Source organism: Letharia lupina (assembly GCF_014066315.1).
Source record: "Letharia lupina isolate WasteWater1 chromosome Unknown contig_12, whole genome shotgun sequence".
Classification (NCBI taxonomy): Eukaryota; Fungi; Ascomycota; class Lecanoromycetes; order Lecanorales; family Parmeliaceae; genus Letharia; species Letharia lupina.
The window spans coordinates 861438-999259 of record NW_023502981.1 but is presented as its reverse complement, the minus strand read 5'-3'; the positions used below and the strand labels follow the sequence as shown (position 1 = coordinate 999259).

Genomic DNA, 137822 nt, shown 5'->3' with positions numbered 1-137822 from the left:
TAAAGTGTGAGAAATATGCTACATCCCCTGTGCATCTTTGGTCCACCCCGTTTCGTTGCGGTTCCCCCACTTAAGGCCTCCCATAGCTGCTTCAGAGCCGACTGTCGACGCCCTAACGCGTTGAACGTAGAGCTACAGTCATGAGAGAACGGTCTGTAAAAGTCAGCGATGAGGGCGACGAGGGAAGAATTATTTCGCGTGTGAAACGATGACTTGACCCAAGATCTCTATTCGGTTGATCACCTTTTACTTTCAGTGTCCTTCGATAGGAGTGCTTCTCGTACCCGTTGCGATGTTAGAGACCAGGCATCGAAAAGACGAACTTCAAGATAGCGAATTAGTGGCTGTTATAGTTGCGGCAGAGAGGTGAGTCCTCCTACAAGCCTTAGTATCTTCTCTCATCGGTTGATTTCATTATCCCATTTAGAAGACGGTCTTCCATGCTTACCATTCGAATTCTTCATCATCGCCTGGGTTCTTTTGGAGGGAGTTAATGAAGAAATGTTATGTATTTGTATAGGTGACCGTTTCCTAACAATTGCTTAGATAGCTCAGCGGTAGCGAGCCGGACTCAGAAGTTTCGATCCCCGGTTCGGATGCCAGGTATGTTCGAATATCATCATTGTCCATGCTTGCTTTTCAAATGATGAAAGTCCTATTGCTGGCACGCTGAGGGACCACCCCAGGTCTCATCAGTTCTCTTCGTAGAGGTGTCTCAGCTATAAGGCCGGACGCGGTCCCCATGATTAAAACTCTTGGACTTAGATTTATTTGGGAAAACACCCTATCTGATCATGTTAAGCTACATTTTCAAATGCAGACTGCCTACTTATACATAATTCCTAACTCTGGCCAAAATCTCTTTCTCCACATAGTTTCAACTTTTTTTTCCCCCCTTCTCATCCGCTTCCACCTCTATTGTGCTCATCTTTGCTCAATTCCTGAATCGACTCTGGCTAACTATACTTCTCCACATAGTTCCACTACAGTGTTTTCCCCCCTTCTCATCCGCTTCCACCTCTATTGTGCTCATCTTTGCTCAATTCCTTACTTTTTTCTTTAATTCAACGCTTGGCGATTTTGGCTCGAGGAACTCGTTTCTGGTGAGGGACGACCTTTTGCCCAGTGCACTCTTGGTGGAGTGGCAATTTGCGCCTCCCCAGTCTCGGGCTTACGGCGATCGACGAATGGGGGAGTTGTGACGAGAGAGGCATACATGTAATTCAAATCATATCATCCGGGAACATAGTCCCGATCGCCTTAATTTGCTGCAAGTTCAATTATCCTACCTGTCTCCCTTCTAGTCACCCTACATCCAACCTCACCAGAAAGCAGAACTGTTCCCAAAAATTTCTTCGACGCCGGCACAAGGTCTTACCGCCCTCAGTAGCACTCTTCTGGGGTTGTCAGCTATACATCGGGCTTCGCTTCTACGCTCGTCATGCAAAGAAAGCGCCTCGAAAGATGGATGACTGGGCCACTTTACCATGTCTCGTGAGCGCCCTCTGTCTTGAAGATTGTATCTGCCAAAAGGGTGTCTAGCTTTTGGAATTCAACTAATGAAACCCTTGCGGGTCTCCAGTTACTCTTCATTGGCACAACAGCGACTACCTTTGATGATGAATTGCTTCCATGACCCAGAGTCTATTGTCTTCTGCTATATTACTTCCATGCTCATCTCAATTAGGTGTCAACATGAAGATCATGGGGTATCCGACCCGAAACTGCTGAAATGACATCAAGGGTGACCCATCAGTCTGGTCTTTCAGCCTAAGCTAACCTCGCTATAGCTCTACATTGTTTTTGACTTCTTCTCAATAGTCAGGCTGGGGGTTGATAAGATCAGCGCTCTGCTCCTTCTTTCGCCGTATCTTTTGTGTCCTGAGCCGCCGGACCATTTTCAGTTTTTTTACTCGTCTCACCATCACCATTGTTGTTCTCTGGACTGTAACGTTCTTGATCTTGACTGGATTGCAATGCGGTACGCATTTCTCTGCGCTCTGATCTGGCGCTCTTGTTCAAGCGCAATACTGCTACATATCATACTTATTCTTGCTCGGCCTGACCATTTCCGAATTCTCTTGGACGTTTCGATCATCTGCCTGCCACCTCCTCAGGTATGTGTTCTTAGGGTAAACCAAAGAGTCTTGGAGATTTGACATCACTAGGTCTGGAAGGTTGAAGCGTCGCTCAGGCGTAAGCTTGGCGTGATGGGTATTTTCTACTGGCTTTAGTGTCCGTAAATCCTCGTCCTTTTGTTCTAAACCTGCAGCTCACATTGCTCTAATCGTTGCCAGGAATTGATTGCATGTGCACGTGGTGGAAGAGAACAAGGTAATGAAAAAAGAATGCAGCCAAGGCCGCCACCTTCTACGTACAAGCTATCTCTACAACATTCCCTCCTTTTCCAGATAGTCTCAGAGCTTCCTCCTACGAAACTATTATTTAAATATATAGCGCCTATTCTTTGAAGCGAAACGCCAAGCTTATATTCGTAAACTGAAAGGTCGCCGATAAGATCGAAGAAAAAAAAGTATAAACAATATCTTACTGCAGCACGAATATAAAGATAAAAAATAGCGAGGGATGTCGAGGGGTTTAAATAAATTTCTTGATATTCCGTTAAGTAACGCCTTACCCGATCGAGCGTTAGCGTTGCCGCCTTACCGGATTCGATCGCTCACGAAGGTCGTCTAGTGCCAAGCATTCCAGACGTTTTTAAATACGGAGGTCTGCACCGAAAGTCCTGCACCCGCCAAGACTCTTGCGCTCAGACTTCGGATAACGCCCCACCTAAAGGGCTACCTGGACAATACGTCTGGAGTTCTTCGGAATCGCACCTAGCCCTAGCCAGGTTTCGGGGCTTAATGCCCCTATCAAGCCAAAAGAAGTACCTAAAGTCCCATCCATGCGCTGTGAGAAGATATTTCTAGGCTTCCCCTCTATAGGGCCGCTTTCCGAAAGTAGGGTTAGGGCTGCACTAGTGCGGGTGCAGGACTTTCGGTGCAGACCTCTGTACGCTAAAGGAACATCACGGACGGACTCCGTCAAGGCCGTGACCGTTGCTAGGCGGGCTACTTCTCGGGCTCGTATGATGTTAGAACAGGGAGCATGCCTATCAATAATATGTAATTGTTGAAACCGGATGGTAAAGAATGTAGTGAGGCATATTGTAGGCAACATGTCAAGGAGACAAAGTACGAATATTTGTAGTCACGGTGGTACTTTTCTTGCCTTCGGAGATGTGACTCGGACTCGAGGCGAGACCGAAGATGTTCAAGAGCCGCTAGCGGGGGGGGGGGGCCAGGGGGGGGAATCCTTGTTGGTGCTTAATCTACCCGGAGCTTGGCATTGACCTTTGATCACAGGCCGTCCTTTCCATCACACTCTCTCCCCAATCATACAAGTTGCCGTTATTGGCGGCGACTGCTCCAATCGATCGTGCATGATGATTGATCCTTGAGGCTGAAATCGATTAAACGCCGAGGAAAGACCTTGCAGAGGTTACTGAATACTGTCACACCCAGCCATCGGTGCCTTCAGGCACTCCACCTGAGGCATGGGGAATTGCGGGTCTTCGTGCTGTAAAGGTAGCTACAAAGGCAACGTCTTATAGATGGCAGATCGCTGCGGATTGCTGATAATCACCAAGGTCGCTCGAGGGATGCTCTGTACGAGCCCGCGCTCGCAGATAGCGAGAGGGAAGCTGTCGCAGACCTACTACAGTATCTTGAGAATGTATGTTTCACTTACCCTTTCCATGGCGAATACAGCTGACCAAACTTGCAGCGAGGCGAGACCGACTTCTTCTCTGGGGAGCCTCTTCGATCTCTGAGCACCCTCGTCTACTCGGAGAATGTCGATCTACAACGGAGTGCTAGCTTGACGTTTGCCGAGATCACAGAACGAGGTCTGAGCAAGCGGTCTACTACTGCAATGATATACTAACATGCTTGGGTTAGATGTCAGAGAAGTCGACCGAGATACCCTCGAGCCCATCCTCTTCCTCCTTCAAAACGACGATATAGAAGTACAAAGAGCAGCCAGCGCGGCGTTAGGAAATCTGGCCGTGAATAGTATGCAATTGCTCTCCAAAGAGATGATCATACACTAATGGAATGATAGCCGAGAACAAGGTCGCCATCGTTCTGCTTGGTGGTCTTTCCCCTCTGATACGGCAAATGATGTCCACCAACGTCGAAGTTCAATGCAACGCCGTGGGCTGCATCACGAACCTGGCAACACACGAAGATAACAAAGCCAAGATAGCAAGATCAGGAGCACTGGGCCCGTTGACCAGACTTGCTAAATCTAAGGACATGAGAGTACAAAGGAACGCTACGGGAGCTCTGTTGAATATGACTCATTCAGGTTTATCAGGTCTACGCCAATCAGATGTGATAGAGTGCTGACGAAGGTCACAGATGATAATCGACAGCAGCTGGTTAATGCTGGCGCTATTCCTGTTCTTGTGCAGCTTCTCTCTTCTCCGGACGTCGACGTTCAATACTACTGTACCACAGCCCTGAGCAACATTGCGGTCGATGCTGGCAATCGAAAGAAGCTTGCCCAGAACGAGTCACGTCTAGTCCAGTCACTTGTCCATCTCATGGACTCTTCCTCGCCCAAAGTGCAATGCCAAGCTGCACTTGCTCTCCGAAACTTAGCGTCCGATGAGAAATATCAGCTAGAAATCGTCCGCGCTCGGGGCCTCCCACCACTGCTACGTCTGCTTCAATCGTCTTATCTGCCACTCATTCTCTCTGCTGTCGCATGCATCCGGAACATCTCTATACACCCTCTCAATGAGTCTCCCATCATCGATGCCGGATTTCTAAAGCCTTTGGTAGAGCTTTTGGGGTCCACTGACAACGAAGAGATTCAGTGCCACGCTATCTCTACACTACGTAACCTCGCAGCTAGCTCTGACCGCAACAAGCAACTGGTGTTGGAAGCTGGTGCGGTACAAAAGTGCAAAGATCTGGTGCTCGGCGTGGCCTTGAGCGTACAGTCAGAAATGACTGCTGCCATAGCCGTATTAGCCCTCAGCGACGAGCTGAAGACACACTTGCTCAATCTCGGTGTCTTTGATGTTCTGATCCCCTTGACGGATTCGGAGTCAATTGAGGTCCAAGGCAACAGCGCAGCTGCTTTAGGAAATCTATCATCAAAAGGTATAATACATGTCATCTGCCCCTAATTTCGCAAGCTAACAACGTTCGTAGTCGGCGACTATTCGAGATTCATCAAAGACTGGACGGAGCCAAATGGAGGCATACACGGATACCTGAACCGATTTCTCGCCAGCGGTGATGCCACCTTCCAGCATATCGCCATATGGACATTACTCCAACTTCTTGAATCGGAAGACAGGGACCTCATTGCCCTCATATCAAAGGCGGAAGATGTCATTCAGATGATAAAGACAATATCGGACAAGAACATCGAGTCGGACGAGGAAGAAGGGGAAGAGGGAGAGGGAGAAGTGGTAGCCCTAGCGCGCCGGTCTCTCGAAGTACTCAACAAATCGCCCGAACCCGCAAGGCAAACACTTGTCGAGGGCTAATACTAACTCTTGCGATTCGACTTTTCCCACCTCTTTAGTTTAATATCTTGGCTTGACCTGCAAGGCGTTCCGGAGACAACCTCGTCATGTTTTACAGGATTAGTCATGCGGAACATCAAGTGTGGAGGGAATTCTACGGATGTTCTGTTGGGCCAGGCAAATTAGGCGGTATCTGTTTGGCGCAGAGAACGCTTGATTCATGTACTTTCTTTAGAAGGTGATGCTGATGTGGGCTCAGAGGTCTGCAACCGTGAATATACTTCTTCGAGTAGCTTACAACTTCCTCCAAACCTCATCAATTATTGCAGGAATGCCTGCAGCAGAGATTCTTCTTGATTAGATGTGCACATTGCATCCATACCGTCATACGCTTATGTAGAGCCTGGATGATGCGTACTGATCATTACGATTGACTTGACGAGATACTAGAAGCTTCGTAGTAGCTACAGATCCGAGTTGAGGCCCTCGGCACGACTACAATGGAAGCGACCTTCCAAGTTGAATTGCCATTTGATGATCCGTGTTGAATTCGAGGATATTCACATACCATGCGCGCACACTTACCTTCAAGCCCAAGTCTCATATAGAACCAACTACGTGCGAGCACAAGGTCTGAAAAGCCATCACTCCACGTCCCCAGGTTCGTCCTGACATCTAGGGACAGGTACAAGTCGTCCGCCAGCCGAAAACACCGCCGCAATTCGGTGTGCGGGATCCTGTCAAGTTCCAGCACCCAGAGGCGTTGGGAATCTTCACAGACGGTCTACTTCCCAAGCCTCGAGAAGATCGATAGGGTGGCTTTCTCTTGTATCATGTTCGTGCACCCACACGCCCAGATAGCTGTTCAGCATAGCCCCGTTGATTCGACTCGAAAGGAGAAATTATCAAGAGTGTTGTAAATCGTAGTACAGAAGTCTAAAATTTGTAACATAAAACCTTCCACCAAGGTCACGTGCATCATTACCGAAACCCCCACCGACGCAAACCCGGTCCTCAAACTCTCTTTCCACACTCCATCCACCAATGGCCGCCCCAACCTCCCTACCTCCCATCGCCTACCCAGGCCTCCCCCTCGGCCCCTCCACAGCCTACACGCCCGGTCCCGGAACGCACCTCCACGCCCCCTCATCGACCATCCACGCCTCCCTCGCCGGCCGCCCCGTCCTCACCCCCCAAAAGCCACCCGCCTCCAACCCCACCATCTCCATCCCCCGCCTGCTCCCCCCGCCCGCCCGCGCGCCCGTGCCGTCGGCGAACGTGGGCAACACGAACACGCTGCCGCGCGTCGGGAGCGTGGTGCTGTGTCGGGTGGTGAGGGTGCGGACGCGGCAGGTCGATGTGGTGATGCTGGCGGTGGGCAGGGAGGACGGGGGAGGGGGGGAGGATGTGTGCGGGGATGAGTGGCAGGCTGTGGTTCGGAAGGAGGATGTGAGGGCTACGGAGAAGGAGAAGGTGGTTTGTGGGGACGGGTTCAGGGTGGGGGATGTGGTTAGAGGTGTTGTGGTGAGTGGCCCTTCTCGACCGGGAGTGTCCTTTGGATTGAATGGAGTTGGGCACGATGAGCATGTGGCTGTTCAACGATGATGGGGATGTGGGAGGGGCCATGGCTGACGTTGTACAGATCAGTCTGGGAGACCAGTCGAATTATTATCTGTCTACGGCGAGGAACGAGCTTGGTGTCATCATGGCGAGGAGCGAGGCCGGGAACACAATGGTTCCGATCAGCTGGAAGGAGTTTAGGGATCCGATTACGGGAGAGAGGGAGAGTAGGAAGGTCGCGAAACCTTTCTGACGAGAGCGAGGAGTCGATAGAGCAGACAAACGGTTTAATGTAAGAAAGATTTGATCGCCTAGTCTTCGGAGTAGGGAATGAAAACGCAGAGCAATTACGTTGTTTTTGCGTGAGATGAGTAGGCTACGTGGGTCATGTAATTCTTCTTGGCTGGTCTTGAGGTGAGCGAGCTGACAGCTTTCTAGGATATCATTGTAGACACGACTGTCAGGACCAGGTGTTGACAGGTCTTGGGCTTATGTGATTGAACTTCAAGTCCCTTCTTTTGCTTCCTCCGTTTTCTCTCTCCGTGTTGGCTTGAGGCTTTGTCGTTACCAGCTTTTTGCTTTCGCGGAACTCATGCTTGCACAGTCTTTCATCGTCTTGACTTCTTTTCTCAGTAATTTGCGGAACTTTTCTGATGTTTAGCACGAAACAGTTCATTCGTAGCTGTAGTCAGATCAGACTATCAAGAGACGCGTATTATAAGGCGGTCCTAAAGCTATACTGCCATGACTATACACAAAGAAATAAACACCACCTCTGTAGGGGAAACCATGCACAGCACTCATGACTGAACTTGAAGATATGCTCGCGATGTATATGGCTTAAGCAGGAACAGGGCACCAGCAACAAAAACCGAACGTAACGTTGATTACCTCAACTTCCTCATATTGCACTGCCCGGTCGACGAAGCCTCGACGTGGCTGGCAACTCATGAGGTGCAATACCTTTTCGCGAATCCCTGTCCAATGGCATTTCCTGCGGCGGCTGCCTATGAGATGACATTTCCGATGTCGTACACACCTGGTTGTCCGAATACTCCGGATTCTTGACCGCCTCTGCCACGGCCCCATACTCTTGCTTCTGTATCCCGGCCAAACGCTGAGCTCGTCGCTTCTTCTGGACGAAGAATACGCCAATGCATATAGCGATAATGGCCAATCCACCAACGACCGCGCCAGCGATCGCGCCTTTAGGGGTGCCAGAGCTGGACTTTGGCGTCGGGGTCGGGCTTGCGAGGATAGAGGGCAACGGCTGCGGTGTATGCGAGGGCGCTGGGGTGTTGCACGCGGGCGGGCCGATGGCGACGAGGTTTGAAGTGGTAGACTGTTGGCTTTGCGACAGCGTGAATTGCCGCCGGTCGTTGTCGACCATGAGATATGCGGAGCTAAGAAATGGCATGCCGAAGAGCGGCATGTCGTTCGTGTTGCTGCCTTGGAGACTGTTGATCAATACTTCGACTTCGGTGGAGCTGGATGGATATCCTTGTCCTTCAGAGTTGATCTCGATATCGGGAACAATGAGTTGGTGATTGGGAATTGTTATGTCGAGGTCTGGGTAGATTGAGAAGGTGAGATCGCCATCGTATCTGGATTTATATTAGTGAGACTGACTGCTAGATGGGCTGAGAAGTTGGCCCTACGCTCCATTCGTGGGGATCATCATTCCCCACAGATTGATCGGGCTTACAGAACGACCTGTTTCAGCTACTCCAGTGACGTTTGTGAAGGCCCACCAGATATCCTCAGACAGCGTCATGGGACTGTAGTCAGGTTCAATACAGGCTCTCATGGCCGATCCCCGTGATTTTCCTATAATGCTAATATTTGAGCCATTGTTCAAATTCATATTGATATCAGTCACGGAAATGAGCAAGCCGTTAATGCAATCCTCTTCAACTGTAAGAGGTAGCGTGATATTTTTGCCGGTAATTTTTGCCGAATCATAACCGCCAAGTATCAAACTTCCGTCCGTCTGGTACTGAGTCTGGGCACCAGTCCAGCCCTGGAAAATCGAAAAGGTCCTGGAAGCTATAGCTTCGGCTGAGACAAGAGCATTTAGCAAGGTCGAGTTGCGCCCCAGTCCTAAGGTGTTCTGATAGTCTCTTGAGCCTCGAAAGATTCCCAATGGAAAATCTGGTACTGAAAGCGTAGTATTAACGAGCAAAGTATCACTTCCCCAAGTGTCGTTATCCTGATCTGATGTACTCTCGCCAGCGGTCCCTAGTGCGGCGAAATTTGATGGGGACCATGTTGTCGAACTCCCCTCGTCGAACAGGCCACCGTATTGGTTGGAGCATTGCGACCGTGTATTGTTGACGCTGCAGCGGGGGACTGTACCGTCATTAAGGTATGTGTTGTTGTATGTTCTAGATTGGTCAGATGCAATTGTTACAATTCAGGTGTATCCGATCAAAAGGATACGGACGGATTGATTAGACAGGCAAAAGGCTGTCCGGGAGTCCCAAAGGACACAGCAGCGCCTCTCCTTAATGTACTGTCGCTCAGAGTGACGTTACGGATGGGGTAGTGAATCGGAATGGAATTCTGCGGAGTGCAGGTGGGCAGGGAGGTAGCGGCAGACGAAGCCGCAAACAACGGCCGAGGTAAGAGAGAAGCCAAACAGAGTAACAGCGACGTCTGCCACTGCGATAACCTCATTTTTGTAGCTTTCAAGGTTATATAGCTTTGTTTGTCTGATAAAGAGAAGACGCAAAAGGCAAGAGATTGAGGACTAGGGAAAAGAGACTGCTCAAGATTTTCGTTTTGCCTCAGCGTCAACGTCGACGCGGAGGGCTTCCGAAGGCACGCTTTCCATACTATCAAGCTCCCTCGAAGAGGAGGGTGGGATAACACATCGGGCTTGCATTAGGGTAGTATCAGATGAAATGGACATGCATTGTCAAGACACAGCCCACTGAACATGAACCTAATTGACCCCTGGCAGGAATCCTACGAAAGAGAAGTTGACGAATCAGAAGTAAGATGATAAAAGATATTGCGCCGTCGGGCGTGATCAGCAAAAGTTGGTTCGACGTGGACTGCTAGATGGCTAAGCGCTGAGTGGGTATGTAACTAAGGTACTTACTTTAGGCGATTTTCAGCAGCCACATTTTAGACTTCGAACGGCCTCGGTGCGCCCACTTGTGCCACAAGAACTCCCGTACGAGTCTTGCGTGATTTACCGGGAAGGAAACGAAGCAAGAGGCGAAGTAGCTACCTAAAACGTAAAGGTTCCCTGGGGTTAGTATCGAGGACACTTTGCACAGCACAAAGCGCTGCTCCTTTGAAGCCCATGAGCTTCCGAAAATTCTCTATCATTGCTCAGCGCCTCGTCAAGTTTCATCATGTGAAAGGGTCGCTGCGCGCAGGAAAAGGATGAAGTAGTATTGAGGGATGTGGAGACTGGAGAGTAGGTATTGTGTTTCGTAAGTTTAAGGGTATGAGCGGCTGCGTTCGGGGGTCCGGGGGTCATGGGCACTGGCTTTCCTAGCCGCCGAGTGACAGCAAAATGTCCCCGGAAGTTGAAACCGAGCTAGGAAGAGCGCCCCCTTATTGTCCGCCAATCACCCAGCATCATACCCGAGTGGGCCTCCGGTAACCATCGTAAAGAAGCTTCGCCCTATCTCTGGTCCTACGAGTACCGCTCCGCAACGTGCAGGCTCCACTCTCCACTATCCTTTTCAGCTTTCGGCGTCCTTCGAGATGAACAGTCTTTTTGCCAGATGTCTCTGCCTCTCACGTGTCTCCCTCCGTTCATCATATACATTTCTGTTCCCTTGTAGTAATTCCTCTCCACAATGACGCCCCTGCCAACAGCATGGAACACCATAGCTTCATGAATGGCATCGGGCAGAGCCTCGTGAGCGGCACCAGCGTCATACGACGACGGCCTACCCGATTTAGTTTTGGAGCATTCTTGTTTGCCCTATACATATACTTCTTCATTTACAATGGTCCAATAGGGTCAGGATCGCGGGCACAACAGCCTTTGCAGCCTCAGTTGGACGAGATCCCTCCTCGAATATGGCAGATCTTCTTCGGCTACACCCCGCTCGACGACTTTGCGCCTGCACTTCAAACGTGGATTTCGAAAAACCAGGATTACAGCTACACCCTCATGAGCAATCAGGGCGCCAATGACTTTGCCCGAAAACACTACGCCGATCGACCAGATATCCTCGAACCCTTTCTCCAACTGAAATTCCACGTCCTTCGTTCTGATCTGCTGCGATACATGATACTCGAATCAGAAGGGGGAATATACAGCGATCTTGACACAGTTGTAGCCAAGTCCGTTCGAGACTGGATTCCACAAGAGATGAGGTCCAAGGTTCACGCTGTCGTCGGAGTGGAATATGACCAGCTAGATGGAGAACCATACTATGGTATGAACGAACGGATTCAATTCTGTCAATGGACCATGGCGGCTAGCCGAGGGCACCCCATTATGAAGAAAATCGTGAAGAAAGTCGTTGCAGCCCTGAATGAGACAGTTGAGCGCAATAACACTAGCATCGCCAACTTCAAGCCATCGGATGACGAGGTTGTCCAAGTCAGTGGGCCTGTTATCTGGACACGCGCTGTCATGGAAGCTATGTCGGAGGCGACGGGGACCGAGATGAACTACCTTAACATCACAGGCATGACTGAGCCACGATTATTTGGAGACGTCCTTGTGCTTCCGATTGATGGATTTGGGGCAGGGCAACCACATTCAAACTCGACTCGGGACGAGCACCAAGGGCCAGGAGACTTCTTTGTGAGGCATCAATGGAAAGGATCTTGGAAACATGGGTGGAATGATGAGTCTCAATTGTAAGAGTGATCGAACCACTCGTACTTGGAACCCTTTTCTGGTTTTGGTGTTGGAGAAGAAGAGTAGCGAGAAGGCTGTAAGCACTCTTCGAAGAGGCCCATTGTGTATGGAGGATTATTAAGACGCAAGCATGAAAGGTCTAGGGTCTATGAAGCATTCTGTACAAGGTGCGAGGACAGGATATGGACGGTGCGTTAGCTCTTTGCCTCCCCGCTTATAAGAGATTTTGCTTGAAAGAGAGGACCTGATATTTCCTCAGAGCCATCGACGCAAACGCGGCTATCCCCACTTATCACATTAGAATATGCATACTATCTAAATTCCATCTTCCGACGTCCCATCCATCTACCTCTCTGTTTCTACCCACATGCATCCTTGCCATCTCGCTTCATGCTCTTTCCTCCAATTAAAAGACAACCTCCACAGTATACATCGTCTCGACCCATTCCTTTGTGGAATAGTCAGTGTCAGACTTGTTTGTCAACGGAGGAAGATCGAAAAGCATCGCTTGATAACATACGATGACTGACCAAATGCATGGATGCTCTCTGGGTTTCCCACGGAGAGTATCGGCCATGGTGGTGGGACATCCATCGCTTCAAATCATATAGAAGAAGACTCCACATCCTTGCTGTGGATTATTTTTATGATTGAGGTGACGCTATGAATGCTATGACTGTAAATATGCACAAAATGCTCAACGCAGGGCTCCCAGGCGCTGCTCTATACACATATAACCCAAATATTTCCGATTTACCTGTATCTCGCTCCATCCTTCTTCTTATATGGTAGCTTCTCGGGCTTCTTCCTCGTAAACTCGATGTTCATCCCCTTAACGCCCGCCCTCGTCACCACTCCATCGGTCCCCTCATCCCATTTGCTCCTGAACAAATGCATCCCAATCGGCTTCAGCGGCTTCTTATCCACAAATCTTCGAATCTTCCAGCCGTCCCTTTTATTCCTCGAACTCTCTCTCAAAGCCTTGATATCCAAGCTCGCTCCCTTCCAAGCACCATCTTGCTGTATAACAAAAACCGCCAACCGGTGGTACGGTGCGCCCTTTTCCGCGTATGGCGGCAGCCAAGGATGCACAATATGCTCCTCCTTTTTCAACTTGAACAACGGTATCGAAGTATTCGTCGGACTCAACGGTACATTCACAGCCAGAAAGTGACATCTCGAGCCGAAACTATCTCGCTCCTCATCCGGCACATCTTGGTCCACGACCGCTATACTGACCAACCTCTCCCCCTTATCAAAGACCCGCACGTTCAGCCGTGCCGGTATCTCGCTAACGCGCGAATCGACGAATTCGCCAGGCTGGACGTTGCGTCGACCGAAGCCGAGGGAGACTTCGGCGATGGGGTCGAGGTGTGGGAGCATGTCAGGGACGATGTGCATTTGGGATATGCGTTGCATGAGGAGTTTGCGTTTGTACTCGCGCCATTTGCGGTCAGCGAGGTAGCGGTAGATTGGGCGATCCATGTCTCCTAAGTCACGCCCCAAGATTAGCATCAACTCCACAAGCATCAGAGTGGGCGTAAGTGGTATATCAGACTCACCCATCCCATCCTCAAATCTCTTCTTGATAACCGGGTCATTCACATCCGCCAAGATCTTCAACTGCTCCAAATACCTCTGCATCCTCACCAACTTCCCCTTCTTCGCATACTCCCCCCCCAAATCACTCGCCGGCACATTCTGCCAGAAAGCTATTCGTTTTCGCATTTCTGCTATCTCCAAGAGTTTCCGGGAACGGTCTTCGGCGAGCACGGCTCGTGCTTCTTGGAAACATTGGTAGGGCATTTGTTCGAAGGGAACGTTGTCGGAGGAGAGAATGGATGCGCGGCGGCGGCGGGAGCCGATGGGGTGGACACCGGTGCGGAGGAGCCGGCGCTCGTCGCGGGGAGTAGAGACGGTGTTGGGGTCGAGGTTTGGAGGGGGTGGGGCAGGGGGGGTGGATGTTGTTTCGAGAGCTTCAACATTCCGCTGGGTGCTGGTTGTAAAGCTGGGGGAAGAGCATGGGGGAATGGGTCGTCGCCGCGCTGCATTTCGTAGGCAGTGCAGGGCTGGACGAATGGTGTAAGTTGGCATCGCCATGGTCAGTGACTGTATTATAAGGAGAAGAATGTCTCAACGACGAGGTCTATGTTATAGAATGGTGGAACGTAAAATTCTTGGCTCTAAAGCGACTGAGTCAGCACCCGTTGTCCTATCCAAACTTTACATCAATGAAATTGATGGCTGCCATATCGCCAGTTTAAGGCATACCATTCAGTACACAAAGACTACGCGAAATCTGTTAGGTCTCCGCCAAGCGCACGTCGATTCCGCAACCGCTTCGCATTATCCAGCATTCTAGATCAGGCTGGCCATTATGGCCACTAAGAGCTTGCGCAGCTCAGGGCAGATTTCGAAGAGATCATTGGCCGCTTTCGCTGGCAAGCGAGATCCACTGCTTGTAATGATCACGCCATGAGTTGAGAAGCATCATCTAACGACCAACCAGCAATGTCTCGCACCACGCCTCTCGAGGTCAATGGCAACAGAGACTCAGCTCCCGCAAACCGCGATCTATAATCCGTTTACCCCTACGATACTTCGCCGACCGCCTCCTCCAGTGCCCAATGTACTAGCAACAGTCTACAGCTTCCCGTACATGGAGCCCCTACGCTTCACCGAATACCCAGCCAATCAATTACATCTCCCACTCCGCCGCGATATTCTACACCGTGCTGTCATATACGAAGCCAATGTCCATCGGGGAATGCGAACTGCGAACACCAAGTGGAGAAGCGAAGTCCACGGCAGTGGGCACAAAATACGGGCACAAAAAGGCACAGGCAGAGCTCGACTGGGTGACAAGAAGAGTCCCATGCTTAAAGGAGGCGGTGTGGCGTTTGGGCCCAAGCCTAGGGATATGTCTACCAAGCTACCGCGCAAGATCTACGACCTGGCATGGCGGACAGCGCTGAGTTACCGGTATAGAAGGGGGGAGCTGATTGTTGTGCAGAAAGTTGAGGATATTGAGAATGAGGATTCCAGGTTCATGAAGCAGATCATGCAGTGGAATCATTGGGGGAAGGGAGACGCGAGGTCTTTGATCGTCACGAGGAGGGTGATGCCTAAATTGTTTAAGGCTTTGAATGGGTCCAAAGAGCAGCCGGGATGTGGTCAGCACGGCATAGTGAAAGAGGAGGCGGATATTGATGTCAAAGATCTTTTGGAGCTTGGGAGGGTGGTGATTGAGAAGAGATCATTGGATGCGATCTTGAGGGAGCATTCGAGCGATTTGAATATGAGGGTGCCTTCTGCTGTACGCAGATGACTGAGATTAGGCGTTGGTGAAGCTAGGTCTATACAATTGCAACCAATCAGCCTTACCATGCATACAGTTCCAAATTCAAGTAACCTTTATCGAATTCACACCCTGCCTCGAACTTCATGAGTGTCAAGGGGTAGTACTTCATCACTTCGAATAGGCTCGGGATAGAGTTATACCGAAGCCGAGGTTCGCGCCAATAAGCGTAAACAGATCGGGAAACAAAATGTTTCCCTTCTTCAACGCTTGGATTGACGTACTGCAATGCCAGCTTTATTGCCATTGATGTTCCTACGACCTTCCTGCACAACAGCATATAGGCCGCTGAGCAGGCTCTCGCGGTCCCCACTTTCTATAATGCCTCTTAAAGCGAAGATTCTCAATCCTGCAATATCAGGGCAAGCTGCAACAGTACGGAGCTTCGCAATCCTTGGCTATGGCTCGGTGTTGCCATGACGGCACTGATATTCTTCCAGATGGCCACAGGTCCTCAGGCACCAAAGGAAGAACCCCGAAACGACCCCGACGACGTCCTTTTCAACCCCATCTACGGTGTCCGTACCATCGAGCTCAACCGACCCCAGAAGCTCAACTCCCTCAATGGCTCAATGACCCGCAAGATAATGTCTAGACTCCAAGTCCGCACACCCCAACCTTGCCTGCTTTACTCCTCCAGCTGAACCCTTGCTACTTCTAGGAATGGGAGAAGTCCCAATTGGCCAGTGTAATAATCATCGGTGGTGCCGGCCCTAGAGCCTTCTGCGCCGGCGGTGACGTCGCAGCTCTCGCCGAGCTCAATGCATCTGGTCCTGAAGGCCAAGCTGCGAGTCAGGCCTATTTCGCGCTCGAATACCAGCTTGATCATCTCATAGCTACATACCCCAAGCCTTACATCGCATACATGGACGGTATTACCATGGGCGGCGGCGTTGGGCTGTCGGTACATGCTCCCATACGAATAGCTACCGAACGAACGCTCTTTGCCATGCCTGAGACCTCGATCGGCTTCTTCCCCGATGTTGGTGGCTCGTTCTTTTTACCCAGGCTGGAAGGCAGCATAGGAAAATACCTCGCGCTCACATCCGAACGATTGAAGGGCGTCAACGCCTTCTACGCGGGTGTAGCAACCCATTACGTCCACTCCTCCTCGCTCTCATCCCTTACAGCCCGCCTCGCGGAAATCGAGTTCAAAGACTACGAAGACATGTACTCCCGCCTCGCCACCATCGCGGCTACAATTGCAGAATTCGAGACGGGGCTACCGCACGATGAGCCGATGCTTTTAGCGGGCGAGCTGCGAAAAGCGATTGATCGCTGTTTTGGCTATGGGGCGATTGAGGCCATCATCGATGCGCTTGAGGATGAGGAGAAGGACGCGAAGCTCCCAGAACATATCAGAGATTGGGCGAATAGCACCCTCGAGACTCTGTCAGAACGCTCTCCGACGAGTCTCAAGGTAACGCTGAAGCAAATGGAGCTGGGCCGCCGATGGACCATTGGTGAAGCTTTCAAGAACGAATACCACATTGCAGGCAGGTTCATGTCGCATCCCGACTTCGGCAGCGGCGTCTCTGCACGCCTGATACACAAACCTCCGACGAAGCCGACTTGGAATCCTCCTTCGCTCCAAGGTGTCACCAGGGAAGATGTTAACAAGTTCTTCAACCACGAAGGCGAATTCCCTATGAAATTGCGGAACGAGCAGGAAAGGGACTACAGAGAGTACCCCTTCCGCATGGGTCTGGTGAGGGAGGACGAAATACGAGGCGTGGTCCAGCAGGGAGGGCAGAAGGCCCAAAAGGTGATAGCGAAGTTCTTCGATGAGGGCGGGAGGAGATCAGGGACGAGGGAGAAGGTGGAAGAGGTGCTGGCGAGGAACTGTGATCAAGACGAGGAAGGGTGTCTGATCTGGAAGCGCTGAGAGCCATCATAGTCACAGTGTACGGCGTAAGACGGTAAAGGGGGGAGGAGAAGCTCTTTAAAATCGAGCTTGGTACACCTGTAAATATACATCCGCCAAGCCAGACGCGTCTACATAGGTACTTTACTTGAAACCTCCACCGCAAGCCGAACGCCCTAGGTACGTCACCAAGCTCTTCCCGGCACGTCCTCCGCGTCAGGCAGACCCTCGGGTGCAGATATCATCCAGCATGCAGGCCATGCCACCCAGCGACGCACATCGGCACCCCAGTCCCGTTCACCGGGAACGGGCACTTTTAACACGCGGAGGAAATCTTTCCCGGAAAATGGCATGCATGCATGCATCTACCTACATGACTTTGTGCAGATTCCGATCGCGCGGTATTCCCGGCAAATTCAATACTTTACGTTTTTCCGATAATCGTTCGAGGCGATGGCGATGTTAGCGAGGATTGTGCGGGATGGGAATTCCGTGTGCGGACGTCGATGGGTGTTGTTTTGGGGTGGGATAACGGGTTGCATGGACGTGGATGGCGTATGGACGGTGATTGATCGACCGTTTGAACGGTTCGTTGAAGGGGGGGGATGGTGTTGTTGTTGTTGTTGGTGAATATTAGTTAGGGGAGGGACTTGTTCAATGATGTCTGTAGAGTAGAGTAGACCTCAGCTACAGTACCTTAGCTAGATGACTTGTATTCTCGACACGTCTCCACAGCGGCGACGCAGGTCCGACGCGGCTGCTACTTGCTGAGTTGGCAAGGAACGGGGAAAGCTGCAGGGTAAAGGAGTTGTAGGCAAAGATGTGCGTGTGAGTGATGGGATCGCGGTCGATATTTGTAGGACCTCGATTACGAAGGGACTAAGATATAAGATCTACAGACCATTTCCGATATTTTGAAAGGAGAGGTCAGCGTTTGTATGATACGCTTATAGGATAGAGTAGAACATATATATACCGATTCCGGAGAGAGAGAGAAAGAGAAAGAATCACTAGCGTCTACGAAAAAGCCTGCCTTTTGACTTTCGGGCAACAGCCGCGATATCATGCAAGATTATGCACGAGAAGAAATCGGGGAACCGTTGGCAATCGAAGCAGGACTGGGATATCGAGTTTCGTACTTGAAAGGATCGGGGGAACCGAAAAAGGGTGAGGGCATAATGACGCGCGCCGGTTGCCACGATCGGTGCGTCACCGGTGCGTCATGTCTGTATCATATGGCCGCTGCGCCCCTATCGTATAGATGATGAAATTGCGCAAAAGAAAGAATCTTTCATCTTTTTCCCCAGTATGTTGAAGATCAAGACACATTTCTGTCGCGGTTGCTCTCCTTGCAACCAACATACATCGAGTAGAAGAATGCTTGGGTAAGCCTGCGTTCTTGAAATCGGTCTTGTTGTCGACAGGGAAAGAAAGTCAAAAACTCGGCGTGAGGCAACGTGCATTCGCAGTACCATGCGTGTCACACAGGATATCAGACTGAAAGTTATTGCTGGCGCAAGTACGCTTGTCTCATGGGCTAACTAGAGTTATGTGCTCGTGGTGGTATCATAAAGTAAGTACAACCATCCCACTTCCCCAAAATTGAAATGAAATCGCGCATTTTAGCTATAGTGCCGTGGTATATTAAGAGACTCGTTAGGAGCAGACATGAAGCCGAATCGTACACCGGCCGAAGAACGAAAGCTGCCAGCCATGAAGCGAGCCATGTTTGTCTGGAAAGCGTGCAAAGGCGGTAGCAGCTGTTTCGTCGATATTATGGTCTGATGCTTCATGAGGTGATCAAAGTTACAAGAAGCCGAGTACCTATTGCTAGGCTGCCAGTAACAGGTACGACTACCATGACCGTTACTCGAGCAGAGAAGGCCACAGGGTAGCTGGTGCTTAACCAGCAATAGCCACAGCGGACGCAATACCCTCGTCGCTCGTGTCATGCTTCATCGAACTTGTTAGCAAGGCTTCCAAGGCATTGTCATCGTCGGCGATCGAGGCGTTGCTTCGCTCAGCTGGGGGAGACGTGCTTCCGAGATTGTTTTCACCGGACTCGGAGTCGATGCTGCCCGGACGGCTTCGTGGCCTACTTCCAATAGGACTGATCTCGCGATTGAATAGGTCGTCCTCCTGCTTATGGTCGGCGAAGTTGTTGGCTCCGGACTTGATGTAAGTCTGGATTGATTCACAGTCACATTGGCTGTGCTTCAGCAGCTCTCCCCTGAGGAACAGCACCTCTTGTCGACACGAATCAACTACCAGGCGGAGCTGGGTGTTGTTCTTCTGCAAGTCGCGGGCACGGTTCTCGAGGTTTTGAGTCCATTCCTTCTTCTTCTGGCGACACTTGGATGCAGCAACACGATTACGCTCTAGGAACTTGGAACGCTTGACGTCTTCTGGCTTGATGGGCTCATTGGTTTTGTTTGAGCCGCGTGATGCGTACTTGCGGGTGCGCTTAGGTGGTGACTGGCTGGTCGAGTCGTTGGTGGGAGAGTTACGCTTCCGCTTTCCTTTGCCTTCATCCTGCGGTGGCTGCATCTTATGCTGCTCGAGCTGATCGCGAAGCTGAAAGTCCAGCAGGCTCTCGTTGTCGTTCTCGTCGTCTGGCGGAGTGACTTGGCCGTAATGAGCACGCGTGTTGGCTGGGTGAATATTGGTAAAGATATTGGATGGGGTGCCTTGCTTATAGCCATCGTAAGGCCAGCTCTTTGGAGAAAAGGAGGCAGAGCTCGGTGGTGTGAAGGGACGGAAGCTGGCTTCGTTGCTCCAGAGCACACTCGACGCCCCAGGGGTCGAGAACTGGTTCTGGTATGGGGACTCGGCTCTAGAGGATGGCTCGAAGTCGAAGAAGGAGGATTCGTCGGTGTTGATGGAGATGGGATTACCATCTCGAGTTGCACCATACTTTTCCGTCTGCTGTGGCTCGATGGTATGATTATTGGTGGGTGTGTTGCCAAAGGTCTTGATGAAATCGTTGTTCTTGGCAATGTTGCGGGCAAACATGTTGGCGGCACCGTATGGGTTCGGTGAGATGTAGCCTTGCGTTGCAGCAGTCATGATGGGTGGCGATGAGAGGTAACCGAAGGTGCCGAATAGGAGTCCTGCTTGTTGTATCAGTGCATTGAAGGGGTGGCAAAAACGGAGGTGTCTCCTGGCGGAGCGTACCTCGGTAAGGGCCTTTGGCGATGGAATTTCCCAAAGATTGTCGTTGCAATGGCAGATTTTATGGTGAGTGATGCGCTTTCTGATGAGCAAGTCGAGGTTATCAGGGTGATAATATAATATTGAGGGATGTTGTGAAGATGGGTGGCGTTAAGGTGGGATGGAGGGAAAAAGATTGAGTATATAAGTGGAGTGTAGGAAAGCGGAAGCTCGGAGGTTGCTCAGTCAAAGTAATTGACTTCGCTGTAACAGAAGAATGGGCGAGACGGGTCCTACTCAGAAACTAAAGCTTGAAGCGGACCAGTGTAAATAAGTGGAAGAGAGCTGATTTGCTAATAGCCTTGAGTCAGTAGTACTGTGCTGTACTCTTGTCGCTACGATTTCCCCTCTTTTGCCTGAGGTAGGTAGGAGTAACCGGAGATACACCCTAAAGGATCCCCCTAATTCTAAAGGACATGCCATTTTGAGATCGTAGATCGAAGCGCCAGATGAAATTGCCCTCCGGCAGTCCGTCATGGTACATACATCTATGCATATTGCTCAACTTTCCCATCATACTCTTGGCCCCGCCGGGACACACTTCCCCCAATCAGCATGCCCCATTTCCCACATGCCAAGCCGTCACTTGTCGCCAAAAAGGCCGATGATCGTCATGCCATTCGTACCTTATGTAACAGTTAGACCGTAAGACGGTAGTCACGCGGGGTCGATATAATACTATATATACCACCACGCTGGGTGGGGGAGACAATCTGACTGGAGCGCTAAAGATGGTATTTTTGGTAATACTGATTGATTCTAGCGATTTGGGTTCGAAATAAACCCCCCTTTGGAGAACCGTGTGGACCATTTTAGGCTATACGATACCACCCTGTCATGACTTATAAGGTAATGTATAAGATGGAGTTCCAAACGACGATTTGCGGACGTTTCGTCTGTAAAATAGTATCTTGTATGCCAATCAAACCGGTAATGCGTTTTCAAATTCCTCGGCAGTCAAGCCAATTGACCACGGACGGTGCCAACAGCTTTAACCGATTTAAACGATGCCTTTTTGCAAATAGTCTGCCAGGGCCAGTATACTCAGGTCGATAAAGTATGTGCTGCCTGACATCCCAATCATATGCTTTCCAGCTTATCCGAAAGCCAACGCAGCAGGGGGGGGGGGAAAGCGTGGCTGGTGCCAGTGGTGGCCTTTGATACGAACTAGGTACCCACCAGATTTGTGTTGAGGAGCAAACACCGAATTTTTCACAAAGGCACCGGCTTTCTGCAAGGTTTTCCATGCTGCCTGTCATGGTTCGGCAGTTGCGGAGGTACCTCCGGGTTACGGGACCCTGTTGACCGCTGTTCCCCCGGCAAAGTGGGGGCTTGCAAGTACGGAGATCGAGGCGCTGTCGCGTGGACATCGTATTAGTCCTCATAGGGCTAGGGCTGGTCATCTGACATGAAGAGTTTTCATACTTGTAGCAAATAGAAGCGGGACGGGTTTTGCTCGTTACGACTAGAACCAAAAGGCGATCACTAGTAGTCTGTCACTAAGGTACCTACCTACCTTATTCAGTAACTTATATGAATACTAGTTGTAGGCAAGAAAGCGTATAACCGCTTTCCCACACATCTCAAAGAGTCAAAGAGCAGCATTCTACTACTACTACTACTACTACCACTACCACTACTACTAGGTAAGGTACCTTATTCTCTCGACAAGGAGTTCTCTTAGCTCAGCATTCTTGTTGTCTAATTTCTTGATGCAATAAACCTGGCTATATGCTCTCCACGCTGTGCCTCTGTGTGCCTGAGCTCCTTACATCGTACTTTATCGACGTTCATACGGAGCTGTCTCCTGGCCGTAAATCCCTGTCGTACTTCGTCCGGTCCCTCAACGGAACGCTCCGCATACAATCGAGTCGCAAAGGAGGGTTCATTCGTCATCCTCACGACTTCACGCATGAGCCTTCAGTAAAGAAGGTCTTGGATGATGTCTGACTGACCAATGGATGCATGCTAACCAAAGCACGTTAGCTCGTTGCGCGAAGCTTTCATCAAGAGCTGAGCAGGCCAAAGGACGTACTCTGACAACCTACATGCAGACTTCCTGCCACTCTTGACGCTTGCAGAACTCGTCTAGCCATAGCCATCATAACACCCAACTTTCTCGCGCCTCTCAATAGCACCTAGACCCCAGCGAGCCAGAATCATGTAAGTGCTGGCAATGTATGTTCTACGCCGTTGCTGACTTTCCATACAAATTAAGCATCATGATTATATGATGGCTGCTTTGCTTTGCATGGCTTGACACGCATAGGTCTCATGAGCCTCGGGTCCGAAGAGATTCTAAAGCCCAATTTACTTACTGAATACCGACGCGTCAACCTTGCCCCAATGATATTGGCAATACACTAACCCACAACATTGCCTTCGTGGATACCACCTATCTTCATAGCCCTGAGCCTGGTCCGAACTTGCATCTACATCCCTCCCACACCTTCTCTATCGCTTTTCACCTCACTCTCCTCCCTCTATATATCCGTCTCCCCGTCTTTCTCTTTCACCTACTCGATCTAACCCCAAACATATCCACCACTATAATCACCCTCACTAGCTGGCCCCAGCCTCTTCAGCATCCCCATCCCCACCCCTCTCCTCCCCCCCTCCAAAGCACCCCAGCCGCCCTCATCATCGGCGCCACTTGACGTATCCAATCCGCCAAGGACAAAAGTGGCTGCTCGCCGCCATCGTTCACCAGCAACCCGTCAACTTGGAGGAGGGCGACCAGCCGCAAAGATTCAAAAATCGAACTCACGACTGGAGGTTCTACATGGAGCTGGACAAACGCCGCTGATGACGGCGGTGGCGGTGAGGATTTTGGTCGATCCAATTCACGCCTGGACTGGGTCCAACGAATTGAAGGAACAGCTAGCATCGAGCGCCTACAAATCTGACAGGTTGAGGGACGATCGAATAAGGGCTTCATGGAAAAGGTTCTTCTCCACGTCTGGACAGAAGTCTGAGGCATCGGCTCTCGGTAGCGCTGGCATTCAACGTTCATCCTTGGTCTTTTGGCCCCTAGGACTACTGCCACAGAGGATCTAAACGTGCGTAAACCCCCTTAGGCGTATGACGTTGACGTCAACCTTGTCTTGTCTAGTGCCTCTACTGCGACGGTTCGCCAGCATGCCGCCAATTCTCTTTTTGATGTAGCTGATGTTCGAATGCCCGTTACCGAGGCTGAAACACGACCTATCATATTCATTCTGCATTCCCCTAGGGAAATCGTCGTCAAGGACGTATGTGCTGTCCTCAAATGTTGAATTGTTAGCACATTGCTTACTTGCGTTTGTTTGCTCTCGAGACGCCCTTTCTTCAGGCTCCATCTCCGTTTCATACTTCGTTTGACCTCAACCGTCGTCTGTCATGGCTGAAAATTCGATTATACAGGTATTGACTCGATCAATAAGCGCTTCCACATAACTGAAAGCCATTGCCCCAACGACCTTTCGCGTCCGCTTTCTAGGGACCCCGCACCGAGGTGCTTCTATTACAGCTCTAGGAGAGACTGTTTTTAGGGTCACCAGACAAGGGGCGAGTCGCCAAATCTGGGCGTTCTGCAAGCTTTCAAATACAACGTCGGAACCTTGGAACGTGTGCATACCGGTTTCAATTTCACGCTGACAATTCCTAGTGTAATATCAACATTCGATCTTTCCAGAAAGTAGAAAGGGCGAACGGTGTGCAGGGGAACGTTAGGAAACGTTCGATAATCCATCAGTCTGGAGTACTAGAGTAAGGCGGTTCAGAATCGTTCATCACTTTTCTTCGAATTCGGAAGGTCCAACAGCGATTGTCACTGATATTCACGCAAACCATTCGAAGACGGGCAAAACGTCCAGACTTGATTGACTCTGGGTTTCCTCGGTCTCAGCATCGTCCTTGACCACTGGGTATGGGATATGAATGATATCGAGAACAAAGGCAAGGTGGGCGGGGAGAAAGGGTCTTCCCCCCAAAGTTTGCTCGAAGCTATAAAGACCCAAACTTCCTCAGACACTGTGCGGATCGTGAAGCCTGTCAATACACTGGACAAGGTAGGACGCAGACTTCTAATCCTAAGCTGGCAGGTAGCCCTTATGCCTGTGGACAGACAACCTTACAGGCCTTTACCGTGCGCAGAGGTAGGTAGGAGTCAATGAGGTTTATACGCTCGTAAGGGCACCTTCGAATGGGTGTTTGGCCGTGGCCCTGAGGTCTCGTTCAGTCCTGGACAGCAGCCACAAATACCTTGTACAATCTGGATACAAGGTAAACTTGGCTCAGACAAATCGACCTTGGTGAGATGTGCAATGAACCATAAAAATCATGGAACGTCTGAACTTGTCAGGAAAGCAGCAATGAGGAAGCAGACGCTCATCCCCGTTTTCTTTCATGATCGATGAATATTCAATATCTGGAAAGAACGCGGAGAGACTTCTCGAAATAACTCTATATCGGCTTATCATGGCTGACAAAGGTTTGTTGAGCTTTGAAGTCCCAATTCGCATTTGGTGATCGCAACCAAGAGTACCGCAGTCTCATCTACAGAACATTCTAGATACCCACCAACCGGCTGTTGGTAAGTTTCAGCACGATGCGAAAGCGACAATGGAACTAAATGCTCTCATAGAAGTCTGCAGCAAGATCTTTCACTCACTGAGACCGAAGATATCATTGCAGGACGACACGGAGTACTCTAAGTCTTCTATTCTTCAAAGACGCTCTGAATGAGCACACTGGCCACTACAGGTATATTCTCGATATTCTCCATCCCTGCTTTGTGAGTGGCAAGCCGGGCGAAGTTACAATAAAAATGTGGCTAGCTAGTCGACAGAACTGGCATTCAGGAAAGCAGTGACCGAATATCCAGGATTTGAGATCCAGAACCAGACGTAGGTTGATATGCAGCATATAGGTTTGGACAGATGAGGTTGGGTCTCTTTGGTCAAGATCGGAATGATGAGCATTGTGCAGTGCAGGTACACCACATGGCCATCGAGAATAACGACAAATCTAATCATTGTTTCCTGTGGACACGCTTGGTTCTCGAGGAGCTGAGAGAGAGTTTTGTTCACGGGGGTACCACATCAGAGCTTCTCGCACCACCCCGAAAGAACTTGAAGATCTACAACTACGGGCGCTGTCTAAGATCAATGCTGGTTATGACCAAGTATAAAATAGTTAAATCTAGATACTTCTGTCCGCAAAGACTCAATAGATCTAGCACGCTTCACTCGCTCATGGCGGCAATCGCCATCGCGCTATACGGAGTGGCCGAGCAGATGCCCGTGGCGAGCATCCTTCGGCGGCTGGCAAACCGCTGTGGGAATTTGGTCGAGCAGGTTGGTCCATCCTTTCAGCTGTGTGGGCTGGGCGGTCATTCTAGGAAACTACAACCCGTCCATCAGACGGTGAAATACTTTTCCCAACTTCCCCAGAACGCTAGGTATACGTTCGCTGGCAGCTAAACACTTTTCTTAGAGAACGGCACGTTATCGAGGCAGAGGCTCTATATTCACACTGCGACCTCCATGCCTTTCAATGATATCGAAGATTACTCGAGGAACTTGCCTTATCCGCTCATTCATGCTGCTGAATTCGTAAATGCGAGAACAAGTCGCCGACCTCATGGACCAACTTCTTTCGCGATCCTACGAAGTCAGCTACGCGGAGACGAATAATCGCCTTGGTCAGGTAGGCGCCGTGGCGTCTTCTCCTTCAAACGCGGTGCAGACCATGACCCAGCCGGCCTAGAGGTTCACCATTCTCTTGATCAAGCGGAAACGAACAGGCTTTAGAGTTACATCCTGCAATACCGTGCGGATCTCGCCCGTCTCCGGAACCGGAGCGATGAACCTGTCAGACACAAGCTGCTGATTTGGTCGCCATATTCCTCCTCTCATGGGGTGGAGTAGGACCACGGGACCTCAACAAAGCCACTCGAATGCCCGATCTGACGACAACGCGATGTTGGCTCCTACAACCCCATCACCATACACATTCCAGTCCTTGGAGGTGATGGCCCCGTGTCCGCCGCAGTCAAGGAAGCGCTTTGGCCATCGTCGCCCTCGACGCGCCATGCACAATGGGGTTCCAGACCAGGCGACGAGTGGGCAGGAGGGCCGGGCCACTCAGGGTTCTACCTCGATTTTCCGTCATCGGTGTTTGCACCTATCCTTCCGAGCCCGGAAACCGTCTACCGACCTGGTGGAATGGTGGGCTTCGTACAGCATTTTGAGGTTAGGTCGTTCTGGTTCGTTCAATGCGGGTATCAAGCGGTCGCTCACCTCTGCGTCTCCACCGCTGCAGCATTGTTTTATTGATCGTAGCGGTCAGTCAGCCAATGACCTGGATATGCTGTTGGTAGGCAGGCAGACTGCGACTCTGTCGCTACTGTTTCCAGACCTGTCGAGACGCCTTTGTGCATCAATCTCGAGCTTGAGAAACAAGGGCGTTGTTCACGGTAGCACAATGGTTTCACTGTTCTCAGTATAACTCCCGCCCTTGAAACAATTGCATTCTCCTCGACAAGCTCTACATATAATCCAACATCTCATCCTCCCATCCTCTACTTTCCAACCCCACCCCCCCCCTTTCAAACCCCACAGCACCCCCGCAACCCAACCCTCTCCCCACTCCAACAAATCACACAAAAAACGAAAGAACCAACCCCCCAACACCCACCCCGCCGAAAACCCACAACAAAAAAATGTGTACCAACGACCTAACCCAATGGCGCTGCGGCTGCGTCCGCTCCAGCGACCGGACCCCGTGCGACCGCAAAGCCGCCCGCGAGCAATGCGAGTCCGCCACGAGCCAGCTCGTCCGCACCGAGGCGACCATGTGCCCTGCGTGCCACGAAGCGTTCCTGGCGGCGGCGGGGTCAGAGGTTGCGGTGGTATAACGAGCGGGCGTGCGTGTGGAATGGGATGGTGGTGCAGGATGCGGGTCGGTAGGGGTGGGGGGGAGGGGATGGAGGGAGGGAAGGAAGGTGGCGGGGATTCGCTGTCTTGGTGGAGTACGGGAAGTTTTGCGATGAGAGGAAGGTGGCGGGGTGGATCTTGGGGCAGGTGGTCCTGTTTGGGTTTTCGACGGTTGGATCCGACTCAGTGTGATTGGGGGGGGGGGGAACTCATAGCATACCAAAGCCTTCTTCAATCTGGATACTCCGTCACGATGTATGCAACATTGCAAGATCCGCGCCCGTCTGCCAGCAAGATGTGCTCACAGCGAACTACACATCCGGAGTCCTCGAATGACGAATCGACACTCCGATTTCCCCCTTTCCCAGCACCGCACGCCGTAGCTCCCATCCCATGCACGTGCCATATCTGCGATGGAAAATCGCTCTCGAAACACCAATCCCAGGGGTCCAACGGCCGAGGATTCCGGCCGAGAAGCCAGGCCCACAGCACTGCTCTGGAAGCGAGCGGAAGAGCACGCGTGATGCGGAAATGACAGCCGCGGGCTTGCGGCTTCGAGACCCCGTGTAGCGGCGCGGTAGTCAGTCTCATGACTTGGAGTTGGAGCGAGTAACTCTCCGCATCCAGACCGGGAAGTTTGGAACGGCGATGGATGAGGTTGGAAGATGTTGATGTGAAGAAGGTGGCGCGTTGGTGTCGAAGATGGTCGGCTGGTATGAAGAATGTTGCTGAACCTCCTATGGATGGCGGCCGCCGCCTCGTCGTCAAAGAACCACCTCGGGCAAGCCGCGCGATACCATCTTCAACCTGAGCCTTGTTTTGAAAGTGCTACGTGAGTTTCGGTATAAGGGTACACAATTCTTCTTCTTCTTTTTCTTCTTCTTCTTCCTCTTCATCTTCTTCTTCTTCTTCTTCATCTTCTTCTTCTTCATCTTCATCTTCTTCTTCTTCTTCTTCTTCTTCTTCTTCTTCTTCTTCTTCTTCTTCTTCTTCTTCTTCTTTTCTTCTTCTTCTTCTTCTTCTTCTTCTTCTTCTTCTTCTTCTTCTTCTTCTTTTTCTTCTTCTTCTTCTTCTTCTTCTTCTTCTTTTTCTTCTTCTTCCTCTCGAAAGATACTGTTATTCAGCACTCCAAGAATCCACAGGTAAAATAGAGAAGCGGCAGCATGGGATACACGGCATCGTATTCGGACCTACCAACCACCCAACCACCGGCACCAGACCACTGACGCACAGGGAGCGTGGTGCGATCATTGCAGCGCCAACATCATCCCACCAACCATCCAACCCCACAGCTCCCCTCAAAGCCATCAGCCCAAACCCTCCCTCCCGAGAGGTCCCAATCCCAATCAGCTTTCAAGTCAAACACTCGACTCTACCCCGTGTTCGATTCCCCACAGCCAGGACGGGACGGGACGATCGAAATGATTATCAATCCCATCACAACATCTTCGCGCCACCGTGGCCCAAAATGGCTATCCATTGCACCACAGACTTCCGCAAACGCCGAAAGAGGGCCCGGAGAACAGGCGTCTCCTTTCCGGTATGTCGAGGGTGGAACCGGTCGAGGCGTCAGCGCACGCGAGAGGATGCCGCGGCGGATTTCTAGGCGATATTCCAAACACGCCTTCGGGACGAAGAGGCTCATTTGGGGCCATCGGATGCCCATTGACGAAGCCGTGAACGTTGTCGGAAAGCCCGGTTTTGGTGCGGCCGCTGTGAATGTGTTCGGTTGTGGTGAGGGATTGCGATGTTACGGGAGCGAGCTTTGCGGGTGGCTCTCGTTGACGGGCTTGGAGTATTTGCCGGTTTGATATGATGAAAGAGGGAATGTGGTCTGGCTGGATCTAGGGAGATGAGGACGCTGGGAAAGAGGGGGATGCGAGGAGGTGGTTTGCAGTTGGAGCTGTAGGTCGGTTTGGGTACGCTTGGGGCTGGCGTTGGTTAATCTGCAGAGTTTCTAGGGTTAAGGATACAAACGCCACGTCATTCGTTCTCACGACGTTTTGCATTTGGTCTTGGCATGCCATGCGGTATGGCCAATTGGTTTCAAAGTATCAAGACCCGCCCATCGATCCTTTTTCAATAGAAATCCCAAACATGACTCCTCTCCTAGCTTCATAGTGAAACAAGAGTCTCCTACCTAATGCACACTTGCAGTATCGATCACCGGCCCTTTATAGTCTCGTCTTCCCCATGCTCAGTACCAAGTCACGCTAAAAATCAGAACCGCTCCTGTGACCAGTATGGTGTAATTCATGTTTGCGCCATCGACCGGCACGTCCGGTGGCCAGAAGCTGATGAACAGAATGATGAGCACGTAGATGATGGCAAACAAGTCGACCGCAGGCCCCTTAATGCCGGGGGTATGCCAAGGGCCCCAGCTAAGCTCGAAACCAGACGCGTTCGTGAGCTGTGATCCTGAGAGAGGGGAATGCCGAATTCCGCCGGTAGTGCGGCGCCAAAGGAGGAGCCCGATAGCCAGGACATACGATGCCGACAATCCAGCGACTGCTATAGATACAATGTTGTTAAAAGCTGTAGATGAGCCTAGTAATATCAGTGAAAGAAGGGTGGATGTTATGGTCGTGGCGATGATTGTTGCGACAGGGATCGATGTGCGTGGATTGACCTGCGGAGCACACGCAGTCAGCGGCAGAACTTGTCCACATCGAGGTGAAACGGTGTTTGAATATTGCATCATTTTACCTTCGCGAGAGTCCTATGGCCTGGCAAGCCTCGATCGCGTGCAAAAGACCAGGTCATCCGCGAACATGACGCTAACAGGCCAACGTTGGCAAACAGCTGCATAACGGTAATGATACAAGCCATAGCCGTTGCTCCAGCAGTTGAACCAGTTGCCTGGACGTATGTGTCCATAAAGGCGTAACCGGTCGGGGAATTTGGAGAAGACTGCAAATCAACGGTGACAAAGAGAGTCGCGATCATCATCGAAAGAGCCAATGCGCCATTAATAACGGTACTGAACAGAATCGACCAGGGAACTACAGTCGGAGCGTCCTGAATTTCTTCGGACATCTAGAAAGAGGGTGGTCAGCCCATTTTGCCAAGAATCTCAGTAGTGACCTACGTGTACTGCGCCGTCGGCATCCAAGAACATGAAGACGGGTCCAAGAAGGCCGACCATGAACGAAGTCCCTTGGGTAGGCAAGTTGCCCAGATTCAGCCACAGGCCAAAGACTTGGTGAGGGTCTTGGTGTTCTCCAAGGATCAGCAGCGGTAGCAGAATGGCGGAATATCCGACTATGTGGAGGACCAATATGAAACCCTCGAACTTCGGTAACTCAGTACTGGCAAGCACGTTGATGAATACAGCGAAAGCCATGACCGCCCAGAACAATAGCATATGCTGATACGGTTTAGGGTAATAACTTGGCCTAGTCAAGACAATCAAGCCTTGAATAAGAGCTGCCGAGACAAAGTTGGCTGTGGCAAATGATGCTTGCCAGCCAATAACAGTAAGCCAGCCTACCAAACATCAGTCGAAATCTGTGAGTCGATAGTCTATGAGGAGTGTACCAGTCATATAGCTGAGTATTTCCTGCGACCCTGGTGGAGCAAGCATTGATACCCAGTGATATTGGCCACCTGCGGTGGCGGCCCTATCGGACAGATAAGCTGAGATCATAGAGAGCTATTGGTGGGCACAACATTGAAGCAAGTTCGCCCAATGAGGCATAAGTTGCCAAGGTACCTGCCCAAACAAAGAGAAACCCGTATATGAAGCCTGCGGGCCCTACGCTGCCGCCGGAGGTCAGCTACAATTAGAGAAGACTAGGGCTTTTGCAAGACTTACTTGAGGATAGAGACGTCGAATATGCTGGAGGAAACCTACGTCAGCACAGCAATAGTGTAGCTTATTCCCCCTTACATGAACACAGCTTCCCAGGTGATTAAAATGGTACAGGTAAAGCCCAGGATCGATAGAAAACCGAAATTGTTCTATGACTATCAGCTCCACATGGTCCTCCTCAAAGCCAGGACACGGATGGCACCTTTAAGACTGGCAGTTTGCCGAATCGAGAGAGCACATCGAGCTGCTGCTCACGGTTGTCCTGGGAGAACGTCTTGTTAAAACCACGGCTTTGGAGCCCGTAGTCTTCAGCTTCATGAACTTCTTGTAGCTCCTTTTTCGGCCATACTTGCAAAGGAGAAATGGGTGAAGCAAAGCACAAACAACCGAGCGGCGAGGACAACAAGGAACGTCGACCAATGTCGGTGCAGCAAGATTAAGACTGAGCAGATGCAAGCAGGATGGCGACTTGCAGCGGTCGGATGAGAGTAGAGGATCTTGTCATGCTTGAATTGCGCCTCTACAAGTATAAGCATGATGTGGAAATGCTCTATGCATGCCGAGACAATGCGTGCTGAGAATATGCAAGGATCAGCATGCGAGTACACTGAGAATGGCACCCAGTCTTGCCTGCAATACGACAACGTTGATTTGCATGTTAGGCTAATAATCGAGGCAATGCAGACGCGATTGGTAGCCAATAAACATCACTTCCATCCCCCAAATTTGCAGGGTCACCAGGGTAAAGAGCGGACGTTACCGGCGGCCGCCCTTTCTCAACCGCATAATCCTGCAAGATCGGGGGTTCCAAACAGAGGAAACTGTGGAGACAGTAGTGAAAAAGAAGCTTGGCTGATTGGTCCACTCCACCCGACTTGTGTTGTTATTGGATAACGGATAATGGAGGATGGAGAATGGATAATCGGACCACTCTCTGGCTCCTAATAATGTACTTTACATTTCTACAAATTCAACCTGAGAGACTCGTGACGACGGGAGTTGAGTGCCGGGTGACGAACTATTTAACACTTCTACTACGGCAGCTTTATGCGCCCCGCCCCGTCATGTCCCGGGGCTAAGGTACCTTAGCTCGCTTAGCTACTCGTAGGCTCAGTAGTCAAAAAGATTTAAAAAATCAGAAAATCATGATTATGATTTTTTAATTTAAAAAATTAGATTTAGTCTGATTATTTAGATAGAATATTAAAAAACTTCAATTTTTATAGAGATTTTAAAAAAATTAGAGAAAATTCTTAAAAAAATATTATTTTTATAGATTTATAATTCTATTCTAAATTATATAGATATATTATATTATATTATATTTATTTAAAGATAGTAATAAGTTATAATTAAAGTTAACTATATATTTCTCTCTCTAAAAATACTACTTAAGAATTTAATTTAGAAAAAATTAAAAAAAATTAAAAAAGCTATATTCTTAAGAAGTGTAATTTATACTATATAGTATTATATATAGATATATATATTAAATATATATTAAGTTTTTAAGTAATTTACTCGATAGACGAATTTTCGTTTTCGAATAAATCGTTAATATCTTTAATAACTCTTTAACTCTTTAATAATATAATTTACTTAAATATATCCGGAGCTAGTCTATTACGTCTATCCGTAATAATATTTTTTTCTATTAAAAAAATTAATTTAGAAGATTTAAAAGTAGTAGAAATAGCGAGATAAATTCGAGCTAATTAGACTAGAATCGGAGAATCTTTAATTTAATCTCTTTAATAATTAAGTAATTTAGTTTATAATATATAAATTAATATATATTAAAGTTATAGATAAATTTATAAAGTACTTATCTTTTTAGATTTAAGATTTTTTTTAAAATAAATCTTAATCTTAGATTTCTTAACTTCGATATATTAAGATATATTAATATTATTAAATATCTTATTATTCGAATTTTTTAAACTCGAATTCGTATATAAATATCGAGAATCGTCTAGTTATAATATGAGATTCTTATTATTTATTTCGATTTTAGTTTTATTAAAAAAATTGTTAATAAAAAGCCTTATAAAAATTCTATAAAAAAAATTTACTTATCTTTTAAATAATTCTTTAAACTCGTTAATAACGATTTAATTCTCTTAATTTAAAAGGCCTTAGCTTAAAAAATATTTATCTTTAAAATAAGAATTAAGAATAATTTTAAAGAAGATATTTTAATAAGTAGATTTTCACTTATTAATATTAAACTTTAGAAATTATTTATCGAGTTTTTAAATATCTCGTAGATAGACGTTTTAAAGAATTAAATTCTATAATATTAGTTAATAATATATTTCTAAATTAAAAAAATAAAAATATAAAAAAACTTACTAGATTTATATCTCGATATCTTTTATCTAACTTCTTTCGAATAGAATATATATATAAATATACGTATTCGATTATTGAATAATTAGAGTTCTAAAGAATAATAAAAGACTTAATAAAAATTCGAAAGATTTCGAATATTTATTATATATATTCAAATTCGTCGTCTCTAAAAGTAAATTATTCTTTATTTAAAATCTTTCGTAATACTTTAATTAACGTCTTAATAGTTAATTAATTATTAAGAAAGTATTATATTTTCAGTATAGCGTGAGAAACCTAACTAGCGTAACTTGATATATCGCTTTCTTTCTTTAATTTTATTTATAGCTTTAGCTAAATTAATTAATTAATCATAATTAAAACTAAAAAATATCTTTCGCTTCTTTATAAAACTTCTTTTTAGAAATATATATATACTTCTTATATAGTAACCCTAATAATTAATAATAATATAGATTTTTCTATATTCTTTAATTATTATTCTTACTATTTTCGTATTAAAGATATTATTTTTTATATTAAAAAGTTTTTCTTTTATTACTTTTTTAAAGAAAGAATCTTTTTCTAAAAGAAAGAATCGCTATAAGAGTTATTTAATTTCTTTTATCTTTTTAAATAACTTTTCTTCTTTTAAAGAAAACTTATCTCTTATTTTTAATACTTTTTTTTCTTCTCGATAAATCTTTCTTTTTATTTTCTTTTTATATCTTTTTTATAATAGAATATAACTATTTATAATTAATAAAATTAAAAAATCTATTCTATTAGACTTAACGATTTTACTTATCTTTTAATTTTAAATTTTCTTAATAAAAAATCTTAAACTTTACAAGTAAATTCTTAATAAGAATTATTATTAAATTATTAAATCGATTATATAGATTTATAATTTATCTATCGATATTCTATATAATTAAAATTTATATATTTAATAAGATTAATCTTAGAGTATTAACTCGATCTCTTTTTTAAAGATTACTCGATTAGAGAAACCTCTTATCTATCCTCTTTTTTAAAATTATAATTTTAAATTTATAAATACTTTAATAAAAGTAATTACTATCTTTATATAAAAAGTTTATTATTATATAAATAATAATTACTTTTTTATTTAATAAGTTAAAATAACTCGTCTTAAGTCTAAAAATATCTCTATTTTCGAGAATTTAAGCCTCGATTTAAGAGATTATATAGACGTCTTTTTAAAGTCGTTATCTTCTTCTTTTCTTAAGATAACTCGATCTTCTTATCTTAATAATAGAATTTCTTTTTTTAAACTCGATAAAGATAAAGAAAGAAGATTTATTAGTCTTTTCTTATTATTACTTATAACACTTACGCGAAAAATTTAATTTCTTTATTAATCTTAATCTTTATCTTTCTTTTTATTACTTTCAAATTTTATATTAAAAGTAAACTCTACTTTAAAGAAATTAAGTATATCGAATTTTTAGAATCTTTATATAGCTATAAACTTAATAAATAGAATTCTCTTTTTATTAAATTAAGTTATATTTAATAAGATATTAAGAAATAGTAATAAAGAATATCGAAATTTTATAAGTATAGGATTTTCTAATAATAAATTTAATAGATCGATTTTTAATTAATTAGAAGCTTTTAATTTAAGAAATATCGCTTTAAAATTTAATTCTAGTAAAAATTAGCTTTTATAAAATTAAGAAAGCTCTTAATAAATATCGTTTTTATTTATAAAAGTAAATTCGATAATATAATAGATTATACTATAAATTATATAAGTAATTATAAAAAATTTATAATTTATATCTAATATTATAGATTTAATAAGTTTATAAAATTTTCTAGAATCTTTTAAATAAGCTACTTTAAGAAGATTTAGTAATAATTTCTATATTTTTAATCTAAGATTCTTTTATTTAAATTTTAAAGAATTATATAATATTAGTAATATTATTTTTAATAATAAAGAAATTATATATTAAAAAATATATTCTTTTTATTAGCGTATAGAAGACTATATCGTAATTAAAGAAGAGAATATTATATATATAAATCTCTTAACTTATTTTCGAAGAGCTATCTTATTCTAATAATTAAATACTCTATTCTAAGATAAAAAAAACGCGATAATATAACTTTAAATAAAATTAAAAAGAATACTTACTCAACTATAAAATTATTTTAAAATATTTATATTCTTAGCTTTAGATTAATTTATAAGATAAATTTATATTTTTAATAATGTTAATAGTAGATATAATTCTATAAGCTACGTATAGAGTATCTTTAAGTATATTATATAAGTAGAAATTTTTAAAAAATACGCTTAAGCTATTTAGGCGTAGAATTACTTAAAAGTCGAGTTATAAACTACTATATCTTCTTTAATTTCTTAGATTATAATAGAGTTTTCGCTTAATTAATCCGTACCCGCATCACATTTCTAAGATCATTATTTATTTTTTATTATTATTTTATAATTACTTAATAAAATAACTTTAAATTTTAGATATAGATTAATTAGATAGTAGAGTATATCTACTAATTATAAAATTTATTATTACTTTATTAATTCTTTACGCGTTTTATTTGATTATATAACTTTCTATACTATTAATCTACTCTTTTTATATCTAAATTCTATTACTTATTATTTTAAACCTTAATCGTACTCTCCTTAATCTTAGATATATATAATTTCTTTAAGACTTTTCGCTTTAAATAGTATTAATATAATTTAATTTAATTTAGATTAGAGAAATTTGCTAGCCATAAAAGAACTATAAGATATAAGATTTTAAGAAATTTCTTTTATTGCTACGCATTATAACTAAAAGTATTATCTTAAATTAGAAAATACTCGTTATACTTAATAATTATCTTATAAATAAATAAGATTAATTGAGATAATAGAATATATATCTAATATCGATATTAATCGATCTCTTTTTTAGTATTCTTATTTCTCTTAAGTAGTATACTCTTAAGCTTTAAAACGCGTTTAAAACGCTAACTTAGAAGTTTTCTAACTTACTCCGCTAGAAAATACTTCTAAATAATCTATTGCTAGATTAGATACTCGAAGTTTCGACTATTAAGATCTTTCTAGATATAATATTTTTCTAAAATAAATTCTTTAATAAATATAAAGCTTAGATTACGTATTTCCGAAGTATAATAATCTTAAAATATTATTTCTATATAATTATAATATTGTATATCTATATAATTCTAATAATATATCTTCTTAAAAAGTCGTATAATCTAAATTTATCCTCGAGATTCTCTAACGCGAATTAATATCTCGTTACTATAAATTATTATATATTCTTTATCTTATAGTCTCTTTAACTAATTAATAGCGAATTATAAATATTTTTACTTCTATTTTAGAGATAGTAAGAGCTTATATTAAGAAGGATATCGTTTATAGCTAGCTCTGGAGAATACTATATTAATAATTATTATAGAGACTATATATCTTATCTTATAAGTAATCGTTACTTAAGGCTTATAACGCTAAAATCGATTCTTAATAGTATATTTAATAAGACGTCGTAGAAGCCGTTTATTAATTACTAGAGGTTATTCGAACTATAAATATCGTTAGTATATCTCTAAAGAAAGTAAATTAATATTTTCTTTCTCCGCCTCAGAGACGCGTTTCTTAATATTTCGAATCGTTTTTTTATTATATTTATAGACCTTAGCTATCTAACGATTTAATATATTATTAAGATTATTAAAAGCTATTAATATATCCTTTTTAGGACCTAAAAGATTAGTTTTACTCTTGATGCGTCCTATAGTAATATAGGTATTAAAGGTATTTTAATAAGGATTCGCGATTTTTCGCGTTTCGCGGGTGCGGATTAATTAAGCAAAAACTCTATTATACGCTTTATAAATTTATAAAAAAGCTTAATAATAGAAAGAAGTTATAATATCGTTTTAATTAGTAAAAGAAATTATAATATAAAAATATATGAAAGAAAGTTTAAGATTAAGATTAAGAGAGAGATCGAGATTAAGATTATAAATAACGATTTAATAAAGATTAATCTTTATTTAAAGAATAATAAGATAGATTTTAAAAAGCTTAAAAGCGATTATTTCTTTCTTCTCGACTTTTTATAATAGATTTATAAATATATAATACTTATTTTTATTAGTTAAAATTATTATACTTAGACTATAAATATTAATAGTAATTAAATTTCTTTATATATCTCTCTTATACTTCTTAAGCTTATATATCTTATTAATAAAATTAAGATAATTAAATATTTTCTTATATATAATCATCTAAATAGTAATTTTTATAGACTTTATTTTAGATTTAGACTTAAACTTAAGCTCTAACTACGATTTCGAGAAATTAAGCTTTAAGAAATATCTTATTAACTCTTAAATAGTTATTTATAATTATAATCGAAAACGCTTAATTAAATTAATTATAGTATTTAAATTAAATAAATTATTAGAATTATAATAAATATTTATTTTATTTAATTAAATAATATAGCGATAATTAAGAATATAATAATTAAAAATTTATAAGAATATCTATATCTTAATCTTTATAAAAGATATACTTTTATAATCTTAAGAATAAGAGCTTTATTTCTAAAGGTTATTATAAAAACTATAATCTTATATATTTATAGAATTTTTCGATATATTATATAAGTAATAATAATTATTTTTATAATATATATAAGAATAAGACTTTAGAAGATAAGAAATTTAATTATAAGAATAAGAAAGTTGATATTAAATTTATCTTAATTAATTATTATATTACTATAAATAAGATAAAAAATTCGCTAATTTATTAAAAATATTAAAAGAAATTTTTATCTAATAATTAGTTATATATTTATTTTAAAAAGAAATCTTATTATCAAATAGCTTCTTTAAAGAATATTAAGAAGATTCTTAGAGAGAAGAATTCTATATTTAACTTATTATTAGAGGAGTTAATATAAATCTTTAAGAAAATACTATTAAAAAAGATTTTTATTTCTAAAAAACTTAAGTTAATTAAGTTCGCAATACTCGCGAATTTAAATAATAAAATAATCTTTTAATTATAGTATTATCTTATTAAGCTATTTAGTCTTTTTTTAAAAGCTTCGCTAGAATTAAAATATTTAAATATCGAATATCTAATAAATATAAGAGATTGAGTTTTCTTAAAAAGATTAATATTCTCTTTCTCTATTAAGAAGTATATAGTTTTAATTATCTTACGTAAAATTAGTTTAAATTAATATTCTATTAATAAATAAATTATTCTTTTTTTCTTTATAAAAGATAAAAATTTAAAAAAAAAGTTTATTATAATTAAGTTTATTCGAGATATATATATTATAAATAATTTTAAAGTAAATCTTTTAATAAAGATAAATATACTTAATTTAGAAGAAGTAATAATTAATCTTTTATAGAAGAAAATAATTTTTATTAAATATAAAAATATTACTATATTAATATAAGCTATTATTAAAGATAATATAAGAATTTAATAAATCGTGAGATTAGAACGATATTAAGTTATTCCTTTAAAATCTATTAAATTTATTATTATAAAATTAACTTCGTAATTAAATATAAAGTTAAAGAAGATTACTTAATTTAAATAAAGAATTATTTTTTAATAATTAAGATATTTAAAGATAAAGAGCTTATACTCGAGGAATTTATTAATTTTATTATATTAAAGTTAGTTATTAAGAAGATAATTATAGATTTTATTTTAAAAACGCGATTATTTAATAGAATTACTATTTATAAGAATTAGAAATATATTAATATAATATAAAATATTTTAGAAAAAAACTTTTATATCTAAAAAAACTTTAATAATATTATTAATCTTTCTAAAATAAAATAGCTATAAATATTAATTATTATAAATTAATAATCTTTCTTAACGAAGTTAAAGAATAAAATTTATTCTTTAATTTTAAAAGATTATAAGTTTATTAATAAAAAGTTTAATAAGATATATATATAAGATAAAATAAGCTAATCTAAAAAGTTAACTTCTTTTATTTTTTCTATTTTTATAATCTATAAGATAGTCTATATTAAATTTAAAAAAATATTTAAATAAAAGAGAAGAGTTATTATTAATATTAGAGGTTTTAATAAAATTATAATTTCTAATAATTATTCTCTTTCTTTATAGAATAATATAATTATAATAATTTAAGAATATATTTTTATTAATATAATTAGTTATAATAAATAATTTTATCTTTTTTTAATAAAAAAAGATTATTAATAATAATTTATTATAATATCTTATTAAGGATTAGAGTATTTTAATATAGTAATAATAAGTTTTAAAAACTTAGTATTTTATATTTAGAGGAAAATAAATAATTTTCTTTATTTATATTATTATTTTATTAGATACTATATAGATAATATTATTATCTTTTCTTAAAATATAAAAAATTATTTTAAATATTTAAAAATAATCTTTCGCCTCTTCGCGAAATTTAAAATTATCTTTAAATCTAAAAAATTCTATCTTAAATATTTATTAATTACGCTTTTAGAATAGAAGATAAATAAGTTTAATCTTATTATTATTAAGAAAAGAATTATAATAATTAAGAAAATATAATTTCTCACTATTTTAAAAATACTCGAAATCTATATAAAAATAGCGAATTAATTATAAAGAAATATTAGATATTTTATTTAGATTTCTAAACTATTATAACGTTTAAAGATAAAAATTTTAAAACGATCTTTAATCTTAAGTAATTATTTTTATAAAAATTTCTCGAAGATTATAAAGATTACTTCTATTAAAGAAAAAGTAAAGATTTTTTATATTTTATAATAAATATTAATTATAAAAATTTATCTATATTATTATAACGCTAATTACTAATTTTATATTAATTTTAATAAATTTAAAAAGTATAATTTCGAAGTTATAGTATATTATATAATAAATAATTTTTAAGAAAATTCTTTTTTTAAGATAAATATCTAATTTATTACATTTTTATTTAAGCTTTTAAACGTTATAAAGTTATATTACTAGTTAATAAAATTAAAAGTAATTATCTTAATTTAGATTTTAAAAAAGATTCTCTATATACTTAATTAAAAAGCGAGAAAAAAGATTATTATTTTTATTAATTACTCTATTATTATTAATATTACTTATTAAATTATACTTTCTTCTTTATTCTCTAATTAAATAAATTTATAATTTATATATATTTTATAATACGTCTTTTAATTTAATTTAAATATTCGATAGAGACTCGATAAGTAAAATATAATTTTTAACGCTTTATCTAAATTACTTTATAAGTAAAAAGAGAAATTTAATATCTAAAATCTAGGAATTTTTAATAAAATTCTTATATATAACTTAATACTTATAAAAATATCTAAAAAATTCTATATTAAATTTATACTTAATTATTAAGAGAATAAAAAATAATTAAAGATTCTTAATACTCTTATTACTTAAAAGATATAGCTTCTTAAAAAATAAGAATTTATAAAATATATTTTTAACTCTTAAATATATAATTTTTACTTTAAGATAAAATTATTTATTATTAAGATAAATTTAATAAATAAAAATAGCTTTATATTTTAAAGAAGGCGAAATAAAAGATTTTCGAGCTTACTTATAATAATTATAATTATATTAATTTTTATAAATTATATAAGAGAATTATAGAGATTTACTATATAAGATATTTAACTTAATACTTAAAGCGCTATATCGTTTATTACTTAAAATATTAATTAAATTAAATTATAAGATATATTTTATATAAAAATCTTAAACTTATTATAACTTCTTTTTTAATTTTTTATATAATTACTATTAATTTTATTCTAATATTATTATTTCTAAAAAATAAATTTAATATAATAATAATTATTATTAATAAGTTTTTTAAAAGAAATATATTTATATTAAGAAAAGATATATGAAATATTATTAAATAGATAGAAGTCTTACTTCTTACTCTCATTAATTAAGAAATCTCTAAAATTATTATTTTAGATAAAGATTTAAAGTTTCTTTTAAATCTTTAAAAAGCTATTTTTAAAATCTTAGAAATAAAGCTTCTTATCTTTATTACTTATTATTTATAAATTAATAATTAATTTAAATAAACTAATTAGACGATAGAGATTATTTTAAAATTTTATATTTCTTATATTTCTAATAATTCTTAAAATAAATTCTTTATATATTTAAGAGATAGTTTTAATAATTTTATAAATATATTAATAGAAAAGACTTTTAATAAGATTATTTATAATATAAAATTTAATAATAAATTTAATATAATAAATATTTTAATAAAGAATTAGATAAATATTATAAATAATTATACTCGATATTAATAAAAAGCTTTAGATATCTTAACTTTTATAATAATTAACGCGAAATTTAAATATAATCTAAAATATAAAGTTTTAATTATAAAGAAAAGGAATAAAGCTTTTATTAAGTTTTATAAAAGATATAATTTTTTCAAATTTAAGAATATAAAACTTTTAAATTAAAGAATTAAATCTTTTATTATTTTTAAATAAATCGAAAATTTAGTTTATAGACTTAATTTCTTAATTATTTAAAAGATTTATTTTATTATCTTAATTATAATATTTAAGTCTATATCTAAAAAAAAAGATTTTTATTATTAATCTTATAAGAAAGAATAAGCTTTTATATTTAATTAGAAGAAATTAATAATTAAGAATTATTATAAGATTTAAAAATTAATAAATTAATATATTAATTAATCTTCGAGTTAAGAAAATAAAGATAAGAAAAATATTATAGAGTATCTAATAAAATAAAAAAATTAGAGAAAAACTTATAATATATAATATAAAGTAAAAGATTTAGAGAATATAAAGAATTTAATTTATAATTATAATTTAAAATATAAAAAATACTTATAAAGAAAATATCGAAAAAGAAAAATTTAAAATATCTTTATAAGCTTATAATATAAAAATAATTTCTTACGCTATTAGTATATTATTAAGCTAAATATTAAATAAAGTATAATTTTTAAACTTATAAAGCTATTAGATTATAAATATAATTTATTTTATTAAGTTATATTCTTTAATATATTATTATATAGAAGCTTAGATTTAAGAATTTCAAAAATTTCGAAAATTTCGAAAATCTCGGAAATTTTAGAAAACTTCGTAATTTGTAATCGCGAAGTAAAGTAACTTAATTAGCCTCTTATTTCTTTTCTTTACTTTATTATATTTTCTTTTAATACTTTATAATCGAATATAACTTTATTTCTCGAAAAAAGATAATTTTAATAATTTAGATATTATCGCTAAAAAAGTAAAACGCTAATAATCTTATTCGAGATTTAAAATAATAGAAGTAGCGAATCTTAACTATTTAAAATTAATTCTTTAAGATTAAATTAAATACGTTTTTAAATAATTTAATTTTTTTTAACTAAGTCTTATAGATCTTAATAAAATAATTAATTATATTTAACTTAAAGTAAAAGAAGATTTACTCTTAAAATAGTAGAATTATAAAAGTCTACTATAATATATTCTTAATTATTCTTTTTAAATTTATTTAAATTACTTTTATAAACTTAAGAATTCTTAAATAAATACGCTTTATAATTAGAATTTTTATTATCTCTATTTATAGTAAGACTTTTTTATATATTTATTAAATCTTTATTATAAAAATTTAAATAACTTTCTCGATTTTATAGCTCGTTATTTAAGAATATCTTCTATTTTAAGATTTAAATTAATCTTATATTAGATAAAAGGTCTATCTAAAAATAAAAATTATTATTAAAATAAGACTATTTTTATTAAAAAAGTAATTGAAGATATTAATACTTCTTCTCGCTATATAAATCTTTCGAATATTTAAATCGTTAAAATAGTGAAAATATAGAGCTTTATTAAATTTTAGCGATATTAATATTAGTCTTAAATCTTCGCGAATAAATATCTATATTAGAATTATATTATAAAAGATTAATTAATAAAGATAAATATAAAAGACGATAATAAAATTAAGTAATATTATAAGATTATATTTAAGATTTAATAGTTATATAAAGATAAAGAAGAAGAATACGATTACTTTTAAGATATTAATATTTATATTAACGCTATAAAGTATAATAATTATAATCTCTATTAAGAGTATTTTTACTTTATTTAGAATTTTAAATATAATTTTAAAAAGATAAAGAAAATCGCTATAAAGAAGATAGATTTCTTAAAAAAGATTAAGAATATTTTATTAGAGATTAAGAAATAAATAATATCGTTATTTAATATTAATATAAAACGACTTAAGAAGAATAAAGCCTCGATTTATAAGATAAGATTTAGAATAAAGAATATTATAACTAAAGCTGAATTCTTAAGAAAGATTATTAAGAAGTCGAATTTTAAAAAGTTAAAATTTAAAAATTTAAGTAATAAGATAATAATTAAAAAGAAATTAATTTATTAATTATTTATCTTTAAAGATTTAAATTTAGAGTTAAAAGTTAAGAAAGTAGATATTTATAATAATTACGTATATATAAAAAAGAAGATTAATTTATTAAAGAATATTCTTTTAAGATTATAAAAAAAGCTAATAATACTATTAATAATAATAAAAAGAATTTATAGAATAATTATTTTATTTTTAACTTAGTATAAAAGCGTAATAAAACTTATTAAAGATGTTATAAAACTTTTATTTTTTTTAAATTAAGATAATAAGTAAATTAAAGATAGAAAGGTTGATATTAAGAGTATTAAGAAATATTAAAATATTAATAAATTATTATTAAATAGAATTCTCGATATCTTAAATAAAGCGTAAAAAATCTTTATTAAGAAATACTTAGATTTAGCGATTTTAATATTTATTTATAATAATAATAAAAAGTTTTTTATAGAGTTCGAAGAGTGAAAGAAAAGATTTTTTATTTTTAATTTTATAATTAAAGAAAGCGCTTAATTAAAGAAAACGCTTTATATCTTTTTAGTCTAGCTTAGATTATATATCTTTATATTTAAATCTTTACGAGATAAGAAATATAAACTTTATCGAGATATCTTCACGTTAAATACTTCTACGCTTTCTCTTTTATTACTTTTCAGTGTCTACCTTAGATTCGATATATCTATTTTCACGAGGAGGAACCCGTATATCTTCTTTTCTGCACCTTTATATTTAAACCTTTATGAGATATCTTAATTTCGTCTGAGAAGAAATACCTTCTTTCTTATTTTATATATCTTTACGTTAAATCTTTATAAGATAAGAAAAAGCTTAAGAATAATATAATTTTTCACGAGGGAGGATAACTATTATATTCTTAATATAGCGTGAGAAACCTAACTAGCGTAACTTAATATATCGCTTTCTTTTTTCGATTTCGTTTATAGCTTTAGCTGAATTAATTAATTAATTACAATTAGAATTAAGAAATACCTTTCGCTTCTTCGTGAAACTTCTTTCTAGGAGTATATGTATGCTTCTTACATAGTAACTCTAATAGAAAGTCTTTAAGTAAATTATATATTAAATTTTAACGAATATCTTTATCTATTATAATTATTAATAAAAGATTTCTAATAAAGAGAGAAATCTATTAATTTTTAGAGGGTATAAATCTTTAATATTATAAAACTCAATTTATTATTCAAGTATACGTCGATTTTCTAATTAATATTTAAATATTATAGCGAGAAATCGAATTTTTCGAAATAGATATAAATCTAAAGATTTAATTAATACAAATTTAGATAAAAAAAAATAAAAAAAAACTTACCTAAAGATAGCTAAGGCTCCTTACTATCTATTTCGAGATTTTATTAATTTATAAGATTATAAATTATTTAATTATCTTTATTTTTTAGAAGTAACTAACTTAATATATTGCTAATTACGTTATTAAATATATAGATTATATATTCGATATTATAAATATCTTCGTTATATTAATATTTATAATCGATTTAAAAGATTTAAGCGAGAGATAAATTTATAGCAACTTTATTTATTATAAATCTAATAAGAAATTAATTAAAAAATCGAAAAATCGAAAAATCGAAAAAAGTATAACAATTCAAAAAAAATTCAAAAAAATAAATATATACGATTATATCTTATCTTCGATATTAAAAGATTTTAGAATATAATTTAAAACCCTCGCGAGATACTTAGTACTATAAGGTTCTTCGAGTAATTCTATATTAATAAGTTTAGAAATTAATTTCTAGTCTTTATTAATATAGTAAATTATAATTCTTATAAACTTCTTTTAATTATCGATTATTTAATAATTAAATATAAATAAGAATTTCGATTTGAATTTAGAGTGTATATCGAAGAATTCGAATTTGATAATTTAGAAATTTCGAGTAAAGAGAATCGATAACTTATTTTAAAGAGTTTCGTAGTAAATCTTAGAAGTATTACTATATAAAAGATAAGTATTTTAAATATAATAATATATAAAAAATATAGAAACTTACTTTCGATAATAGAAAAAAAAAAATTTAAAAAATTTCGAACGTAGAGCGTTAAAGATTATATTATTTTTAAGAAAAAAATAAAGTACTTTCTCTTTAAAACCTAAACTTATAAATTACTTATTTAAAGTATTTTTAGATAATCGTTTAGTTAATTAATTATATTAAGTAAATTAATCGAGTAAGATTTATAATTAATTTAATTTAAAAACTATTTTTAAAAATAAAAGTTAATAAAAATATAGATAAAATATAGAAGATAAAGTAAAGATAAATAAATACCTTCTAATAGAGCTCCTTTTTTAGATTCTTTCTTAATTAAAATTATAGAATAATTATTATAATAGTATATAAAGTAATTGCTATAGCGTTTTTAATCGACCTTTTCGATTTTCGAATAGCGATAACGAGTATATTTAATTTATTTCTAAAAAAAGTTAATAATAAATAAAATATATATAATATTATATAAATATCTAACGAGGATTTCCTTCTTAATATAAAAGAAGTTTTTATATAAAAAAGTCGTATTAAAAGAGATATTCTTACTTTTTAATAAAAGATAACTAAAAATTAATTTTATACTTCGAGAAGATTATTATATTAACGAAAATAATATAAATATTAACTCTAAATTTCAGCTATATATATAGCTAAAATCTGGGATAAAAATAATAACTTCGAAAATTAGTTAAAAATATATAGAAAGAGAGAAAAAGGGAGGGACCAGAGCTCTCATATAGGCTTCGCAGTCGATATTAACGTTATATATTACTAAAAATAGAACTCTAAATATATCGATTATTTTTATGAAATTTAGCTTTAAAACGTATTTTTTATTAAAGTTTTTACTTCTATACTCGAATTACTATCAACTTTCTAAATTTTCTAAAAATAAAAAATCTTCTTCTCTTATTTATAATTATAATTATTAATATATTATATAATATTCTATTTTTAAAATACTTAAAAGGCTATATACTAATAGAATTTTTAAGACTTTTTTTCTAAAAATAGAATTTTAAACGATTTTCTAAGAGGTTTCTAAAAATAGTAATATTAAATCATTAAATCAGATTTAGTCTGATTTAATAGTAAAAATCATAATCAGATTATGATTATGAAGTGAAAAATCATAATTAGATTATGATTTTTAAGAAAAAAAATCTGATTTAGTGATTTTTACTACTGAGCTCGTAGGCAGGGTGGGTCTTTGCGCTAATAGCCGACGTATGTTACTGCCATAGCCTCTGAGCCAAGGGTAAGACTGCGAACTGAGGAGAGTTGGGATGAAAGTATCAACTTGTACAACAGACTTTTCGTTTAATTAATCCGCACCCCGAATATTCCCCGCCACACTTACTTAGTTTCTTCTTTTTTTATCAACTCTTTATATAATTATTATAGGATCGACTAATTTTAAACTTAAATTACGATTAAATTGATATTTAGTAATTCTTTTACACTTTTTAAATTTTATTATTAATGTATAGATATTATAAAATACTATAATCTCTAAGACGAAGTCTAGAATTTTAAGATTTCCTCGTAAAAACCGCGAAAATTCGCGTCTTTAAACGCGTAATTATTAAAACTTCTTATTATATAACTTATATACATTCGTTAGTTTTAAAACTTTTATATATAAAACTTATTATATATAATTAATCTCTAAAAGAATCTTAATAATTTTTATATTATAATTTTTATATAATTTATATTATATAATATAATTATTAATAAATACTTTTTTAAAAAGATCGAAATTTTAAATAACGTTAACGTAAATTTCTAAGAATCTAAAGAGATAGAACTTATAAATAAGATCTTAAAAAATAGTTTTATAAATTTTATTATAATCGAATAAGTTTTGACGTTGTAATGTGGATTTGAATACGTTGACTATAGAAATTCTACGCGGGTGCGGATTAATTAAGCGAAAACTCTGTTGTAGTCGCAGCGCATGTCATGTGAACCTGCGCACAATAATCACTGCAACTTTCGCAAATGTTGGCGCAACAGTAATGTGATCCATGCATGAGATGATGGCTAGTAGCCACTGGGTCTCTTGGGTCGGGTGGCCTGGCCAGAATGGCTAACGATGGCCGATTTCCCAAGGTAATCATGCTAAAGCAGTCCCGGGTCAAGTGATAAGAGATGAGCAGTGTCCCAGCTGTAAGCACAAGCCTCGAGGCAGTCCGGTGCACACCGATTGAATTTCTCATCCAGGCTACCGTGACCGGCATCGATCGCTGGATAGTTTTGTGCCAAAAGGATGGATTTATGGGTCATGCTGCAGCACCTCCGTTGTCAGATATTGCGAGGCCTAGTCACTCCTTCCATGCCCTGGTCGATAACAAGGAGCCTTGCTCCCTCGAGTGCCGACTCAGTGTCTCATGAATTCCTTGACAGTCAATCAATTTCATCTCCTTATATCGATTACCTATCCTTTCCCTATGGCTCGAACACTCATCGCAAGCGATAATCTCTCCCCTCTGGTGTTGATTATAACATGGTTTCTGTGCATAATCTCGGTCTTGAGCATGGTGGCCCGAGGTGCTACTAAAGTCATCTCCACTCGCTCGATAAAGTCTGATGACTATTCGAGTCTCTCATCACTGGTGATCTCATTGCTCAGTCCAAGACGGCTGTTAGAAATTGCTAACCTGAACGATTATTTTTTATCAAGTTTCTCGCGATTGCTCAGTCCGTTGCTGTCACCGTCCGAACCTCAAATGGGCTGGGCAAACATACCACCGCCTTGGGCGCTGCCCAAATCTCCGCCTATTCAGAGGTGAGCTCATCTTTCACCAATTGTACCAATTGGATCCACACTGATCTGGATCATAGGCTACATACGCTGCCAACATACTGTACATAAGTAGCATGTGCCTTTCTGAGCTCTCAGTAGTCCTGTTCCTTGGACACATCACCCCAGTGCGACAAGACAGGCAATTGCTTCTCGGTGCGGGAAGCGTTACGATCCTTTGGACTGTCACGGCATTTATAGTCAGTGCTGCCGAATGTGGTTCGCCAACGCCATGGGACTACTTCAGTGGCCAATGCATCAATCGCGTTGGTTTTTCCCTCTTCCGGCTTCCACGACATTGCTCGGAAAGCCGCTAAGTTAGATTCTAGGTCATGTGGTGGAACTGCGTCGAAGTTATGAACATCTTGATCAACGTCGCTCTGATCGCCCTGCCAGTGTGGATTCTATCCAAGGTGCAGGTCTCCCTTCTCAAGAAATCCTCTGTGGGGTTGGCCTTCGCACTGCGGATTACGTGAATGCCCCTCGGAATGAATGGGATTTCTTCAGTGATGCTTACGGGACTACCAGGGTCTGTATCGCCTCGATCTGTAACCTTGTCTACTGGAACAGAGCTCGAGACTCCCACGATCTGACCTTCGAAATTTGGCCCGTCGCACTTTGCACGCAAGCGGGCCAATGCATGAGCATAGCGTCCTTCTCTTTTCTCTATCTCAAGCCCCTCTTCGAGATCCTTGACTCCGGCTTTATCAGGAGCGATGAGTTCCGGCGAACGGGACAGTTAAATCCAGAAGGCTCATACAATCTCTCCACCATGAGTTCTGGAAACGAGAGGAGAAAAAAGGGCAAAGAACTGGCGAGGCTGGCCCGGACAGGGAATAATGACACCACCATTACCGCTCTTGAGAACGGGTCCGGATGGGATGGTGGGAGCCAAGGCAGTGAAGCGCACATCATCAAAGAGACTCGGACATTCACGATTGAGAGTTCAGCGGCCGGAGAAGATCGGGGGTTCCCTTAGTTGGGTTCGTGGCGCATTGTTTGTTTGTCCCTTGTCCCCGGGGTTGATTCCCGCATTGTTGGCTGCATGACGATGCATTTGCCCCCACCTCCCCTTTCCCCACCCCAGGTAAAACTTAATGAACGCACAAAACGAACCTAGTCTTGATCCTTTCGTAACCCATTCTCTTTCCTAAATACTCCCAGTCTTTCCTACAACTGCCACCCACAAAACAAACGTCCCATGACTTCCAAGTCTACCAAAATGATCCCAAAAATCCCATGCTCCTTTAGCATCTTGAGTTATTCACGCTTGAAATTCAAGCTGGAAGAGAATTGCCATCTCTTAAAGCCATCGAACAATAAATACTGTGTATACAACGAAGACGTCACGGTCATGGTCTGACTTTCCTCCAACCCTTTCCCTCATATTCGCCCCTTCACCCAGCCCATCTACCTTACAGTATTTCCACAAAAAAAAACCATCTCTGCTTCCCGACTCACATGCGACCATGGCGGCGAGGTCATGAACAGGCGATGCTGCGTTTGTGCGGACAGCGAAAGACTACCCTTGTCTTGGCAGGTAGTATAGATCTCAAGGAGCATCAAAAACCCGTTGCTTTCACAGCACAACTCAACAATCAAGCAACCTACAGCAACATTGCGAACATCATGACTTTCATTCTCAAGCAGATCCAACGATACAGAACTTAATCGTAAACCTATCTAATCAAAAAGTCACAGCGTCGCAAAGGAAAAAACCACCTACCAAGAGAACCTCCCACCAACCTGCCAACCCCATGGAAATCCCAAGAAAACCGTTCAGCATCCCTGACCCATTCGAGTTTCCAAACCGTGACAGTTCCGAGCGACGCAACCCAAACACGTAGGCTCAAAATCCCGCACGTTCGACGAACGAATTCAGCGGCCGGAATCATGCTCGAAGCTGTGGTGTCAGCTCATGTACTGCTGCGAGACGATTTCGCTTCCTTGTCGCACGGTCGCATCCTCTCCATCCCACACGAGAAAAGGGCTCCCGTACAAAAAAACGTCGCCGGGGGAGCCCTGTGGCTCTACTCGGAAGGCGGTCTTGTGGCGCTTTGCTGCTCCTGCGATTCGGGATGTGAGGGTGTTTCCAGCTGTGTGGAGCCGATCGACTAAACGGTGCTCGAATTGGGACAACGGGGATTGTCCGTTGGCTCCGTATGTTGCTAGACGCTGGCAAGGGCGGCCGTGGGTGTACCGGCATGAAAGTTCTGGACTGGTGCGGCGATAATGCCACCGTAATCCAAGAAGAATTTTTCGGCTGTTGGTCAAAAGGGCTCTTGTACTCTGAGTGGAGGAGGTGGTTCACTGTGGTGAGTCCACCGTGACGTTTTTGGGAATCATTTGATGTGTTTTGCAAATCCGGACATGTATAAGCTGCGACCTGATCATTCAATACGTGAAGAACATCTGGCTTACTGTCTAGTGTCATTGGTGTGTTTGATCGGGATATGTATCTATTCCCAGCGATTCTCCATAAACGCAAGTCCTAGGAATTGGTGTATCTATTGGAACCTTTTTAGCATTAACTAATTCAAGGGCCGTGCAGGGGCTTCTTACTTCCAGGCATTCGGCAGACATAGGTTCGTGTGTAATGACGATTTTGTCGAAGTTCGTCGGGCCAAAAAAAAAAACAAATTGTGATTATCCCAGCTGATGAGAAAGACGCCATCATCCGCTAGGTCCAGGCTTCCGGTATTGGTTCTTGGATCTTTCAAGTTCCCATGGAGTTTACGAACCTTCTCCATGTTCCATCAAGTACGAATCGATTAAGCCATTACTCCCGATCTGGACGCATTTTTGAGTGTACTGTCGAAATCAGGTTCCCAGCCTCCTCCCAGCCACCTGTTGGAACAACCACCTGATTTGTGAGGGGTACAAATACTGGCCCAGGGGAGTCTTGAGATCGAATACTTCATGCGACCTACACACCACTCTTCCTACCCTACCTGAATTTTGACATGTACAAGGCCTCGGACTCTTGGACGGTTAACAAGTTCTTTGGATGATTCATGATGTTGAGCATAGCAACAGGGAATGAGCGAGGATATGTCCGAGATCTCATGTCGTCAGGCGAGGAACAGCGTCTCACCCAAAAGCACGGGGCGAGACTCCCTTTGGAAAGAAATGACTGCAATCTCCCTTGTCGGAACATTTTATACTTGATGCGAGTAGGGAGGGAGAGGATTTGCAGATGACGTTCCTCAAGTGAGTCGAAGTACCCTTGGAGTGAAGGCACGAGGGGGGTACTGATTGAAACGTGATGTTTGGTGGAGGATGAGTCTGGACATTTGATTTTTCAAAGATTGCTCGTATGAGAGTCTCGAAAGAGATGAGTGATTGTGCGAGCATGAGTGCGAAAGACGGAAGATATTTTCGGGTGGCTGCGGTCTTGGCAACGGTCGCGCTGAATGTTGAATCTAGAAGAAGAGAACTTCAGAGAAATTGCATAGGGTCTTCTTTGAAGGGTCTTTCTATGTAGAACAGTTTATAAGACTGTCAGAATCTAGATCAGTGGTTGGGGCTAAATCAATGTTCATTGTACAGCTTCGAAGGTGAGTGGAAGAAATAGTTTGAGTTACGAAAAGATATTACAGGTATAAAAGAGCGTACGCACAGACAATGAAGAACTCTTCAACGCTAACTTTCGGCTGACTCTACCGTCTTTCTAAGTCTTCCATACCGCCGCCTCTTCGGGGACGCTGAAACGAGGGACCTGGGTCCTAGTGTATTCAGCCTGAGAGGAGGAGCAATCACCTCCTAAGTCCTGAAAGATGCGCGTTTGGGAAAAGCCTAGCGAGTGTCTTGGTAGAAAGCTTCGAATACATTGTAACAGATCGATTGGCCAAGTCTTTCTGACAAGGGACTGCAACGCTGGCAGATAGGCAACGATAATCGCGAGACCTATCTCGAGCATTCCCCAGTAGAGGAATCGGGATGTGAAGACTGTCATCGGTTAAGTAAGCGTGCAGGTATGAAGGGATTGGGAGTTACAGTCGGGGTCGTCGAAAACTAGAGGCGCTATTGTTCAGCTCAGTAGAAGTCGAAAAATGAAGACATCGGCTTACATGCTCCGCTGAAGAACAGTCAGAAGTCAAGTACCATTTGAATGAATGAAGCTACTATAGCCCTTCAAGTATCAGTATCCTTGAGTTCCTTTTTTGGTGGCGTTAAGCCGACAACTCCCAGAGTCCCGAGAAGGAAAATGCCGATGACACTGACTCGCCTTCCCATTGGCATTTGCATCTTCCAGGTCTGAAATTGCTGTCAGCATTGTTAGACACAGCGATCAGTGCATTAAAACGAGTATCATACCAAAGGCAGGATTGCATGAATAAGGTCAAGAATGGCGCCTGAGATGACATAGACGATTGTCATAGGCATAGGGTTGAGACATTAGAGACCCGCGGCCATCACAGGAATCCAATTTCTGCTAGAATTGATGCCGCATATGAGGCCGAAAGCGAGACAGAAAGCCCTGCTCCATAATGCGGGAATGACAAGCATAATTCTAGTCGTCAGATCGAACGAAGGGATCGCTGATTCCCATACCCACGCAGAAGATGCGGCGGTAGGAGAATACGATACTACATTCGACGAAGCCCAGAGCCAGCGGAGCCAGGGTCTGAAAGATATACGGTGTCCTTGAGCTATCAGTCTTGCCTTCATGAACAAGTCAAGATGGGACTCTCCTACTTTTTCAGCTAAAGATTGCGCGGTGAGAGTTGACGCCTCGAAGCTCGACGCGTGTTCAATAGCTGAAGACGGGGTTGGGTACCCTATAGAGCCTTTCCTTTGACATCTGAAGCTCGGAGACTATCAGAACGTGTATGATAGACTACGCCCGCTGCTGATACTGGCCGGCTATGATACTGGCGCCCAATCCAATGTTCAGGATCTAGATCGTGGTACAAGGACATGTATGACTGAGCTGGCGTTCGAGTTTCATACCAACCCGGGGAGTATGAGCCTGGAAAAGTATCAGATCAGAATCATTACAATAGCAGAGGATTCGAATAGAAGTGCCAGTCATCCATTGCAAGTTTGGCTTTCTGCAATTGCCTTGCGCGGAAACGGAGAGTCACAATAATGATGCCGAGCAAGGGGAACACGGTGCCAAGCGCAGACATTGATTAAGGAGTGCAATCACTCATTCCGTCGAGTGGGGGTTTGCTAAAATTCAGATTTCTGGATAGACACGTTGGGACTTCCAAGGACTCTGGCTTGCAATAGCCTCAAAAAGCGCGTAGGTATGAATCAAACATGAAGGAACAGGAAGGTCTCAAAACGGGAAACAGCGTTTCTTGAGGGTTTGGCAAATACTGCAGGTTGACGATCACGTGCGGCCGAGGTTGAATCACGAGCTAATCAAATTTCAGCAGTTCAGAAAGTACTGTACAACTCGCCTCGATTTTGGAGGAAACTGTATGGGCTTGCCGGGCGTACCGAGGGTCTCTGTCTGTGAGAACCAGTGAAAGGATGTAAGAGAATTCGTTCAGTATTTGACATTCAAAATTTGGCTTCTCTGGGATCATGCACATCATTATCTGATTGGTGCGTAATTTGGCCCTCGGCTGCAAGAGGAACAGTCAGCAGCGAGATCGTCAGCATGAATCAACGCGCGCACGCGATAAGCATTCAGTTCTATATCAACTTACCAATAGCTGTGCTGCGATCTTGCGTGCGCTTCAAGCTAATGATGCTGCCGACCGGGCCAAAGATTTGTGTGTGCAGTGTTAGCGCTGACCTTGCGCGTACGTACCTGCTTGTAACTCTACTCAGCCTTAAACGACGAAAGGTCCATTGATCGTTCCGGTTGTCATGTTCGGGAACGTGCTCGCTCTTGGGGTCGGTGGTGTCGGTACTGGCGCTGGTCAGGAAGGCCGCCAGCTCAGCGGGGCTTATTTCCGTAAATGATTGGCTTGTGTTGATCAACGAGGGGAGATAGCTAAGCTGGGCCATTCCCTGTACAACGGCCTGAGGGAAAGGCGGTTCGAGCGCGCAGACATAGAACGCCAACAACGAGATAATGCTGATAGGGAGCATCTCGATGGGATGGATGAGAAGAAGACGGTCTCGTATAGATGAGATGAGAAAAGGGGAAGAATACCGTCCATGTGTACAAAATCACTAGTACAAGATAATGCAGATCAACCAGGACCAGACTAGAAATACGCGCAGAAATTTTCCCCATATGCAAGGTTATCAGGCCTTCCGTAGCGGAAGCGTTCTATGTTTGTTGACTTGGGCTACCGACGTTGGAGAAACGGAGTGACGACCAAATACTACTGTTTCGTCGAGGTTATTCAAAGTTGCTGTGATGGCGCTACCATTTCGCGTGTATCTGCCCAATTTGACCCAGGCACTCCCGATTCTTTATCCAGTTGGGAGATAATCTTTTAATACACGTCCAGAAGGATCCAACTGCTCACCATCTCCGATGGCAAAAGCCGGCAGTGGCATTGAAATAGGAGTCCTTGGCATACCAAATGCTATTGACGCATGTTGACCATACACGAAAACACCGAGAGAATTACCGAGGCCTATCCACAGCGTCAACCAACAGTAATCCGAAGCTCTCAGATCAGAGTTATGAGCACCAGGAGACGTACCAGTAACCGCATACCCAACCTGTCGTTCAGGTGGTCCATACAAACAGTGCATCCAGATCTCAGAGAGCGCATTGCGAATGTCGTAGAAAGTTGCGACATCCGTAATACGATATCGGGCAGGCCTCACATATCTCTGGGGTACGATATCCATGTCGACAACAGTAATGGTGCAGACGAAATTTGTGCCTATGACTTCGATGAGCTTCAGAGACCTGGTAGCGGTAAAGGGAACCCACCGGCGGTGTACTTTATCGGTGTTCGTATTACTTCCAAGCCGTGCGTTCCCCTCCGCCAGCGAGGTGCAAACTCGAGGGCTCTGCTGCCGTAATTGTTGATGTCTGCTTGCAGCAAGTTGGTCGCTATTCTGCAGTTGTTGATGAAGTCGTCGGGGATCGGTTTTTCGAATCCAAGCCAGGAGGCGACGCTGGCCGAACATGATGTAAAGATGTTTGACGTGTCACCAATGATGGAGATGTTTGGGGTTGAGGTGCTGTTGACAACGTTTGCTGGCAGAGTGCTGTTGAATGGGAGATTTGTAGCAATGCATGTCTGAAAACTGGAAGGAATGACAACGCTTGATATGAAAAAAGCCCAGAGAGGGTTCATGTTTTATTCGTCGCCTTGAGTATGATCATGAGATTAGATGCATCGGGAGATGAGTCTATCCAGATGTGAAAAATAGAGTTATAGGTGAGCAGTTCGCGTAGCGGCAGAGCGCAAGTCGACAATGCAGTCCATGCGAACGTCTGTCCCCAGAAACGTTCGGGACTGCGCCACAGGATGTCTCTTTCAACAGTCGAAGCGATGCTCGAGATATGATGTAGCCCAGCTTCCTCGGCTTTAGGGCAGGAAGCGCAATCTCTTCTGAGAGGTTCTCGAGGCTGTGTCACATAGCCGAACCGCCGCAGCAGTGTTTGCAATCATATTGAACTACTGTCAAGTCCACAGGACCATATCATAGCTACATAAATTTGCTGGTCTCGGGGTTTAGTATCTATCATGTACTGGCTAAGTTGTCTCTCATCGTTCTTGCTTCAACGATAGGATCAAAGTCCGTCTTCCCTAGGACGTAGTTCTGCACTTCTAGGTCGACCTCATTGTCATCACAATCGTTCAGGACGAAATGCTTGAGTCGTAGAAATTTTACCTGCCTCAATCGAGTGAGTAGCGACGACCAATTGCCATCTAGCAGTGTCATCCAGCCAAGCCGAATCTCGACCAGGGTGGCTGCGTGGCTGCGAAAGAAATGAACCATGTCATTTGCCTCGGACGCGTAGTTGTAAACGTCCAGCTTCTGCAGACGTTGCAACTTGCTTGAACCGAATGCGCTTATCAAAGACGGCATTTTCCCTGAAACCTTGTCACTGATCTCGCCTAGGGTGACTTTCTCGAGGTTTGGGCTGAGCCCTATGATTTGACGTATCGCCGTCATTGTTTCGTTCAACTCCTCTCCATGGTCGGAATTTGTCTCGATTGATGAGATCTCCAATGAACGTAATTCTCTCAAGGTCTTCCTGCCTTTAGGCTCGTCCGCGAGATAGAACGTGTTCAACAGGGCTTCTGAAGATATTGTTCTAGGATGGTTTCTTCCACCGTCTCGTGCAGAGCTTAAAGATTCAAGCAGGGAACATCTGGTGCCGAATCCTTGGAGATCCTGCCTGAAGTCTTCATGTTCTCCAAGCTTGAAGGTCTTGATGTTTGCTTTGGAAGCTATCATGGCCCCAAAGATCAAGGGAAGCAGGTGTTCGCAGTCGTACGTCAGTGACAGTCCAGCCTTCAGTGTTCCGAACGCGGTCATCAACTCCAAACAACCAATGCTGAAGTTCAAGAAGTCAACCGTGATACTCGAGAGCTGTGGTAGTCTTCTCATCCCCTCGATGAGGATTTGAGAGTCGATACCCTGTGAGGACAGACGGCGTTGTGTCTCAATGGAGCTTTTGTAGGCAGCTATGTGCCCTGCTGAGGTCAAAGTTTGAGAGTCTTCCCAAGAGGACCCGTGGCTGGGCAAACGGCGTATTTGATCAAGATACTGATCCGCGCTCCCATGGTCGATGAACCGCAATGGTGAGAACACAATCTCCTTGACATATTGGGATAGCTGGTGGTGCTCTGAGATAGCTTTGAATTGCTCCAAGCTTTTGAGGCCAAGCCACACAGGGATCGTATGGAATAGCGAAGATGCAGCTGCTGTAGCAAATGTTTTGCTGACAAGTCGTACACGGAGCAGATCTTGCCTTGGCAGAGTACTCACGATGTCATAAAGCAACTCGCCGGGAAATTTCTCGAGCGGAGAGAACGACAGTAACTGGTAGACGTGCATCTTTAGTGATGAATGAGCTGTGATGAGCAAGAAGGTCCAGGAGGATAATTGAGATTTGTGATCCAGGGGGGCTGAGCAAGTTAAGAAGGAGGCTAGTGAAGATGGTGCTGGCGCATGGAAGCTTCCATGTCTCAGGTCGGTTGAACACTTTCTTACGCTTGGTACTGATTGGGCCTCCGTATCGGGCTAATTCTCATTACTGTGGTAAACGTGCGTCGAACGTTCCCCTCTGTCTGAGTCTCTTGAGGAGGATGGATTTGGGCCTGAATGTCTCACTGAATGTCTCACGGCCTGGAGTAATACAGAGCTGTCAGTGCTGAATCACTAGGTAGACTCTCACTTGATATGAGAGGAATCAGATAGACAGATATATGAACGCATTCCTTATCCTTGGGTAATCGTGCCGTACTATTCCCATTCGTGTCATTTATACCTCGTAGGCATGTATGTGTACTGGCACAATGGGAAAAGCGAGATCCAGGGGACGTCCTCGGTACGAACATGCGGGAGGATTGCATCCACTCGGGCATTCTTATTGTTACAGTCCCTCCGCAGAAGTATTTGTCCGTTACTCTACCCGTTCTAGGGCAAACCCTGTACTTCGTACGCTTGTATTGTCACCACTGAACCGTACGAGTATCTTGAGATCCTGCAAAGTTGGTGTAGCTCAGGTTCTTAAAGCGTGTAACTTTCCATCAACCCGGACTCTGAGCATTAATGATACGTCGATATCGTGCTGCGTAGTGTAATATGCGACCCGCAGAGAAAATCGTAGATTTCCCCACGAACTTCGCATAGATTTCGAAGCCCAAACTTCATCCGCCCTAGGATTCATCACGCGAAACCCTTTTTCCAAGATCGCAAGAGTAGAATATATAAAGTGTACGGTTTCGTTCTAGATTTGAAGTATTCGGAAAGTTTTGTGAACCGGAAAAATCCAAGGGGTACCGGATAAACTCTGGTGGTGGTGGTAGTGGTAGTAATACTTCAGAATTGAACCGTCTGCCTCTCGGTTCATTTCCGCCTCTCCTTCTCCTTCCCGAGTAAACTCCTAGCAGGCTCGCGCAGCCAGATCTCCGGACCCGTAGCACCGTTGCCAGCTCTCTCCACTATGACTTCAACCTGCTTGGCAACTGTCCGGTTCGAGCTCACCGTAGTCATACTTTGCATCCACCCGTACATGAAAACACTGCGATTGATATCCGTCAATTGCTCGGCCACTTGCAACGCGACAGGCGGTAGTGTGCCTCTTTGTATCGCGTTCTCAAGATCATACTCGGAGACCTCAGCTTGAACAATGCGAATGGGTAGGCCCAAGGAAGATGGAATAGCGTAGTCGCTGTACTTAGCGAACGCTTCTCTCAAATCATTCCCCGACCGTGCTGGCCCATCCCCTATCAGCAATACTGTCCTCGCTTTCTCGTTTGGCATTCCAATGGTGTCCACAATCTCCTTCATTCGCTTGGCTGCTTCGTGCGTGCATACTAGATCTTTATTCGCCATGGCTGGCCAGAGGCTTGAGGGCAGAAGGTGTTCCCGGGTTTCCATTTCAATTTGCCGTGTTATCGCTGAATTGTAGTTGGGCAGAATTGGATGATTGGCTGTGTGGGATAAGTCGGAGACGAGGGCGAGTAGTATCGTGCAGTCGATGTTTAAAGTGTCCGTCAAGGGCGGGTGGGGAGATGGCAAGAGACGAGGAAAAGCGCTTTCCTTGAACAGTACATTTGAAGCGCTCTGATCTCCAAGGTCAATGACTGCACCGGTTGACCGAATACGTTCAAGTACCGGCATCAGCTCTGGTGGAGGACTAGACGAAATTTTTGGGAGGACGAAACGAATCCTAGGGTGCTTGTAGTGGATTCGGTGGGCCTGAGATGCGCGAAGCAGGTCATTTGCTACCCTCATCAGTTCTACTCGATCAACATCATCTTCGTCGGAGGTGCTGTTGCCATTCTCTTGTTCTTTATCCTCGCTGGACGAGTCTGCCGCTTCCCACTTTGCTTTGGCGATCTCCATTGAGAGACGGTTTCCTGTAACAGTAGACACTTTAATCCACTCTTCACCGTCGTGGGCCACTATATCCACCAATGCACACCTCTTCTCCGCTGCTTTCTTGCTGTCTCTTGTAGGTCGATTATCCCAATAGAATCGTTTGCCGAATGTCACTAGAGCTTTGCTTGCTTTCGCAGCGTCCCAAATGGCAGCATAGAATGGCAGGTTTGAGGAGCGAAGTGTATGTATAGTTTTCTCGGCTGTGAGATCTGCGTATGCGAGCTTCTGTAGAGACTTATGCTCGGTCGCTACCGATGTCTGGAACTTGTGTATGTCGACTGCAGGTTCTTGCTCTAATCTTTGCTCGGCCACGAATTTTTGGAAGTCCTCAAGCTCGTTGACGAGGCTTTGGCATCTCGCGAGCAGGTCCTCGACAAGAGAACTTCCCTCTGTACTCGCTGCTTCTGTAGTTGCGGAGCCATTCGTGATGCTTGATACCACGCCACCAACGCTCTCCGCATCGGAATCGTAGTCCTCGGCCATATTGACACCAGTGTTCAGTCGTCTTCGAAGAATTGGTCGTCTCAGGCCCCACGAGACTGCCAAATTCACGGCCCTAAACGCCGACGTAGACTACTCTATCTCCGGCCTCCCACATTTGACCTGTGATGAGGAAGGCATCTTTACAGTCACAGACTACTTCAAGACGCACCATGCCCTACCTCGCCACCGCTCAATCATACCTGGAGCAATCCACCCTCCTGATATCCGCGCGCCCCACCACCGTACGTCCTTCTCCTTTCTATGCCCATCAATCTACCTATTGACCAACCCTGTCCTCGCAGACCCGAATAACAACTAAATACACAATCTCCAGACCTAAGCCTTCTCCCTCACCCTCGAAATCAACGTCTTCTCCCCCACCAAAATCCGAGCCTTCGGAACACCAAGTCCCATCACACCAGATTCAGGCGCCCAAAGCGACGCTTACGCTTAAATCATACGATCCAGTATCAGGCACATGTCTAAAATATAAGACTGATAAGGCGGCGGAAGTGGGGCGGCTGGTGGCGAGTTTAGGAAATTGTGGGAGGGTTATGGCTGCGTTACCAGCGAGGGAGCAGACGGAGGTCAAGGAGGAACCAGGAGAGGAGATGGAGGGTGTGGTTGCTGTAAAGCTGGAGGATACGAAAGTCCCTACGAGTAAGGGTGGAGCTAAAGGTGGGCAAGCGCAAGGGAAAGGTGGAGGTGGAGAGAAAGGAGGAGGTGGTGGGGGCGGCGGTGGGAAGAAGAAGAAAGGGAAGAAGTGATGGGGATTTGGACAACTGTATTGTTGGCGATCTTTGCCATTCGATTGGAGCATGTATATTGTAAATACGATCTGTTCTAACCGAGGGCTGGTTACCAAAAGCATCGTAGATACCCAGCCATACCAAACGCCTTTGCTCGATGCTTGGTATCCATCAAGTAACGCTTTGAACATACTCGAAAAGAAATGATTTCCTGACACATCTCTCGCTACCGAAACCTCTCCGTTAGTCATTCTTTCCCGTCAACCTCTTGTGTTCGGCCGAGTTTCGTGGAGATTCATCGTCGTCGGACCACTTATCCCCGTCCTCTCCCACTGCGAATATGGTCTCGCCATCTAATGACTGCCGTTGGTGATGGCTGTCATTCATTGGTTTAGGAGGCATGGGTGATAGTGCTCCATCACCATTCTCCATTGCATCTGGCGATCGAGCGTCTTCCTCGTCTAATGAGCCACCAAAGGAAGCAATTTCGAAGCCCTCATCATCTTGGGCAAGCTGCAGACCGGTCAGCATGAACGGATGGAATATCATCGCCGACTAATTACCTCGTCGCTCATAGCAAATCTTCGGTTGTTCGCCGTCGGCCTCCACAGGTAAGCGACATAGGCTATATCCACCAGGTACACCAGATTCAGCCATCCATCGAGGATGAACCACCTTGTCTTCCAGTGGTCCGGCACGAAATTTGGATCGCTTCTTCCAGCGAAGGTGAATGAGTTGAGGAAAAAGAAGGCGAAAATGACCACGATACTACCCAATATGCACCACCAGAGCTTCTTGTACATCATTGCCTTGACACTCTGTTTCCTCTCGAGCAGATCCTTCATCGTCAGGTTCAAAGAGTTTAGCGTCCAAACGTAGAAGGCCGTTAGAGTCGCTGCCAAAGGTAAGATGACCAGAAGGACAAGAGGCCCCGCGTTATCTGGCGTAATCGTCAAGCTCGCAACGGCGTAGATGACTCCAAAGACGAAGTGTGTCAGAGCCAGAACGCGGACATACCACATCGTCTTACCGAGACTAGGTTTGACAACACCGTAACCCATGCAGACTATGAGAAGCAGGAAGAAGGAGAAAGAATTCCTGCCAGCATTGAGTATGGCGACGATTATCATCAGACATTTCGCCAGCGCGTTATTCCCATGGTTATTGGAGTAGTCTAGGAGCATCAGTCCGCAACGAAGACAACACAATGGGGTAAGCATACCATAGAAACCCCATGTCATCAGTTGCTCGACTATAAGGAATACGATGATTGCCGTGATATAGTTCTGGACGGGTACTACCCACTGTCAGCTGCTGCAACTCGAGTGATACGCATGCTTAAACTTACATATATCGTGACGGTTCTGAACATAGAGAAAGCCCCAAAATCTGTTTCCCGTGAGTAAAGCTGCAGCACAAACGTGTTGCTAGACCACATACATCGACATAACGGCATAGACAATTGTGAGACCCCCATAGAAAGGTAGCTTCGCAATCTGGGCAGCTTGCAACTCTCCGTATGCATTCCTGAACTCGACAACCGCTTTGTAATCTTCCGCAGAGAATCCGTAGGTTCCAACACAATAGTACCCTGTCCTCTTGACTGGGTAATTCACTGGCTGGGGATCCTTCAGGTGGACCGACTGGGTAGTGATCGGGTTTTTCGATGCTTCCGACGCGTTGGAACTTAATATGAATTCCCCAATCTGTGAAGCCTCGCAGAAAGAGGACTCCACACTTGCATCGTCACAGATGAATGCTTTCTGAACCGCAGTACGGATCAGCTCGAGGCTCCCAAAAATGTGGGGCACCCGTTCCCACCTTTGGAGCATCCTCTGACGGCCACACTCCCACTAAATCCTCGTCCTTCCACTCAAATATGACGAGGCTAACTATCGGGTCTTCATCACCTTCTGGTGTAGCCTGGATGAACTTGGTGAGTATGAACGGGTCCACACTGCCGCCCCATGCGCTCTTGCTGTACATTCCATTGCACTGCTGCCTTTTTTGCTCTTTTTGTGTCTATTCCAGTATTAGCTTCGTACGGCTCGCGGGGTTTCCTTCATGCTTACAATCTCAACCTCACTGGAAAGGACACTCGATATAAATAGCGCAAGCGCGAGCAAAGCTCCATGCAACGCCTTCATCTTAGCTTTTGGACTGCTCGAGCTGACTGAGAAAGATTTGCTGATAGCGAGAATCTAAGTCTCGTCTTCATCTGGCTTGACAATTGACAGGCCAGGTCAAGGCAATCATAGAAGCCTGCTGCAAGGCGAGAAGCTCCGCCGAGAGCTTGGCGCTGATTCCGCTAAGGCTGCAGCCCTACAATATACGCCTTGGCATAAAAGAACCAAGGTACTCTACCCTTAAAACTGAAATGTGCACTTAGAAGAGCCGTCACAGCGAGAAGCTCAACTTTCGGGAAAGGAAGGGAGGAGGGGGCCCTTGGGTAATTTTGAAGGCCAAAGAGTCTAACTTATTTTACATATGCTGATATATGATGAATCGGCTCACTAAGCAGGCAGTTCATAAATTCACCCCTACATTCATTTCTGTCCCATTCAGATCCAGATGCTACAATCTGTCAAACGTATCTACCACTTCTTGTGCTCGATCGTCTATAATGCGCGATCCCTTATGATTCAGCTCGACCGTTAGGGTACCAGTCTCCGGTTCTTCAACAGCTAGAACTATATCGAAGCGGCGGTCTTTCGTACGGCGAAGCACCGCGACCACGCCAACGTTCTCGACAGACAGTTGTATTGGGCTTGTGGTCGTGAACCACCCAACAGTCAGGGAAGGGTTGGACCACCCATCCCAAGGCTCACAGATGCTCGTTAGAGAATGCTGCTACAGTGCGGTCATTTGAAATTTAGGAGAAAGAGTGCATGTTAGCGGACACAAGTATATCATCAAAGTCAGTGCGAAGTGGTTCGTCACAAGGTCGCTTGAGTTTTGAGCTCAAATCCGAATCAATTGCGAGCTTTTCCTCTGTTGCATCCCCAGCTCTATCAGTCATGGCTTATATTACCAAAAGCTGTAATCAACTTCACAAAGAATGCCCCTGGCTTAGGTCGATTTGATTGCGACTGTGCTTTGCTTGCAGGTCACACCAGAGCTGGAAAGCACCGTCTTCCCGTCGTCTGTTCCCCAGAAACGAGAAGAATTCTTCCGGGTCTTCAAGAATGATTCGCCATGAGACGAGGTCAGCAACTATATGATTTGCTGTAAGGAAACAGAGCTGTGAGCCTTTGATGTTGAACAGGGCTCCTGCAAGCATTGACCTCTCTTGAAAACTAAGCCAAAACTCTATTGTTCAGGGATGGACGAACAGTATACGCTGTGTTTCTTTTGAGAGTCATGCTTCCCTTCCAAGAGCTTAGAGCTTCGGCGTCAGGGTTCATCTTCGCTTAGCCTCCGTTGACTTCACGCAAGCAAAGTTTGACTTTAGGAGGGACCAAGGCATTCCATGTCCGTATCTCTATCACGTCTTGTTGACTGATTATCTCAATACCGGCAACCTTCTCGATACGTTGAACACGAAGCTGGTCAAATGAAATGGGCCAATTGATTCAAGGTGCGCTGCATTTGCTTTGGGTCAATGGCTCGGGCGTCATAGTTGGCTTTGACCTCCAAACCATCAGGTACAACGACACATTCCACATTCAATGCAGAAATGAAGAATATTGGTGATTCGGCCTCGACATGAGAGCTGTACATCGCGGTGTTCTGATCCCAGTCGACTGATTGTATGACTATGATGTTCTAAAAGCTGCAGGTCGCACAAGATCCATCACGTAATCTTCTAATATTTATCAAGCCCGTATACTCCAAGAGCATCATGTCAACGTACTGGTCTTGCACTTCTTGAAGGTTCTCTACCAGTGTTCCTCCAAGGCGGAAGGTATTGATTGATGCACGCTACTTTACAGGACATTGAGAATTTCTGGCGTGTACGACAGCTTCTGTCACACGTGACCAGGTAGAGATGGACTTCCCATGAGTCCTTCATCCCACTCAGGAGACTGCCATGCGATATGTTCTATGCGATTGCTATGAGACCCGCTAACGCGCAGTCCCACGGGGAGGAATCTTCATATCACCCTTCTCCTCGCGGAAATTCTTCGCTGGAGCCTCTTTTCATGGACTTTCCTCAAACATAAAGCTGACAGCTCGAACTGCGACAAAGTCTCAGCTATGTCATATGCGTCGTAAGCAGCATGTTTGAAGAAGTATGTAGTTGGTAGCTATCTAAGTGTGATGAGCTATGAGAATTCTACCCATGTGGGATGGCGCAACCCTGATTAGGCTAGCAAGCGTACAGCGGAGGGAGGCTTTTATGTTCAAACAATCAGTCTCCGTAGTCTTGCATATGCAACAAGGCATTGGTGCTACGACTAGCACGAGATACATCCCAGAATCAATGCGATCAGTCATTCCTCGCCGAATGAGGGACAACACCGTGCGTATGCTGGGGGTGTTGATACTCGGTTGGCACAGGCACTCGATGTCATCGAAGTGCTGAATGGTGATGTTGATGGATAGGTGGAGAGCAGCATGCGCAGCGCATGCAATCGGGGATATCCAATCATTTTTTCAACCATGCAAGTATCAGCCCAAGGCTGCATATTCACTTTCATGTCTGAAATTAACCGATGAAGATAGGCAGGAGATCCGCTGCGCTGAGCCCCTTATCACTGCACTGATCCCTTCGTCTTCCCCTCGACGCTTGAGTCCCCTTCGATTTGAATCTAGGGGTGATTCGACAGTCACCAGTACCATCTATAGCCACGAGAAGACTCTTGAAGCATCACCAGGCTTGTATCTATCGCTTGCTCCCTTTCATATTTTTTTCCTTTCTTTCGGTTATTATCCAAATCAAAGCCTTAGATTTAAGATTCGGCGATGGATAGGGCGGTACTTAGAGTCCGGACTAGAGGTCAAGTCACCTGAAAGTCTAGAAGTCGCTCCTCAATCAGATCGAAACAAGTACTATACAGGAGGTCCTGTCTCTGGTCTGCCGGATCAGTCTACTCAGTTTCAAGCAAAGAGTCAAGGTCGATCGAGAAACATTTTGGTGTTAGCAGTAATCGCTATCGTAGGCCTGGCCGTCGCAATTGGTGCAGGACTTGGTGCAGGTCTGGCAGCCCAGCATAAGTCGACTTCATCACGGCAGGCCAATTTTCATAACCTGCTTCTTATCCGTCCATGTCTTCAAACATTCAATTCTTCTAACTAGTTCCGCACCCGTTGACAGCAGCGAGGCGAGTAACGCATCTGCTACCGTCATACAGTCCGACATTGTCACCACGATTACCTCAATGTCACCCACTCTCCCATCCTCAACCTGTCCTATCGCCAACGACTCCACTTACATTGCAACCAACAAGCCCCTCCCAACAATAGCTTCGAAGTTCCGATTACAACCCACTGAAACATCCTTCTCGTTCGAAATGCTCTGCAACACCAACCTGGCCGAAGGAGGCTCTGTCATAGACATAGAGCTCATCACTAATGTCTCTACCCTCAACGAGTGCTTGGTTGTATGCACGTTATACAGCCTCCAAACGAGGTAGGAACACTTCCTCGCGTACGCGTGCACAGCAGTTGCGTTAGGAACTGGGGCCGATCTGCAGCAAGCAGGTGAATCTTCACCTATTTGTTGTCTGGAGAGTAGCGTCACGCTGGAATCACCGAACGAGACTGCCTGGTCATGATGGGGGTGTTTTGTTGCTCTAAACCTGCGCCGACTGGTATACCTGGGGTTGAAAAGCTAAGGTTCCAACGGCTTGTGCTCTTTGAGGGACCCCTATCTCTTCATGCGTTCACCCTTGGGCTTCTTTGTAGGGTGCAAGTGCTCCGGTATGATTGGTGACTCGATCTGCCACTACTTGCTTTCTACTCATGGGAAAGCACACGTCACGGGTATCTGGGCATAGCTGAATATGTGATTGGCCCATCTCAACGCCGTAGTAAGCAGACCTGAAAAAACATATTCTCGCTGCGTCAAAACCCTTTCGTATATGTACGGTGTAGATCGAAATTATTAATAGTAGCTCTACATTGACGTGAGCGAATAAGATAAAAGGACGCATAACTAGACAAAGTGACCTTGTTGTAGGTACCCAGTTCAACAAGAAGTAGCCAGGAGGCTTTACCAAGGCTTGAGTCATGGCAAGGCAAAATGGGGCACACCAGGGCGCAGGTAGATGGTTGATGCATATCCACTAGAGCTGCATTGGACTTCAGCTAGATAGCGTCCAATGATTGTTGAATCCGACTCACCATTGTACGAAGCCCAGCCACTCTCCAGGACCGAAGCTGGCGAAACAGATCTATTTTCAACAATAAGTTTGGGAAAGAACTCTCCCGTTCCTTACATATATATAGATAGTCACACAGGTGACAGAGACGCCCCATTGTAATCTTGTTCTACATTAGCGATTATCTTGACCAATGTCTGCAGACCTCTCACATCCAAAGGCCCCATTCAGCGCAAAGGCGGCCGTTTTCCCTTGTCTGATTCTTACCACCCTCGTTAGTTGCCTTCTGCTGGGATTGACCTGGTCCAATTGGTACAATGACGGCTTCCTCTACAACGTCCAGAATACACGTCGAGCTACCATCCAGATCATCATTCAGGTCCTTTCCACTGTCTTGGCTGGTCTCCAAAAACTTTCCCTCTCTACCCTGATCATACATGACACTAAACTGAGAATTGGACGCAGACCGATGACACTTGATACGTTAAAGTTCAGGAATGCTCTACAGTTTAAGAGCCTTGACTTCGACCTACCATTCAGACACACTGTGTCTCTTCTGGTCTTGCTCGTTGCCATTCAATTTCCCTCCGCTTTGTGGGCCGTTGCTCTTACGCCCATCTCAACCAATGTAGAGGTCATTCGACAGTACCGAGTCCCTCGTTATAGTCGCGCCTCGGCGTCGTTTTGGGACCACCTATGCGCGTCCGCCCGTAGTAGTGACTGTACGATTATTGGGACTGAGTACCCAAACATAACGAAACAAGGCACTTTCACGTATCGCCCACGGAGATGTAAGTACGTGCTATCATCTCTCACGATCAATACTAACCCCATCGCATCTCAGATCTTAGTGGCGTGCTCCTCAACTCTGTAGCTTCGGCGTCAAGTCGCAATTCATCGACATCCAAACACTCCACACTGAACGATTTTTCGTTCACTTACCACGGTCGGTCGTACGATGCAGCATCATCTGTTGGCGTGATCGATAAATTAGCAGACTCTCTCTCTCTCCAAGCAAGAATGTCAACATATCCCAAACCAATGGCTACAAATTTGAGGAAACAGGCTATCTTTCCAACGTCGACTGCTATTATAACGAATATAGCAATGTCACAATCAAAACTGTGACCAACAACGAGGAAGTCTACGTATTGATTCACAGCGACACTCCGAACATATTCTGGCCAACGGGAACGCTATCCACAGGCCCAATCCTCGGCTCCCATAGATATCAAGAGCGCCATTCTTGGAGCTTCGGCTGGAGGCACCGCCTTGTCGGATGCGGCCGATGCTCGGACAGATGAAGCGGCAGATCGGGGCGCGAAAGCCTTAAGGGCTGTCGTGGGACCAAGGGAAGGGTTGGCGACGATTACGGTGGGGCAGGGTGTTGTCAGGTAATGCCTCATTTCCTATTGTTAAAATGATTTAGTACAGTTTTGAATCGGGCTGCTCTGGATCACAGCATATCCTCAGTATATGCTCAGTATCTTTGGACTGGTCGAGTCGCGTATGCTCAGGGTGTGCCAACCCCTGCCAAGCTCTTCCTAATAACTCTCATGGTTCTACATGTGCACACCCTCTGCACAGAGGATGTTGTGGCACACGCGGAACCGTACTTTTTAACCATGTCAGCGAGGTGGGTGAGATTTCTGGGTACTATAGCTTAGATTCTGTCACTTAGCATTGCTGGATTCTTGCAGGGCAAGACAGACGAGCATTGGGCGATGCGTACAGATTTTCTTGTCGGTGGATCGCCGAAGATGGAGAAAGAGTTATTCATGAAGTTCAAGCCTCAATGGGTGCCGAAGCTGTTACGAGATGTCCTCAGTCTTAGCTACGTCCCAGGCTTCGACGTTGCAGCTGCGGCTCAGAATCCACTTCTAGGAAAAGGCAACGGGGCGAAGAGATTCGATCTGTCGCTGACGGGCGATAGATACTACTTGAAAATACTCGTATCTACCAATCTAGCTTGAAAAAGGTAGTAGTCATCAATAACAGTTCTGACGCTATCTTCTGGAGCAGATAAAGTCTCAGCCCTACGCCTTGGCGCCGTCTCGAAAATTGTACCACTATTTGAAATCTGCCACTTCAATCATTTACAACAACGAGAAGTTCCTCAAGATGCCCAAACCGGTCGCTCAGAATGGCCAGAAGAAAGACTCAGTGTCATGTGCAAGATGTCACACTGCGGAGACAGCTTTGGTGGTGCGGACAGAGCATCTTTGCAGGTGCGTTCGTAAGCGAAATCCTGCTCAGCTTCATGTTGAGCTCATTTTCCAAGGGAGTGCTTTATGAGATATGTTGCAACCAAAGTTCTGAAAAGGCTGGAGACCAACAAGCTGCGTGGGGGCTTCAAGGATCCACAAAGGACTCTGCTAGTTCCCATTTCATTTGGAGTATCATCCATCGCTCTGTTGCACGTGCTTGATCAGCAGCTCAGCAATAGGGCGGAGACAGGCCGTCATGCTGGATACAACCTTCACATCCTGTTTGTGGAACAGTCCGTAGTGCTTGGGCAGCCGTCTTTCCTTGAATCATTGGACGTGCTCAAGCAAAGGTACCCTTCTCACACTTACACAGTAATCTCGCTGGAAGACTGCTTTGATTACAGCATTGGCTTCGACACGTCAGCATCCGCTGACGCGTTGACGGATGGTTCTATCGCTCTGGACAAGCGGACTTGCTTGAAGCACATCTTGTCATCTGTTCCTTCGGCAACATCAAGAGTCGATATGATTGAAATACTACGGCGTCGACTGATCCTGGCATTTGCAAAAGCACACGCCTGTGATAGCATACTTTTCGGCGATTCGACTACTCGATTGGCAGAAAAGACACTCTCGGAGACGGCCAAAGGCAGAGCTATCGCTCTTCCATGGCTGACAGCTGATGGATCGTCCTCTGACGGCACTAATTGCACATACCCGCTGAGAGATCTGCTAAGAAAGGAACTCGGATCTTATGTGAGCATGACCTCACCTCCACTGACTCCACTGATCTGTGAGGCTCCATTTCAACGGCCCACATCGTCCAAGGATACTACTATAGATGGCCTCATGACTCAGTACTTCGAGTCTGTCGAACACAACTACCCAAGCATTGTCGCGAACGTGGTACGAACTGCAGGCAGACTAGTGGCACCTTCAACGTCTAAGGGTACGAATGCATGCGCCCTTTGTGGATATCCAATTGTGAACGAGGCATGGGGTGGGGACCAGTTGGACTCTGGAGTACCACAAGTGGCTGATAGCAGCGGATCCGAATACGGCAATTCTTTTTGCTATGGCTGTGCGCGAACAGTCTGAGAAGTTCGACCAGAAAATAGGGGAATATGTTGGATTATCACTTCGATGACCTCAGCAGAGCTTCAATAGAAGCCCATCTGTCACCAAAAGACCATCACCTTGCTCGTCAGGATAGAGAGCCGTCGAACGCTGATCTCATAAGCACGGCTGACACAGCAGAGATCAACATAACCACCGGATGCAGCCACGCCAGCAAAGTCAAAGGACACCAGTCCCCGCACCATGTCCCAAGCCTTCCTCGTCGCCTGCGGGAGTCTAGCGGTAGACTCGTCATCTTAGTGGGACAAACCACGCATGACATCCTCCTGAGAAGGCATCTTCCAAAAGGCGAAAATCGGCCGTCTCCCGAAATTATCCAAACACGATCTTAGAGACCGAAGCGAAGCCGATATGTTTGCCAAATCGATCGTAGGTACCCAACCAATATGGTCCCTAATCCACAGCTTCGCACGGGTTCCGACAACGCTTCCACTCACTCTCCTAGGAGCGCATGAAATGGCACATACTGCGTGCGAATCGACGATGTATGCGAATCGGTAAACGGAACCGCATGGAGTCAGACTACCAACACTAGTCGAGATCCCCGTGTTACCAACTTTGCCACCTCGCTAGCAGTGAGCAACGCAGCTGGAGACGACGGGCAGAATCCTCCTTTCCATGTGGATGTCGCCGCCCTCTTGTTCAGTGATCTTCACGGCGGTAGTCATTTGGGCGCACGGGCTTTTCATCTCCCTACCTATGTTCAGATGTCGATCTGGCGAGCTTACGAAATCACCTTGTGTGCACGACCCCTATTGTAATGGGCATGCCGTGGCTACTGAATCATTCGTGGATAGAATCGACGCTTGAGACGGACGCCGGTGGGACTTTTCTGCTGATCAAATCAATGTTTGGTTCGAGTTTTATCCCTACGCGAGGCTTTTCCTCCTGGTGGAACCGTCAGTGGGTCTAAGGAATCCGGTAAATGGGAGTCACAAGCCTGTTGATTGAACGCAATTTTTACCGCATATTCTACAGCCCCCTTCGGATTCGGTACATGGGTATCATCACTCACTAGATAGGGATGAGATGGGTGGACTAGAGTACTGCGTTTATTGGAATAGGGAATGAAACCATAGCAGGTCTTCCTTGTTGCAACTATCCTTCTTCAAGATCCAGAATCTTGCGACCAGAAGCCATGCTGTCAACGCCAGTCCGAGAATCTTGCATTGCAGAGGTTGGCTTTTGGCGTTGGTGTGCTACAATGAGTGCCAGCTGTGTCAGGCCATGGGATAGCATTTTGGCAGAAGAGTTTGTAAACGGAACACTTTGATTTTTGGCATGATATTTTCACTACCAATACATCTGGCGAATACGATCAGCAAACAATATCGCTAGGAAATCATGATGCAATGCACGCTTCGAATGCTCAGGGGTATCATATCGCATGTAGCTTTATCAGAAATGACCACCGCGCTCTTGCACTGAATGCTTTGGCCGAGACGGGCGGGCCGGTGCGACCTCTTCCATTGACATCCCCACGTCCTGACCGCCCTGCGGTGCCCCTCGACGTCGAAAGAAATTGCCAGCACTTTTCTTCGGCTGAGCCTGGACCACTGGCGCTCGCGCGTTTGCTTCTGGCCTAGGGTCCTGACGTAGATCATTCGCTGTGATATATCTCGGAGGCTGATGAGTTGGAGGTTCGGAGTCGTGATGTCCGTTGGTAGCTGCAATATGACGTCCATTGGTGCCCGTATGCTGATATCCAGTCGTTCTCCCGACTTTCTCTGCATCCCGTCCCGTTTTAGCGGCGTGGTCTACGCGCTTCAAAAGCATTGCCTCTAGCGCATTTGCGTTCTTGACATTGAATTTCATCATACTGTCAACGATGTCTCCACCGATGGGCAGCAGGCCGATGACAAACCCTCCCAACAGGTTGGACACCATAACAGCCCTCAATTTCTTCCTGTCGGGACCTTTGGAAACGCTGGAGCTGGGTAGGACGACGAGCACAAAGCTTAAAGCGCTACCAACGAAGTCACCAGCCCTGAGAAGTGGTCAGTATAACTCATGTGACTATGATCATGAGGTCGAGCTCACCCAGGAATCAATTCAATGAACGTGTTGACACCAATCTTGTAGCCGACCACAGGGACGCGGATGCCGTTATCTAAAAACCTCGCACTTGCGACGACGCTTGAGAGGATCTTGGCATCTTTCTCTGGTACTCCCATGTACTCATAGTACGCACTGTCCTTGCGGTGGTTGTTGGCAATTTCGTGGTCATTTACGAAGAAGACCAGTTGCCCGTCCTCCTTCTTCTTTTCGATCTTTGCGCCCCGGTAGTGAGCATTGTCCTTTGCAGTGATCAGTGAAGGTAGGTAGAAGTAGTAGTTGATGTGGCGCCTTACCACGCTCCTTATTGTAGGATCTTGGTGAGTACTCTTGCCGCCAAACTTTTGAAAAGCGCCCTTGCCGGCCTTCCAAGCCATGTTGCCTGACATGTTGGACTTTGAATTAAGATGTGCGAGCGTCTGAATGATTTTGGAAAGGTATGTGAAGTATGAAAAGAGAAGAAAGAAGAGAGCAGAGGGCCGGATTTTGTAGTTCTTGACGACAAAAGAAGCGCGCTTCAATTGAGAACAAAGACTTCCCCACTCACAGATGGCCAGTGATACATTGATGAGTGCGCGCGCGTTAGAAATCTATTGTAGGATTGAAGCGGTCGAGGGAAAGATTGGCTTTGGTAGAATAGAGGATAGGAGTCATAGGACCCTTTGTTTTATATTCGTACATTTTGTTTTTGTCGCAGATCTTGTTTGGGGAAAACATGTCATTCGCGTTCATTCTTGGTGGCAAGACGCTATTGTAACGTATAGCAGCGGCTGCTCCCGTGCAGCGCTTGCGGACTATTTTGAATTTTGAACAGCAATCCCCTGTTACTCCTTGTTACATATTAGAAACGCTGATGATGCAACTGCCTGTATTATCGGCATATTGCGCCTCTCTCTTTTTCTCTCTGCTTCCTGGGCAAGCTTGTAGACTTCAACTTCAAGTGGCAATCGTCATACGGATCCCCTCGGACACCGAGGATTCCCCGGTCGATAGCGCCACACATGCACAGCCACCGCTAAAAACGCCCGCCCGGCTATCCACTTTGGAGATCTCCCCCAACCTCGCGCCAGCGCATTCACCGAATCATCAAACATACTCGTTGAAAACACTCATTCATTAACCACTTCACTGCCTACCCATAGCCTATTGTTCATTCTAGATTCATAAATCATATTTGCTGGACCTTCCCTTCCGCGTCAGTATTGTGGCTGTACATGTTGGTTTTCCTTGTCAGCTTCTCTACAAAACAGCTTGCTGTCATCGGCTAGCTAGCTCTCATTGCACACCTTCGGCCGCTTTGCCGATCCACTCACCATAGGCAGAGATATGCTTGGGTGGGGAGACCAAGATGACAGAGAAGAAGATGCAGCTAGTCGATTGTAAGTCTGCCTGGCCTCCACTCAACACGGCGTTTGCGAGCATCCTCCGCATGGTAACTATTGCGCGAAATGTCTCAAGCACCGTTCTAGATTCACTATCTCCTCAAGCCAATGATAACATCCTGTATGCTGACTATAAATCTGCTCAGGGCTGGATGACTTATGCGTACGCTTCATAATCAACCTCCCTAAAGAAGAGCTCGAATCCGTCGAGCGAATATGCTTCCAAGTAGAAGAAGCACAATGGTTTTACGAGGACTTCATCCGTCCTCTGGACCCGGACCTGCCTTCTCTCAATCTCAGAAATTTCTGCCTCCTCATATTCCAGCACTGCCCAATGTTCTCGTCATACTCGACATACCACCACGCTCAGGCATTTTCGGAGTTTCTGGCGTATAAGACACGTGTACCGGTGCGGGGGGCTATAATGCTCAATGAACAAATGGATTCGGTAGTGTTGGTCAAAGGGTGGAAGAAGGGCGCCAACTGGAGTTTTCCTAGGGGAAAGATCAACAAAGATGAGCCGGATTTGGATTGTGCGGTCAGAGAAGTTTACGAGGAAACGGGATACGACATCAAAGCGGCGGGTCTGGTTGGTAGCGAGGAGGAGACGAAACACATCGAAGTCACGATGAGGGAACAGCATATGCGGCTCTACGTTTTCCGAGGAGTCCCCACGGACACATACTTTGAGCCGCGTACGAGGAAAGAGATCAGCAAGATTGGGTGGTACAAATTGTCGGATTTACCGACCATCAGGAAGAAGAAACAGCAGCAGGAGGGCAAAGGCGAGGATCTTGCGGTCAACGCGAATAAGTTCTACATGGTGGCGCCGTTCCTGGTGCCCTTGAAAAAATGGATTTCAGCACAGAGAAAGCTGGAGAAAGCCAAACAATCCAACGGCACAGTTGCCAACGCTATTGCTATAGACGAAGAGCCAGTTCACATTGCGAACCACGAGGTTGAAGAGAGCACTGTACTGCACCCATCCAGTGAAAAGTTAGGGAGGCTACTCGACAGTCTTCGGCAATCGGCTTTACCAACCAAGACGAGTGATCTTCCTGAAGCGTCTGGACTTCCTGTTGGCCCAAAGGACATGGCCGCTCAATTGAAGTCAGTCCTCGGTGTCCCATCAACGCAGCCTGCGGACTCCGTGGCGGAAGCGGCAGCAGCAGAACCGCTTTCGACAAGCAGGACGGAAAATCAAAAGTCGAATGCTTTGCTTGCTTTATTGCGGGGCGGTCCTGCCGCACAATTGAATCAAATTCCGCAAACCCCATTCGAACAAGTAATCGAAAGTCCACCTCCGCCTGCGTCTCCCCCTCGCCCACATCAACAACCGCCACGCATCTCTTCGCTATCTCCTCCACCTACACTCCATTTTCCAACAACTCACGATCGACCTACTATGGCGTCCTCTCTGGGCATCGGACAGCCTGCGATGATGCCTCAGGCCCCAGTCGGCCAATCGCTGCAACCTCCACTGGTCAGACCTATCCCACCACCACAGCAGCCGGCTCAGCTCGTTCCTCGAGCTTCTACTCTTCGTCAAAAGAAGCCAGTCCCCATAGTGTATTCCAAACAGCAGACTCTTGCTCCTTATCAACGCACTGGCGATCCTCAATTCGCCCAGTACTCTCAAGTACCCGGTAACAACGCTCCATCAATACCTCCAGCCAGCAAACTACCACCACCGAAGCTCACAGCACAATCTTCTGCACTTCTCAATCTCTTCAAGGATAGGCCGCCAGCTAAGACCCCAATCGCGGATGGCGACATTAAGATGTCAGGGAAAGTCGAGTCACAGACAGGACCTGCAAATCCATCTGCAAATGCTGCGCAAATGCTAGACATTCTCGAAGGCCATGGAAAATTTGCAAGCCCGGCGAGTCAGAAAAAGCCAGACATGGTCCAAGGACCAATTTGGATTGACAGACCCAAATCAGAGCATCATGACAAGCTGCTGAGCTTATTTCGTAGTCCATCAATTCCAGCTGCAGAGCCAGTGAAGCCGGCAGCAAATTCCTTGCAGCCGCCATCTGGGCCGGTGGAGCTCTCTGCACAACCGATGACCCCTGGACACTCTAGAGAACCCTCTCGAGCTGACATACTACCTCAAGAGCAAGCGGCGAAGATAGTTCGAAATGGATCGGCCAAAGCCCACACACACCCGCGACAAGACACTTCCAAGGCACACAATCCTCCTGTGTCTGCCACGGTCAACGGTCCTCTAAATGTTCCCCAATTCGATATGCTTGCCAAAGCGGCGAAAGAAGCGAAACATACTGCTCACGGCAATAGCCATGAGAATTCACCCAGAAAGTCACCAGTCATCATTCTAGCTCGACCATCGAGTTCGAATGCCCATCCTCAAGCACCTCTCAGCTTGACTGATGCCAATACTCCCACACCACCACCAAAACAGCAGAAAGCCGCTGTTGCTCCCAAACTGCAGACTGACATATTTGCTATCAAGGCTATGCCTCCTACGCCCGATCTCAAAGGCCATGCCGCACCACCCAAACCATTCCACCCTCAGATCCTCCGCCGCCCACCACACGCTGAAGACGCCAATGAACCTTCTCCCATCCAACCACTTCCTTCACCAAAACACAGTCTCCTCGCCAACCGCACCACTCAACCAACCGATCACAAGAAATCCCTCCTATCCCTATTCACGAAGCCCTCGCCAATCGTCTCTCCCGCACTGACCGCTCCATCTAGCGCCATCGACCCGGCAAGCTTCATAAGTCCGCTATCAGAGAAACCAACACCGCGCGAGCAAGCTGATGCAGCTTTTGCAAAACTCACGCGCGATATTGGAGGCTTCTCGCAGAAACACACCGCGCCACCTGTTTCACCGTCAAGAGCCAGTAGCGTCAATGCCATTGTTGCGGGTATGGGAGGCAAAGAGAGAGCTACAGGTGGTACGAAGACACCGACGCCTAGGACTACGCCCGTAGATCGGAGCTTTTTGCTCGGGTATTTGGAGGATGTTGCGAAGGGTGGGAGATGAAGAAGGGGGATGTGGTTTTGGTTTTGGTGCGAGGGGGGTTGGAGTTAAAGTTTGTTGGTATTGGGATTGCCGTAGAGGTCCGCTAGAGGTAGTCCTCCTGCTTAATCGGAAAGAGGGATTTGACTCTGGCCGATGCGGCATTTGTTTCTGAGTTTGCTCCGATTGAACAACGGCCCCTTTATCGGGTGAGACACAACAGATACAGAAACTCCCAGATAAAATCTGCGAACTTCTGAATCTACAACAGAAATATTACACAGCCTATCCAATTTCAAACCCCAACTCGACAACCCAATTAATTACCTCCTCCTCCTCCACCCACCATCCCATCATCCACCGCCAACCCCTCACTCAACCCTCCCTCTCCGCCCTCCTCTCCTCCCTCCTCCGCCTCTCCAACCGATCCAAATCGCCAAACCCAAACTCCACCCTCCCCCTCCTCCCCGCCCTCTCCTTCTGCCCTCTCGTACTCCTCGCCGGCCCCGTCACAACCTCTTCTCTATCCGCGACGCGCACATACGGCCGACGAGATTTGGGTTTAATTTTCTTGTTCGGTCGCGGTTTCCGGGCATTGGGACGGCGCTTCGCGCTTTGGCCTTTACCGGAGGGGTGGGGGTCGGATGATGGTCCCGTAGTAGCCGAGGCTTCAGCACCGGGGGTTCGGTGGGTGGAGTTCGCGCTGTTGGAGTCTTCTTGCTTGATCGTACGCTTAGCGGACGGACGGCGAGGTGCGGCGGGTCCAGCGGTCCTTTGGGGAGGATCGCCCGCTTGAGCGGCGTTGGATACTGTTACGGTAGCCGAGCCCCTGGTGGAAGGTCGGCTAGGCGGAGGAGTCCCTTGCGCAGTTCTGGGCCTCGAGCCTCGTCGGCCTGTTCCTGGTTGGGTCGGTACGGGAAGGCGGATGAAAGGGTTCACACCTGGGGGACCTGGTGGAGGTCGACGGAAAGGGTCTGGTGTAAGACGAGCTGGGTCAACGTAGAGACGTCCAATTGGTCCTGCGGATGGGTCGATCTCGGTGGAAGATTGGCTCGGCTCATTGTTGGAACTCCTAGGAATAGGTCCTGTGGTTAGTTAGCATTTTCAATGCTGGCATGTGAATTGAAGTAAGATTACTTGAAGGCCCGCCTTCCGAGTCGTCTGAGTTGGGAGACGTAGATCTGTCACGGTATGTCTGCTCGGGAAATTTGGGCGCGACTGGAGTGTAGATTGGACTATTGGCTGGCGAATCATCTGATGTATTGTCTGCCATACTAAGAAACTTCGGCCTTCCAAAGGGGTGCGGAAAAAATCAAGAGTAGAAGAGAGTGCCCAACCTATTTGAGCGATCATCCGCAGCAGCAATAGGAATGTATTCCAACTGTTTGCGGGATGGAAGCACATTATATGTTGAGAACAATGGCATAAATTAGAGGCGAAACTGAATTGTTTGCTTGCGGAAAGAAACCTTTGGAGAGACAATGTCGTCACCAACAAGGGCCGAGCAGTCTGTCCTGAAACCGGAAGGTAAACACAAAGAGAACGCATTGGACTTTTCCTTCGCCAAATTTGTCTTAGACGCATATCGCATGAAGCAAAGTGCGTCTTTCATGAATCTCAACTCCTTGTCTTACGTCTGATAGTTGCCATTAGCATCATAACGGGCTTTGAGTCTCAAATGCTGAAATAGGGGCGCCAAGGAGCCAGGGTCCAGGAGAATGAAAACGCCTTGGTAAGAATTGAGCAAGCAGACAATGAGTGTTGCACTGAGTCTATTGAAGCCAAGAAGGCATATTCCAAGTCTCGACAGACAGGGCTACCACGGATTCCTTCCTGACACTAACCTATCGGCAACCGAGTAGGCGATCTTGTACCGCTGAGAATCTTCTCTACGCGGGGCCGCTGGCTAATTGAGCTGTCAGCTTTGTCGCTGAACTAGGCTGGAGTATCCTACATCTGTAGCCGAACGGTCAACTCCGCCCAGCGGTGTAGGCTCGTTATGCGTCAAGTCCTCCTCGGTCTTTGGCTGATTCGTTGGAGGAACCTGAGGAGCCACTGCAGAAGCCACTCGAGGGGCTGGCTGGCGTATGTCGGGACCAAGGATGGAGGACGGCTCGCTCACTAGGGTTTTGCCGGTCAACGGCCCATTTGCGGTCGATGCTGCAGTAGGATTATGGTAGGTGCCCGGATCGTTATTCTCATCATTTTGGCGAGCCTGCTCGTACATCCCTTTGATGATTTTCATCTCGTGATCCAGATCCAGCTGGCAGTCCAGCTGAGCAAAGTCTCGCTCCCGCTGCTCGATGTATTCTCGCACCTTGCGGAGAGTACATTGATATTGACGTAAGCGGTTGGGTAAGCCTGAGCCCTTCGTGAATGTGAGAATGGCTGCAATGACGGTGTTCGCTGCACCGAGGACCGTGATCTGGATATGCGACCCACCGCCAGCGCCAAGAGCGGTCAAAGCTGACGCAAAGATCACCTGGGTAAGGAGACACGCGTTGATGACAAGAGCGCTGGAATAGTACTGCAGCTTAGCTTTGTGTTCCTCTGTTGAGACTCGATTGTAAATGCCGATATTTGGAGCTGGCCGTCTCGAAGCTCGAGGGCTCAGTTCAATGACATCGCTGATGCCGACCTGCTCGCGGAAGACACTGAGTCTATCGGTGCTACCAGCCTTTTCCAGATCCCGGTCGAAAGTTGGCGTTGGCTTGTGATATGTCAATTCAGGCTCGGTCTCGCCCATCTTGGAAACACATCCAAGAAAGGTGGTAGAAAGGGCTAAAGGCTAGATACTGGTGAAGGGGATCTCCGAAGGTTTTTTAAAAGGATATCTTAGAGGTAGAAATATGCATCCGTTGAAAGAATGTTAGGTTGAAAGTGCGGTGTAAAACAAAACACAGGTACTGAGCCTGTAGAGAGATTGGACTAGCGAGACGTTGTGGTTTAGCATTTTAACTGGTAGTACTTGCTCTCTAAGCAATCAAAAGTTGAGAAGGAGCGACTGCGCCGGACATCATGGAAACATTCGGGTGCACGAGACTACTAGACAGTAACGGGCTCTTCTCCACCGCCTTGAGATCATCCTGCCAGCGTCATCTGATGAGCAACGTTTTGTGAACAAAGAAATGCATGTTTGAGAAATTGTAGCTTTCCTTTCGTTAGACAAGCCACACGAGAGACGAAGCGGCAGGGCGAAAGCAGAGACATTGCGCGCAGCCGATCTAGCAGCTGTAAGATATGACGCAGGTCATTGTTGAGCGGTACTGGGTTCCAACAATTGCATCATTGCATGAGGGACGTGTGAAGACGGTTAGTACAGATGTCAGAATTTACTAGTCGTGATACCCCTGATTGCATAATCCTTGAGAAAGAAAAAAATTCCACAGTTCTGGCACACCCCAAAATCAAAAATCAAAAATTTCAATTTTTCTATGTAGGATCACAACCACAATTAATTATAGTCTAAAAATAATAAAATATATACTTTATACACCCAAGTATTTATTATCAAAGTATCTAAAAAATTTAACTTATACAACGTAAGTAAAATAATAAAACGTTGATTTGACATTGTCGAGGGTGCGCTGAAAAATCATCTACATAAATGCCAAGGTTTTTTTTTTTTTACCTCGGCTATTCTAAAGCTGTCAAGAGTACTTCGTAAAATTCGCTATTATTCTATTTTACAATATAACGAATAATTTAAATCTTTTAAGAATTTTATAATCTAATCTATACTCTATTTATTAAATTTTAATAATTTTCCAGATTATAATTAATTGTGGTTGAGAACCTATATAGAAAAATTGAAATTTTTAATTTTTAATTTTGGGGTGTGCCAGAACTGTGGGAATTTTTTTCTTTCTCAAGGATTATGCAATCAGGGATAATACAGCACGCTAGCAATATGCATAACGAAAATTACACCCCGAGTCCACGATCTCTCCGCTCTCCCACCAGCGCGCCATGCCTCCACGTACATCTTCGCTCTTCTCCAAATCTCTTTACCACTATCGCAGAGCTCTCCCACGTCTATCCCGCAGCCATACTACCATCTCCGCGCCGAACCCGCCCGCCCCCCTACATACCGCATGCGCTCAGCTCCCCACTCGCCGCCTCGTCTCGCTCCGCGGCCATGATGCATCCCGTTTCTTGCAAGGTCTTACAACACAAAACATCCCTAGTCAATACATGAGGTCCTGCTTCTACAGCGCCTTTCTGAATGCCTCAGGGAGAGTCCTGCACGATGTATTCATATATCCGGACGCGGATGCGGAGAGGGAAGAACCGGGTTTCTTAATCGAGGTCGACGCAAACGAGGTGGAAGCGTTGGCGAGACATCTGAAGCGGTATAAACTACGAGCGAAAGTGGGGATCAGAGTAGTTGACGAAGGAGAGCTGAGCATCTGGGCAACCTGGGGAAAGCAGTCACCGTCCGGAGTCGAGTCGAGAACGGGCGGCTTAGACCAGCGAGCGCCAGATATGGGGGAGAGGGTCATAGTGTCTGGGGACCGTAAGCTTGAGGGCTCAGGAACGCAAGTTGAGGGCGGCAGCTACGATTTAAGGCGGATGATGATGGGGGTAGCAGAGGGCCAAGGAGAGATACTTAAAGAGTCCGCGTTACCGCAAGAGAGTAATATTGATTTTATGGGTGGGATTGATTTTCGGAAAGGCTGTTATGTGGGCCAGGAATTGACCATTCGGACGCATCATACGGGCGTTGTCAGGAAGAGGATACTACCCGTACAAATATATCCTACTGAAGGGGACTCGAAACCGCCGGACGGTTTGAGGTATGATGCAAATATGGAGACACGATTACCGCCGAGGGGAGCAAATATCAGTAGGATGGATAAGAAAGGGAGGAGTGCAGGCAAATGGTTAAGTGGTATGGGTAATATTGGATTGGCATTGTGTCGGCTAGAGATTATGACGGATACGGTGCTGACGGGGGAGGGCAGTCAGTGGAGTCCAGAGCATGAGTTCAAGGTGGCGTGGGAACCAGAAGAGGGAAGGGAGGGGGGAGAGGTAAGGGTGAAGGCTTTTGTGCCCAGTTGGCATCAGAGTAGAGCTGAGGGTCAGAAGCTGCATCGAAGTTGATGCACACGAAGATATAAGCAGAAGAAATGACTGTCCAAATCTCAGATTTGGTGCTACGAAAAGTTGGGTATCTCTGTAACGCCTGTGCGCCAACGCTAATTTTCAGATGCAATGCTCTTGCTGTCGTGCTCATGCCTGCTTTGCCTCAGCGGCATCGTCTTCCCTGTCCTGCCGCTCTATCTCGGCGGCCAATCGTTTCTTCTCTGCGTTCTTCAGCCGTATCATTGTCATCTCTTCAAGGCTAGGACTATTAACCCCCAGCCCTTTGCCAAAAGGTGAGCCTTTCGGCGTATTGAAAGCTGCAGATGAGAAGGACGCGAAAGATGGCATCTTCTTAAGCCCACCATCACCTGCTTTAGGCGAAGCTGCGGGTGTGGATGCTTGGCTATAAAAGTCGGAGAACGCATATGTGCTTTTGGTCCGACCATTCGGCGTGGGCGTTGCCGGTGCGGAGTCCCTGTTGTCTTGGTGTGCAGTTATGAAGTCAGGTTCCTTGTTAGCGGCCCAGAACACGGAGTCGAATGTTCGCCATTCAGGACCATTTTGTTTTGGAAAGTCTTCCACTGCAGCATGCGCGCCGACAACTGATTTGTACTGTATCATGCAGACTACGGCGAGCTGCTTCTTTTGCTTCTTTCCGAGGCGGAGCATTTTTGAATTGAGCAAGTCCGCGCTTTCGATGGAGCCAAATTGCGAGAATAAGTTTCTGACGCCTTCCGCTGTTATGGAGCCCCCTTCGCCTTCGACCGGCCACCGTACTTTTACGGTTCGATCGATCTCAGACACAGTCGACTGGGAAGTGCTTGCTCTATTCATGTGGCTACTGCTCGAGCCGGGCGTCGGTGCTGCAGCATGAGCGTTCTCGGCTTCATTCCGCATATCCCTTCTCAGCGCATCCTCCCTCTCCTTTCTCCTTCTCTTCCCATCCTCAGCCAACCTCCGTATCTCTCTCTCCAGCTTCTCTTCGTCACCTTCATCTTCCTCTCTAGGTCTCTTGACACCACGTTCCCTCGCCTCCAAGTCATCTTTCATCTGCCTCCTTCTGCCCTCAAATAAATCGTTTTGCCTCTTTCTCTGTAATCTAGCACTGCGGGCATTATCGTAGAGAGCCTTGCTTGCCGGATCAGATAGCAGATCATATCCAATCTGCGCGAGGTGAAATTTCTCCTTGGCGACTGGATCGTTGCCGACTTTGTCAGGATGATATTTGAGTGCTGTTCTTCGCCATGCTCGGTCGATATCTTTCTGGGAAGTCTCGAAGGTGACGCCTAGGAGGTCGTAGAAGTCGGTATCGGATGTGGCATAGATCTTGAGGTCGTCCGAAGGCATGGTAACCCTGGATAGCTAGTGCTACGGTCCCACAAGGAGCGAGGTTGTCGGCTGCAGCAAGCAATCTGAGGCAGGAGTTCGACCCAGAGTTTGCGAGAGACAAGAAAGCCGCTCAGCCCTGTGGCCCGGTAATAAAACGCTTAGCGCCAAAAACGAGACGCGTATCATAGCCAACTTTACGGATTACGGATAGACGTAGGTATACCAGCTGTGCACTCAGCGTGCTAACAAAACCTTACCGTCCTTCTCTATGGCAAGGGACGCGGTCGCGTTCATCGCAGCTTCATCTTTCGGATGGCGGCAGCGGCTACCAGCTACAAGGCTACCAGGATCCTCCGCTTCATGCTTCGGACTCGGGCAAGAAAATGGCAACATCAACCACCGTCAATAGCCGTTGATGAAACCTTCTACAGGCATTACTATCCGCATTGATACTTTCGCATTGTAGTCAGCCTCTCAGCCTCGCATGGACACAGCCAGACACCACCGCGCTGGTCTGTGACCGTGGCATGAGTGACGCCGGGGTTTACTGTACGGGACTCAGCCGGCCAGAGAGCTTTTCAGACTCTCCCCGAGCACAGTCGTCCAAGCTGGAACTCAGAAATTGCTCTCACAAGTCGTAATCTGATTTGTTGCGGTCTTATGGTCTGCAGGAAACCTTCACCCCATTGAGGCTCGAACGCCAGGCCCTTTGTCAAGGACACTTTACTACAGCAACCTCTCCGTGGCATGTTGCCTCGATCAAAGGCGTACTACCACCTTTGTCTTCCGCCTCCAGGTCCGCGATGTCAATGTCGCACTCCCATGGCCCTTCTCCGCCGCCCAAGAAGTGCGGTTCTTCCTCCGTTGTTAATGGCATTGACGTCTGCCCATGATTGGAGCAAAGTCTTCACAGCGCCTGTGTGGCCCCGTTCTGCCGCGTAAACAAGTGCACTCTTTGCTCCCTTGTCAGTAGCATTAGTGTCCGACCCTCCTTAAAGCAAAGTCTTCATTGCATCTGTGTGGCCGCATTTCGCCGCGTAAAGAAGTGCAATCGTTCTTCCACTGTCAGAAGCATCAACTTTCTGCATCTGATTGAAACAAGATCGTGATAATGTCTCTGTTGCCAAACAGCAATGCGTAATGCAGTGCTTAATGCTTCATGTTGTCTGCAGCTCTGACATTTGCACCATTGCGAAGCACAACCTCAAGAAATTCTTGATGCCCATTGAAGCTTGTCACATGCAGTGGCGGCAACCCCCAAAATGGCATCCCTCGCATCTAGTTCTGCCCCTGCTTCCAAGGGCTAAAGAACCAGATATTTAAACCCACATGCTATAGCGTACCACACCGGCGCTGCTTGCTGTTCATCATCTTTCCTTCTACGTCCGTCCTAGACCTGAGCAGAATTGTTATCGTGGTTTGGACGTTCGGTTTTCCACGAGCAAAGGCAAGGCAATGGAGAGCGTCCCCCACTCTGGCGCTCCTAAAGTAAGACTTGCGCTTTTGCCAATAGCAGCTTAACCGCTTGAACTTGGCCGTTGAGTGTGGCTGTATGGCGGGCTTTTCCTTCACTGCCAAACACGAGGTCCAATCGCACATCCTGGCTCAAGAGGTATCTGATGGCGTTCAAAAGTCCATACTCAGATGCGATATGTAAGGTAGTGGAGTTGATGTAAGGTAGTGCTTAGCTTCCTTAGGCTCCCCACTGCTCTCTCAAAACTCATTATCTGCAGTCGAACCAGAGCATCCATCGACTGGCGGTAGGATCCAAGAACGGTTCACAATAGTGGCTAGCTCCCGAGAGGTTTGTAGCAAGGAAACAGTGCTGGTGCCACGAATCAGCTGCATACCTCAGAAAAGCGTGATTCGTCGATGACTTGAGTATCTTTTTTTATTCTTGGCGAACGGTGGTCCCGGTATGGTTCCTCGTAGCATAAGTAGGTCAGACACTTTTGAGCGATTACCTCATTCGTGTGGGTGGGATTCTTGGCCATAGGCTCTTTTTTACACAATAGTATAACGTTGTTAGTCTTCAACAGGAATTCCTTCACAGAGGAATGGACGCGAAAGACGGTCATCTCCGCTATGGACCCGTCGATAGTTTGATCGCGGACTTCAATCAGCAATCCACATGGCTTGCGTATGGTCGCAATGGCATGGTACTAATTCCAAACATCTGGCAAGTTGTCTTTGGGAATTTGAGCCTGACATGTCGTCGATATCGACCAAGAGGCCTCTGTAAGCTCTCCTACCTAAGTGGTCTGCATCGAAAGAGCACTCATTGTAGAATGGAGAGTACGCGGTCTATTTCATCGTCTGGAAGCTCGGTGATGCCTTTCAAATCTCTTTAATACGTTTGTTCCAGTCCAGCTGGCGTTCCCAATATTACTCGCTGTAGCTGCTTCGTACTCTTTCCGGCCGCTAGGTGATCATACAAAAGTCGAATCCACAAAAACTTTCCATCGCATTTCTCTCAGGCTGCCTGTGCAGGATCTTCTGAAGATTCTCCAGGCTTATTGGGTAGCCGAGCCGCAGCTACACTGTCAGCGAAGGACTTGATGCTATCCTTCGTATCAGCTGGTGTTATCTGTTAGTCCGAGGACATTCGATCACGATTCGAAGTACAATTTCCTGCAAACCGCTCGTTCGGCTAGGATTGCTTGCATTCTGCCAACCTCTCATGAACTCACCCTGAACCTCCGGACTTCGCCAGCAAGTCATCAAAACGCGGTTTCCAAGATCTCGGCCAGCTGATGCAGGAACCCAGCCCGCTCGTCTGTTATAGATTGCTTTGTATCATCTTAAGTATTCCGTAGGCATTCGTCGACAGCGAAGAAACATGACTGGACAGCAAGACTCAACTTTCGAAGGATGGACTACAATTCCATAGCGTGAGTGAGTATGCTTCGTTGCTACCTTATGTTTCACAACGGTTGTGCTATCCATGATCGAAGTACGGCTTGAAGATGTTGTTTAGTGTCAATTCCATGTATCATTAAAGAAGTAGCACACTGGTCCTTCAATGCTGCGACGTAGAGACTCTACTAGGCTTGCATGAAGTATCGTCTCACCAAATCCCTAGGATCTTTGAAACGTCGGTTTCACGGTCGACAGCTCTCCACAACTGGAACACAGACCGCTGGAACTTCCATTCGCTGCGACTGTCTCTGGTAGCACACCTGCTGGATGAGTTTCACACCCGCTGGTCGTAATCTGATTTCGTGGTCTTGAAGGATATCGCAGTGCAGAGACCACTATGGAAAGTCAATCAAAAGGATTCCTATTGATGCCTTCTACCCTTCTACATAATAATAGGAGCGCAAGCACACCCTCCATAGTTCAGTACCACCCAACCTCTCGAAGCCCTCACCCCTTCAAATCCAACTCCCTTCTCACATACCTTCCATACACTCCATCCGTCGCCGTCGCACTCGCCGTCTCCACCACCTGATCCCCCTCTGGTGGCACACTCGTAATGGGCGCCGTAATCGCTGCCGTATAGCTTAACAGCGAGCTCCCATTCCCCGTAACGGTCGGAATCGCGACATATGGCTCAGTATGTGTCGCATTGACAGTTCCATTCGTCTCGTAACTCCCCGTCACCACCGTCTCGCCAGTCGCAATGTCCAAATTCCCGAGCACACGGCTGAACATAGCCAGTGAAGCGATCGGCTGGTAGAACGGGACTTCGTGACCTGCTTCATATATACGCATGAAGCTGTAATTCCCATATTGCCGCACTTCGCCATACTCAGTCCCGTCAACGACAAAGGGCGCGTAGCCTGCAGCGCGGAATTCTGCCGAGTGCGTGTAATCGATTTGGAGGGAGACGGCCTGCCCGCCGAACCAGTTGCAGATGTAGTCAGCATCGCCGTGGTACATAGCTACACGAACGGAATTGTTCAGAATCATTTCGAGGTCTGTGAGGAAATTTGGGTAAACGAAGTCGCCTGTTTTCTGGAAGGCGTAATAAACATCGGTGTTGGAGTCTGTGTAATTTAAGTTAACGCCGAGGGCGGCTTGGGTGGAAGCGAGGTTGAGATAGTCGACAAAGTAAGTTGGGGGTGTGGGATCACTGTAGGGGTGACGGATGCTGTAAAATAATTAGTTGACAGTCCAAGCACCCACTATGAAGACAGTCTCTTACTCGTAGACTCCGCGGCCGCTGTACATGTAGTAGGGGGATTCGACGTTGGTCCTGCACTGGTCGGTGGCTTGAAAGCATGTTTGCATTCCCACGTCTGTTGACCTGTTTACTTGTTCGCATTCTACACATTGATCGAGACAACCACCGATCATGTAGCAGGCGAACTTCATGTACTCATAAACAGTGTCATTGACAGCTTTGATCCCGTACGTATTGTTCACGGCGAATTCAGGATACCAAGGGGCTTGAATTGACTCAGAAATGATGCCGTTGCCAATGCCTAGAGTATCGAAGATAAGGGGCGTGCCGGTCGTTGTGCCATTAGCAATCAGCTCGTTCTGGTCGTAGAAGTAGTTGTAGAATGCAGGGCCATAATGACCACCGTACGACTCGGTCCACAGGTTGAACGTCTTACTGGCGACCTTGCCGTCCAGTTGAGGGAGAGCACTGAGAAAGCCTTGAAGAACATGCCATGTAGCGACAGCAGCGAGATCTGTCGTGCTGAGCTCTGTAGCATTGATCACCGGCCATTCTCCTGTCACTCCGTAGCTCGAGTTCTCTTGCTCGCCGGTGTACGGATTAAAGCTACCGGCCTCTTCTTCAGAGTAGGAGAAGCCCACTCCGAGTGGCTGGGAAATGAACAGCATGTTCGATACTTCGCTCCACGAGTTTTCGTTCACGACGGTGGTTAGATTCTGGGTGACGTTGCACGGTCCGAGTTCTACGTACTCTGTTCAGCATGATATGTTCAAAACACCCACAGCTTCGTAATGTGTATACCTTGGAAGAGGCCAATTAAAGAGTCGCTACCGGGACCACCATTCAACCACAGCGTAAGGGGCGCCGTTTCTGGATTGTTTCGCGCTTCGAAGAACCAAAAGAATGTGTGTGAAGTTGGAGAGAGGTCGACATAGCCAGCGTATGATCCGACACCAGGAGTCGTTTCACAGACGCCAGCCTTGCCAGGCTCTTTGTAGCGAATGGTTACGCCTGTGGGCGATTTGATAGTAGTCACGTCAGTGGCATTGGCGGGGATTTGTCTGGGTTCCAGGCTTGGTACAGCATTCACTGTAGTAGAAGTAGAAAAAAGCAAGCCCACTGCGAGCGCAGTGAACTTAGGCCTTTGAAAAAACATTTTGGGTAGGAATAATACTTGTCAAAGCTGTATAGACGTCAAAGAGGATGGGAGTTAATGGGTGCAGGAAATATATAAAGCCCTGGCCCAACCTTCTGGCGTGCCCTGATGTGGAGCTCGGTGACAGCATGACGCTGACTCGCGTCTTGGCTCCATCATTGTGCGTCTTTTTTCTCCAGGGAAGGAGCAGCGAGAACAGATTTAGTACCTGCCTAGATGAGACCTAGGCTACGTTGAGGTCCCCTGCTGAACGGGCGACTGCATATTGTCCTGAGACGCGATAGGGACAATGGCTGAGAAAGACGCATGCGAGAGCTGGTTTCCCAGGAAGCAGATGGATCGCCGCTTGGTATCTTGAATCTCGCAATCCTGGAGGCACCCCTGCGGTGCCGAATAAGGAAGGTGGTAGCCGTCTACCGGAAGTCCAATCCCCGCAGTGGACAAGGAATTGCTGCCTGCGCCATTGCTCTAACGAAAGGCAAGAGTAAATGACTTCATATTGCAGGTATCGAGGCAATGCGGAGAGAAAAAAGGAAACACCATCTTTTCTGCAAGGGTAAGAGACGCTCAAATGCAGCCACACGTACTTTTACTGCAGAGCAATTGTAGCAGCAACACAATCCTAGATATCGTTAACCAAGGGAACATCCAAATACCTTCGGACAGATAGTTGATAGAATATGCGCCTCAGCGTTTGATGAAACATCCCAATGATGAAGTGCAGCACGTGACCGCGTGCCGCACCAGAACGCGTTTCCTAATCACCGCATTTTTTGTTCTTGTTCCATCACAAAACTAACTCAATCATTACACAGCTTCTACCAGGTACCCCAGCAACCCCGCCAAAGTACCAGCATCCTACACTTACACGTTCGCTGCTCTTCCTATCCTTCTCCCTCGCAGACCTTCTACCATGGCTTCCGAAGCCACCCCCCGTGTCAACGCCAAATACCTCGACTCCTTCACCAATCAAACCGTCCGCATCCTTGGCAAAGTAGTGTCATTGCGTGGAGAAACGGCTACTATCGATGCGAATGGTACCATAAATGTACAATTGAACAGGGTAAGCTGTCTTAGCCCGGTCAGACAAGGGGAGAAGGAGGGAGAAGCGGGGCATGTGGAAAATGGAAAGGCGGGAAGAGGTGGGACATCGAGAAGGACGAGGCGCTAGAGAGTATAGGCAAACGGTGAAAGCGGCTGACAGATTCCATAGGATGCACACCTCCAACTCAACAACGCTGTAGAGGTCGTGGGTAAAGTGCAGCAGGATTTGAGCGTCAAGGTGTTCCAGGCTACGGATTTTGGAAGCAACATTGGTACGGGCATACCCGCTTTCCTGCACAATGGTCAGGGTCGTTCCAGAGGGATGATCGATGGCTGATCAGGTGTGTGCAATGCAGATTTCATTGCCGTCGAAGCAGTCGTGGATGCCACACATAGGTACAAGGAGATATTCTATGATAGCAATGACTGAGCTGCCAGTTGTGGGAAAAGAGCACTGGGCATGGTCGCGGGCAGGCGGCTATGAAACAATGGATGAGTAGTCGGAGAAGGGCTTTATAATGACGATAACGCGCGAGTATGCGAAAGAACATTATTGGCACTCTTCAACAGTGATTTCGCAAGCGGTGTTTGCTGGGATCTGAAGCTGTAAGATTTATCATGACTGCCTGTGAATATCACAGGGACAAAGCTCATGTATGAAAGTTTTTGCTAGAGATGTATTGGTGGAAACCCGAGCTACCCCAGCAATCACTGAATGCAAAAGTATGGATATCCTACTGATACTTCTAGCCATTCCGCTCATTCCCCAGAAACGATCTTTTGCCATCAACTGCCCTCGAAGGCGTCTTAGAACAATATGTACAAAAACGTCATTAGCATCATGAACCCCGTCTCATTATATCCCAAGACGAACCCTCATGTCATAGCTTGAAAGTCAATTCTTGCTCTCCCATTCTCATCAACAACCAGACCTGGAGTCTTTGGTCGCTTAGCGCCATTGACTTCCTCCTCATCGTCTGATGGAGTAGAAGCCGAATTAGGCAGCGCGTAGTCTCCCCACAGCGATCCAGCACCATGCTCGATCGGATCCTCATATACGCCGAACCAGGCTGGCGGACTGCTGGGCATTGGAACATCGGTGCTGAGAAGATCCTGGGAATCGAATTGCGAGAAGTCGAAATCCATGGTACGACGGCCAGGTGTATTATGCAAGGAAGGTAAAGAGGGGAAATCGAAACCATTGGACCGGGGACTGCCATTGCCGTTATTCGCGTCGGACAGCAGCTGGTTGAGGTGGGCGGTAAAAGGAGTCAGCTCTCCGAGTGGTTGAATATCCTTGGTCGGAGTGCGCTTGGGCGTGTTAGGAGCGCGGAGGAGTGCTTTGGCGGCGGAAGAGAAGAAGTCGCCCGTCGTTGGTGGAAGCCGGTTGGGTGACCTCTTTGGAGTCTTGAAGGTGTGTGCTCGGCTTGAGCTGGTAGGTGTCGGAGTTGTGGCACGAGTAAGGTGGGGATCTTCTGTGAAGAGGTGATCTAGGCCATCATCCTCAGCAGGAGGGCAATTTTCCTTGTCGGCTTGGTCATTATCAGGATCTTCAAACAACTTGCCAGGAGTTTGATGGCGTCCTTTACCGCTGACCTCGACAATTGAATTACGTTTCGATTTGGCATCTTCAGACAGGGTTGGCGAAGGGAAGAGCACTCGTCTGGTGGGCTGCGGCGTGAGATCTTCTACGTCGATAGGGACATGTTCAGTGCCCCGAAACTTGTGTGGAGAGGATCTGATAGCCCTTTCGAGTGCCGCCACCGCGGAAGCTTCTTCTGCAATTCTGCGCTTGGCCTGGGGCGATATTGTGTGCTGGCTAGATGCTCTTCGATGTTGGAAAGGCGGCAGCTGAGATTCTGCCTCTCCACACTCGGTTTGTCCACCGTTATTTGCTGACGAGGAATCATAAGAATGCAGAGCTGAACCATTAGGTGCGGCGTCGGCTGCCTGGTCAGATGTTGAGTTAGCCCTGTGCCTCTTCCCATTTGTCCCTCGTTTTCGCTTTTCGTCAGGACCATTTTGTGTCTTGTCCCAAACCTCCTTTGGTCGCATACATTTACGAGTATGCAGCCAAAGCCCACAAGCTGCCGATTGATTAGCGTTTTTTCAGAACTTCTTCAGCAAGCAAAACTTACGGTTGCATAGCAGGATTTCGGTAAAGCCTTCATCGGTCTTTAGCACTGACTTCTTGACGATCCTGTAGAGGCAGATGATCCCGTTGCAATCTGTCTGCAGAGTTTGCCATGCAATGATGCCTCCCTCTTCTTCGGAGATGACGACATGTTCTGGCGTACCGCTGTGTATCTTGACCCACGCTTTCCTCCATGTTGGGGTTTCGATAGCACCACAGTTTTCACAGAAAGGTGGCATCTCCCCTGCAGCGACAGACAAAGCCAACTTGCTCTGAATGGCCTGTTTTCTTCTAACGCCAGAACCAGTCCCGATCTCGCTGCCTTTTCTAGGTCTTGGTACGGGTCTCTCGGTTGTCTCCATTACAGGAGGAATAGGTGTCATATCAGAAGCAGGATGTGCTGCTTGACGGCCGGACCAGGTTTGTGAGCGGTTCAAAGTGGGCCGAATTGGGTCACTTGCGTGTATTGGTGGCAGAGCCAGGTTTCCCGAGGACGCCGTCCGACTAAGACCTGCTGCGCCCCTAGCAGGCTTCCTAGATACCGTAAAAGCGTTGCCCGCTTGCTGTTGAGGCTGCGGAAGCTCGTAAGGCTGATGAGTCTGCCGAGAGAGGATATCCGGCCGCTGAAGCCCGTGAAGCTGCTGATTCTGCTCATGAGGAGCAGTCGGCTGTTGAATGTCGCGAATTTGCTGAGAAGTGTTGGGTTCTGGAAGCTGAGCGGCTGGCTCTTCCTGGGCAGGAAGCGCTGATAGATTAGGACGTTTACTGTATTGAGCTGCGACGTCAAGGTCTTCATCATCAACGGGCCGCGTCTCGTCATCTTCGAAAAGTTCATCTATGTTACCACTCATGAACCCCGAATCTTCAAAGTGTCGAGCTTGAGTTGTCTGATTCGGACTCGAAGGGCACGTCGAAGTCCCACGATAAACGGGCGGAGACGACGCAATATCCACCGGTGAACTCTCGGCTTGACTTGCTTCTGGAGATGTCATCGCAGATTCCGCTAACTTCACATTCGCACCCACGGGATCATACGGAGAAGCATAATCTTTTCTGGCAATAGCAAAAGACTCACGGCGAAGATTGCTTATGGGCACGGGCAGCTGAGGTCTCTGCATGCGATTGGAAGAATCAGCTATTGGGGTGGGCACTCTTGGCGGACCCTCCAGCGAATTGGCTAGGCTGTTGTTTGGACGCACTGCAGTCGGCTGATGGATCCGTATCGATGCTGCAGTACTCGCCGCAACCCTTAGAGACTCGGGCTGCCTTCCAAAATCAGTGTTGCCGGACCACTCTGCTTGCATGATTTTTGCTCTTTTCTTATTTGGTCCATCCTCAAATCGCTCGTCATTGCTTGCGTAGCTAGTATCCACAGAAGCCTGCCTAGTAGCGGTTTTCACACGGCTCTTTCTGGGATTGGGACCTGGAGGCCTCCCTCTCCTCTTCTTCGTCGCTGCGGACGCTACACTTGAAGCCGGGCTCGGCATCCGAGGGATTTGCCGTGCTGCATCGGAGATTGCATAGTTGTTGTTCTGAGGTGCTAAACGTTGTGGCTCGGGTTTTGCCTGTTGGGTGCTTTGCGACTCGATGGTTCTTTGCCGGTAGCCTTCGCCACTTAGCAGCCGCTGCACATGTTCAATGCCAAATCCACTAATCTGTCCCTGCCCCACCGCTGGAGACTGACTTCGGCTCTTGTTTGCAAGCTGCCAGATAGCAGGGTTTGCTTGTACAAATAACGTCCAAGCTTGAGGGTCGAAACCTTCAGGCATCATCTGACTTATGTCCCTATACTTCTTCATGCTTTCGATGTATTCGCTCTGCAGCGATGTTGGCACAGGAACTAAGCGTAACTTTACTTCAAGGGTCTCTTGTGAATTGCTGGAGAACAGTCCAAGAAGATTTTTGCAGACACGTCCAGTGACAATAGTGCGAGATTGGTGAGCAGGAGCGGAAGGCGTCGAGGACGAAGATGCAAGAACCCATGAAAGCATCCCTTGGCCGACAAGAGGTGTCTCGTATTCTGAGTAATCGTACGCATAGACGGTGTAATCCTGGCCAAGTGCCGCAACTAATTCTGGGCTAGCAGCCACAATAGCTTGGATGCATGTCTTCAACTCGATGACCCCAATCTGTGTGTTTTCATCGAGATATGCTGTTCGAATATCGAGAGGCTGCGGCCATCGTGCCAAGCAATTCGTCTTGTTCTCGTTGTCGAAAGAGTAAAGCACCTTGACTGAAATCAAAACTTTCAGCATGCTTACAATCGATCATGGACTGTTTTGATATACTTACGTCTCATTGAGCGTACGGTGACATCGTCGGAGCTTTGAGACGGTCCTGAAGGCTGAGATTGAGGCCGGGGTGGTGCTGGAGAAGACGCGGCTCCCCTGAGAGGCCCATGTTCTGGCATTGTGGAGCCGGTGGACATTCAATCCCCACACAGCAGATGCTAGAATTGAACGTCATCCATACAAGACGAATGGCAGTAATCGTGAACCCCGAGGTGTCCGAGAATCTTGAATATTTGCCAATCAAAGTGTTGATGACGCGCTTTGGTATCGTTGAAGACGGAGTGGAGGTAGATTTGTAGATAAGTGAGGAGGATTTGGGGGGCAATCGGTACTTATGCCAGCCTGCAAGAGAGATTGGAGCGAATTGGGCCGACTTGACCTCGTTGAGGCTGCAATTCAAGGACTTGAAGAGCGTGTATCTTCGTACACGCGCCAAAGCTTCAAGACGTGGGGGACATAATCCAATGAGTCAGCAGGGCTGAGCTAAGCTCGAACCAATGAAACTCTAGCTTTAAATCTCAGGAACATCTTTGAGTCGATTACCTTCACACGACGAAACCACAGTGCAGTGAGTCCTCCCTTTATAGAAGATGGCGGACGCAAAGATCCAGTATGTGACTCATCCACGTGCTTTATGACGTCAGCTCAAGTAGTCGAGGCTAACAACGCTACAGAGACTTGTTGAACAAGCCTCGTATGGAGCTCACGTACGTCTACCTTGCACCCATCTAATTCTACTCAGCGGCTCCTCTTCTTTCCGCTACCGCCGCTGCTGCCTGGCCAATAATGAAGTCATACTGACAATCACGCAGCGAGTACGAAATCTCCGTCCTTGAAGAGCACGAGTTCACCTCCGGCCCACTCTCTATCCTACAGACCGCCGTCCGCTCGCACACCCAAGTCCTGATATCTTGCCGCAACAACCGGAAACTGTTGGCGAGGGTGAAGGCATTTGATAGGCATTGCAATATGGTGTTGGAAAATGTGAAGGAGATGTGGACAGAGACGCCTAGGATATCAGGGGGAAAGAAGGGCAGGCCAGTCAACAAGGACAGGTTCATAAGCAAGATGTGAGCACTTCCCCAGTCTCCAATGATTGGTGGTCATGAGAAGGAGAGTAACGCTGGTTTCTAGGTTCCTGAGGGGTGATTCGGTAATTCTGGTGTTATTAAGTTGATCTGCTCAAAGCGTTCAAAAGCACAGTATGATACAGACTCCCACGATATTCCGACAGCACTCTTACAGGGCTCCCGCAATGCCGGTCAGGAATATGCTCAGTCCATGGGCTCCTGGATCTGGTACTTCTTCGAATCCTGTACCACCAACATAAACAGATCTCCCCAAACTTGCTTTCATTCCTTTCGTCTTGTCGGCGCCCTCCTTTGCAGCCTCGGCAGCTTTCTGAACATTCCCTGTCTTCTTGAGCACATCCACAAATGGAGCCAAGGCATCCATCAAAGTCCGATCTCCCGGTTGCGCTGGGGTATATTTGCCGAGGCCTTCGATTGACATTGCAAGAGCTTTCGCCCAGATTTCTGTTGTGACTGGAGTGGGCGACGACGAATCCTGACTTCTCACGTTGGAAGCCAATGAATTGAGGAAGATGGCGTACAGAGCGCCAGAAGTGCCATCCATGTTCTGTTCCACAGTCGGCACAATCTTCGCGAAAGTCATCATGGCATCGTGGGATGACAAGCTAGGCAGCACCCTGAGGACTGCCTCCGCTCCACGTTTGAGGCCGAGACCGCAATCGCCGTCTCCAACGACGCTATCGTATCTGGTAACTTCGGCCTCGGCCGCTATGAGCTTATTGAGTGCAGGCTCCAAGGCCTTCCGCAAACTCGTTGGATCGACTGTGCGTTGTCAGTCTGCGAAATCCTTGCACGAAAGGATGTGACTCACGCTTCAGATTGCTTGGCTCTGTCTCATCTTCCTCTTCTTCGGTCTTCTCTGGTGCCGGCTTATACGTCTTCTCCCACGTATCCCCTGTCACACACCTCGGCCACCCTATCGCATTCACGGGTGCGTCTATAAGGTCGAGTAACGACTTACCTGTGCCAAGGCCTGTGTCCGCCAATCTGAGAACGGAAACAATGAAGCCAGGTCCATCCAGGCTTCCAAAAAGCGTTCCCGATATTATTCTCCGGGGCTTCAATTCATATTTATTCTCCAGCTGTGTCGTGACTTCGGCTGTGATGGCGCCAAGTTCCAAGTTGCTCACTCCACCAAAATTGTTGATCAGCAATACTGTCTCATCGGTCTTAACCATTCTCACATATGCCCGGTTTTTGTCGCTTTGATCGAGCATTTGGCTGAGCATGATCTTCACTAAGCCTGGCAAATCTGTTTTGACTTTCTCGCATCCAGGTTCATTGTGTATTCCCATCCCAATCTCTACCAGGCCTGGTCCCAATCTCTCTTCTTCTTCCCTTGCTTCTTCGATGCCATGTCCGGGCACATGCACCCTGCTCAAACTAGCTCCCAGACTGACCAGGTTATGGACCACCAGCCTTCCCACCCTCGCACAATCCTCCAGCCCAACACCCCGCTCAGCTAACGCGCCGCAGATCTTCACCACCAACGCCGTTCCTGACAAACCTCTTCGGCCAACCTTACCCCCTTTCGCGCGCCCGACGCCCACATCATCCCCTACGACTACCATTTCTACCTTCTTCCCCAACGCCCGCGCCTTTTCAACCCCCATGCCGAAGTTCAGCACATCACCTGTATAATTCGTCGCGATCACAAGCACACCTTTGCTCTCCGGCGGCAGCCTATGCTGCAAGCACGTTCTCACTTGTTCAGCGCCTGGAGAAGCAAAAATGGTGCCGGCGACGCAAGCAGTGAGGAGACCGTCGCCTACGAAGCCAGCGAATCCGGGTTCATGGCCAGAACCACCGCCGCAAACGACGGAAACGTTGTGAGGTTGGGAGAGAGAAGAGGGGTTACGGTACACAATTTTGTTGGGAGTGTCGAGCAGCAGAGATGGATTTGTCAGGGTGAGGGAACGGAGGGAGGAAAGTACGGCATGGGTGGGATCGGTGAGGTAGTGCTTTGCTGCTGGGACGAGATGTCAGCACCAGGGCAATTGGGAAAGAGATGTGCTACAGCCCCGTGAACGACATACCAGACATGTTTATGAGAGCCAATATGGATAGCCGTTATGAAAAGGAGAGTATGGAGAGAAAACGGGAGGCATGAGGCAGCAAAATGTCTCTTCCTTCAAGCCATGGCGGGCCATTTGTCTCTCGAATGCGGGGAAGATGTGGGGCTCGTGGGGCTCAAGCAGCTCTCGGCAAAGCTTCCCCATTGGTTACATCGACGTAATGACATCGAGTCTCAGGTACTCTTTGCTTCTATCTATCAATGTATGTCATCGCGTTGACTCGACCTTCTTTTGCTAAGCCGTTGAAAACTCTAGCAGCTAGTGTACATTATTTCCGTGCATCCCTGCTGATGGACCCATGCTGACTTTGCTCGAAGCTTGCCGTTACACGCGCGATGCATATCCAATCGATACCCATGTGTAAGATGAACGGCTGGAGCATTACCTCCTGAATTGAACTTGACTAAAGTACATTGGTCTTCTAGGGACTGGATCTAGCAACAATTACGCCTATCTTGTGAGAGACGACAAGACGAATGATGCCGTTATCATTGATCCAGCGAATCCGCCGGAGTGTGTTCGGTCCTATGGAAGCCATGGGGCCATTGTCTGACAAATTCTTGCAGGGTAGCTCCTGTAGTCAAGGAACAGGTTGATGCTGGGAAGATCAACCTGACTGCGATAGTGAATACTCATCAGTGAGCCTGGCTCCACCCAGTAAGCCAACGAAGATACTTATACACATGCCACAGCCACTGGGACCATGCTGGAGGAAACAAGAAGATGGTCGGCGATTCATTTGAATAGCTACAATCCATTACTTACGACTCCGGTTAGCTCGCTCAATTCAAAGACCTCCCCGTCATCGGCGGCAAAGACTGTGAAGCAGTTACTCGGACACCCAAACACGACGAGACCTTCAAGATCGGTTCCGGAATCACAGTCAAGGCTTTACATACGCCATGCCATACACAAGACAGCATTTGCTGGTTCATGGAAGACGATTCAGAGAAGGTGGTTTTCACTGGAGATACATTGTTTATCGGAGGTTGGTAAATTCCAGGCTTGAGATGGGACTGAACGCGATATTGATGAATGGTGTCTAGGGTGCGGAAGATTCTTCGAGGGTACCCCAGCTGAGATGCATACGGCGCTGAACAAGACGCTGTCGGCGCTGCCGAATGATACTAAGGTCTATGTGAGTATTCGCGAGTCATGGAACCAAAGGCTGGGATGCTGATCGAGTAGCCTGGCCACGAATACACAAAGCAGAACGTCAAGTTCTTGGCTAGCGTGCTGCAAACAGAGCCCGTGAAGAAGCTGCAGACCTTTGCAGAGAACAACGAGCAGACGCAGGGAAAGTTTACGATTGGGGATGAGAAGGTAGGATTCAGGGTCCTTGCTTCCTACATACCGAAGGCTGATCAGGAAAAGGAATATAATGTGTTCATGAAATTAAATGTGAGCGGTTGCCTTTGGGCATGAAGGCAATGAATCTGTGCTAATCTGCCACAGGATCCAACCGTTCAGAAGGCAACAGGCAAAACAGATGCTGTCGATGTCATGGAGGCGCTTAGGGAGATGAAGAACAGCATGTGAATACAGTAAAACTCAATTGGTCTGCGTTTCTCCGAATTTGGGTATATGACTGATTTGGTATCGATGGATAGGCCTGCGCCAGAAAAAGCGAACTTGTAATATTCAACATTAGCGGGTTTGTGTACTATCACACTCAAAACCTCATAGAGATCCTCGGAATATTCTTCTGAGACTTGCAATATGTATATTAACCCCTCATGACGTCAGTTCGTTTTGGGCAGCTCTGCAGTCCTTAGATGTCTTGCTCTTTTGCTTGATCAGTTCATTCCCAATTTCCATATACTTTCCACAGATGCACAACACTTGGACTAGGACAATCAACAAGCCAAAACTCACTCGATTGTGATTTTCAAAGCCGCTCTTGTTTGCACAAAGGTTCGCTAGCAACATCTTAGCAATCCAGAAAATCGCGTCATCATCTTCGTCATGAGTGCAACGGAGAACGTCACGAACGACGCCCAAGGGAATCCAATCACGACGAAGAGCCAAGTGCTAGAGACAGGGGCGGCAGCCGGACAGGTCTCGACATTCTGTCACTCTAGAGAGATCTTACCTACTAACAATTCGCGCCTCGTCAGAGTTTCGGCCCCATCAAAGCTATATGCGCCCATCTTCATGCCTTCCATGTCTACGCCTCTGACCCTCAACGTTGCGTTGAGGCAAACCACTACTGCTCGCACCTGAATGAAGGTAAGCATCGATCTTTACTTCTCATTCTTCACGTCTCCCAGCTTCGCACATTGCTGACATATCGGCCCACAGACGTCCGCCAATGCCTCATCTACGATACCCCTGCGCCCAACGCCCGTCTTATTGGCGTCGAATACATGATCTCAGCCACCCTCTATAAGACCCTGTCACAGTCCGAGCGCAAGCTCTGGCACTCTCACGTCTTCGAGGTCAAAAGCGGTATGCTGATCATGCCGGGGCCGGAAGGATTGCCAACGGGAATATGGGAGGAGGCAGAGACCAAGGAGATGGAGGATGTGGTGGGGTTGTATGGGAAGACGTATCATTTCTGGCAGGTGGATAGAGGGGACAAGTTGCCGTTGGGAGGGCCGGAGTTGATGATGAGTTTCACGGGTGAGGGACAGCAGGAGGGGTTGAGTGAGTTGATTGGGGAGAGGGATAGCAGGTTCAAGGTCTCGAGCAAGCAAAAGAGGGACAAGAGGGCGTATATTGAAGAGCCAGAGGTTCATGAGGGTACGGGGGATATGCGAGATTTTTCGTGATTGTGTACGCTGACAACCATGATGCAGATGCGGATCGCGTATGGAAGGACTCTTCCGCCAGCGAAGACAGCAAACAGCAACCCGCTGGCGCCACCAGCGATGAGACTTCTCTCCTCAAAGGTATACACCTCTTAACATCTTCCGCTCTAGACCACCGCTTAGCTGACATTTCCCAGGCACCCACTCACCCACTTAAACTGTCCCCTCTCACTCGCGGATCTCGTACGATTGTAACAACATGTTTCCTCCAACTCCCCTCTACCAAGCAAAAAGCAAGGCGTCGAATCCATTGAAGGGCCGAGCGGGGGCCGGAGGAGTCTTGCAAGCAAGATGGGTTTCAATTTTGCTTCACTGTCCACGCCTGCGCATCCTGTAAGGTGGTGATGGCAGGTTCTAGCTATCTTAGAAGCGTTGAGAGAGATGGTACGACATGAGACATATGAAAACAATCATGATCCACATAGAATCTGGGCTTATAAGCCAATGCGATGGAATGAGACACATGGAAGAGATGAGGATCATATGGGTATCAAGGTCCGGAAGCAAAATCCCCCTCCCACCTAAAGACAGGCACCGCTTTTTGGTTTGAAATTTGAGCCACTTCCTCCATGATCTTAACAGTCTTAGGCGTCCGTCGCGCACCGAAGAGCCATTCATTAGAAATGAAAGGGCATGATAGACGTCGATAGCAAGGTTCCGGAGGAGAGTGCTACCGTCTAGGCATGTTGACAGATATGTTAGGGGCAAAGTACATAGATCTGTGACAGAGCACGATGAAGCGAAGTCGAAGAGAATTTCAGCGCGGTAGATAAAACCCCTTCGCGCTAATGGCACTAGTCCCTCGCTTCCGCCGAAGGTCTTGGCGTCCCACACATCTCCCGACAGCAACCTCAGATCGTCGCATCACCGACTTCAAGAACTTATTCGGCGCCGCCAACACAGTGAGACACTTCTCTCCTCCTATCGGTGACATGCGAGACCGTGGGCAAACCTTGCTGACTCCGTGTAAGCCTACAGACAACACCTCAATCCTCCGCTACTGCCAAGCGCGCACCGCAATCATGTCTCACGAATCAGTCTGGTACTCAAGACCTCGCGGGTACGGGAAAGGGGCTCGCTCTTGGTACTATACTCTTCATATCCTCCCCCTCTCTTCTCCTACATATACTCAGCTCCTGGGTCCCATCTCGAGCTCGGCGAGATAGCGCCTTCAAATGTCTTACCACAGAGCTCGTATGTGGAAACAGATGCTGACAACTAGATGGTACAGCCGTATCTGCACCCACCCCGCCGGTCTTATTCGCAAGTACGGCTTGAACATCTGCCGTCAGTGCTTCAGGGAAAAGTCTTCGGATATCGGCTTCACAAAAGTAAGAGAGTTCATGACCCACACAGCGAGCCTGGGCGGAGCGGGGACCAATAGGAGATATAGCTAACGCGTTGGACCTGCAGCACCGATAGGTTAATGGAGCGATGAAGGTTGTATGGTGGATGCGTGGAGGGGGTTGGATGGAAGAGTAGTGGAGGCATACCAAGGAAAATGATGCTGGATCGATGCTTGAGGCGTACGGCTAGTCAGGCACGATAGACGAGAAAACATGATGCTTGCACATAAGCTCCCTTGAGCCAGATCGCACATCCTTCGCACAAATGACCGTGTCCTGCCTCCAAGTTTGATTTGTGGTCGAGCCGCCTACCTAAGGTCCCCCACTTCAGTTGTGGAGCTTCTTAGAGAGAGCATGACAGTCTCTGCTGGGGTCTCAAATGCCTTGAAAGTGAACTCACCGAAGTTGAGCAAATATTAGCAAGCACTAACTACTATCTGAAAGAAAGAAAAAAGATCCTGGACCTGGATCGAACCCATGACCAAAGGGCAAAAAGCTCAGGCTGGGGCCAACAATCTCAGAGCGTCGGTCTGTGAAAACCGCGGATCCCTCATTGTGATCATACCCTACGAAAACCCCAATGAAGGAATTTTATACCACAGCCCCGGAGGACGAAGCAAATGACCCTATCCTGTCTTAATATTTTGGGGTATAAATTTTGAAAAAAAACCCCCCTCAAAAATCAGTCAACCGCCGCTCGACTCCAAGCCAATCAACAAAAATGGCTCAGAGCATACGAGTACGCAGCTCCTACGGGAAACTCCAACGAACAGAAATCCCAGCACATCCCCGCGTGACGAACAGGTTTCTTCTGTCCTTCCCGGTTTGATCGCGCAGTGGCACGAACGGATGGAACTACCAGGGAACCCCCCGAATGGAGAAGATATTCGTCTAATGTGTTCCATCCCTCTTCCATCCCCCCTCCCCCCAACCTCCACTCCATCCAATCCCGTCTAATTCCCATCCCTCCCCTTTCCTTCCCATCCCTCTTCCATCAACCACCCAACAACCCCCCCTGTCTCTCTCTCCCAGCCCTCCTTCCCCCCCAAAAAAAGGACACAAATCACAACCCACCCTCCGCCTACAGACTCTTACTCCCCATTTCGACCCACCCACACGCACGCACGCACGCACGCACGCACGCACCAACCACCCAAGGCAGTTCAGAGCTCTGGCGAAGCGTCATTCGAAGACGGTAGTGGTAGTGGCTTTGTCAACCCCGTCCGCCAGGGGAGATGACGTCCATCAACCTCGTTCGCCAGAGGAGATAATATCTATCGAAGTAAAAGAGTAATTACTCGTTAGAAAATAAATCTTGAAAATACGTATAAGTTATAGCAGCGAACTGCGGTTTTTATAAGGCGAGTGAATCACGCTTCTACGATTGGAGAGTGAGGAGATTTTGTTTCGGGATAGAAACGGTCGATGATCCCCTATACCTTAAAGGTATATACTCGTGATGATGCGGCGGTCTCTGATGGAATTTTATCAACCTCGTCCGTCAGGGGCGATAATATTTATCGGAGCGAAAGGGGTGATTTTTTATTAGGAAACGTATCTTGAAATACGTATAAGTAGTAGCTGCGAACTGCGGTTTTTACAAGGCGAGTGAATTATACTTCTACGATTAAAGAGTGAGAAGATTTTATTTCGAGGTAAAAACGATCGATAATCCTCTATATATTAAAAGACATATACTTATGATAATACGGCGGTCCCTAATAAAGTTCTATTAACCTCGTCCGCCAGGGGAGATAACATCTATCGAAGTAAGAGGGCCATCAGGAGAGATAACGTCCATCGAAGCGAAAGAGTAATTACTCGTCAGGAAACGTTTCTTGAAATACGTATAAATTATAATTACAAGCTGCTGTTTTTATTAGACGTATAAACCACGCTTCTACAATTAAAGAGTAAGGATTTTTTATCTTAGATAAAATCGGTTAATAATCTTCTATACGTCAAATATACTCGTATATACTCTTAATAGTGTAGCGGTCCCTAATAAAATTCCATCAACCCCGTCCGCTAGGGGAGATGATGTCTATCGAAGCGAAAGGGTGGTTGCTGTTAAGATTTACTACAGCACCTGTGTTGAAGCTACCCCATATGGTGGCAAATAGGGGTATAAGTAGCCCACTCAGCACTCTAATAGCTACCTAATCAATCAATCCTTCATATGTTTCCAACAGTTGCTCGTCAGGAAACATATCTTAAAAATACGTATAAATTATAACTACGAGCTGCTATTTTTACAAGACAATAAATCACACTTCTACGATTGGAGAGTAAGAACCTTTCATCTTAGATAAAATCGGTCAATGATCCCCTATACGCCAAAGGTACGTACACGCCAAAGATACGTACTCGCCAAAGGTACGTACTCACTCGTCATGGTGCGACGGTCCCTGATGGAATTCTATAATGGGCGCCCATTCTATAATCCTTCCTGTAATACTATTCGCTATCGCTATCCCTACGCCCCGAACAACGACCGTAACGAACCAACGCCGGACTTCATAAAGTCCGTCACTCCCCTTCGCACCCGTATCAGTGCATCGCCAATCGACGCGAAAAGTAAACGACGCTCTCAAAGCCATCCAACATGCGTTTGTCCTAAAGTAACGAAAGCTTCCCCTGCAGTGCACCCTTTTCGGCCACGTGGACGCAGAATGAGAGCCCAAGCTTTCCAAGCCTCCATTCTTCGCCGGATGTGAAATCCATCTTCCAACGATGCATAACAGCTTTGGCGCCGGCTCAGCCGAACCCGTTCAACGGACTCGCAAAATCGGAACTCCCGTCATCGCTTCCACGGCTCTTCTCCACTGGACTTGTTCGTCTTCCCGCCTCTTTCTCACTGTTGCTCTGACTGTACTCACTGATATTCAGACTCCGATCCTCTGATCCACGCAAATCCCAAGTACGCTCTTCCTTTTCTCCACTCTCTGTCTCAACGGCTACATATACTTTTGCCGTGAGTGGTGAAGGAGTCGTGCATACCATCTCACTGTGCGGTCCTTCCTCCATCAGCGGCGCAACCTGAGCCAATTGACTCTCGGCGATGATAGCCCTCCTCTTCCAAAAGTCTGGACTTTCTTCTTGCACTTCCTGGACGTCGGTCTTGATGTCTGCGCTCTCCCATCCATTGATCTGAGCCACTCGACTTTCCGCGACGATAGCTCGCCTCTTCCAAGAATCCGGGCTATCTCCCTGCATATCCCGGACACCACCCGCCTGCTTTTCACCATCCTCCTGCTTGACAGACTCAGGCCTCTCTGTTGGTTCTGTATAGCCCGGATACATCATCTCGCTCTCCCACGACCTATCGGACAACTGCTTCAACCCCGACAACCTCCTCTCCGCCAACTCAGCCCTCATTTTCCAAAGGCTCAATTCTCTCTTCGCCTTCCGAACTTCGTTATGCAGACCGCCTTTCCCAAAGCTCCCTTTCGCTTTGACTCCAGCGGCGACGGGATTGCCACCCTGAACTTCTTCCAATGCTTCAATCCTACGGTCTTTTGCTTCCTTTTCTTCGCCCACCTGCTGCAGAAGGCGTTGAAGGCGGCAGATTTCGGCGTACATTGTTGCGTTGAGGGAGGCGTGACGCTCGAGAGGTTTAAGGGCCTCACTGGCATTTAGATAACTGTTGGAGCGAGTAGGGGAATCTTTTGGGTTAACGTAGATATTGAGAGATGGAGAGTCGGGGCGAGAAGGAGAGACGGGGCGAGCAAGCTCCGCAAACGATATAGTGCGGTTATGGACACGGCGGATCTCTGGTGGTGATTCTTGGAGATATGTGCGTAGACGACGGAGCGACTCGGCTGAGCGCTGGTGGTGGTAGGCGTCGAGGAGTTGAGTCAATGGTTGCTTAGAGAATCCAATACCATTAGAGTTGACCATCATTTCGTCGTAAGTCTCTCCTTCGCCGTGGTTAGGTGAAGCTGGAGGGTTGGAGATGGTGTTTTTTTGCACGATCTCAGCATCCCGGTCTGTAATCATGCCGAAGCCTGAGTTGCGCTTGGCAGTATGTACTTGCGGTGCAGCTCGCTTCGGTGGAGAAAGGGATCGGCATTCCCTACTACGGCCAACCTCACGGACTGGTTTGGGAATGAGGGATTCTTTTGATACGTTGTTGCTCTCTGCAGAGAAGAACGGATCATCGAGACCAAGCATGGGAGACTTAGGCGAGGGTACGGAGTTGACAAAAGCGTAAATCCTAGGGATAGCCGTCTCCTTTGCGCGCTCGTTACTGCTGCGCATGGCTCTGGAAGCCTCGGCGAACCTTTGGGCAAGAAATCTGACCTTGTTGGGTCTAGGGCCGCCATCAGGCGCTTCAATTTGATCTAGTTGCGCTTCGCTTGCTTCCTGCGAGACATTGAATTTTGGAGGAGACATGTAGGTGTCAGCCTTAGCCTTGTATTCTGCTAGAGAAGCGTAGGTCTCGATAGGCTTCAGTGCAAGACGTTTTTCCATTGTCAATGATGATTGACGAGGTGGAAACATGGCTTTTTCATCTGTTTGCTTGGTTGGAGATGAAGGCCACTGCCCCGACTGGCGAGACGGAAAGATGGTCCGCTCTGCTGACTGACGGGTTTTGCGGCTTGAGAAAGAGTTCCTCGACGATTTTCTTGATGAGGTGTTGCGGCGAGGTGGATCGGGGCGCTCATTCCATGCAAATGGCCTTGAAGCCGCGTCAATGACACCGCCCTCAGGGCATGAAAAGGAGAGCTCTGCCCTTTGGGTGTCTCCAATGGGAGGGAGTGGCTTTCCCATGGATATCTGGAGTCGGGATTCATCTGACTCATGGCTATGTTCCGCAGGTGGCGCATCCCTCAGGGCCGTTTCAGGTGTCTTGCTCGATGAGCTGGAACTCTGGGTCCTTCGTGGTGTCTCCACAGCAGGATCTACTAGGCGAAGAAACCCTTTGCGTGAAGGGCTAGGCTTGATTTGAAGGGGTGGCAATATTGTACCCATCGCCATCTTCTCCATAGCAACATCTGAATGTGTACGATTCTCGACATCGAGCCCGATGTCATCCGCGAGTGACATGTTCGTCCCCTCCACAGACCGTAGCTTGGTAGTGACAGCGAATTCGTTGTCTCGTGCAGCGCGTTCAGCAACCCTAGTGTGGCCAGGATTGGGACTACCATGCTCTTCGCTAGCTGCAGGTAACCAGGTGTTGTTTGAGCCGTCATCCTCGGATGGACCAATTGCACCCCGCGACATCGGCGACCTGCTTGTCATTCGTATGTTGCTCTTCATTCTGACAGCCCCTCGAAATTCTTCCGGCAGAGTGCGTCCGCGCAAAATGTCAAGGAACCTCATGTCTTCTTCAGACGTTTTCATCGTGAGCCTGCTACCAGCGTGACTTGGCATCTTCTTGAGACGCCGCTTGCTTCCAGATTTCAGAGAAGAGTTGACGGTTTTATTGATATCCCGAAGTTGCTTGACGACATCAGGCCACACCAAAAGCAGCTGTTGCATGACGATTGCAGTGCGATTAGCTCGGTCAACAAATGCAGCTAGAGTAGCACTTTGGTCCAATTTCATGTCTGAATGCTTGCGCTTGTGCTTCCGGAACTTCTTTGCACTGTCCGTCTCAAGCGATGTGCGCGGACCTCCACCGTGACCTTCACCGCTACCGTGAATTGCACTATCAGTCAAGTTTCCGAGTAATAAGGGTCCCAAGACAACGCCTAGAGACCTGTAAGTCATGAGCTCTGATGGGGCCTGGTCTGAGTCGACGGAAGCGTTCTCCGCTTGTAGTTTGTCGGCTTCATTCCCAAGATAAGACACCAGACCCAAGACCGCTTGGATGAGATATAAGCGATAGTCGGAAGCAACGCTCGAGATTGCCAGCGCAATCATCTTGGCTCTGAGACTTACGAGGTCAGATTCGGAAAGTTCAGGATCATACTCGAAATTGGTCGTGACGTTGCGAAGCGCTTCGAAGAGCTCGACCGAGCCGAGTAAACCACCTGGCAGGTCAATGAGGACTCTCTTGAAGAACGAGGCGGCATCGGGTACTGTGTGCTCTATGTGCGAGGGAAGGAGACCTGATCCTACAGTCTGTTCAACCTTAGAAGGACTTCCAGCGTCTGCGTTGGAGAATTGATGATCATAAAAGTCATATAATGCGTTGACGATCGTGGTTTGACCGGACACGCGGAATATACCAGGTGCGTTACAGCCTGCGCAGTGCTTGAGTCAGCGTTGCGGACTTCTCACGACAGAACAAAGGACTCACCATGTTGATATAAGTACGTAGCTGTTGCTGAGAGACAGGTGGGAAGGGTGAGCCTGTCAACAGCAAAGTCGGGTGGAAGTATGAAAACGCTCAGTCCTCCAAGTCGGCTGAGTTCTTCAAGACTTTTGCCCTTCAGCACATTCTTATGACTATCGTCTGACAGGACAGGGATTCCCGCAAAGCTCTTCTTCTTTGATATGGGCTTGTAGGTGGTCTTGGCTTTGAGTGTGTAGGTTGAAGATGATCGTCGGAACAGCTTGCGTGCCAGCCAACCCTGGTGATGAGATTTGGTTGTGGTCTTTGTTTGGCTGTGGTTCTCGTCTATATCACCTTGAACGTCAGCATTTAGATGTGGGCCATGATCAGAGGGGCTGTGCAACGTACCATCTGGCTCTGCTTCTAGCCGAGGTAGTCCGTGCTTTTCGGCCAACTTGTTGTACTCATCTCGGTAAAATGAAGCCCCCATTGTACGTGAGCTACCAGAAGAGTCTGAGAAAACTCGATGACTGACGGTGCTCCAGGTCATGCTCGTGAGGCGAGACTCGGTGATCGATTCATCGGCGCCATCGTATGTTTGCACGTTTGCATGCTCTTGTGAGGACGTTGGCGCCAGAGGTTGAGGCGATGGTTGGTGAACATGAGGCCGTGGACGTTGAGATGGAACGATGATGACTTCGCGACCACCAAAGCGAGGAGGCGGTCTCCGCACGACGTTGGGCCTGACTCTATGATGTGATGGACCATGCGGGCCTGAAAGAGGGTCTCTTCGTGGCATGCACCCACCAGCCGAAGTTTCGGGCGACCACTCAAAGCTTTCGGCAGAAGAAGGCATGTTCCTTTCTGGGGATTGGAGCAGGCTTGAGTTGAGGAGCCCTTGTGTAACCTGAAGGTCAAAGGTGCTGGCTTTGCTGGATGGCAGTCTTGTGCGGCCGGGTATGACAAATGTATCGAGCGATGAGCGGCGTTGCGCTCTTGTTTGTGTTGAAGCTTGTCTCTGCTGCTCAGAGGGAGCAAAATAGGCAAAGCTTTTGGAGTATTGCATATTGATGTCTGTATGTATGCTGCATGATGAGAGCTAGGGGAGACGCGTTAATGAAAGCCATGATGGCCGATTGGTGGGATGATTGGGACGTTCCTGCTAGTTACGAGGTTCAAGTGAAAGTGAAATTGAGATCTGGGTGAAAATTTTGGATGTAGGTAAAAGTGAATGCGCGGTCCTGCCAATGATGAGTGAAGTCAATACGTTTTCACAATGACAACACCAGGGGACAATAGCGCTTGGTTTCAATTCTTTTCAATGCTACTGTGAGCGATCATGTTTTGCTTCCACCCATATTTATCCAGGTTGCTTCTATTTACCATGTCGTGACGCCGTAATGGGACTTTCCCCATGCCGCAGGGGATATAGAACACCAAGCAAATGCGCACAGGGCAGTCGCGGCCGTTCCGTTTATTGCTGTTTGCTATCGTCCCCTTCTCCTTCAAGAAGTATGTACTCGAGGATATCACTCAAGGTCAACAACCCAATCAACCGGTTGTCTTCATCTACCACAACCAGGCGATGCACCCGCGATTTTCGTATCGTGTCAAAGATCGTATCTAGACGGTCATCAATGTAGCACGTATAGATTCCCGGAAAGTCCTGCAACATTGTCAATACGGTACACTGACTCAGATATGGAACCTACAAACCTCTTGCCGTTTCTGAAGGGCTTCGCCGACATTGAGGTTGAGGTTGTCGTAGTTCGTATCTTTGATCAACGTGATGACATCTACAGCCTCGAATACGTTGGTGACAACGCCTACAAACGTTTAGCTTCCCCCATCACTAGGAATGTATCAAATTACCGTCGCTGTTCAGAATTGGCACACTGGATATCGCACTGTTAACAAGCTGGTGGATGACCTCAAAAACAGGCGTTTCCATCTTGGCAGTCTCAAGATTCTTGTACGTGCCAAGCTTGAGGTGCTTCAGCGGCTTACGCAGCAATTGGGTCTCTGAAACGTTGACCGCAACGAATTTCAGAATCCGATACTGAGTCACCACACTGACTACCATAGCACGTTTGGTCTCATCGTCGATGTCGACCAATGGTATCCGTCGCGCCCGAGATTCAAGCATGCGCCGACATGCCTCGTACAGCGGCTTTTGGGGATGTATGGAGACAGTCTCGAGAGGCTGGACGCCAATGGCCCTCTCGATGTCTTGCGGTGATATTAGTAGTGGATTGGCGTTGCCTTGATATTCCGACTTACCGCGTAAGCTGTTCAATTTGAATTGGTCAATGCGGCTCACAGCTTCAGGATTCTGCCAGTAGTATTGGATGAGATTGAGGTAGTCGGAAGTAGTCAAGAGTCCTGCGAAAGAGGATGTCTTCGAGTCCCAAAGGGGCGCGGAGACGATGCCTATCAGAGCTCAGCGTCCTTACAAGGTACACTCTGGGCTTGCAGGAGGCATATTACCATTCTGGATGAGGATAGTGAGGCTCTTCTTGACCAAGAGGGCAGTGTCAAAGATGATTAAGCGAAAGCTCAAGGGCAGGACATCATAGCTTGTCCTCACTTTGAGGAAGTCTCTTATTCTTTGCTGCAGTTAGTGGCGCTCCGTCAGCCTGTCAAATGGTCTCTGGTAGGCTGCGCAAGTACAGAGTCGCATATGTGCATCCAAAAAAAAACCAATAACGTTACATACCAAGCCGATCCTCTGGTCCCTTTCGATAGCGCTCTCGGGCTCAGCATGAGGCATTGGCTGGGATTGACCTCGTGGTCGCTGGCCCAACAGGTGTGATTTTCCTACGAGACCCTCGTGACCTGGATTGACGGGGAGACTAGCCATTTTTCTTCCCAGACTTCCCGGCGCAAGGTCAGTCGTTGAGACTTGAGAAAAGCTTGCCGGCCAACGCCCTTCTGCGGAATAACGCGGCCTGTCGGTTCTCTAACTTCCTTGGGTCTGAACTTGCGGTGACGAACTCTCAGACTCTGATTCGTGGCTGCTGATGGGCATATTGGGCCGATGCTACCGAACACTACTCGTCCTGCATACTTCGCATACTTTTTGGCTTGAATGGGGAAGACAAAGGTTTCTCGTGCGGTGATGGTGAGAAACAGAATTTGGGAGGGGGAAAAGGGTGATTCTCTTATCTCCACCTCTGTGTCAATTGGCTCGCTTCTCAACCAATCAGAACAAGAGCAATGAGTGTGTTCAAAAGGAAGGCCAGACAAGGAGTAGGAGGCATTAACACTACAGTACTCGATTCCTTAATTACGAACTACTCATACTAACTATGTGATTTTCGTTCCTGTGGATGGGCTTTTAATCAATCAAGTGTTTCTTCTTGCCGTTGCTGGTTCTTTGCCGAGGTTGCTTCGCTGTGTCACTCACAGTGCGAGTAATGTATTCAGACACCGAACACCTGAGCACGGAAGATCTATGATTTTGAGTCATGATCGTTGGACCACTCTTGAAAGCTCTTCTGCTTTTGCCTCGAATTCCAGTTCAGCTTCTCTGATATACTGCTGACCCAATCCTCATTCCTTCTGCCCTGTTGCATCACGTTCGCGAATGGGTACCTCGAAGCGGAGATGGTCACATAATCGCCAGGGCATAGCTCGATCCTGTCCGTCGTGAGCGTCCCTTCCAGGGTGATAGTAGTCAGATTCCTATCATACCTTTCTCTTCCATCAAAACTAGCCCAGGACGAAGTCCGAGCGTCGTAGGGCACGCCAACACGCAACACAACCGTGTCAGGTAGTATGATGGGTCTGAAATTCAGCGTGTGCGCGCAAATGGCAGTCACCAATATCACAGGGTTTTCAGGGTGGCATAAGGATCCTCCAGCAGCGAGGTTGTAGGCAGTGGAGCCTGTCGGAGTGGCTACGCAGACGCCGTCTGCCTGGACCGTCGTGAAATGCTCGTCGTCTCCGAAGATTTCAATGGAAGACATCGCTGATAACGCATTAGCGAAAGTCTGCAGTTTGAATTTCGTGGTCACTGACTAGGATTAGGGCCTCTGTCCACCACGATATCATTCAAGATCTCGTATGAGCCATCCGGCTTGTGCGTATAGTCGTTTTCGGCCTCTTCGCCTATCAGCTCCTCAACCAGATCTCGGTGCTGGCCTTTGCTCTGTGATCTCATGACCGTGCCCTCGAACCGCAGACGCAAACTCACGGTCACGCCGTCTTTGAAAGCCGAGGTCAGCGTTTCTCGAAAGCCTGAATAATCGAACTTGGTCAGGAAACCCAGAGAGCCCAATGAGAATGACAGGACCGGAGGTACAATTCTCTGGAAAAGCCAGCTGGCATAGAGGAGCGTGCCATCTCCGCCGAGCTTGATCTTTGTTAGATAGGATCTAGCAGGGACTTCAGGGTACAATACCGTTACAGCAAAGTCAAATGTAAGAGGGTGCTGTGCGCAAAGCTCGTTATTCCAATACTTCAGGCGACCTTCCCTTGATATGTCTGCGGAGATGATGCTCTTTGCGTCGAACTTGTGATTATGTTCCAGAGTGTCTTCAACGTATCTAAACAACATAAGCCCAAAGTATATTCTTCCTCGTACTCGGAAACCATACACAATGTACGGTGTGTCCCTCTCTTTTGACAGCAGCCATTCCACCATGTCCCTTGTGTACCCAATGAGCGACTCGTCATGCGCCTTCGTCAACAGAAATACCGTCTTGACCTTCAACCTTAGCCGCACACTGCCCAATCTCTTTGACAATTCTCGGACTCCATATGCCATATCAGCCAGCTGCCTCTTCGTGAGCATTCGAGACTGGGTAGCCGGCTCATTGTTGGTGGCGATTGCCTTGTCCGCTTTCGTATCTTCATTGATGTCTTGCAGACTGTTGGTATTTGATTTCCGGGATCGCCGCTGTTTTTCGAGAAGATGATGGACAAAGCATGCGGTATTCTCTCTTCTCTCTGCTGATTCTGAGCGACCTCCTAGGTTGGGATCTTCTGTGGTGACAAGGGAGGATCTGCGACGGTGGGCATTGTCTGCATCGAAGACTACCTACTTGGGTACTTCAGTGTGGGCGACGGACGTAAGGACAGGAATGAAGATTACCTCAAGAGCATGTTGGTACTCGGACTCGCTGGCGCTGGAGTCGCCATGGCTCTTCGCGTAGTTGTTAGCTTGCTTCTCCATGATTCGCTGACTATGCGCGACCTACTTCATCGCCACGGTGTTTTGCCTCGGGCAAGGTCGTGAAATCGAGTCGCGGAGGGGCACCATCAGACATTGCTCGATCCATAATGGCGTACCACCTGGAGAGTACTCGGAGGGAGCGATTGCGTTGAGGACCACGCTTGTCGCTCCTTTCACATAGAACATCCAAAGTTGCCTCCGAGGTTTCCAAGTCCCCCGAAGATCTGCCGTTCCCCCACCATTCATACGTAGAAAAGACTCGCACCCTCGCGCCTCACATCCTTCGATTCAATTTCGAAATTTCTAAACTTCGAAACGTTCGAGCGACGAAGTGAAGGCCAGTTTGACGCAGGGTATGCTGACTGCATATTCGGTTGTCGCTTGAAGAAGAATCTACAACGGATCTATTCGGCGTCGGGTAACTTGTTTCGATGCTGCACGCCGTCGGCGATATTTACGAAGATCGTGGCAAGAATCAGAAACAAGAAGTCTCAAGCCCGCATTGAACAGCGCGGGATGATGTCTTGCATTGCATGCCGTGGGGTGAAGCTGCGAGCACTGATGTTTAGCTGGTGCCGGACGAATCGGTGCTCGTTTCACGATAGCACCCCCGTTTCGACATTTCCCACCAAGCGGGTTCTTACATGTCCATTCATATCCGATTCGGTACGATCTGGAAAACGGTTGAAGTGAGATGCTCCTCGGCTGTGCAATTACGAAACCTCATTCCTTTTGCATCTGTAAGCGCCGAGGATAGTATCGGATCATACAATCCTGTGAGCGCTGATCTGGTCTAATTTTTGCTGGTACCCGGTCAGGATGACCAACACGCATCCTCAGCTGCCTGATCCTTTTACTGCGCTAAAGGGTTGTTGCCCAGCAAATTGCAGTATGCAATTCTGTAGTTTGTATGCAAGAATGAGATGACTCGTTCTGATATGCAGCAACTCACCATGGTGGCGAAATTCACTAGCTCCAATTAAGCAGGCAATGGTAGCGCCCCAAGCATTTACTCGCCTTTGCTCTTCCCTGCAACCTAAAAAGCAAGTGAAGGTTTCCTCTTTTGCTGTGACGTCTCAAGATCATCCGCCCGTAGCCGGTGAGTTCGAGAACTTCGCTGATGGATGATGGACCGAGCAGTTGCTGTTGTTAGGCTCGTATAGTTGGGTCTACTACTGGCCTCGTATCATCAACTTGGAGCGGAAACGGTCACCACGAGGCGTCCGAGGGTCCCAACTCATTTGTTAGTCTCGGAGGATTACTCTACCACTACTGCATCATCCTGGATGCAGGCAACGAATTTGCTCTCGTACGGGTACAGACTTCTACCCGTGCCTTGTTGCCGTTCTCCCATAGAAGAAAGGGTGGTCTAGCGATGGGGGAGATGCTGGATGAGACGGCTGATTGGTAACTTTGGCACATAGGCGTCACTACAATCTGCATCATGCGGTGAGCAGCACCAGGATAAGAGATCTCTTGACCGGGCGCGAACGGCCGTAGTGGTGAGACCAGTAAACATCTCATGCTCCGCAAGACCGAATCCTCAATGCAAGAGAGGGTGTGCGTTGGATGACGCATCCACGATGATCGTATCGAAGTGAGACTAACAGCGTGGCCGGTTTGAAATAGCGCACATGTTTATTACTCGGGTTCACAGCGCGTTACCGTATGGCATTCCTTCGCGAGGGCGATCAGCGGGAGCTATGAAGCTGGGGGGACTTCGTTGATAGACTTGGACTCGCAGAAGCCTGTTACAGTCGAGACCACGTAGGGTAGTTATGTAGTCGTAGTGTTTTATGCGCGGCCTGCACAATCATACTTATCGATATTGTGGCCCGCTGCAAGCAGTGCTTCGACGTACCGCCGTGGTCCGTGCTCCTTGTCGCAAGATTGACTTCATACGGGGCAAGAGACCGTTTGAGGAAGAGTTATCTTGAGGCGCGGGATAAGCTGAGATATTTTCTGCGGCGGGGTTAGAGAATCTGCAGACTGTTCCTAGTTGTATGTGCGGAAGGATTTTTTTGGAATGTCCTTTCATCAGCCCAGAATGCCTTATTGACTCATGCTTGAGCTAAAATGAAAATGCCGACGCCACCTTGTTCGAATTTCCGTTTGATCCCTGAGGCTGGTGCATGACGGGAGAAGTCTATGCCCACCACTAGCGGCAGAGTACCTAGGCGAGACGTTCACATGGTAGCCAATAGCAGCAGCGTTTCCACGACTCCAGGTGCTTTTAAGGCTGTAGGGAACGGGTAAGTACGTGATTGGCAGATTCTTCGCAGCCTCTCGTTCAAAGGCCGAGGTACCGGTAGCAATGTGATGAAACGAATACGTGATCATAGGTACTACTTGAACACGTTATCGCGCCAGCGTGACCTTTGAACTTTGCCGGCAACATGATGAGACCATGACCTCCGGACATTTGATCCCCCTTCTAACCTACTTCCTGTGATGCTGATTGGTGAGGCTTTCATGGCTGGCGCAGACGGAACAACAGTAGTCAGCAGTTGGACCCCGTACCGCAGATGGGGGGGGGTTGTTAGGGTACCTGCAAGCGAGGCACTTGGAACGAGATGACCTCGCAGGTGATGAGATTTGTTTCGAAGTGATTGACATTATCATCACTACCACTACCACTACCACTACCACTACCGGTATTGTTGTTATTTTGCCCTTGCCTTATCCTTGCCGTAGTCTTCTGCGGGGCGTTGGGCCCTATCTGTCACACGTTCCAGGGTTCCCAACTTTGTTTTTTTAGGGGCCCACCAGCGGCTTATTAGTCTAACCCTTTGCCCTTTTCAAGTCTACCTTATTTATTTGAATCCGAGAGGGCGGCGTGGCCCCACCGAAGCCCACAAATGCAATCCTTCTTCCCACAAAAAGTAAGCTGCATACTTTAAGGTGCATACCTTAGCTTGACCGCTTTGCGTAGCCCCGTTCAGATCTTGATCACCGGGGTTGTGCCTCGCGTGTGCCACTAACGGCCGCCTACTTTTACTGAGGCTAGCAAAATAGCAAGTAGCAAGTAGCAAGTAGCAAGTACCAACGTAAGTAGCGAGTACCTAAGTGAGTAGCGAGTAGCATCTAAGTAGCGGGTAGCAAAATACAGTAATAGTACTCTACCCTACTCTACTCTACTCTACTCTACAGTAGTAAGGTAGGTAGTAAAAAGTGCTCCGACTCGTCCTCCTTTTTCTTTTGCCCATACTAAAAATTGGCTAGACACTGGTTTGAACACCCCCCCTCCCTTTCCACCATTCGTTGTTCAACCCCCTCAATCCTCATCAATCAAAAGATTCGGAATCGTGATGACTGTGCAGCCGCGAGCCTAAAATGGCCTTTCGCATCAATGCAGAATTGGAAGCAGGAATGGACAAGGATCGTCTCCAACCCTTTCGTTGGCGTTGGCTAACCTTCTTCCCAAACCCCTTCAAACAAGAGGATGCATGCCTGCATTCCCGTTGCATGGCAATCTGTCTAAATCACTCTACGGAGTCCTATCCGCTTAAATGGCTTATCCCTTGATCACTCTGCCGTGGGGTCGGCGCATTTCTCATGCCTTGTCCCAATCTGATGCTCCGTATTTGTGTCAGTCTCAGTAATAATATACGGGGCGGCTGTGGCTGTTTCCTTGCCTTCTCTTCCACTCTCTCCCTCTACCTCCGCTTGTCACCTGTCTAGTTCTTCATCTTTCTTTTTCCAAAACACAGTAATGATCATGACCGCCGTCTTTGAAAGACCATACCGATAGCAGAAGGTACCAGATCATGCATGTACCATTGACAGTACATCACTGACCTCCTAAAGTGTCCTTCGGAGTCGCCCTTCCGCCCTTCTTGAAGTATCAACTCGACCCGCTGCAACACTCTCTAGCACCATGGCTTCCACCTTCCCCATGCCTTCCACAGATTACGGCGTCATGCTCCAAGATGTCTCCAATTACCCGTCGAGATCTCAGTTCCTCCGCCGCCTATCGACGCACTCGAGCAGCACGTCAGGCAGCAACAAAAGGGCACCAGCAAGAATCACAAAGCAGAACAGTGCGGGGAACAGTCCACACAATGTGCAGCGTCGGAGGACAACGGCAAACACAGCAAGGACGTATCCACCGCTCTCGCAAAGTAGCCCCTATCAGACACAGGAGCAAAGTTTGAGGAACTACTACAGCTCTCGACAGGCAATGCCAGTGGAGAGGCCCATGAGCTGGCACCCGGGGTCAGAGATGATCAGTACGCCAGCCACACAAGTCCACCTCGGTGAGCCAGGTCTTGGGAATACCATCGCAGGGCTTCAGAACCTGGCAGTCTGTACGCGACCAGCTTCCTCCGTTCAGCAGTCAATTGAGAATGCTTTCGCTGTGGGCTACGGCATTCCCATCAGCAGGCCTCTCACGATGGACGAGCATTCACCTACCGGAATTGAAGATTATGCATCGGCGCCCGACTCCGTTTACAGACCGGAGTCATTGTACCACTCGGAGCCGATATACAATCCTTACTCGTACGATGCGTTCCAGCAACTTCAACATTCTTACATGCCTCAGTCATCAAACCAGGATACGTATCCTCCTGCCAATTATCAAATACCGCAGTGGCCTGAAGCTCAACCATTCTTTGCCCACGATTTCCAAGATTCGCAAACCTCGGCAGGCCTCTGTCAATGGTCCTCAAATCCTGGACAGAGTCTCAACATCAAAGCCGCACCTCAGGTGTCGAAGAGAGCAAACAAAGTGCTATCAGGCATCGGTCTTTACGACGACAAGGTACCCGACTCCGTATCCGGCACCAGCGGCGACCCCAATCGAGATTCAATGGGCAAAGGGCTCAAGCTTGAAGAGACATGGCAGCCACCCAAAGATGAGGACGAAAACGATGACGACGACGACGACGACGACGAGGGGAGCTGCTCGACCGACGAAGCAGAGGAGATGGAAGAGGATCTTCCGATCATGACCTCGGCACCACAACATGCGCAGACGGCTTTCTACCCTCCGTATGGGGACCTGTCGAATCAATCCTTCTTCTTCTCCAATGACGACGATGCGTACACTGGTGATGACCAGTACACCAACTACCTCGCCTTCGGCCAAGCCCAGTCGAAGCCACAGGATCCCGTGACGGGCAACTTTTTATGGTGTTGATGACAGGGATGAGAGGAGGAGTCGGAGGAGGAGAAGGCTGGACCTAGACGTGGCGATCAGGTATCCGCCACACAGATACGAGGCAGAGCTACGAATGTGAGACAAATTAGATCACAGGCATGAAAGGTGGCACACATGAGGCGGATGTGGCATTACGAGCTCGACTTTCTGTACATAGATGCGAAGATACCCCCATGATCCATCCAATTCGGACGGATGATGCTAGTTACATGCATAGGACCCAATATCAATAGATTCACACCATGACAGGTTTGAAACTTTTCAATTTCTTGATCGAGACGTTGGAATTGCTTTCGCTGTACCGTATTGAGCAGTTGCATAAAAGTATATGGGATTTATGCCGCCTTGTTACCAGGTTTCCCCGATCGGACTCACTAGAGTAATCCGAGAGCCTCCTTTCCATCATGCGCTAAGCTGGATCCGGAATAGATCCTCGGTTGTCTGGCCTCTTTCGGTCTCAGGGACGACACGACCGAGACGACATTTCTCTCCAAAGCACTGCTCCAATGGAATCGCTGCCTCAGTGATCCGACATCTCCACCGAACATTCCCTCTTCCGCGCTGATATCGCGACGGGCGATCTGCTGGACGGTCTTTGGGAGGGTGCCGTTGTTGTCGAAAGAGGAAGAGCAAAGCAAGGGTGCGACGAGCGACGAAGGATCCATGGTTGCCACAAACAGCCTGCCATTCTTCCGTCCGGGTGGCTAGTTCGAGGTCTTGCAGGCACCCTTAGGTTACTGTGGCTAGTCTACAGGTTCGAGGTCGGGATCGGGTGCTTCTCTTGCCAATTTGGACAGGTGCGTCGGTAACGGTTTGATGCCTGCGCAATACAACCGAAGGCATTAGAGTCCTTCTCCGAGTATCATGTCTCGGTCAGCCTTTGTCGTTCTCGATGGGAATGAATCCTCCTTGTAATATGACCCCAATGAGGTTTCGAGACTGGGGTCATCTTTAGAAACCAATGCTGGGACGCCGAGTTTAAGATTGCTCTTATTCTTTTATGCAATCCTAAATTTCTCCTGAGTCTTATCGCGCTGTACATCTATCGTGCCCTGTTCCCGCGTTTTGGCTGTCAGAGCTTCGGGGATGATGATGATGATGATGATGATGATGGACGAGCTCTCACTAAAGGCTACAGCCAGGCCACAAAGAGAACCCCACGTGTAGTTCACGTCTTCTGGCAATCACAACAGCGCGTACCATTCTTTCCGGCACCTTTTTTCTTAAATAAAGGCCAATGCCAGAGCGCCTTCAGATCATCTGGACGCCATGGCGGAACCACAGCGAGCTACTGAGTGTTCGAGAGTGGTTTTTTCCTCAACCAGCAAGTAGTGAACAGGCAGATTCAGATTCAAACTCCAGGAAAAAAGCTTGCAATCACGTAGGCATCTCTTGTAATGCATCAATGATAGCTAAATGACGGGTCGAATGCAGGTGTCGGCCTGGAAATTGCGAGGCAATCTCCCGCATGCCGTCGAATCAACCTGTCTCCTCACCGAAGCAGTTTTGATCGACGAAAAGCCTATCGGACAGACGCCGGCGTTCGCAATCAGGGCTTCTTACGTTACAGCAATCTCTCGGTGCGTCTCGCCTTCTTCCCCTCCTCCTGGCTTGCTCCATCCAACCAAACTAACCAAAGCAGCTTCGTGACCGGCCTCCTCGACTCGCAACAGGAATCCAAGTACAAAGTCTCCATGTATACTCAAGCGCAGAAATTCGGCTTGCCTGCTTTGTTCGTCGATATACGGCACGAGGCTACGCATGGAGATATGCCCAATTTGACGAACTTGAGGAGTGCGGCGCAGAGAGCGTTGAAGTGGTTATGGGAGGATTATTGGAGGGGCCTTGAGGAGCAAGCACCAGCGCTACCAGCAAGCAATGGGCCGACCGCGATTCTGCCGGATGAGGCAGGGTACCAAAGGGAGAAGGTGAAAGAAGATGGGGAGGAGCAGCCTGGAGGCTGGCAGAAATGGCAAGGGAGGTGGACCCCGAAGCCCATTGGCACAGTCTGATCAATACACGCCAGCTTGGCAAAGTTCCCGCCAGCCAGCCAACATAACCATTCCGCTGTCTATGAATGCAGCATCACCCATCCACCCTCCATGGCCACGCACATTCGAGTTCGAGGGAGACGGGCCGCCCAGACCCTGCCAGCCCGACGCTCGCCGCACGGTGCACGGTGCACGATCGAGGAAACCTCAACTCCACCGGTAGCAAATCTAGTCTATCCATAGCTCCCCGGGTATCCCAACGACTTTTGCCCGCCATCTCGAATCGTAGCCCCCGAAAGCCGGTCACGCAACCACGCATGCATACGTCTCCGTGTAAAAGCTCACAGTATCTCCTCCTCCACAGCCTTCATCCCATCCTTCCCCCTCTCCTTCTTCTCCAACCCCGCCTTTCCCCCATCCACATCCACATCCACATCCACATCCACATCCACATCCACATCCTCATTCCCCCCTTTCCCCTTCTTCCCCTTCTTCGCCGCAATCTCCGCATTCAACTCATCCCAATCAACCTACGCACGATTAACCGTCAGTCTCTACCCATTCAACCCCCTCCCTTCCCCCAAACCTTATAAAAAAACCCCCCCAAACTCACATTCCTCCCCCTCCCCATCCCCATCCCCATCCCAACCCTCCTCTCCCTCTTCTCCCCCACAGCCTCCGCCCTCCCCTTCCCCCTCTCGACCCGCATCCTCTGCTTCCGCTTCAGCACCTTTTTCCCCTTCGCCTTCGCGACGCGGCCGGGCGCGAGCACGGTGTTGGATCGGGACGGGGGCGGTGCTGGGGTTTTGTGCGGGTTGGGGGTGAGGGTGGGAGGGGGGGCGCGGCGGGAGGCGCGGGAGTGGGGGGATGGTGCTGGGGTGGTTGTTGTTAGGGGTGTTAGGGGGAGGGTGAGGGAATAGGAGAGGGGGGAGGGGGGAGGGGAGAAGGGGGGGGAGGTACCTTTGTTGGAGGTTTTGAGGCGCGCGGTTTTGGCCATGGTTTCGGAGGTGGAGGTGGTGGTTGAATTTGTCGGGGGGGCAAATGGATGCCGAGGGTGATGTTGATGGGGGAAAAGATTTTGACGGTAAAGTGTGATGAGGGTTTTTTTTGGGTTGGGGTTGGAAAGGCGTCGTTCGCTACTGGTCTAAAATACGGAGTATACTCGGCAGATTCGACTATCGATCTCTTTCGTTCTATGATATAAACGATTTTCTCGAAGACTTTTACCGCTTCGATTTTACGTTCTATCGAGAGTCGAGTAAACGGGGTTACGATTATTCTTCATGTTGATGTCCTAGAGCTTGTGATGGATGGGGTGGTGAGAGGGTAATCTAGGTGCTTGGGTTGAAGGGAGTATTGGAAGGAGGATTTCGGTATGTATGTGTTGAGAATGATCTTTATCGATGCAAGTACGTATGATAACGATATACCTAAAAAGATGAGGTCTACCTGTAGCTGACGGTGGGAAACACTGAGTGCCAAGTTACGCTAGGCCCGAACGGAAATGCCAAGCGCAATCCGCAACGTTACGTAACCGAAGGGTGTACAATGATACTTGAGAACCATGGCATGGTACTGCTCAAGATTGACGGTGATGGGCTGTGATTTTTCTACTTTGTGAGGTACTATTTGCTTGAAGGAATGATTTTCTGGTCATTCGGTCATCATCAGCTAGAGGAGGCAAAAGACTCTAGCCACTACCACGGAGCAGAGGGCCATGTAATCGTATTCACTAGGATTTGCAATCTACTAGGATTTGCAATCTCTAAAACTTGATCTTTATAATTTATTATTTCATAACACTACGAGTAAAGGCCTATGAATTAAATTCATATCCATTTTTTATAATTAGGGCTATCGAGTAAATTTAATAAGCGAACTTTTAATAGGCGATATTTAAATTCGCTGCCTTTGAATATCTATAAGATCAAATTTAGAAATTCTTTCTTTATCTATAAGCTTACATTTCGTTCTATAATTTAAAAAAAAATCTCAAAATTTTAATAGAAAACAAAAAAGTTATTCTAAAATCAAATAATGTGTACCTGATTAGGGCTGTCCGGCTGTCGAGCGAACTTTGGTGAGCGACATTTGAATTCCTTGCGCTTTAATAATTATAAGACTAAATTTAGAATTTCTTTTTTTATCTGAAAGCCCACATTTCGTTCTACAATTTAAAAAAAAAATCTCAAAATTTTAATAGAAAAAAAAAAGGTATTCTAAAATCAAATAATGTGTACCTGTTTTTTAATCAGGGCTGTCCGGCTGTCGAGCGGGTAAGCGATATTTTTTTGATGGTTGCGGACGCTAATTTATTTATACGCGATGACTTAGTCGGTCTAACCAAAGAGCGTAGCGAATCCGAATTGATGATTGGCTGCACATACAAATTCAAGGTTTTCAAGCTCAGCCCTACCTTATTCTTTTATATATACTGATAATAAAAAATTCGAAAAAAATTCGAAGAGAATATGAAGATATTTTTATATTTTTAGAATTTTTTAAAATCGAGATAGAAATGATTAATTTATATAATAGCGTAATAAACTTTAACGATTATATCTAAATATACTATTATATAACTTTATCAATTTAAGCCTAATTAATAATAATATTAAAAATCTAATAATCGTTTTTTATATTCTTTTAATCTTTTTTTCTAGTTTTTAATTATATTGTTGTGAAATAGTAAATTATAAGAATTAGATTTTGAAGATTGCAAATCCTAGTAGATTGCAAATCCTAGTGAATACGAGTAATCCAACTCCCAAGGAACACGAGATTTTTTGACCTGCAGCTGCAGCGTGGGCGATTTAAAATCATACTTGCGACCATGATATTGATCGACGTCGTGGGCTCCCGTCACGGTGTTGGTGCTGTGCGCCGTGACGAGAGCAGGCTTGGTTGTCGCTAAGTGGAGGCAGCGAAAGGGTTAATCCACCACCAGGGGACAGAGGGCCAAGGCCCAGTGTACTGATTGCCCCAACCGTTGTAGTACGGATTAACCTGCAAGGGTAGCACGGGCGCCGTTGACTCATACACGCTGCATTGGTATTGTCCGTCCGTCGTGATGATGGTGGTCTCTGTTGCAAACAAACGAATGTCAGATGATGGAGTGTTGATGCGAAGGGAAGACATTGGGGATGTTGTTGTTTGTTGAGGGGTAGCTTGCAAGAAGGCACGGAGAAGAGACGTACGATTTTCGTACCAGAGACACACGATATTCGGGTCCTCAACACCAGTCGGGCTCGTAAAGTTTTTCAAATACACCACCGGGAGTTTAGGATCCCATGTGAAATTCGCCGTGCACCCGGGTGCCGAATAAGGGCAGTTGAAGTAGGGTCTGCACGCCCAGGACGGTGCTGGGTATACCTTTTCCCAGATTGTGGAAAGGGTGGCTTGGCCGCGGTCGCCGAGATTGATTGGGTTGTTCAGTGTCAATGTGATTTGTTGATTTGGGTTGTCGTAGTCAATGCCCCAAACGGAGCATACGGATGTGTAGGGTACGCGTGAGCCATTCTTATATTCCCATTCGTCGTAGGGGTCAAGGTCGCCTTTCCATCCGTCTAGATTCTCGGGTGCGACGTTCATGCAGCCTCCGTTGTCAACCATGGTCTGCGGATATGCTCTTAGTAAGGGAAGATTCGGAGGTGGAAGCCTAAGAGGACTTACCAGCCAGGTGGCTTGGGCTAGACTGGCGAGGAGTGGGAAAGACGACGCAATTGAGATGGTTGCGCGCATGACTGCAATTGGTCAAGCCGGTAGGTATGTGGCGGATTGTTCATCAAAGTTGATTCGGCAGAGACGATGCAAGAGAAAAAAGCTAGGTTTGGGGGTATGCATCCTTTTGAATCTATCTCCGCAAATCCAACCGTCAAAGGCCAGCCTTCGACTATTGCAAGGGGAGTTTCAGATTTCAAAAATCTCGCTTTGTGCTGCTCCAAGAGCGTCAAGGCTTACCGTCATAAAGAGCGAGAAAACCGACGGTGACGGAGAATGCAACGCACATCTCGGCGGCGTTGACTACTTCTCAACCTTGAAACACTGTATTATCGGGCTCGTTGACCCTCTTTACTTGACATGAAACACCTTCCAGAAGCCTAATCACGAGATCTTGCAGAAATGTCCAAATCACACGGAACTTGTGACAAAATACAGAAACTTCAGTCACAATTACGCAACAATGAACAAAGAAGGCAGAAAGAAAGCAAACCAGCTTGTGGTAACATCGGCCTACCCAAGACGCAGTCGTCTAACCGATCCTCCTCCCTTACTGTTTCGGTCAAACGCCGCTGATCTTGTCATCTTCTCTCTCACCTGCTTTGATGGGTTTTGGGCTTGCATGTATGTCCGCAAAGTTCTGCATTCTGGTTGGATACATCTGGTCGCAAGGGCATTGCTGGAATATGATGAAAGCGTTGGTGATCGAGTCGCTGGCATGAAAGGTTGTGGACCTTGTACTCTACCGGCGCGGGAGGATGTTGAGCAGTGATGATGGTTTATTGTGAACTAAGCTAAATCCTTGAGGGAGGTAGGTGGTACCTAAGGTACGTACGCCTAGCACACTGCCCTTGATCCGACCTAGTGCCTTCCGTCGTCATCGGATACTCTGTCGCCATCAGATAATCTCGATTTCTTCTGATCTCAGTAACCTCACGCAGCGAGTCTGAGTAGAGGACCCTTGCCAAGTTCTGTTTGGATGTGTTGATAGATACAAAAAATGGTCAGACTGGCCATGCACACTACCTGCAAGTCACCCAACACTTGCGGATGTAATCTCCTCGATCCACACCTTTACGACAGTATTGTCCCATTGCAGATCAGCAGCTCTTAGCTAGCCCACGTTCATAGACCCGTACAAGAACGAGATCACGATCACTACTGCTACGTCTAAGTCCAAAACAGCGATCTCGATCCACCGCTTTCTACATGGTCGCGGCGTGTGCGAACGCGGTGACATCTTTGCCCAACCGTGATTCTATCTTAGGTTGGGGTCTTGGAATAAAAAGGACCAAGTTCGTGAAGACCTGGACGAGAACCAAATTGAGAGCGAGCCATATCACAGATTCGGTTGTTGTTGAAAGCCGGGCAGTGGACACCTTATACATTGACCCACGGTAGCAGAGAATCCACATGGTATTTCCAGCTATGATTAGCATTAGGCAGTACATCAAAAAGATCGATCGGCAGAACCATTGTTCCTTGAAGAGATCATGATAGGACTGGGTAGGACTGGGTAGGACCGTGAGGAACTGTGTTTGATTGTTTGGATGACACTAGAGGTATCTTTGGCCCGACAGTATGGGCTTTGTCGGCCTAGCAGATAGCAAAAGGCAATAGGCATGATCCTCTAAAGTAAAATCATCATCAACGACCTAAGCAGTAGATTAACCATTCTAGGCATTAAGTTTCCCTTGACTTACAATGCCAAAGGACTGTTGGCAATGGAAGAGACTAACAGCCAAGTCTGCCAAACCAGCAGAAACGGTCGTAGGAGCCCGTTAATCATCACCGTGGCCACAGAGGGTGCCTTGAAAACCCCATGGCCTGGTAAGCCTATATCTAAAAGAGGCTTCCCGACTCCTTTCGCTACTAGGGAGCCTGGATCGAATGTTCAACGATCCTCCATATCTCGGGGACGCCTAAAAGACACCTGATAGAAAACAATATCTTCGTGTTTCTCGCCCGCCTCAACACCTGTTTCAGAAATCAAGGGCGAGTCGAGGACTATGGTATAAACCTCTGCCTCCGAGGCCGTCCGGATCGTGATTTGCCTCCATTTTGCAAGGAGCCAGCGCGTACAGAAGGTAGATCCCCAGCCAGAAGTCCCGGGTAAAGCTCTCTATAAAGATTGGAGATTTGAAAATCTCTGACCGATATGCCGCTGTGCGTCCGGAGAGGCAAGTCACTCCCCGTCAAGGTAGTTCATTGCAGCTTGATTCCTGTTGCGACTGGCTAACCGACCATCGGCGAGCCTCTGCCATATCGACGATGTGCTAAATGATTTCTCGTCTGTGAGATACGCGCGTTGTCGTGTTCCAACACCACCGACCTCTGATTCTCAAAGCATGCTAGGTAGGATGTGTCAAAGGAGAAGTGGCTGCCAGAAGACGTCGTCGTCGACGAAGACGGTGATGGAACCTTTTGTGTGCTCCAAACCACGGGCCCTTTGTTTCCTCTTGCCCGCGGAGAATCGGGCAAGGACTGTCACCATTGCTCTGGAGTATTCCGTACCCTCGAGAGACTTGTCGATGAGCGCATTCAAAAGCTGTACCTGGTTGTCAATGGTCACCATCGTGACATCCAATGGATCGATGGCTAGCCAGGAAGCCAATGCTCCGACAACAAACTGGATTCCGGTGCCATTGGTGGGACAATGATGCTGAAATCCCTGGCGGCCAGATTCGAAGGTGAAGCGGGCAGGGCAACTGTTTTCAAACGCTGCGAAGCGGCTTCCATGAATCTTTCGAAGGTTCTTTGCCACGCCTTACTTGTTAGTAATGTGAAGGCGTGACAAAGAAATGGCAACACCAGTAGATGGCGAGTGTCGGGCTGAATCCATGATCAAGTACAAGTCATAGCCTGATTTTCTGCTCGAACAACTAACGACCAGGACACCCGCCAGACCGCCAGAGGCAGCGCAACAGAGAGCTGTAGTCGTGGGTCAAGGGGACTGTGATGGAGAGTGCGGGGATAGGGTGTGACCTGCCGGAGTTGGTGCGATAGCGATGAGCAAGCACCACACGAAAAAGCGCATTCGCTGTGGAAGGCTCTCGATCGAAGGTGACCGCGTCGAAGCTGAGGTGAACCGTTGCCACCGCGATTCCTTGGCTGGAGTGGCAGCTAGAGGGGCGAGAGGCTTGAGCAAGTCGGTCACGAGACGGTAAAGTATACGCCGATGGCGGCGCAAACCTGCGCAGAGCCTGTGGGCGAGGGAAGGGAAGGGAAGAGTCGAAGATGGAGGAAGGACAAGCGGCGATAGGCGCTTTGTGTGGAAGTCGCACCGCTTGAGGCGCCCTCTCTCGAGCTTCTGCGATTGCTTTGCATAGATAGAAGACATTAGCTATCAACAAGGGCATATACAGCGAATGTGAAAGGGCAATCACTGTACAAGCGACCCTCCACTGGTACTACTCATCGATCCCATAGCGTTTGTATCCTTCATGAAATAGATATAGGCCTCCGCCACTTCGTCTGCTGATCCCGCCTTACCCAGAAACGCACTCTTCGCCACCGTCCCTCTCATCTGATCCCCCTTCTCACCGCAGAGCTCGGTATCAGTGCCCCCCAGACTCACCAGATTCACTCTTGCCGGCTTCATATCCATGGCGAGGTTGCGCGTCAACCCGTACAGGGCACTGGCGTATGCCGCGAAGACGGACCAGTTTCCAAGTGGCTTCTCCCCTACCCGGCCACCGGTCAAGATCAGGAATGAGGTGTAGTCACTCTTGACAAATCTCGGTACCAAGTTTACAATCAGCAGCGGTGTCGGCAACGGAAGTGGCGCCGCCTCAATGAGGTAGGTGAGATCGACCTCGTGGAAAGGTGTCAGGACGGGGGAACCCAATGTGTAAGTTAGATGATGTGGTCGAGAGGATCGGCAGCAGTGGCGTGCGTGAGTGGCTGCTCGAGACAGGACTCGGTGTCGTTTCCGCCGAGTCTGGCAACATGGCCCGTTACTTGACCGTTAGGGAATGCGGACTTGAGTCTCTCAACGGCATTGTTCACCTTGTTTTCACTCGAGGACGCATTGGCGACGAGGACATTCTCGGCGAGGGCTATTATAGCTTTGCGACCGCAGATCCGATGCCTGAGGAGCCGCCGATGATGAGAATCATCTTGTTTCCACAAACACGTGCTTCGAAAGCACCGGCTCTGCTTTTTGATAGTAAAAGTAGTCTTGCGATTGCGAACATCTGATGCTGAAACACGATTCAGGCTTCTGATTTCTTGACAGCTACAGGTTTCGATTCTGTCTCAGGGGAATGGCAGGTGTAAACAGGCATAGTATGTGGTTCTGAGACGTACGATTATACTACTTGCAGCTCGCTGGGTAGTCTGAAGTGAATACCTCACGAATCATCCTTGCTGGTACCGGTCCCGACGAGGACAGCGACTATAGTAGACATCTTACCACACCAACAACGCGTGGGAACATATATCCTTCCATGACTGGAAACCAACCCTGCTGGCTATACTTGTCTTATTGTTGGCAGATATGAATCCCTTCTTCAAAGCTCAGCACGAGGCATGAGGCATCAATGAAAGAGTTTGCAGCCTCTAAGGTGAGGAAGACCATCAAAAATTGCGCGAATGAGGTGCCCGAAGGCAACTCAATGACTTTTGCCTCCGCGATGTGCAATGCAGGGCTCAAATCATGAGCGAAGGCCTTGTTGATCGCCCAGCTCCTCACAAGGTAAGTATGAGGAGGGAAAATAAGAGTGTGGGATGGAGGCTTAATTTATACCCGAGGATTTCTTAGCGTCACGCTAAGATTTCACATCTGCTACCCGGATTCTGTGCTAAGCCTTGGGGTTCGCTTGAAGGAGCCTAGAGGCTAATTGGGTCGGACTTCTGCTGTGGACATCAAGCCACATCGAGGCAAAAAAAGCCTGCACACGCCAAGCAATCCTTCTACCTTTACTAACTGAAATAATACCTTCAATACCCTCTTCACAAGCTAATACTTGCCATGAGAGTTATTGTTTATGCTAGTATCTATATATTTCAGAGCAAAATCTTCTTGAGAGGACCTTTCGTTGGCAAATTGTGTTAGATTTACAGATCTTGAGGGTGTGCAGGGTTTTCTTTCACCCGCGAGCCACCATAGAACGTGTAGCCTACCGTACGACTTTGAGACTTTCCCAATTCTGCAAGAGACATAGATAGCAGCAAGCATTCGATTCAAGCTTCCGCAACCAACGACCTGCCCCATCAGCCATGACGAACCCTCCACCAACCCTCCTGACCCTCCCCGTCGAAATCCGCAGCAGCATTTTCTATCTCGCCCTGCTGAACACACCAGAGGTTTGCGCCCCCGAGCCTCCCTACCGTCATTCTCTCGACCTCTCCCTCCTATCCACGAATCGACAAGTCTACTACGAAACCCGCACCATCCCGCTCGCTCTCCATCATTTCGGCAACCAATACGATCCCCAAGTCAACTTCTTGTCTTCCCTACGCCTCCGTCCATTCCAGATAGCGGCCTTGAAAATCTTAGTTATCGAGTCCCTCTTTCCTGGTCACCTGACACATTTCTTGGCGCTCGGCAATGACAATGGATATCTCTTCGGTGAAGAAGCGCTCGGCCTTGATCTGCTGGTGATATACGCGGAAGATTGGATTGGGAAAGGCGCTCGGCGGTGGCGTTATACCGCTTCTCCAGAAGATGTTCACTATAATCTCCCAATGTCCAGTAGATGGCTGAGGGCCTTGTGTGGATTGAAAGGGTGGAACCGATTGGAGATCGTTTTGGGCACCAGAGATCTGGTGAACGAGTACTGGGACTATGATAGGTTTATGCAGACTTTGTTCGATGATTTCAGATCACGCTTGGGAGATCTTGACGAAGGCTTCACGATATGGCACGAGGGTCGAGATGTACCGAGTGAGAAGATTGTTGTGCTGAGAACAAGAGAGCTCGGGAGATACAAGCAGACTGAATGGTGGAGGGCAGACGTTGGGAGATTGATGGATGGAAGCGAGTGCGTCTTGCGTGGATCTATGGATATAAATGAAGACGATGGAGGAGGAAGGCCAGGTTTTCATGTCCAGGAAAGGTGTGGGGTTCCTGAGAATAGGAAGAATCACTGCACGAGGTGTCAGCCGGGTTGCGGATGCTATACAACCCAGCGGTAAATCGCGGCACCTTCTTTACTTAATAGAGTTCACCGGTTTTGTTGTTCTGGATATCAGGCGTTTGTTATAGCAAAATCCGCGGGTTGTTCCTATTCTCGAAAGAACGGCCTAGTGTTTGCAGAACTACTTTATGCGTATGCTTTTAAACCTCAGTCTATACGGAGGTCGGCACCAAAAGTCCTGGACAGCGCTAAAATACTTGGCACTCTTGGCATTCTTGGCACTTTCTGTATAGTTACATTTATTTAACGATAATGCTTTATATAATTACGTATATACTTATTAGCTCGCTCGGCGGAGTCGTATAATCGTATATCACCTCCCCTACGGTCTTTTCTATACTCGTTATTATCTTTAAAACGTATTATCTCCGCAATATATCTCGATATTCGCTCTATTTACTTTTAAATCCTCTTTTAACTTTTATAAGTAAGCTTATAATTTTAATAATATAGCTATTATCTTTCGACTTTCTTATAAGTTTTTAATATATCTTTTTAAGTAATATAACGTTTTATTTATAGTTAATAAGACTTAGTAAGTATTTAAATTCGAGTCTTATTATTATAATTAATACTTTAAGTATTAAATATATTAATAAAAGATAATTAAGATAGAGAATAATAAGAAGATTTCTATTTATTATATTATATAAATAAGACTTATATATTAGAAGTCTTTATACTCTTTCTTTATTTCTCTACGCTATAATTAATACTTTAATATTATCGCTATTATATATTCTATTAATATCGCTATTATATATATACTTCGCATATATATACTTTATATATATATACTTCGTATATATATACTACGTCGCTATTATATAGAGCACTAATACTCATTAAAATAAAGAATAATAATGCTATCCATGAAATTTGAAAGTATGCCAAGCACTCAGCCCTACCTGGACCCTTATCTTGGCATGTCCAGGACTTTTGATGTCGATCTTCGTACTAAGAAAAATATCAGTAGCGAGATTATAAGATCGCGCTAGATTTATATAGAGATTATATTAAAATAAGACGCGGTCTTATAGTAATCTCGCTATTACTATTATATTATCGCTAGATCTCGCTATTATTAATAAGGCTATTCGTATAATAAAGGCTCTTTATCTTCTCGAGATATATAAGATAAAAAGAAGACTCGCCGTTATCGAAGCTAGGGATTTTTATAGAAAAGAGAACTTTATTAATAGTATTATTTATATAATCTAGTCTAATTCTCTTTACTTCGTCTCGCTAACATCTATAATCGAGCTATACTATATTTATCGCCGACGAACTTCTTTAAGATCTCTTAAATCTCTTATTAATAAATAGGCCTAGTTATTTAGCGTAATATCGCTATCCACTAAGCGAAAATACGCTCTCTTATATTATTCTTCTAATTTATTATACTCGCCTTTAAATCGTAGAATTTAATCTTAATCTTATCGAGTACTTTATAAATATTTAATATATACTTATTAGAATCGTTAGGTTTATCGTAGATATTCTTTATAATATATTCTTTAATTATACTCTTATAGATTTTAAAGCCTTCTTCTTTAAATATATAAATCTATCTTTTTTAATTAGTCTTAGTAAATATATTACTTATTAAGTTAAATTATTAGAGATAAAAGTATAATAATTAATATTAATAATAAAAGACGTAGATATAGAATAACTCGTTATTTAAATTATGAAGGATCTCGTCTATTTTAATAATTAGTAATATATAAAGAGCGTTAAGAAGCCTAACTCGCCTTCGTCTTAGACTTTTATCGCTTTCTTTAATTAATTAATTAGAAATTACTAAATTAAATTAGAAAAGTTCGCTAATTAAGAGTATATCTAATACTTAATAAATTAATAAGATCTAAATTTAACTACTATTTATTCGTTACGAAGCTTTTATTAATTAGCGATCTTTAGTATATATATAGCGACTTCTAATAGACTAAATTATAGCATAGTATTCTTCTTATCGATATAAATCTTAAGAGAATAATATTAGAACTTAATCGAATTTATAATAATTATCTATAGAAGTAAATAGAAATATTAACGTATATAGTACGCCTAAAATTACTTAATCTCCAGCCAATCGCGGTAAATATACTTCTTCTTTAATTCTAGAGTCGTAGTAATAATTATATAAATTAATTTGAGATAATTCTACTCTAAGAATTAATAGTAGAAAGTCTTATAGAGGTACTTAAAGGACTTTTTATAATCGTCGATATATAGCTATCATTTAAGAGTTCTTTCGCTATATTTTCGATAGAGAAAATAATTAATCTATTATTTATCTTTTTTAAGGCCTTAAAAGACTAGTCGAATAGCCTTTTATTTAACTATAGAGTTATTAGTAATTATATAGCGAAAATACTATATATCTCTTTTCCTATATTACTTCTTAAGTTTTCGAAAAAACGCTCTTATAATATTATTATTCTTAATTAATAAGATTATATAGATGTAAAGAATCTATCTATTATACTCGCTGCGAGCTATAACGATAAATAGCTTTTATTTAAAAGCGTTATTATTATAAGTAGTATTTATTAAGATAAAATATTCTCGTCTTTAAAGAAATATTAATTAGATTAATATTATTTTACTCGTTAGCCTAACTATTCTAATTAATAAATATTATAAACTTATATTCTTTCGTAAATACGATATTATAGATTACTTCGCTATCTATATCTCTCTTAGCGATAATATTAATATATCGTATATTCTTCTTCTACTTTAGATCTTTTAAATAACTAGTCTATTACTCTATTCACGATATCTTTATACTTTAAATTTATTAATTAGAGTAAAACTTCTTTTATTTAACTCTAATATTATAATAATATATTAAAATAAGATATTTATCTCTAGTAGCCTTTAAAGTAATTAAATTATTAAATTATTTTATATCTTTTAGAATAGCGTAAATTAAGTAAACTTTAATATTCTTAATAACTACTTTGCTAGCGATATTTATTATAAAAAAGTTAACTTTATATTAATTAATATAGTCTTACTCGTAATTATACTTTTAGTAAGCGTATTTCTTATTAAGATAAAGAGAGATCTTAATAAATAAAAGAATACTACGATTAGATAGGCTATAGATCTTTATTATCTTTAACTTTATTTTATAAAGATTAATATAACGTAGTTACTTATTTCGCTAACTATATATCTTACTAATAATCTTATTCTTATATAAATGATATTATTAATAAGATAATTGAGTATCTTAGATAGTTAGCGACTTATCGAGTTTATTATATATCTAGAAATTATTAATTAGAGGTTAATACGCGTTAAACTACTTAAGTATCTATTTAATAACTATTTTCAGCGTAAAAATAGTCTTATAAGTTGTTGAAGTGTCTATAGATAACTTTAGTATTATTAACGCGACCTTCGAGAATATTATAGGCGCGAGTTTACTACGTTTAATCCCCTTTCGTAACTCTTTCTATTTATTAAGGCTAATAGAGGTCTTTCGCTTGATAAGAGGGTAATAGAAGATAAAGAGGGTATTAAATAATGGCGACGGCGATCTAGACGCGTTAGAGTACGTGTCGTAACTCCACTCAGCATCACTGAGGTTACTCTTATTCTTCTTCTATAGTAAGGCTATATTATCTTTCGAGAGAATCTCTAATAGAGGATGATCTCGATTAATATCTTTAGGGTTACTGTCGTACTAATCTAGCTCCTTCTAAATATCCTCGAAGTCTCCGTATTGCGGGGGCTAGCGAACAACGCGTTTTTAAGAGGTTATAGTAAGCGAGGCGGGGCGGAGTAGTAGACGGGGCGGAGTTATAGATAGTTTTAAAAAATTGGTGGGCGATAGCGAGGTATAAAGAAGAAGAGTGTAATAGGTAAGGAGGGCTGCTAAATTATTATGGGAGGGCTTTATTAATCCGGCGGGTCGGCCTAATCGTTCTCCGGTAATATTATCGTGGGGGTGGGCTGAGGTTTAAAAGCTCCCCTTTATGCGTCTTGAACTGCATCCATGAGTCGACTTTTCTCCTGCATACCAATCGACCATTTCTACAATACGCGTTTACTACACTAGAAGTCTTCATCCTCTTCACCATGACGTCGACGCAGCCCAGCGCAAAGAAGGCCTCCCGCCCTTCCTATCTCACATTCAGTCAGTCCAGCATCGCATCTATACTCTGTCTGACACCGTACGTAAGCTCGACAGCAGCCAGCACAATCCAAACAACGCCAAAGGCAGTAAGACAGACGCTACAAACCCCACAGCGGACAAACCTGCCATCATACATTGCAACACAGCAATGACGACATCCAGCGGGACTACTCGCGCAAGGGTCGTCAATGTCAGGGTGAAAGCACCGTACGTGAAGGTGATACGCACCGAAGGCACAACTGAAGTGGACAAATTGACGGCGGTGGCGTACATTTGCTTGTACATTCGAGGCTGACTGTGAGTTGCATCTGCCGATGGAACGAACATGGACATGGTGTAGTCGACAATGCGCAAGTTGGAAGTCATGTTTCCATCAACCGCGTTGCCGGGTGAGGGCGGGATGGCACCACCATGGGTCGTGGGCGATATGTATGGCATGAGCGAATTCCCGATGCTGTCACACTCACCAACTCGCTCCTGGCCATTAGGCACATCCTGGTCCGAAGGTAGAGCGGACCCCACGTTCAAGATTTGAAGAGGCAAGAAGAGCAAGGTCAGAATCGACGATAGATTTAGTATAGCTGACTGCATTCTGTTAGGATGTCTACAATGAAAGGTAAGGATTTCGAAGACGTCACCTCTATCCAGTTGACCGTGAATGATAGATAGAGTCGAGTAAATCGCTCATGCGCGCCTTTAGGTTCCGATTTGCTCTTCTCAAGGCGCACAGTGGACCCGAGCTCCCTCTACCTGCACTGTCCTTCGCATTCGCTTGTTGACTCACTCAATGTTACGTTTTCCCTTGCTTGTTGCATGACCAACTTCTCTCGTCCCGTCCCAGGATAGCAACTCCGAATAGACTCACTCGATCATTTGCCTCGAAGGCACTCATCGTCGTCCAAAAGCTAGGGTAATTGCACTGTCCTGGACTATGAGAGAGGAAGAGCTTACCGCCTTATCCAAGTCAATCGCAGCCTGATACTTACATTGAAAAGTGATCCTCAGACTTGACCGTAGAATCATCGACTCCCTGTATAAGGTATCAAGGGGCGAAGGGGCTGACTCTAGTACAGATTATGGGTGCATGCTGTTCCAAAAGCACAAACTTCAGGCCGGGGTACTCGTGCATGGCTCTTGGACTCTCGTCAAACACTCTATACTTGGGGGGCCATGTCTACAATGCGGCACACAGTAGGCTTCCATGTATCTTGATCTAAGCGAAATCTAAGGGCTGTGTTTGGTCACGGCAGCATGAAGCAGGAGATGGGAGCGGAGAACAGAGAAGAACGAAGGTGCCCATTAGGAGGCCAAAACTACCAGAGACAATAAAGAGATTTTCATGTAGTGAGGTAGATATAGAGCTATGGTCTAATATTCGGTGACTGGTGATCAATAGGAATGTTGTAGTCTAGATCTCTGCAGTAGCCTTGTCCTGTTCGAGGAATGGATAAGTAGTCAAAGACAGTCAACAGAGCACAAATATCAAGCAACTTGAACTTACCCATGTACCGATTATGCTGGCTGGACATTCGGTTATCGAAGTGTGTTCACACCAGATTTGGGAGTTTTTGGAGTGTGTTTACGGTTGTCAAGACCGGAAGAAGACCTTCATATCGAGCGAGTAGGGTGCCATTGTAACAAACATCTCCAATAGAACTCTACCTTGTGTACCATCTATATCAAATTACACATAGAGCCTAAACGTAGATATGTTATAACCTCGTAAATCGGGAGATTGAATTGGCGCCGTAAAACAAATCGAAAGGCGTTGGTTTCGTGGTTTTCGAGAAAACCCCCAATTGGTCCTAGCGTGGAAAAGATTCACTCCGCCCACCCGGCACCTAACCGAATAACTATTTTGATCAAATCCAATTTTTGAAATTTATATAATTACGAACGCGTTTATTCTCTTAAATACTATAACAAGTTATATTAAAGTCTCTAAGCTTTTATTTAAGATTCCTTTAAGCTTATTATAATATCTAAAATCTTATTATTATTAGAAAATCGAATTTTAAGCGAAAATTACTTAAAATACTTTAAAGATTATATTATCTATCTATTTAATAAAGTATATTATTTAATTTAAAATAGTATTAAAGCGAAAGTCGCTAAAATATTTAAATAATTAGAGAAATTTTTTAAATCTTCTATAATATTAGAATCGATATAGATGCAATATTAATATAGATATATTAAATAAGATAACTAAGATATCGAATTATATAGATAAGAAGAAGATATAATATAATAGAAGATGCCTCCGCTAAGGCCCGCTAGCTATAGGACTAAGAGATATATTAAGAGTATACTTATAATATTACTTTCTCTCTTTATTAAATTATATTTTATAATTAATAAGTAAAAAGATAGAAAAATAAGTATATATATACGCTTAACATTTGAAAAATAATAAAAGTAGTAAAGAAATAATTATATCTAGAATTTTTTAATATAATATCTTTCTTTAAGAGCGGTATTAATAACGATAATAGCTCTTCTTAATTATATTATAGCGATATTATTAATTATAATTTAGACGTATATAGAAAGTCTAACTAGAAGAAAATCGATATAATATAATAAAAATAAGATTTATAGATATAGAGATAAATAATAGTAATTTTCGAATTTATATTTAAGCGAGTAGAATATTAATAAAATAATACGATATAATTAATTAAGAGCTTTTAAATCGAATTAAGTCGTAGACGCTAAAAACCCTAATTTAATATTAAGTAAGTTTCTTCGTAAGATATTATATAATCGATATTAATAAAGACTATTAATAGCGATAATAAAATTTATAGATAATATATTATAACTTCGAAAGATACTTAAATATTAGTTAGTAAGAGAATTCTACGCGAGAGACTAGATATAGATCTAAGAAATTAATTCTTAACTCTAAAAAAATAAGGCTATTATAAAGATATTAAACGATTTTAATTTAATTAAAAACGAGATATTCGAGATAATTTCGAAATCTTATTAGTTAATTCTTTATAGATAAGACTCTTCGAAATATTACTTATAAAAGTCGTCTATTAGATCTTAATAATTTTCGAATTTATCGTTATTTATATTATATTAAATAAGATTATTATTAAGACCTTTTTATTTAACTTTATACTTAAAATAATTATAAATTAATTTAAAAATAAGTATTTCTTTAATAATCTATTCGATCTAATTATTAATAATAATATATTTCGACGAAGAATTTATTTACTCTAATAAGAAGTTATTTATTATAAAATTTAAGAGATTAAAATAAAAGACGTTATAAATCTTTATATTTAACGAAAGTTTTAAATAGTATAAAATTCTTATAAAACTTATAATCTCGAATAAATTAAGTCTTTTATAATTTAATTTATAGAAAGAATAATTAAAGGTAATATTCTTACTATTTAGAAAGATCTTATCATCTATTTAAAAAGTAATCTTTTATTAATACTTATTAATTTATATAATTATAATCTTCTAAACGCGATTTATATTACTTTAAATATACTTAAAAACTTATTTTATATAATTCGTAATATTCTTCGCTTAAGTAATATTAAGACGCTTATATATAATCTTATAGTCGATAATATTTAAATTAAAAGTTATTTAAAAATAAAATTTCTTATTCGCGAGGAAAGATAGAATATTAATAATTAATAAAATAATATTATTATCGACAAACTCGATAATAGATAGCTATCTTATCTAATCGTTCTATATATA

General features: G+C 45.3%; 40 protein-coding genes across 40 annotated transcripts; 18 read left to right on the top strand and 22 right to left on the bottom strand.

Annotated features, from left to right (window-relative positions):
* Nucleotides 1–3559: 3559 nt before the first annotated feature.
* Nucleotides 3560–5566, top strand: HO133_001329 (uncharacterized protein; the record flags this gene model as incomplete). The annotated part of the gene is made up of 7 exons (XM_037292259.1): nucleotides 3560–3590; nucleotides 3653–3738; nucleotides 3790–3910; nucleotides 3963–4076; nucleotides 4126–4371; nucleotides 4425–5174; nucleotides 5226–5566. The coding sequence occupies 7 exons, from the start codon at nucleotides 3560–3562 to the stop codon at nucleotides 5564–5566; spliced, it is 1689 nt and encodes a 562-aa protein (XP_037151678.1).
* Nucleotides 5567–6589: 1023 nt separating this feature from the next.
* HO133_001328 (uncharacterized protein) lies at nucleotides 6590–7358 on the top strand (the record flags this gene model as incomplete). Its single annotated transcript, XM_037292258.1, has 2 exons — nucleotides 6590–7069; nucleotides 7116–7358. 2 exons carry the CDS (start codon nucleotides 6590–6592, stop codon nucleotides 7356–7358), a joined length of 723 nt encoding a protein of 240 aa, XP_037151677.1.
* Nucleotides 7359–8006: 648 nt separating this feature from the next.
* On the bottom strand, nucleotides 8007–9781 carry HO133_001327 (uncharacterized protein; the record flags this gene model as incomplete). The annotated part of the gene is made up of 3 exons (XM_037292257.1): nucleotides 8007–8709; nucleotides 8764–9489; nucleotides 9549–9781. 3 exons carry the CDS (start codon nucleotides 9779–9781, stop codon nucleotides 8007–8009), a joined length of 1662 nt encoding a protein of 553 aa, XP_037151676.1.
* A 1159-nt stretch (nucleotides 9782–10940) lies between these two features.
* On the top strand, nucleotides 10941–11942 carry HO133_001326 (uncharacterized protein; the record flags this gene model as incomplete). The annotated part of the gene is made up of 1 exon (XM_037292256.1): nucleotides 10941–11942. One exon carries the CDS (start codon nucleotides 10941–10943, stop codon nucleotides 11940–11942), a length of 1002 nt encoding a protein of 333 aa, XP_037151675.1.
* Nucleotides 11943–12692: 750 nt separating this feature from the next.
* Nucleotides 12693–13745, bottom strand: HO133_001325 (uncharacterized protein; the record flags this gene model as incomplete). Its single annotated transcript, XM_037292255.1, has 2 exons — nucleotides 12693–13429; nucleotides 13502–13745. 2 exons carry the CDS (start codon nucleotides 13743–13745, stop codon nucleotides 12693–12695), a joined length of 981 nt encoding a protein of 326 aa, XP_037151674.1.
* A 571-nt stretch (nucleotides 13746–14316) lies between these two features.
* Nucleotides 14317–15267, top strand: HO133_001324 (uncharacterized protein; the record flags this gene model as incomplete). Its single annotated transcript, XM_037292254.1, has 2 exons — nucleotides 14317–14400; nucleotides 14449–15267. The coding sequence occupies 2 exons, from the start codon at nucleotides 14317–14319 to the stop codon at nucleotides 15265–15267; spliced, it is 903 nt and encodes a 300-aa protein (XP_037151673.1).
* Nucleotides 15268–15618: 351 nt separating this feature from the next.
* On the top strand, nucleotides 15619–17182 carry HO133_001323 (uncharacterized protein; the record flags this gene model as incomplete). Its single annotated transcript, XM_037292253.1, has 3 exons — nucleotides 15619–15672; nucleotides 15738–15899; nucleotides 15959–17182. 3 exons carry the CDS (start codon nucleotides 15619–15621, stop codon nucleotides 17180–17182), a joined length of 1440 nt encoding a protein of 479 aa, XP_037151672.1.
* A 1452-nt stretch (nucleotides 17183–18634) lies between these two features.
* HO133_001322 (uncharacterized protein) lies at nucleotides 18635–18918 on the top strand (the record flags this gene model as incomplete). Its single annotated transcript, XM_037292252.1, has 3 exons — nucleotides 18635–18680; nucleotides 18707–18734; nucleotides 18822–18918. 3 exons carry the CDS (start codon nucleotides 18635–18637, stop codon nucleotides 18916–18918), a joined length of 171 nt encoding a protein of 56 aa, XP_037151671.1.
* A 145-nt stretch (nucleotides 18919–19063) lies between these two features.
* HO133_001321 (uncharacterized protein) lies at nucleotides 19064–20227 on the bottom strand (the record flags this gene model as incomplete). The annotated part of the gene is made up of 1 exon (XM_037292251.1): nucleotides 19064–20227. The coding sequence occupies one exon, from the start codon at nucleotides 20225–20227 to the stop codon at nucleotides 19064–19066; it is 1164 nt and encodes a 387-aa protein (XP_037151670.1).
* Nucleotides 20228–24285: 4058 nt separating this feature from the next.
* On the top strand, nucleotides 24286–25025 carry HO133_001320 (uncharacterized protein; the record flags this gene model as incomplete). Its single annotated transcript, XM_037292250.1, has 3 exons — nucleotides 24286–24420; nucleotides 24924–24944; nucleotides 24996–25025. The coding sequence occupies 3 exons, from the start codon at nucleotides 24286–24288 to the stop codon at nucleotides 25023–25025; spliced, it is 186 nt and encodes a 61-aa protein (XP_037151669.1).
* A 4460-nt stretch (nucleotides 25026–29485) lies between these two features.
* On the bottom strand, nucleotides 29486–31417 carry HO133_001319 (uncharacterized protein; the record flags this gene model as incomplete). Its single annotated transcript, XM_037292249.1, has 8 exons — nucleotides 29486–29917; nucleotides 29995–30324; nucleotides 30377–30774; nucleotides 30826–30908; nucleotides 30958–31047; nucleotides 31103–31126; nucleotides 31178–31248; nucleotides 31355–31417. 8 exons carry the CDS (start codon nucleotides 31415–31417, stop codon nucleotides 29486–29488), a joined length of 1491 nt encoding a protein of 496 aa, XP_037151668.1.
* A 17015-nt stretch (nucleotides 31418–48432) lies between these two features.
* On the top strand, nucleotides 48433–49764 carry HO133_001318 (uncharacterized protein; the record flags this gene model as incomplete). Its single annotated transcript, XM_037292248.1, has 2 exons — nucleotides 48433–48770; nucleotides 49182–49764. The coding sequence occupies 2 exons, from the start codon at nucleotides 48433–48435 to the stop codon at nucleotides 49762–49764; spliced, it is 921 nt and encodes a 306-aa protein (XP_037151667.1).
* Nucleotides 49765–53298: 3534 nt separating this feature from the next.
* HO133_001317 (uncharacterized protein) lies at nucleotides 53299–54833 on the bottom strand (the record flags this gene model as incomplete). The annotated part of the gene is made up of 2 exons (XM_037292247.1): nucleotides 53299–53431; nucleotides 54550–54833. 2 exons carry the CDS (start codon nucleotides 54831–54833, stop codon nucleotides 53299–53301), a joined length of 417 nt encoding a protein of 138 aa, XP_037151666.1.
* Nucleotides 54834–55163: 330 nt separating this feature from the next.
* On the bottom strand, nucleotides 55164–55835 carry HO133_001316 (uncharacterized protein; the record flags this gene model as incomplete). Its single annotated transcript, XM_037292246.1, has 1 exon — nucleotides 55164–55835. The coding sequence occupies one exon, from the start codon at nucleotides 55833–55835 to the stop codon at nucleotides 55164–55166; it is 672 nt and encodes a 223-aa protein (XP_037151665.1).
* A 561-nt stretch (nucleotides 55836–56396) lies between these two features.
* Nucleotides 56397–57719, bottom strand: HO133_001315 (uncharacterized protein; the record flags this gene model as incomplete). The annotated part of the gene is made up of 1 exon (XM_037292245.1): nucleotides 56397–57719. One exon carries the CDS (start codon nucleotides 57717–57719, stop codon nucleotides 56397–56399), a length of 1323 nt encoding a protein of 440 aa, XP_037151664.1.
* A 1014-nt stretch (nucleotides 57720–58733) lies between these two features.
* Nucleotides 58734–60254, bottom strand: HO133_001314 (uncharacterized protein; the record flags this gene model as incomplete). Its single annotated transcript, XM_037292244.1, has 1 exon — nucleotides 58734–60254. The coding sequence occupies one exon, from the start codon at nucleotides 60252–60254 to the stop codon at nucleotides 58734–58736; it is 1521 nt and encodes a 506-aa protein (XP_037151663.1).
* Nucleotides 60255–60424: 170 nt separating this feature from the next.
* HO133_001313 (uncharacterized protein) lies at nucleotides 60425–61021 on the top strand (the record flags this gene model as incomplete). The annotated part of the gene is made up of 2 exons (XM_037292243.1): nucleotides 60425–60496; nucleotides 60557–61021. 2 exons carry the CDS (start codon nucleotides 60425–60427, stop codon nucleotides 61019–61021), a joined length of 537 nt encoding a protein of 178 aa, XP_037151662.1.
* A 225-nt stretch (nucleotides 61022–61246) lies between these two features.
* HO133_001312 (uncharacterized protein) lies at nucleotides 61247–63150 on the bottom strand (the record flags this gene model as incomplete). Its single annotated transcript, XM_037292242.1, has 7 exons — nucleotides 61247–61516; nucleotides 61567–62177; nucleotides 62226–62300; nucleotides 62352–62392; nucleotides 62444–62766; nucleotides 62825–63025; nucleotides 63076–63150. 7 exons carry the CDS (start codon nucleotides 63148–63150, stop codon nucleotides 61247–61249), a joined length of 1596 nt encoding a protein of 531 aa, XP_037151661.1.
* A 5741-nt stretch (nucleotides 63151–68891) lies between these two features.
* On the top strand, nucleotides 68892–70571 carry HO133_001311 (uncharacterized protein; the record flags this gene model as incomplete). The annotated part of the gene is made up of 4 exons (XM_037292241.1): nucleotides 68892–68906; nucleotides 68967–69218; nucleotides 69286–69494; nucleotides 69548–70571. 4 exons carry the CDS (start codon nucleotides 68892–68894, stop codon nucleotides 70569–70571), a joined length of 1500 nt encoding a protein of 499 aa, XP_037151660.1.
* A 1437-nt stretch (nucleotides 70572–72008) lies between these two features.
* On the bottom strand, nucleotides 72009–73054 carry HO133_001310 (uncharacterized protein; the record flags this gene model as incomplete). The annotated part of the gene is made up of 3 exons (XM_037292240.1): nucleotides 72009–72597; nucleotides 72651–72907; nucleotides 72962–73054. The coding sequence occupies 3 exons, from the start codon at nucleotides 73052–73054 to the stop codon at nucleotides 72009–72011; spliced, it is 939 nt and encodes a 312-aa protein (XP_037151659.1).
* Nucleotides 73055–74028: 974 nt separating this feature from the next.
* Nucleotides 74029–77060, top strand: HO133_001309 (uncharacterized protein; the record flags this gene model as incomplete). The annotated part of the gene is made up of 2 exons (XM_037292239.1): nucleotides 74029–74044; nucleotides 74194–77060. 2 exons carry the CDS (start codon nucleotides 74029–74031, stop codon nucleotides 77058–77060), a joined length of 2883 nt encoding a protein of 960 aa, XP_037151658.1.
* A 351-nt stretch (nucleotides 77061–77411) lies between these two features.
* HO133_001308 (uncharacterized protein) lies at nucleotides 77412–78309 on the bottom strand (the record flags this gene model as incomplete). The annotated part of the gene is made up of 2 exons (XM_037292238.1): nucleotides 77412–78121; nucleotides 78174–78309. 2 exons carry the CDS (start codon nucleotides 78307–78309, stop codon nucleotides 77412–77414), a joined length of 846 nt encoding a protein of 281 aa, XP_037151657.1.
* A 357-nt stretch (nucleotides 78310–78666) lies between these two features.
* On the bottom strand, nucleotides 78667–79782 carry HO133_001307 (uncharacterized protein; the record flags this gene model as incomplete). Its single annotated transcript, XM_037292237.1, has 3 exons — nucleotides 78667–78808; nucleotides 78881–78912; nucleotides 78991–79782. 3 exons carry the CDS (start codon nucleotides 79780–79782, stop codon nucleotides 78667–78669), a joined length of 966 nt encoding a protein of 321 aa, XP_037151656.1.
* A 1223-nt stretch (nucleotides 79783–81005) lies between these two features.
* Nucleotides 81006–82139, top strand: HO133_001306 (uncharacterized protein; the record flags this gene model as incomplete). The annotated part of the gene is made up of 1 exon (XM_037292236.1): nucleotides 81006–82139. The coding sequence occupies one exon, from the start codon at nucleotides 81006–81008 to the stop codon at nucleotides 82137–82139; it is 1134 nt and encodes a 377-aa protein (XP_037151655.1).
* Nucleotides 82140–82268: 129 nt separating this feature from the next.
* Nucleotides 82269–83468, bottom strand: HO133_001305 (uncharacterized protein; the record flags this gene model as incomplete). The annotated part of the gene is made up of 1 exon (XM_037292235.1): nucleotides 82269–83468. One exon carries the CDS (start codon nucleotides 83466–83468, stop codon nucleotides 82269–82271), a length of 1200 nt encoding a protein of 399 aa, XP_037151654.1.
* Nucleotides 83469–86816: 3348 nt separating this feature from the next.
* Nucleotides 86817–88732, bottom strand: HO133_001304 (uncharacterized protein; the record flags this gene model as incomplete). The annotated part of the gene is made up of 3 exons (XM_037292234.1): nucleotides 86817–87543; nucleotides 87598–88318; nucleotides 88378–88732. 3 exons carry the CDS (start codon nucleotides 88730–88732, stop codon nucleotides 86817–86819), a joined length of 1803 nt encoding a protein of 600 aa, XP_037151653.1.
* Nucleotides 88733–89645: 913 nt separating this feature from the next.
* Nucleotides 89646–90206, top strand: HO133_001303 (uncharacterized protein; the record flags this gene model as incomplete). The annotated part of the gene is made up of 3 exons (XM_037292233.1): nucleotides 89646–89795; nucleotides 89946–90048; nucleotides 90133–90206. 3 exons carry the CDS (start codon nucleotides 89646–89648, stop codon nucleotides 90204–90206), a joined length of 327 nt encoding a protein of 108 aa, XP_037151652.1.
* Nucleotides 90207–90652: 446 nt separating this feature from the next.
* HO133_001302 (uncharacterized protein) lies at nucleotides 90653–94320 on the bottom strand (the record flags this gene model as incomplete). The annotated part of the gene is made up of 3 exons (XM_037292232.1): nucleotides 90653–91863; nucleotides 91915–94143; nucleotides 94203–94320. 3 exons carry the CDS (start codon nucleotides 94318–94320, stop codon nucleotides 90653–90655), a joined length of 3558 nt encoding a protein of 1185 aa, XP_037151651.1.
* Nucleotides 94321–94791: 471 nt separating this feature from the next.
* HO133_001301 (uncharacterized protein) lies at nucleotides 94792–95378 on the top strand (the record flags this gene model as incomplete). The annotated part of the gene is made up of 4 exons (XM_037292231.1): nucleotides 94792–94811; nucleotides 94876–94908; nucleotides 95014–95271; nucleotides 95336–95378. The coding sequence occupies 4 exons, from the start codon at nucleotides 94792–94794 to the stop codon at nucleotides 95376–95378; spliced, it is 354 nt and encodes a 117-aa protein (XP_037151650.1).
* A 62-nt stretch (nucleotides 95379–95440) lies between these two features.
* On the bottom strand, nucleotides 95441–97335 carry HO133_001300 (uncharacterized protein; the record flags this gene model as incomplete). The annotated part of the gene is made up of 3 exons (XM_037292230.1): nucleotides 95441–96054; nucleotides 96104–97261; nucleotides 97329–97335. The coding sequence occupies 3 exons, from the start codon at nucleotides 97333–97335 to the stop codon at nucleotides 95441–95443; spliced, it is 1779 nt and encodes a 592-aa protein (XP_037151649.1).
* A 232-nt stretch (nucleotides 97336–97567) lies between these two features.
* Nucleotides 97568–100334, top strand: HO133_001299 (uncharacterized protein; the record flags this gene model as incomplete). Its single annotated transcript, XM_037292229.1, has 15 exons — nucleotides 97568–97630; nucleotides 97685–97727; nucleotides 97793–97880; nucleotides 97934–98005; nucleotides 98060–98093; nucleotides 98145–98355; nucleotides 98414–98505; nucleotides 98556–98690; nucleotides 98742–98768; nucleotides 98823–98902; nucleotides 99302–99425; nucleotides 99485–99596; nucleotides 99669–100109; nucleotides 100166–100258; nucleotides 100315–100334. The coding sequence occupies 15 exons, from the start codon at nucleotides 97568–97570 to the stop codon at nucleotides 100332–100334; spliced, it is 1635 nt and encodes a 544-aa protein (XP_037151648.1).
* A 3946-nt stretch (nucleotides 100335–104280) lies between these two features.
* Nucleotides 104281–108812, bottom strand: HO133_001298 (uncharacterized protein; the record flags this gene model as incomplete). Its single annotated transcript, XM_037292228.1, has 2 exons — nucleotides 104281–107714; nucleotides 107771–108812. The coding sequence occupies 2 exons, from the start codon at nucleotides 108810–108812 to the stop codon at nucleotides 104281–104283; spliced, it is 4476 nt and encodes a 1491-aa protein (XP_037151647.1).
* Nucleotides 108813–109220: 408 nt separating this feature from the next.
* Nucleotides 109221–110606, bottom strand: HO133_001297 (uncharacterized protein; the record flags this gene model as incomplete). The annotated part of the gene is made up of 6 exons (XM_037292227.1): nucleotides 109221–109412; nucleotides 109463–109572; nucleotides 109619–109975; nucleotides 110027–110176; nucleotides 110234–110357; nucleotides 110463–110606. 6 exons carry the CDS (start codon nucleotides 110604–110606, stop codon nucleotides 109221–109223), a joined length of 1077 nt encoding a protein of 358 aa, XP_037151646.1.
* Nucleotides 110607–111198: 592 nt separating this feature from the next.
* Nucleotides 111199–113016, bottom strand: HO133_001296 (uncharacterized protein; the record flags this gene model as incomplete). Its single annotated transcript, XM_037292226.1, has 6 exons — nucleotides 111199–111716; nucleotides 111767–112106; nucleotides 112155–112293; nucleotides 112345–112787; nucleotides 112842–112892; nucleotides 112948–113016. 6 exons carry the CDS (start codon nucleotides 113014–113016, stop codon nucleotides 111199–111201), a joined length of 1560 nt encoding a protein of 519 aa, XP_037151645.1.
* A 3783-nt stretch (nucleotides 113017–116799) lies between these two features.
* On the top strand, nucleotides 116800–118062 carry HO133_001295 (uncharacterized protein; the record flags this gene model as incomplete). Its single annotated transcript, XM_037292225.1, has 1 exon — nucleotides 116800–118062. The coding sequence occupies one exon, from the start codon at nucleotides 116800–116802 to the stop codon at nucleotides 118060–118062; it is 1263 nt and encodes a 420-aa protein (XP_037151644.1).
* A 1258-nt stretch (nucleotides 118063–119320) lies between these two features.
* HO133_001294 (uncharacterized protein) lies at nucleotides 119321–120095 on the top strand (the record flags this gene model as incomplete). Its single annotated transcript, XM_037292224.1, has 2 exons — nucleotides 119321–119464; nucleotides 119496–120095. The coding sequence occupies 2 exons, from the start codon at nucleotides 119321–119323 to the stop codon at nucleotides 120093–120095; spliced, it is 744 nt and encodes a 247-aa protein (XP_037151643.1).
* Nucleotides 120096–120415: 320 nt separating this feature from the next.
* Nucleotides 120416–121071, bottom strand: HO133_001293 (uncharacterized protein; the record flags this gene model as incomplete). Its single annotated transcript, XM_037292223.1, has 3 exons — nucleotides 120416–120604; nucleotides 120688–120947; nucleotides 121035–121071. The coding sequence occupies 3 exons, from the start codon at nucleotides 121069–121071 to the stop codon at nucleotides 120416–120418; spliced, it is 486 nt and encodes a 161-aa protein (XP_037151642.1).
* A 1913-nt stretch (nucleotides 121072–122984) lies between these two features.
* Nucleotides 122985–123815, bottom strand: HO133_001292 (uncharacterized protein; the record flags this gene model as incomplete). Its single annotated transcript, XM_037292222.1, has 2 exons — nucleotides 122985–123689; nucleotides 123747–123815. 2 exons carry the CDS (start codon nucleotides 123813–123815, stop codon nucleotides 122985–122987), a joined length of 774 nt encoding a protein of 257 aa, XP_037151641.1.
* A 5199-nt stretch (nucleotides 123816–129014) lies between these two features.
* HO133_001291 (uncharacterized protein) lies at nucleotides 129015–129932 on the top strand (the record flags this gene model as incomplete). Its single annotated transcript, XM_037292221.1, has 1 exon — nucleotides 129015–129932. The coding sequence occupies one exon, from the start codon at nucleotides 129015–129017 to the stop codon at nucleotides 129930–129932; it is 918 nt and encodes a 305-aa protein (XP_037151640.1).
* Nucleotides 129933–133924: 3992 nt separating this feature from the next.
* On the bottom strand, nucleotides 133925–134678 carry HO133_001290 (uncharacterized protein; the record flags this gene model as incomplete). Its single annotated transcript, XM_037292220.1, has 2 exons — nucleotides 133925–133938; nucleotides 134222–134678. The coding sequence occupies 2 exons, from the start codon at nucleotides 134676–134678 to the stop codon at nucleotides 133925–133927; spliced, it is 471 nt and encodes a 156-aa protein (XP_037151639.1).
* Between the last annotated feature and the right edge of the window lie 3144 nt (nucleotides 134679–137822).